Genomic DNA, 115248 nt, shown 5'->3' with positions numbered 1-115248 from the left:
CACCTCACCCATGTTCAGCCCACTCTGTGTGCAGGTGAGAGCGTCATTATCCATCAGTTCCCTTCTCAAACACCAATCACCTGTTGGAAGTCTACATGTGCTGAACTGATCCACTCTGTGTTCTGAGTTTAGACAACACATTTGAACTTTAGCTCAACAAGATTAGATGATTACAAACACGTTTAGTCTACCATAATCTCTGTTGCTAAAACATGCGTGTGTTAAACACTGCACATTAAATTACACTCAAACAGTTTCACTTTTTTATTTATTATTCTAACTGTGATGCAATAATATATAGAGCTACCAAGACTGCAAAACATTTCAATTCATACAATGGCCTAACAGCAGTTCATCACACATTTTGTTTGTTTATTCATTGTGTGTATATTATTATTTCATTCTGAGTGTAGTGAGCTGAAAGAGAGGAGACACTAATTTCAGGCCAGAATGTTCACAATTGTTTTTGTCTCAGTGTTGGCTTGTTTTGCTGTTATCTATTTGTTATTCTGACAGTAAACCAAATAGCATCTCGGAAAATGAAAATGGGTTTTACGTATGGAGTAATAACCTAAATGGATTTCTCTCTCTCTTTCTCTCTCTGCACTGCACTGGGAGCCTGTAGCTATTTATCTGCCTGTGTCTAATTATTCATTAGAGAACAGAGAAAAGAGCACAGAAAATGTAGTTGTTCACTCACAGCAGGCCAGCGTTTCTTTAAGCTGATGGTATTGCTCCCTCTCTGCCTCAGCTTTAGGTTGGTTTTCACATACTGGTGACGTTCATCTGCGATCCCTCACAATACCTGATTTATTATAATATAAAATAGGATGTCTAAACTCAGAACCACAATCTCACTGTTTCCTACAACAAACAGTGTTTTACCTACATTAGTATGTAAGACAGCTGAAGCAGAGAAGACAATAATCCAACTACTTACACTGATATAGTTGAAAACACAACCCAGATATACGACTGGTGGATAAAATCTGTGTTTTATGCACACAGGTGTCCAGCAGAGTGCGCTGCAGGTCACGTGAAATGTCCTCAACATTATACATGATTACGAGGCGGTCATATTCAATTAACATCTACAGCTCAAAAGGCACGTGAAAACAGCGGGCTTTACTTTCATTTTAAAATAAATAAAAAGTTCTTGGAGTCTGGTGAGTGATTTTATTACTGAGAGCATCAGCACACAAGATGTTCACCAGTTTGTCCCACCTGTAGGGAGAAGTCTGCTCTGTTCATCCATGTGGTTCACAATGGGGAAGGAAAAGTTTTTAAACAAGTCCATGTTCTTTACAACTTTATTCCAGTCCTGGGGATTGGAAGTGATAAGAGCTGAAGGTGGTGGAAGGTAACGCCACTCCATCACAGGAGAAACACAGGAAGAACCAGACAGTAACACATGTTCTCGCCTAAAGGCAATGTAGAGTTATCAGTTAACTTCAAACTGTTGTCTTTGGTCTGTGGGGGGAAGCTATTTTACAAATTCCATGCAGGAAGGCCCAGAGATCTTATCATCATGAAGTGTGAGTACCAACCACTGCTCCACACCTTAACTGATTCTCATATATGAACAGCTCTGGATTAAATATTCTGGAGTAGGGACCATCAAGCTTTTGAAAGAGGGATTTTATTTGTTAATGAGTAATACAGTTCACCTTGTTACATAAATCCTCAGTAATTACAGTCTCAGATCATGTTGCCTATAAACAATCTTCACTTTCACAGCTTAGTTCTGTTTCAGCACAATTTCTTGGCATTCATCCATCACACACACTCATTCACACCACCATGACTGACATGCAAGGTGTTCAGTAGACTTCGTATTCTGTGTGTTACTCAAGGAAAGTTTGTTATATAGACAGAACTTAACAGGGATAAAGCCATTAGTAATTATATAGGAAGACAGCCTGAGCCACTGCTGGCCACTGTTTGAGAACACGACCTGACAGCAACTGACAATGCAGGGTTTAGGGCCCAACCTGCCCCTGTTATGAATACAGCAACATATCATTTTTTCATGGATGTATTGCTTTGCACGCTTCATTTTGAGCCTTTTAGGTCTCATTCATGAACACTATTCTGCGTCAGCCTGGCAGGAACAGATTGTTGGACAAGACTGTCATCTGGTGGTGCTGTTGGTTATGCACAATAGCCTTGCTGCACAGTGAACCAGCTCTGCAGTTGCTCATCCTATAAAGCACTGAGAATGATCCAGTGAGAGTTTGACTGGTTTGGGAGAAATGATCAGCATCATGCTTGATTTTTAACACAATGTATCTTCTTGACCCCATCTCAACTTATCATTTGCAACAATTTCTCTTGACTGTGTACTTTTGCATGTGAAATCACAAGACATTTTTTAACAAAAATAAATACATTTCAGTCTGAATCATTATCCAATCCAGATAAAATAATTTAACACGTTCATTTGTAATCTGTTTATTTCTGTTAGATTCTGTCTATTGAAACCTATTTTATCCATCCATCTTACATTCTCCAGTTAAGGGTTGCTGGTTCAAAACAGCAGGTTAAACCCTGGACAGGCTGCCCACTCGTCACAGGGCAAACAGAGAGACAGACAGCCACACACTCACATATACACCTACAGACAATTTAGAATCACCATTTCACCTCATGTGAAGGTAACATTTGGTTACAGAGAAAAAAATTGCAAACCCTGGACAGAAAATCTCAACAATGACTCAAACTTGCTGTGAGGCAGATGTGTTTACCATCAGACTAAGAGAGGAGATTTAACAGCTCCATGGGACTGCAGCAGCTACGACTTCTAGTATGACTAGTTAAAATTAACTAAGATTGGTTAAATGCTGAAAATGCATTTCCCAAAGGGAGTTAATAAAGTGCCTTAAAATAGTAATTTTTAGTGTCATGCTCAAGTCAGAACATTAAAAAAATTATTTTCATTTTGAAATGAGGAGTTCATCTGTGTGTGGGCAGAAACATTTTGATCATTTCATCTCTTAGTAGCAGCTAATTTGACCCTGTCACTGCAGTTTAGACTCATGACGGTAAAGGTAACCACACTAATAAAACTATATTACAAATTACAGTTTTTAACTAATCTTTTTTTCCCTTTTTTTATAGGATTTTGCAGGGATATACAATTTTACATGAACATTTGCAAGAAGGTTTATATGAGAAAAATCCTTAACAACAATAAAAAGGAGAAAAGTAATATTAAAAAATAAATAGATAAATAAATAAAAATAATAATGATAATATCAGTGATAAACATAACATGTTGAACTAAGTCAAATTTATTAACAATAAATTAAATTCAATTTTTAAAAAAAGGAAAGAAAGAAATGGCAAGAAACACACATCAGTCTATTAACAGTTAGTTTTGAACTAATCTAATGTATTTGTGAATCACAGCTTTTGTCAATCCAGCACTATAACCACTGGACTCACAACGCCACATACTGACATGAAAACTTTCAAAGTGAAACAGCTGTAGACAGCCTGAAGGTACAAGTGAACTCAAAGGCAGAAAAAACATCCAGAAAGATGTTTTACTGTTGTTGCACTCTAAAAAAAAGAAGATGTTTTGAACTCAGATTAAAATAACATCTGACTCATCATTCAAGAGAAAAGTATTCCTTGGAGTATTTCTAACGCTATCCTGAGGCGTGAGGTGGTTGGGCTTTTAAGAAAAGGATCAGATCCATTAAGCAAACAAATCAGCAATCGTGAAAATGAAATAGAAATATGCCATAATTAATGGAGGCTGCAACATCCTCACTTCACCCTGTCCATGCATGATTTTTTTTCTAGGTATTCAAGCTTCATTCAGGAGTCCAGGAACATGCATGAAAGCTGAATTGGTGACTCCAAATTGCCTGCAGGTGTGACTGTGTTTGACTGCATTTACCCTGTGGACTGGTGAAAGTCACCCAAAATCAGCTGGCATTGACTCCAGCACCCCCATTTGTGACTCTGACATTTTGGTACTATCCACAACTTTACTCAGTGAAAAAACACGAAAACCTGTTTCCTACTGTGCCATACCGGCACATGGCGCACACGGGAAATGAGGCTTAGTGGCAGACAGGAACGTTCATTCATTATCAAGTCAGAGATCCTGCAGAACTGCAGGGTTGAAAACAGTTTCTCCAGGTGTGGTGAGAGGAAAATGGGAGTGAAGCATGAGACCATGAACACTACGAAGGGTCCAATGAACTGTGGTGAGAGCTTGCACACATCATCTTGTAGGGAAAGGTCACGTGTAGAAAGACAGACTCCTGATTTACTTGGTAGTGTGGGACAAGGGTGCGTTGACGATAGGGTAGCAACATACGAGGCAAGAAAGGTCAGACCTTCCTCCAGTTTAATGGCATGGTTTCATAAGGGCAGCAGTTCATGGAGCTGAGACTTCCCAGCCCATGCAGATTATAGTGAACAGTGGAGGCGAAAACAACAAACAAATAATATTAATTTGGGGATCATTTGCAGGAACTCAGCTGCAATGAAAAAAAATCTGTACCCATACAAAAAAGGCTTCATGAAACTTCACACAAATGCAAAGACGACCTGACAAAAAAACTCAAGAGATTGAGTCTGTAAGCAACCTGAGTGAGTAATTAGTGATGAAATGTAAGTGTAGTGAGTGAGGATTCAGGATGTAATGAAGTTATTTATTATCATTGCTTTAAGACGGCCGAACTCATTCAAGACAACAAGTAGGCACATTTAAGAAAATGTTGTTATGTGTGTGTGTGTGTGTGTGTTTGTGTGTGTGTGTGTGTGTGTGTGTGTGTGTGTGTGTGTGTGTGTGTGTGTGTGTGTGTGTGTGTGTGTGTGTGTGTGTGTGTGTGTGTGTGTGTGTGTGTGTATGTGTGTGTGTGTGTGTGTAATAACACATTGGAGCGTGGGTCTGTTTTTAACACATACAGGCTGTATATGTCAATCACAGTCAAGTCAGAGAAATGTTGGCTGCTGGTGGATGTTACAGCACAGGGGTGGAAGCTGTGCTTCAGTTTGTTTATTATTTTTCTTTTGTCTCCTGTATTGTTTTCCTGAGGGTGGTGAGGGTGGGAACAGAGAATGGCCAGGGTGCGTGATGTCCTGAAAAATGACCCAGACTTTCTTTTCCAGTCTTTTAGTGTAAATGTCTATGAGTAAGCAGTGAGGACCAGGTAAAGTGTTCGGCTACCCTCACCGCCCTCCGTGTGAGCATGAGCACAGCGTCTGGCCGCCAAATACAACAGGAAAGGAGCATGAAATAGATGGCTGTCACATTTTGGCTATGACTATGAATATAAGCCTGGATGCTCTGTTGCATGGTTGCTTCACTCAACCCCTATTAAAGGTCAACATGATTGCTCATTAGTGGAAGGTTCTGCACATGTTGCTCTTTAGCTGCAGGTGAATATACAAACTGATATGTCACTCATTGTAGTCCATTTAAGTGTCACATGTCTGCGAAAAAAGAAGAGAAAATGTTTTGCAGCAGGAGAACAGGAAACAGTTAAGGCACTGCAGCTTCGCATGAGAGAAAATGAGCAACGGGAGAGAAAAAAATGTGCTTGTGTGCATGTGTGTTCAAACATGTGAAGGCTTTATACATATGCAATTTACTGCACTCAAACGGAAATATTTTAACAATAGTCAAATATAATATGATTCTATACAAATAAATAAAAAAATGAAGACATCTTAATTACTCCCCCTTATAAATCAGGTAAAATTCAAAATAATGGGTCTTATACAGCTTTAGGTTAAATTGGATATTTTCTCATAATTTTAAGTATTAATTGAAATTAAAATTTTCGATTTTAAAAATGTTTTTGTGTATTCCATGTGCTATAGCTGAAAATTGCATATAAAACCATTAACCTTTGATTCATTTATGTGTTTGTTGCACCTGTACAGTTGTACTTTGAGCAGTGTAAAAATATGGCGTTCAGTGGAAGAGAGATGGCATTCATTCATGCATCCATTCATTCATCTTGGACACTTCATAAACTCCTCATTCTGCTGCACTAAAAACAGACTTCATATTACATATTGTATTTATAGTTCCTGTTATATTTAAGATTTATGTTATACATAGTGTTACATCTTTTCTTTTTTTAGTTTTCTATTATTCTGACTTCAGTTATTCATTATTTGCACCTTTCATCACTTTTTTGCACACCCCTGTGTGTCTTACGAGCCTCTGCACCTGTAAAATTCTCCTCTGTGATTACTAAAGTCTATTCTATACTATTCTATTCCATCCATCCATCCATTCATCTATCCATCCATCCATCTTCCACAGCTCTCTAATGCAGGGTCACTCCCATCAGCCAGAGGCTACATGACCCCTGTGCAGGTCGCATTATACTAAGTCAAACACACATTCACATTTTCGGAGCCACCAAAAATCCTCAAACTTTGGGACTCGGAGAAGAAAGCTACGTTGTATTTTAGAAGCGAATACACCACAGGGAGAAAATGCAAACTCCACGAAGGAAGACACCAAGTACAAACACAATCCAGGGAAGAGGGTCGGTAGCTGTTTGAACTGATTCTATAGTGGTGCAAAACTCACTTGCTGTGCATGCTAAATGGCCTCTAGGTGGTGCTATTGTTCTGTTACCTTCACCCACTCCAGCCTGGAGAGAGTGGGCGCTGATGCGCTCACTGACCAATCCGAAGAGCCACACAACCTTGGCCTCCGAGCCATTTCTAAGATTTATACAGGAGTTGCAGTTATGCAAGTTTATTAGACACCGCTCTGGTTTTGTTTTGATAGCATGTATTTCTGAATTAATGGTATATTATTTCGGTACGAAATAATGCTCTAAATCTGCGACAGTTTTAACATTTATATTGAGTGAATAACTTGTTAGAAGGTGAAAATAATTCATTTCGTTTCTCTCTCTAAATGCGTCCACTGCTATCAAATTAACTTGATCTGTCAATCCCGGTTCGCTTTTATTCACTTCTCCATACGAGATTGTCATCTGCATTTTACCAGGTTCAATTCTTAGGATCCTACTAGTTTTACTTGTTTAAGCTGTTTGAAAATGATTGTATGCAATGCATCGTTTACCCAGTAGATGAGCGTCGATAAAACTGAGAAGTCTCAGTTAAGTGGATGAAAATTATATTTGCCCTTCAGTGTTGTCCTCTCAGTTCAGTGGCTATAACTCATAATGAAAGCAACATCAGCAGAAATATCTGAAGTGCATGTCCCACGCAGGGTCTTTTCACAGGTTTAAGAGCAAAAAATAAATAAAATGACGTTTGATTAGAGCAGTGCTCGCTCTGACATTTTCTAATATGTACAGTCCGCCGGCACTGAGTGACAAAAACCTCTCATGACGAATTACTTGAGATGATTAATCAACATAATCATTTAGTTAAAAGAGCACTATAATCTCGGGTAATATGCCCAACCTAGACCCACCGAAAAAAACGTGCAATTAAAATAATTAAATCGTGTTGTCGTGAAATAAATAAATAAATAAAAGACACTCTTCTGTATACCTCTGTGCAAATTAATGTGAAACTGCATGCATCTTGGGCTTCATCTATACCACGAGTAAAAAAATAAAAAACAACCTCCAAATTATCTGAAACGATTATTTACCTGATGCATTCGTCTCTGTAAAATGTACTGTGCTTTTGTTATGGTCTGAAAATAATCCACACAAGCAAACAGTTATTAGGATTTGGGGTTAAAAATGTAAATACAGACCAAATGCAGAAATATCTTTCAGTTATCTGCTATATTGATGAATTTCAGTTTGCTCATTTCTCCAGGGTTACGTGCTCCGTTTACACTTTAACATGCTTTGAATGTGCAATTTCACCCAGTACAAACATTAAGAATTATTATGCACGTCCACTGTTTTTTAAAATAACATTTATTTCCAGTATATTTAACAATGTGACAGCACAGCTTGTAACATTTGAAGAGGAACCAACTCGATCCAGCACTTTGTTACAAAATATTTGAGCTGACTAACGGATAAATGAAAAGTCAAATATAGCATAGCATTTCATATAACCAAATGCAATATAATACAGGCAGTTGGAATAAAACTAAGAACTGAAATAATACATAAAGGGAAAAGAAATTAATGGTATTTTTACACATCATTAGTTCAACTTGTACAGCAGAAAATGGGGTTAACATCTGTAAGCTACGTAGTTTAATAACTTAATGTTGCTCTTCTTAATAACCCATGTACGCGCGCAAAAGTGCGCTTCAGTATATCACCAACCAACTGTAAAGTTTTGTTTTTTTTATAAGCTTTTGATAAATAATTTCTTCGTTACTTCGCACAGATTTTACATCAAAAATGTTAAATAAATGTACGCATGTATCAGCCATTTTCCTGGGCTTAATTTTTACTTTCCCAGCTTGATCCTGATTTATTTTGAAGCTATAAATACATTTTCAATTTCACATCATTTGATGGATGAAGTATATAAGGGGGTCGCACGTGGGTAATATCATCCAAACATTTGTAGTCTAACATATGAAATTATTTTGGAAAATTACACATAGATGAGTTTATGTTTTTTTTTTGTTTGTTTGTTTGTTTTTGTGTTTTGTTTGTTTGTTCCCCTCGTAGAGCAATTGACTACAAGCCAGATAATCCTATTATGTACAGCAGCCTGTAGCCAAAACACATCACAGATTTCAACACTTTTGGCTACAAATACACTGGAATGTATCTCACTGAAAGGTCCACCAGTCTCACTGCTTATCTGGCGTGTTGTTGACCAGCGGGCCGTACAGGCCGCTGGCGTAGCTCTGCTCCTTGTGCAGCATCGTCCTGTCCCTTATCAGGTCGCTGAACGCGTAGTCCATCGGGGGCCTGAAGCCCAAGGTGGGCATCAGCCCGGTGGTGGAGTAGGGCGTCATGAAAGCCAGGCCCCGGCTGTGCGCAGAGTATGCCAGCCGCAGCGGGTTCAGTCCCAGGTGGGTACCCAGAGGGTACGTGCTGGGGTCCGCGCCGAAGTGCGGGGCGTTTGGCTGCAGGGGAGAAAACGCGGAGCGGTTGCTCAGCGTCATGGCGCCGGGGAGCATGGGCCGAGTCGGGGCTGTTGTGGTGGCAGAGGCCGGCGGGGGCTGCTGGGCGCTCTGGAGGAGCCTCTCCGCAGTCCACGTCTCGTCTGGCCCGGCTTTATTGGGGCCCTGCGCGCCGCTGTTGTTGAGGATCTGCTCGATGGCCTGCACCACGTCTTTGCCGCAGCCCTGCAGCACCAGCTCCAGGACGCTGCGCTTGTGTGTGGGAAACACTCGGGTCAGGATGTCGATGGCGTTCATGTGCCGGGAGGCCGCGGAGGACGGGGAGGGCTCCTGCTCGTCCTTGTCGGTCTCAGAGCCCGAATCAGAGCCAAGGGAGCTGACGGAGCCCGGAGTTTCCTCTCCGTCCTTCAGAGGCTTTGACACCGGGGAGCTGATGAAAGACTCGCTGTCGCCGTTCTCTGAACCGGAACCGTGCCGTCCGTCCGGGGAGGAGATGCCTGGGGCCGAGTCGCTCTCGGTGGAAGCGGGCTTCCCTGCAGCCTGCTGAGGTGTGGAAGACCCGGCCAGCTGGCTCTTTGGGAACAGCTCATACTTCTGGATGCTTGAATCTGCAGACAGAATCACAGCACAGCAGAAAGTCAGATTTCAGTTGTAAGATAGCAGGTGAGTGACAGAACATGCTCAAATCTAAAACTATTTATAAAATGTATAACTATCTAATTATTATACATTTTTAGTGGCGAAGTTTGGTGAAGTTTTGATGAGGGAGAAAGGAACGCGGTCTGTCTCAGAGTTTAAAAGATTTCCAGATATTTGTCAACAAACCACAAGTATATTCAACTACCAAAAACTATTTTCTGGGGTTCAAAATGTAAATAATAATCACTGTACTGATCTCAGATATTACACCTAAAGCCTACCGCCATCTCGTAAGACCACTGCTAAAGTTAGGCCTGTCTATTTTGACTGTGTGAACAATATTGGGGCCTAAATTATCAGACTTCCAAACTAACTTTATCCACATTGTCATTAGTGCTTCGCGAGGACTTAATCCACAATGACCTGCCCTAAATCAGCGCGTGCGGACACTTTTACGGCGGCGCGCATGCAGTGCGGACTCACCAGAGTTGCTCTCGCTGTTGACGGAGCTGAACACCTCGTAGCTCGGACGCGGCGGGATGATGCCATTGGCGGCGGCCAGGGCCAGTCCCTCCGCAGTGCCGTAGAGCAGCTGCAGCTCCCGGGCTTCGTTCTCTTCCTGCGCCTGCTGCCGCCGCAGCGCCACCTGCGCCGCCATCACCCGCTGCCTCTCCGCGATCAGGGTGCACTTGGCGCACATGCAGTCCTTCCACCGGCAGTAGCGCTTGTGGCCTTTCAGCGCGGACACCACGCCGTGGTTCCGGCAGCGGGCGCACTTCGGGGTGCGCGGGTACTTGTCGGCCGCGCGCAGGAGGAGCGGAGGGCCGCGCAGCAGGTTACCGGCCATTGACACCGGAATGGAGGCTGCTGCGGCCGCCGCTGCGGCTCCCGGGTGGACTTGGGAAGCAGAAGAAACTGAGGGGAGCTCCGGTCTCAGATCCATGCCCGCGATACTTACCGATATATCTAAACTAATGACAAATAGAAGATGTAACAGGAAGGCTGTGATTTTCTTTAACTGACGCGGAGATTCTCACATATGCGCCGTGATTCTCACCATCCCCGGGCAACAGGTGAAGTCAAAGATTTGCACTGGCGGGTCGAAAAAATACGATTGAAACTGTCCAGGTGGTGTGCGGAAAAAGCAAACAGCACGACTGAAAAGAGACTAAATCCGTGGAGAAGATGCGCCGAGAAGAGCTGCTATTCCTCCCCGTCAGAGAGTGAGAGCCGCCCGGGAGGAGCTGAGGTTGTTACTCGCTGCAGCCGGAGACACTAACTTCCTCCAGAGATTGTCAGTGGATACAGATCCCTCTCCCCTCTCTCTATTGTTGCTCCTACGTTTTCATTAGACAAATTTAACAACAATGTGGCGCCTGTCATTGGCCAAAGGAGGAAGGAGCGATCTGATTGGCTTGCCTTTTTTTTTTTCGACTGTGTCCACCTGAGTTCTTTTTTCCAAATATCAAGTGTTAAGAATCTGAAGGGAGTTCCCAGAAAGCTGAAATCGATGCCGTCTATTTGAAATAAAAATGAGTTTTATAGATTAAAAAAAAAACAGCCCTTATTTTTCCACTCCTTATTGTAAACGAAGTTTAACATAGCACTGTAAGCCATGAACAATTAAATAACAGTCCTACAGATGAAAGTAAATTTATTTCAAAAAGCTTTCCTTGTGATTTTTAAGAGTTATCCTTTTATGTGGTTATTTGGTTGTTGAGGTCTGTAATGACACAGCTGGATTGCCGTCATTTTAAGACCTAAAATTCTCCAGAATTAAGATGATGCCTGACTGCATCTGTAAGGTAAGTATTTACTTTTTTTTATTCAAGATCAAGACATATTTCGTTGTTTATTTTTTTAAAAATCTATTTCTCTGCAGTTACCGAGTGTAGGGTGTATTTTACCCGTGATTTCTGATTTTTTTTTTTAGGTTCACTCGCCTTAACACTGAACTCTTTCACTATGTTCACGTCTTGGGCGCAACTTTACCTGTATAGTAACAAACTTTGAACGGGCATATTTAAAGGAAGAAGAAAACACTTGCACGGTATTTTAATTTTGTCTACGTTTTTTTTCCAATAATTTTTTTATTCCCTCATGAAATACTGCATTTTTCGACCTCTTCCTTGTTTTGGGATTTTGTTTTAGTTACATTAGTTTTCGAACTATTAACCCGGCATGTCACTATTTGGCGTCTGGTTTTATCTTCAGCATTGAGCTGTTTAATCTATGTTATGATTTAGTGCAGTGTAGGAAGAGAAAATGAAACCGAAAAAACACTTTGAATGATGTTATGAAATATAACCATATTTACAACTTTTTTCAACATATAAATTATCTATTTGACTCAAGAGATTAAAAACGGTTCAGTATTTTGTTTTTGTTTTTGTTTTTATTTTATTGTCATTTGAAAGTGATTTTCAATTTAACATAGGTTATGCGTTTTTTTATTATTATTTTCAGATATCTTTAGCTGTTCTGTGTTCAAACGCGTGTCGCTACTTTACTTTTGCGTGAAAATCCTGTTATATAATATTGGAATATGTAAAACTACATTTTATTATTATCATTATTATTATTATTATTATTATTATTATTGCTATTATTATTATTATTATTATTATTATTATTATTATTATTATTATTATTATTATTATTATTATTATTATTATTGTTGTTGTTGTTGTTGTTGTTGTTGTTGCTGCTGCTGCTGTTTTTGTGCTATTTAATATTTTATGAGAAAAAGTTTGTTTATATTCATTAAAGACATTTCTGACTCCACTTCTGCGCTTTCTTCTTATTCAGCTTTTCTCTTTTTAATCTAAAACAGAGGAACACACGGGATGTTAAACACTTCTCAATTTCCCAATAACCCCTCTGAAATAAGCGTTGTGTGGTCCTCGCTCCCCTCCATAGACTGACAAACTGAAATCCAGTGACGCTTATCGAGATTTGCCGTTCAAGACGCACAGAGCAACAAAAAGGGCAGCGCGCTCAAACCACCTGCTTCCTCACCTGTTCGCTCAGCATCATGCATGCAGCTTTTTGGAAATCAGATTAAAAAGTTATAGATTTTTTTTCCTTCTTTTTTTATATTTATTTATTTTGAATCAACAATTGTCAGTACCTTGGAGGATGACAAGTCTTAGTAATCAACAACAACCACTTGGAGAAGAGGAGAAATGGCTGCTCGGTGCGTTGCAGCAGTGAGCGTGTGTGCAGCCCTGCCTCTCTCCCCTCCCAGGCTCATTGTTTACTTTCTGAATCACTGTAAGCAAATGCCATCTGTTTCCCTCGCCGCTGTCATCTGCACCTTAATTACCTAGCCAACAGGCTAATAGAGACGATATTAAAACTACATCTTTTTGACATTCAGAGTAATTATCTGCATGGGCGACGATCTCCCGCGGATGGAAATTGCCGGTTTCGCAAGCAAGTGATAGTAGCAAACAACAGAGGAGGATTATGGACCTGTAGTTTCACCTCAGGATGGAGGGTTTAAAAATAAAACTGCTCACCAGTTTGAGTGCCGGGGTAACAAATCAAATAGGGAGGTTTATGACCAATCTTTCTCATCATAAAAATGCAATTGAAAAAAGAACAATGAGTGAACAATTATTTGAAAAATAATACACCTGTTTTAAGACATTAGTGGATTATTCATATATAATTATGCTTTTTGCATGTATTTTTTCTTTTTCTCCGGAGCCAAACGGAAAGATTGTTTTGTAAAAAAAAAAAAAAAATGCATTTTGATAGGGATTAGTTCACTATTGTTCCCCATGGCCCAATTAAAAATGCCCCCCGCGCAATTAAAAGTGACTGTGAGCACTTAGAAAATCCAACATTCTTTTAACCACTTCATTAGGCCTATGCATCAAAAAACTATGCGATGCTTTCATTTCTTTCAAGAAGGCTACAGACGAGTGGGTTTTTAACACCCTTTTAAGATCATAACAAAGGCCATGCTTGACCCAACATATGTAGCAGCATGTTTCCGCTGCCCCTGCACCCCGGTGCGGCTTTCTAGCGGCCTCTCCCACTGCCGCTGCCCCGCCTGCAGCCCGGCTGGGCCCGGATCCCCTCCCGCGCTCTCCCGCCGCAGCAGCCGGCACTGTCACACACAGGCAGAGGTTAGAGTAGCAGTTAGACAAGGGGCTGCGCAGAAAAGAAACGCACGGGGGTTTTCACTCAAGCATTTACACGCTTGACGGGCGCACCGAGTAGGCCCGGGCTTATAGACAAGAGGCTGTTAACCTGCCACTTCACACCAGCGCCGCCGCGCCGGGGAAATGGATCAGGCTAAACGCATTCCTTTAAAGGCAGAGTCAAGGGAGCAGAGAGGGCTGGGGACGCGCGCACCACGAAGCTTATGGCCTGCGTTCCACGAGCACGCACAACAGTAACATGCGGAACCGTGACATGGAACATACAATACAACGTGATCATTTTCAGACCAAATCCCTGATAAAACAGTCATATTAGAGTTTTTCTATTGAGTAGCCTACATAATTCCTTAATTAAGAACCTGCACAAGACGTCTGCAATTATTTATAGTCGGTCAACGCATTATGAAAGTTAAAGCAGAGCAATGTGAAAACAATGTTGAAAAATGTTCTCACAGTTTAAGCATCGTGTTTCATTTTATTATTAAGCACATGTAACCCTTATTTCTTAAATAATAAGCAATATTATTTAACAAAATAAGCGGTTGTCATGTGTGGCATGATGTAATATAAAGGTTTAAGAAAATGTAGTGGAGTAAACCCTTAGCACCATCTCCTGTGAAATGTCCCAATTAAAACCAAAAGGCACCCTGCTACTAAAAGAAAATGGCTTTTCTGCTGTGATCATAGGCGGAAATCACGAGCGAAGACACGGGGTATGTGGACTCCCGTCTTCCATTTAAAAACCGATAATTAATCCATACTTTGTGGACTCATCACAAATGTATTTTGAAAAACAGTTTCACTGGAATATTGATGTGAAGTCTCCTCCCTTAGCTGTGACAGCCAGTCTTTCAAAAGTCAAAGGCAAACAGAGGCTTGCAGAGAGCTGGCTGGATAAGGCCACGAGCTGAAGAGGCACTTGAGCTGAAGAGGCAGGCAGAGGTCTCTCAAGCATCACTCTTCACCCGCTAGAATAACACTTATTTGTAAATGGGGGATAACCCCGTCATGGCGTATGAATATTTCAAAGATTTGAAAGCTCCGTGTCTGCCAAAGCAGTTGGCCAGCAGTCAGGCAATCACACACACACACACACACACACACACACACACACACACACACACACACACACACACACACACACACACACACACACACACACACACACACACAAAATACGTTTTTGTGCCCCGAGGTAGGTTGGCAGGGATTATCTTTGTTTAATGAATGGGCTACAAGTATTCATCAACACGGCGAGATTATTGGGCTCTCTCGCTTTCCATTTTGAGCAGCCTATAGTGGCATATAACTCTGTGTGTGTGTGTGTGTGTGTGTGTGTGTGTGTGTGTGTGTGTGTGTGTGTGTGTGTGTGTGTGTGTGTGTGTGTGTGTGTGTGTGTGTGTGTGTGTGTGTGTGTGTGTGTGTTTGAACGAGAGAGAGAGAGAGCGAGAGAGAGAGAGAGAGAGACCTACACACTGCAACCAATTAAAATGCACTCTCCCTTGCTCTATCCCTCCACATCTGCCTCCTTTTCTCCACCAACGAATGGTGCAGAAAAGAAGGAAGCTCATGAATAGGAGCTCATTGAGATCACAGATGGAGTATGGCTTTCTTTTTGCTAGAAATTTGAGAAACACTATTGTCCCCAATCAAAACTCAATGTGTTCCCCTACAATGGTGCCGGCTTTGAGCTCTGCCGCTTCAATTGGCCTTGTTTTTGAAACTTGAAGTGTTCAGCACAAAGAGTTGGCCCTCCTAGATGTCACCACCGCTTCGCTTCTGTGTGCGTGTGCATGCTATGTGTGTGTGTGTGTGTGTGTGTGTGTGTGTGAGAGAGAGAGAGAGAGAGAGAGAGAGAGAGAGAGAGAGAGAGAGAGAGAGAGAGAGAGAGAGAGAGAGAGAGAGAGAGAGTGCGCGCGCGCCATACCCACAAAAAAACACAATTAATATGAAGCTGTAATTACTCTCCTTCACGCCACTGCACCTATTCAGGACCCCACTGGCCCATTTATTGCTTTATCCCATGCGGCTGGTAATCCGAATACCACAGGTTTTTATTCGGCCGCTCTGGAAGGAGGCAAATCTGGAGGAACATATAAACTGAGCAACAAGCCGAGGGAGGCTGAGGGATGCAGGCAATAAAAGTTATCTCACAAGATTCACCATAAATTACACATTAGCTTTACTTTCAGTAATAGGTTGATGAATTATTCCAGATTATGGATTTGATAGTGAAGGTATGGTTGTTGCCATTTTCGCGCGTGGCTCAGAGCGCATCGATCGATATAACACCCTTTGAAATACAGAAACGTACACCTTGATACATGTATAGGGAATTATAAATATGTATTTTTGGGGCATAGTAAAACAGATAAAGTGTGATTAAATGAGTCAATTAATCAAGAGGCTTTTCACAGTTTTTCATTCTATGAATAGACATACAGAAGGCAACTAAAATTAAAAAAAGTAAGTATATTTATTCAATTTTCATTTATTCTTCATCTGGTTTGAAGGTTTACACACTCCGCTGCGGCTCTAAAGCTTTAATGAGACCAGGTGTCACAGCAGAGATGCAGTTTCCCTCCATCACTGCAGCACTCAGAGCGCCCCCTACAGGCAGCAGCCGCGGGGAGCCGAACCGAGACTCAAAACCGCTCTGATGACAAAAAAAAGTTATTTTAAAAAAATGTAGTAAAGTAAAAATCGATTTTTCGATGCGATAGAATTACCCTCTCATCGAAATAATACAATAAATTCATCAGTTGTGAAATAATGAGGATATGTTTGCAGAGCACAGCAGGAATATTCCCCTCAACATCAGGTCCACACTTCGAAATTGAAACTAAAGGCCAGTTTGCGTTACTATAAAATTAATCACAGGAAGGAATTTTTCTGTATACACCAACAAAATTATCTTTTGTGCAAACAGACGAAAATCATCAATCATCAAGGACCGCAAGCCACTTTGGATAATTAGTCTTTATGACTGTCAAAAAAGATTAATATTAAGAGAAAAATATGTTTTTTTAAATGACATAAATATACAAGCTACCATATCTTTTCTAAACATTTTTTAAACATATAATGATAAAGGAAAAACTGCTGAATGATTGTATGATGCAGTTGTACATAAATGTAATTCTTATTGTTATTAAGACACTCACAGTCAAAAATATTATTGATTGTTTTCTCATCAGCAAAGACTCATTTGTGCTTTTGAAACACATATGCTGGATCATATGTATTGACTCAAAGCTCATGTCAAACATAAAGTAACCTGATCGAGCTCCACAGCTGGCACTCACTCAGAGGAGTGTATATAAGATGAAGAAAAAAACATATGAGTTCAAGTCATACAATTATTTGTATTTGTCTACATGTTGAATGGCCTTGACACTTTTTTTTTTTTACCTAATTAAGTTAGGTTTGTATATTTTCTCAATTTCACTAAATAATTATTAAGTGTTAAAGCAAGTGTTCAAAACCCTGAAAAAAGGATCTGGGACTTTATACATTTTCTCCTTTTCTAAAAGAACTTAAACTAATTTCAAAGGCATGGATCTTATAATCCAATTGGTTATCAGAGTGCAAAAATGTGTTTTGTTGTTTTCATGATGGAAACCAAAGTCTATTGTGTCATTAACAAACAGACATGTGAAAAGAGGGAGAGATGACCCTCCTTTTGTGCCCACCCAACAGTTTAAGCTGCATAGATTCTGTTTCTTTGGGCAGGGCCCATGTCTCTGAGAAAGTAAACTCGGGATGACCTTCCAGGTTAGGCCAGTCTGGGACACAAGCAAAGATCCTGTGATTCAAGGAGCTGCCATGCTCTGCCCATCTCAATGGGTCCCACTTCAAAAGGAGGGAGGAGAGATCGCTTGTGTCAGGAATTTTGTTCCCTCGCCAGTGGGCTGCATTCTTGACCCTGGCGGAGCTGGTTAAACATCAGGGACGCTTTCCTCTTTTGTCATCAACAACCTGATGTTACTATCACCCAGTCTGTGGCGGGGGTGCCAGCAGAGTAAGCTCATTACCACACAGACACTTTTTGTTCTGGCTGTGTCATATTTAAGAGCTGCTGCTCAGACAGAAGCTGATTGAGACGTCCGACCGGAGCTGAACTGAAACGTCAAACATCAATTAAAGTACCTCAACAGAGCCTCTATTTTAAGCCTTCTGATACAGTAAAAAGTTTCACCACCAAACTTCTCACAAAGCAGAGTAAGACTGACCAAAATCATTTATATTCTATATTATATGTGCTTGTTTAAATTCTGTCTCTCCAACCTATGTCTTGATAATTATTAATGCTCTTATTTTTACTGCCGTGACAGAATAACTGAGCTGTCAGCCCCGTTTAGATCTGCCTTATGACTAATTCAGTCACCATGCCCAGTAGAAATTACTTAATGAGATAGCTGTCAAATTTTGTTGCATACACATTATTGCCAACTGTTCGCACTGATTATGTGATTATTAATAATGATTTAAGTCTTATATTTCCAGGAGTCCACAGTAAACTGGGGAAACAATGTTCCTCGGTCATTAAAAACTGCTCCCAGCATCTGTTCCTGACAGAAGCTGATCCGTTAACAAATGGCAAAAGAAAAAAAAGAACAAAACAGAGATAAGCCACCAGCATGGAGGTATAGCTTTCATCAAGGTTTTATCTGTAACTGTGGAAGCAGGATCACTCAGTTAATGTCAAAGCTCACATCTGTCTCAGGAAGCAGGACATAGAGACAGCAGCTTCCCAACAATTAATGGATAATATTCTCACATAACGTCAGTATTTATATATTTGTGCATTTTCATATTGATCAGTTACTGGCACATTGTTACCAAAAATTGTGACACTAGAAGGAAATATTACTATATTGGGAACGTCAGGGTTGTTACCAACACTGCTAGTGTCTGATTTACATGGGTTTAAATGGCCTCTTCTACTCTCATTATATGGAACAACTTAATAAATTATAAAACTGTTTATCTGAAGGAGCCTCATAAGAAGAGTGAATGTGGCAATAATAGATGTGAAATCTTATTATTTGGACTTTTATACATACCACACATTTACTGCTTTTGCAGTCTAAACAGGCTTTACATGAGAAGTTACGCTCACATGTACAATTTTTAAAAAGCCACTTCGACAGGTGGACATGGGGAGATTGAGGGTCAAAACGCCTCACTCAGGTTTATAACCTGAATCTACTGTCACAGATGTAAAGAAGGCCTTATAAACAAAAATAAATAAGAAGCTTCTCACAATTACAAAAGGACAGTTTAATACTGAACATATTTAAAAAAGGTAAAGTAGGAAATAAAGGGCTGATTTGCCATGCTAATGCAGTTGGACTGTCAACAAGCTGCTTCAACTGTCAGATTTTCCAGCCTCACTCGGATAAAAACCGATGCTGACATTTGCTCGTCAAACAAAATAACTCTTGACAAGTTTTCTTCTAATATTAAAGAGGAATATCATTAAGTCTCATCAGCATTTCCGCCTCCATCATCGTCATCAGGTGCAGCCACACAAATCGGCATGCTTGTGCACATTAAGTCCAAAAAGCTGCACAATAGAAACTGTAATGTCACAGTTGAGAGGAGCTGCACTATGCATGCTGTTCCCTGAGGAAGACACAGTCTGACAGAGCAGCGGAGGAGCACCTGTCTGTCTCTTTCATCAGCGCACTCAGCTTCACGCTCACTGAGCTCCTCACCCTGTCCTGTCCTCACCCTCGCCCCGAGCTGCGCGTGTCTGTACAGCTAACACACACTCACACACACTCACACACACTCACACACTCACACAGAATGCTCCGTGTTCACCATCACTCTGAGTAATGCAAATGTCATCTATAGACATTTAGCTTTTTCCCTTCGAGCTTTCGCAAAGTTCAGTGATCTCCCCTAAACCAAACCCAGCTCACATTCAGGAGGTCTTATTTGGTCGAGTCGGGGTCAACGTCTCCGTGAAGCTCTGAGCACAAACAGGTTTAAACAGTTGTTGAGAAATGAGTCAGATCACTTCTGAACTGAAACAGCTCAGATGCACTCCACAACTCCACCACATCATTTTCTATCAAGTCTTTATTCCTTTTAGACTGACAAGAGGCTGGAGATGATCCAAATCACTCTCAGGAGGTTTATCACAGGGCCCCAACAAAGACATAGAATATCACACACACACACATACACAAATAATTAAATTATACACAAATATGTGATGAAGGAAATTCTAAATTCGTCTGTGGCTCTTAAAGCAATGTTGTCCTTTTCTGAGGAAGCTGGATCCCTCGGGAGAGCGCACAGACAGAGAGGCAGGAGACGCTCATCACTGCACCACAGTATGTATTATTTATACGCTACAGCATTTTTCTCATGGTGCAAATGATCAGAAGAGTTGGAAAGATTAACTGAAGTATTCAACAATACTCAAGTATAGCTTCTATAAACACTTGAGTGAAAGTATAAAAGTATAAAGTACTGAACTCCAGACTTTAAGTACAGTTTATGTTTTACTGTAATCAATACTCAATAGCAGGAACCTATTTGAATGTACTCATACACACAAATGGCCCAGATTTGTGATTAAAGCAGAAGTAAATACAAAATTAAATACAGTGTTTTGTTTTTTTTGCCTGCTAACCTTCAAATATTAACTTGACTCATTCTTTTTTAGAAACCCGTGTAGTTTGCACATGAAGCAGCTGTATGTCAGCTCGTTAAATTCAGAAGGAGACGACAGTCAGAATGAGCTCATGAATTTTATTAAAGTTACAGTGACACACTGTTTTTTAGTGATTATATAGCAACCATAAACATTTCTGTATGTTTTTTTTCTTCAGCAATGTAATCTATTAGCACTATTTCATCTAATCAGCTTTGCACATTTAAGCATGAAGTTTAATTTCTTGTAAAGGCTGTTAAGAAAACATTGTGAAAGAAAACAATGACCAAATACATTTTGTTTTAAATCAATGCAATTAAAGATTAATGTCCAAGTTATTTTATCTTCTTTCTGAAAATGCAGTAAATACCTCTTAGATCTCACAAGAAACACCAGTGTCTTATTAAAAACAATGTTATTTCCAAATACATCTGTAATCTTTTTTCATCCTATTTTTATTAATCAAAATCTAATTTGTTCCTGCTCGAGTCAGAGAGAGAGAGAGAAGGGAAAATGCCTTGCAGCATTTGTTTCCATCTCTCTGAATGGAGGCTTCAGCAGCGTCTCCTGCCTGGTCAAACCTGAGGAAGCGTGGTTGGCTGAGCGCGTTAGGTCGACTCATTCCTTCGCGTGAGAATCATGACAGCCGTGGGGAAACTGACAAACACACTCACACACCGGGATGCTCGTGTGAAACACTCCCAGCGTGCCGCTGCAGTCGGGGAGTGTTTCAAAGCAGGTATGAACTGCATTGTGACAGGTTTCTGAAAAACTCTATAAACCCTCCTGAGACTCACATTTTCCAACAATATACACAAAAGGATTAGACAACACTACACACAGAGAGATAGATAATTGTCTTTTTCACCCCATCGGGATTAACAGGAAGCCTGTAGGACTCCTATCTGAAAGTAGACTTAAACAGACTTGACTTCCTCAAGTAATTTATGGTAGATTAATGTAATCCAGTTCATAAAGAAGAATGAGGTCAGATGACGTTCTCTTAAATAGAGCAGGCTCCCTGTCGGCAATGAAAGTCTATATCTGAAGTTGGGCTTTTGCTTACATTAGATGGAGTCTTTAAAGTTGAAGATTAAACTATTAACATTTGCATACTCTTTAATTTCACTTTCAGACATGTGCAACTGGTGGCCCCTGTCCTAATACTCACTTTGCACTCCATGTGCCAATTTAAAAAAAACTAAGAAAATTTCTTTTTTCCACAAACAATCGTACAATAATGACAAATTTAAGAACATTTCACCAATTTATTATCTTCAATACCTTTATTATGAATTCAAGGTGCAAAAAAAGTAAAAGAGAAACAAGTTAATTGTAATCGTAGCTAATAAACAACCTAAACCCTCGGATCATCACTAAATACAATGATCTCGTCCTGTAAAGGCCAAACCCAGTTGTCATCATTAGAGATTAGGCAGACAACGGTAACATTCTAGTGTGATAGAGGGATGTGAATATTTGATTACCTCCGCCAAGGAGGTTATGTAATCACGTCGGTTTGTTGGTTGGTTTGTTAGCAACATTACAGAAAAAGTTATGGATGGATTGCAATGAAACTTAGTGGAGAGGTGGGTCTTGGGCTAACTTAGAATCACTGTCTGGATCCAGGAATTTTTTAAAGGATTCTTTATCATTGAGAGATAGGGCAGTCTTTGACTATAGTTGGGCATAACTCAACAATAAATGACAAGGCGGCTTAGCAAAAAATTACAGTGTGAGTTCTTCAATGACTCTAAGAGATATCAGCTGCTGATCCAGATCACGGAAGTATTCCGGATATCAGGATCCAGAACAGACAAAAATAGGGGGATTCCGGAGTGTCAGTCACTGTGAGGCAACACACTGACATATGAACATGCAACAAACAGCTTTCTCCCATACATAGTTTGTGTTGGGGAGAAATAAAATGTTTTTTATTATATATGGTGTTCTCATTGTTGTTGGTGATTGATTTGAGCTGTGGCGGAGGTCTGCGCTCTCTGAGTGCCAAATTCTAGTTTCCACTGAAATATCCAGTATATTACAATTCAATGTTCTTAAGAAAACACATCATTTTTTAATCAAGAGCTTTTGAATTGATCTTCTCAAAACTGTAATACTCATTTACATGACTGTGCAGGAACACCTTTTTTTTTATATAATACAGCTACGCACAATGTTTTTTGGTCAAATTTTCTTAACGGAGCTTTTTCAGACACATGAAGTGTAAAAAGTAAATGTTGGAGATATAAAAACCTGTCCTCTTTGCTTATGAGTTGTGGCAGACACTTGAAAGTGATGAAAACCTACTGTCAAAAAAATAAAAACAATGCAAAAAAATAAAAATTAACTGATTTATTACCCACAAATAAATCTCTGTCCAAGTTTTTTCTTGACCCGCCTCCTTGCCCCTGTGTGAGCGTTTCCTTTACGGTGGCACTTGTCAATCTTTGCCTTCAGCCCTGCTACAGATGGGGGGCTAAGCCTGCGTGATCTCTGCTCACTGAAGGCAGGAAATCAGCCACGCCGTGGCTGATATTACCAGGTGGTGAGAAAGTGAGCATATTAAAACATTTGCAAAGAGAGAAACTCAAAAGGTCTGCTAGGAACAAGTGAAGGTGCAAAATAAAGTTCACTGAAGCACAAAACTGAACAAATGAGGGAGGCTCGTGCAAGATGTGGGGAGATAAAGTATTGGGAGGTGTTCAATGGCTTGCACATAATTATTATTGAACATGTTGCTGTAATAAGCAGGTTTTTAAAGCTGTAGGCATTTAAATCCTCCATGGCCCCTCACCTCGAGGACCGGGGGATCCTCCTCGACAGCTGATCAGGAGAGCCGGTTCAGTCTGCGGCTGCTCCCTCAGCTCAGAACAGGAGGAGGAAGAGAGGCGGGCAACGATCAAACTGTTATCCGTGATGGAGAACAGCTCCTGCCTCAGGCAGAATATAAAGTACGGCAGCTTCACCAGCAGCACACTCATTCAGTCCAGCTGTGTGAAGGAAACACACCACAGGTCCTTCCTGTATTGCTGCTAAAACTCTACAACTGTCACTGCTCCCAGTAATGATACAAAACCTGTGCCACTCCTCACGCTCTTCTCTTCACATCACTCTGCATACCTGCACTCTCACACACTGGATATATCGGCTCCAAGTGTCTCATCCTTGAATTATGCTGTTATTGAAAACTATCTGCAGTAGAACACCAGGATCAAATATGTATGTAGAACTCCTGCCAGCACATCCAAAAGTCTATGGCAGAACGTCAGGAGAACATTACCATTTCCTGGTCTCAATGAAAATATGAAAAAAGGTGAATTTATTCAGCAAGTGAACCAGAATTATTCAGTGTGTAAATATATTGTGTGAGCAGCACGTTTACCAATGCAGCAATATCTGTCTGAAAGCTGCCTTCCCATTTAAAACAGAGTAGCTGACGTAAAGCAAAATTTACAAAACTGTGAAACACTGCTCAGCTTTTAGTCTTAGTGGCGGCACAAAAGCGATTTGAGTTTTACTCTCAACAAAAATATAAAAACACTTGTTTTGCTCCCATTTTTCATTAACTGAATTCAAAGATCTAAGACTTTTTGTAAATACACAAGGGTCCATTTCTGTCAAATATTGTTCACAAATTGGCCTAAATCTGTCTTAATGAGTACTTCTCCTTTGCCAGTAGCCAGCAACTTGGCACAGTTCCTGGAGAAGTGCACCAACGATCCACAGGCCATGATCAACCTGATCGACTCACTGCAGAGACATGCTGCGCTGCGTGAGTGAAACGGTCCTTTCTTCATTTTGTCCAGGTTACATTTTGTAACCTAAGCAGCAAAAATGAGAGCAGCAGAATATTGAGGGCACGGCTCAGTATCACAGCTGTAACCTGTAAACTCAAGTTGAACAGTTGGAATTAAAACAAACTGAGATTTTCAAGCCAAATATAACTTTCATCAGTAAAAACTGAGTTTTAGGTAGAACTTTTGTACCAAATGACTTTTGGCTAATGTAAATTCAACAAGAAATTAATCGATGCACGGAGTAGTTTGAGACACACAAACCCATTTTCACCCCAAAGCTGCTCAGGAAAAGTAGAAAGCCATGCAAAATGTAGTTTTTCCACAACTTATGGACATATAAGCATTTATTTACTGGACTGAAGGGAAAAAGATACCAATCTTCTTGAAGAAAGATTAATGACAATGGTGTTTGGCTTAAACTTTGCACACCTTCATTTTTATTTTTTATTTTCTCAAATCAACAGAACGCAAATTTCCTTGCTTCAGATCTCACAAGAATACTTCATAAAGTGGCTGTTTCACCACAGTGGATAACGTTAAACTTAACTAAAAGCATTTCAAATGAAAATCCACTTCTCTGCATCACTTTATCGTTAAAAAAACAAAAAATCAGTTTCAAAAAACTGAAGGAAAACACACGTGTGCTTGTGAGCAGTGTGTTTCAACATATTACAGGGTGACACAAGTTGATGCTCATAAACATATATTTTATATAATGTATATCAAACTGAACCTAACACAGGAACAAACTTCAACAAGGATTCAAAAGAAGAAAAAGAAATAAAGAAAAGAAAAGAAAAAACCCTGAACGCTATTGGCTTGTTGAGCAGTGGCGGTTAAATCAAGGATGAGCAAAGGCTGAAGAGACATTGCAGATGCTGCTGGTGTCCCATCAGGCCCTGTCCCCTATGTGGATAGCAGACGGACGGGAGTAAGGAGGTGGAAGACGTGGTGAGGACAGGGCGGGGCGGGGCGGGGCGGGGCGGGGCGGGGGTCAACTGTGGAGTTGGGAAAGGTTAAAGGCTGATTTATGCTCTATGTACACAGTCAAATTAAAGCATTCATTTGAGAAGATGTTTTCGTCACGGCCTTCATGCAAACACCCTTTATGTTGACGTGGACATTACAATACACCTCCACAGGGGGGCAGCGCGGTGTCAACAGCCCCTGGCAATAGAGTAGCGGAAGTTGTTAATGACATGGCGAGAGGTGGAGACACCAATAATGTACCGTTTGAGAAAGAAAATAAATCCGTGTAGTCGGTAGCGGTGGTTCTTGCAGCCGCTAGGTTAGGGAAATCGATGACGACCCTCGCTTTCTACGTTTCCAAGATACCCACGCTGGGATTTGGCGACTCGTTCAGCAGAGTGACGGCCCATAACAAGGACAACGAGTCACGTAATCTGCGAGCGAGGCTGAATATCCCACTGTCCCCCTGCACCTCCTCTGTAACGGGAATCAAGCAAGCTTTGGTAAAACGTTTCAAATTGATCAGGAGGGTGTGTCGCGCAACACAGATTGCCCTCAAGGATGAGCTACTTTCTTCTTGGTGCCTCAGTCAGTCAGTTGCACTCAGCGGCTACGCTGCCTCCAAGGTTCGCGGTGGAGCTCCTCTGTTGGTCCATATTCATTGGCTTCCAGGCAACGGAAAGAAATATGGATGATATGAACACAGAGTGGAGACGGAAGGCTTTGTGCATATTCATACGTGTACCTAACATCGAGCATAAATTAGCCTTAGGAGGGTCAATAGAGGTTTAAACGAGTCAGCTCAGGTTTATTGAAGTTTTTCCTATGACATTTTTAGATCATTTTTAATCATTGAAAACAAAACAAAAAAAAATGTTCTAGTAAAACAGCATTGTTGTGTTTAGCTGAAAAAAACCAGGGACAAGTCCTTGATTTTTGTTTCGTGTGACAATGATTTGTCATCTCAGTCTCTCAACACTTGTCCACAGCTTGTCTTGTGTGAGACAAACCATGACACAGCAGTCCTGGAAGGTGAAGTGTGTGTTAAGTGTATGTGAGGAGTTGGGCAGAGAGAGAAAGAGACGGGATTAAGGGTTGTGAAGTGTTTGGCTGTGTGCTTGTGATACTGTCTTTGCTCCTCTGTGCAACACGTGTACACCACACCACCCATTCCTATAACACGACCAGGCCGAGGGCAGAAAAGCTTACTTGCACTTGTGTGAATGTGCCTGTGTGTTCATGTACGTCTGAGAGTTTCACCTTTGTGTAAGTCTATGTGTAAGTGTGTGCATGTATAGTGTAGGCCCAGACTGGGATGGGGCCCATGCTTGGTGACTAATGTGCGTCCAGCCAGTTTATCAGTCAGTCTCTCAGCAATCCAAGGGCCGGGTGTACTACTCTTTGGCCCCCAGGAAGAGAGTCTCCTGTGGAAACAACTTGGCCTCCAGCAGAGTCGACCCTGGATCCAAGTCCGTTACCTGAGAAGAGACGAAGTGAAGCGAGACGTTAGACAATCACTGAAGAAATGCTTTGTTTCACTGTTGGCCGACCAGACAGAGAACGGTTAAAAAAAAAAAAAAAAAAAAACCTCCAGCTCAATAAACAAGTGAAACTGTGTGGAGACTGATTACAAGAATTTCTAACGGGGATTTAAGTATTTCTATTCTTTTCAATTCAACCCTGAAAAATCTTAAACACTCAATTCTTAATCATGAGCAGAAAGAGTTACGCTCGTCACCACTTAAGGTGAGTGGCTTCAACGGCACAATTAACCCTGATGAAAGTTTAAAAAATATTTGACTCCCAAAAACTGACAAAGAAGTTTTCTAGCTACGCAGTAGTTTTTCTCTAGTTCTCACCCACAATGCTCTTAAAAAGATGAGTTCATGTGTGTTTATTTCTTGAGGCATCAGAAGAGATTTAACTATTGAATTATCACTAGCATTTCGTTTAAATTATTTCTATAGGTAACAAAAATTACTCTTACTCAATATTAGGTTTATTTTTATGAATCCCGCATTTTCCCAATTGTTTTCACAAATTCAAAATAATGACATTTTATTCCTCATTTTGATATAATCTTGGGTTAATCCATCTGAATAGCATCTCATTGTCCAATCTATCACACACACACACACACACACACACACACACACACACACACACACACACACACACACACACACACACACACACACACACACACACACACACACACACACACACACACAACTTCAGCATATACCTAAACACATAAGGTTAGGAGAGCATGTTCTTCTGTGTGTGTGTGTGTGTGTATGTGTGTGTGTGTGTGTGTGTGTGTGTGTGTGTGTGTGTGTTCTGACTGTGGCTTAGAGTCGTTTCGCTCATGATATTTTTTATTCTGTGAAAAGTTCTTTCCATTGCATTCAGTTAGAAACAGGGTTGCATTAAGTTTTTTTGATTGATTGTTAGGTCATTTTACCAGAAACGACAGTTTTTTTAGTGGGACAAACTTACAAGTAAAAATGGGCAAATACTCATAAAACTTCAAAAAACAGTACGACTAAATATTGTACCCATAATTTCAGTAAAATTTCAATCAAGCAACAATCCACAGAATCTACAATACAAAGTACCACCAAATGGATTTGGAAAATGTGTAAAAATCTCAGAGCACAAGGTACTGCACAAAAAAAGGAAAAAAAAAAAGAAGAAGAAGAAGAAGACAATAATGAAAACAATGAGAGAGAAAAAAATAAAACAAAATAAAAATATATCTTCACCGGAACTAATTTAGGTACAAACAGCACAGTGTTGTGTATTTGTGTACTTTTCCTACATGTTAAAGAAGTTACTAAACAGTAATAATGGAAGAAGTTACATCTGGTTATGGGAGAGTGCATTCAGACATATTTTAGCAGAAGCATCTCACACCAACAAAACCCCCGAAGTTGAAGGCCAGCTAAACATTCCCTGTGATTAAAACTGGAGAACAGTGTCGCTGCAGTGTAGCACTGATTGAAACACCTGTGAGTGTATGTGGTGTGTATTATTCTAGCATCCTGTTAAAAAAAAAAAAAAAAAAGACGTCTAAGAGGTAATCTGAGCTGTAAGAGCTTTGTTTCCACAAGAAAACCATTGGGTTTGTTTTCTTAAAAAGGCTCCAATCTGGAGCAAACGAATGAAGTTTACAGGACGAGTGAGGGAGAGAGACGGGCTGAAAGGAGGGGCGGGTGGGAACTCTGCATTTCTGATGCCCGATAACGATTCATCTGAACTGTGACTGAGGTCACACAGAAACGTCACCGACGTTTTAAAGGAGGAAACATTTATCTCCTCAGTGGCTATTGTCTTTTAGTGGAAAAATACGGCACTGCCACCCACAACGGAGCTGATCGAGTTAGCCCTCATAAAGAGGGGGGGGGGGGGGGTCTGACCTGAGGTTTTTTAAAACAGGACAATCTGACTCTGTCTTTGACACCCCGCCACCCCTGTGGGCCTCTTAGATTATGTGAGCTAATCACAGGAGGGGTTGTGTTACATCGGGCCAATCTAACACCTGGGCTGGCTGGGCGAGGCAGTGGGACACTGAGATGTTTCCAGGGCTTATCTGATGACTGCTGCATCAGCCCCTCTGATTAGGAAACCTATTCAAACCTTGTGGTGGGATAATTAGTCAGCTCCCTGTACTCGCTGTAGAAGGTCGGAGGACAAGCCGAACACAGCAAAGGTCGCCCCCACTACAAACAAAGTGAAAAGCTCAAAACAAGACCGCTGTGGGGATTGAAGTCTGAACATTGCTCACAATCACCTGCAGTGTTTATGGCAAGTATCACATTTATAGTGCAAGCACTGCAAGATTAGAGTTACTTAAAGCTCATGAGTAAAATCCTGATTAAAAAAAAAAAAAAACTTTAAATGGCAAAGAAAATCTGTCCTAATATATCTACACATTAAAAATTACAATGAGAAATCAGCAATCTTAAATTTATTAAAATTTGTGGTAGTGATGACTTCATTGTTCACCATCTAAAGAGTGATTTTTGCCTAGCTTACAGAGAATAAAACTGTACGTTCAAAAAACATTTAACCCTGACACTATCACAGTGACAGTGTCCACATTCACCATTTAAATTACGCTCTTCCTTTTACTTCAATATTCTTTTTGCTGCCAATGGTTAATTTGCAAAGTCCTGGAGTTACAAACTAATTCATATGCAGTGAAAGGCGCTGGGCAGCTGGCAAGGTATGTGAAAGGCATTTATTTTAATAAATATAGCAACATTTGTTTAATTGTATTACAATTGTCACTGAGATTTTGAAGATTAAAAAAATTATTCTTCGATAAAACAATAAGCAAAAGTTGGCTTTTTTCTTCTTTGTTTATTGTGGATGCAAAAGGAGGCATTACTGAGAGCGGAGACCTTCACTGATCTGCATTTGCAGGCGTACAGGGCTCAGGACTGGCCTTTGTAACAGAAGCCTGCCTCAACCTCTGTGACGTTGGCTGAGCCTTCTGACTATTTGTGAACATTGTGGATTTGATACAGGGACTTGTCAATCGGTTGTAAACTGACAGTTCAGTGTTGTTTTCTGGTTCTTTTTATTTGTGTTCATAAGCCTGACTGAAATAGAACAATGAGAAAATCTTTAAAGTAAAATGATGCAGAGAGAAGAGAGGGGGGAAAAAAAAATTCCAAGGTTGTAAATGAGGGGAAAGTGAGGACATATCAGCATCACATAACCTATCCATCTCCTGAGTGTTTGGAAATGTCACACCATGTGCAAGTGGGGGTCTCTGACTCCATGATTTCATCTCCTTGTCCTCATTTCCAAGTGTCATTTAGACCCTTGACTTCTCTGCAGGGTTCTGGCAAGCCTGGTGCTCGCAGTGAGAGGGTGCCACAGCAACCTCTTGTCCCCCACCTAGTCAACTGGCTCATCGCGCAGCAGGGCGCGAGATGCTATGAGGAGAGGGTTATAAGATCCTGAGAGTGTGCGTGTGTGTGAGTGTGCGTGTGCGCGTGTGTGTGTGTGTGTGTGAGCGCGTGCGTGCATTAGCAGCAAACATTATCCATCCCAATGGTGGGGAAAACGACCAACAGAGCTGCTGTATTCCTTTTCCCACCTCAGGAGCAGCGCGTCACAAATGGCTGCCATGTTAATGAACCCGACAGGCTGTCATGACACCACAGCATCAGGTAGGAGTAAATGAGGCTTTGGGGTGGAGCAGGTGTGTGTGCGTGTGCGTGTGCGTGTGCGTGTGCGTGTGCGTGTGTGTGTGTGTGTGTGTGAGCAGCTCATAAATGTGTGTGTGTGTGCGTGTGTGTGTGTGTTTTGACTGAAATCTGGAGGAGAGTTTGTGCTCGCAGTGCACAAGGGAAAGACAACAGGGGGAGAGCAGCATCTGACTCTGAAAAAGAAAGTAGGGAAACAAGATGCCACACTGACACAGGAGACGGGCGCCATCGGTGATTGTTTACATTGTTATCCAATTAACAGACCATAAGCATGGAGGCATCTGTCAACAAACAAAGCTGTTGTTTTTCCTTTGCTCAGCCTAAGCCATATTCTCTCTTCCTGTGCCTACACAGCCATGCATACATGCATACATACATACATGCATACATGCATACATACAACAATCGAGCTCTGCTTTGAGGTTTGTTTTTAACCTTGAGTCAATATAATTTTCATCAGTCAATTTAGATCAAATCAATAAGCCAAAGTAGAAAACCATCTGACTAATTTAAAAGATTAAATATTCCTAAACATTTTTTTTTTCAAACTGAAAATAATTGAAAATCTGTACATAAAAATGTAATTTCTAAAACTATAAATATAAATATATATAATAAATCACATAAATTAATAGAATAAAAAGTTGATTAGGTTCAGCTTGTCTGAAGTAAAATCTAAAGTGATAATATAATAGCTGCGGTTACTGAGCTCTGCATTAAAAAGCCTAATTTTAAAACTGGATCCCAACAGAGACAGATGGTGCCTTTCAGCAATATTTGATATTTTATCTCCCTTTCTGATAAAATAAATAAATAAAAACAGACATATGATATCAGATCACTATGAACTCTATGTATTTACCATTAATAAACTTAATATTTCTAGACAGCTCAAATCAAATAATTAGCACCTAATGTGAAGTTAAAATAAATACTACAATTGTAAGTCAATTGATTCAAATGAATAAAACACACTGATAACAGGGGAGGCGCCGTGAAAGAAAAGAAAGGGAAAATAAACACAGGACCTCAAGATGTCCGTTTCCAACATAATCAAACGTGCAGCTGAAATAACGCATTTTTAATGAAGCCATTACAGGCCCTGCTATGTTAATTAAAACCAAATAACTTGTCTGTTTTAAACTTGTGTTGTCAAGTGTTTATTTGGCCAATTACAAAAGCAGTGGGAGATCATTATCTGCTGCCAGGAGCGTTGACAACACATAGTGCTGGGGCGTGAACAGAAAAGAGCCAACTAGAATAAGACACTTCAAAGGGAGTGCCGCGCGGACTGGACGGGGGGAGGACGGGAGAAAAAAAACAGAAAAATGCAGAATGGGGCAAAGAAAAAAAAAAAAAAGAGAGCGCAATGAAATGAGGTGGAAAAAAAAACAGGATAGACTTGTTTATGCATAAAAAAATAAAGATATAAAAAATAATTTCTAGAGGCAGTAAAGGGTGATCTGGACGAAGATAGAAAAGGTAGAGATAGTGAGAGATTACAAAGGCGAGAGAACAAAATATAAAAAGACAAAAGATGAAGGTTGTGTGAGGTGAAGAGAGGAAGCTGTAAAGCCAGAAGATGAAGAGGAGGGAAAAGGGGAGGCGAAGGGAGGGAAAGCTGGAAACAAGTGTAGGAGGAGAAGGTTCAAAGAGAAGAGGGGGGTGAAGAGAGAAACGAGCTTCTAACGCCATTTACCCACCGACACACAATAAACTAATATAAACTGAATATTGACCAGTTTTCATAAACTGACCCATTCTGAAAATGATCAGATCAAATCAAAACCTTCAAAGTAGTTTCAGTTTGAAAAGTTGAGTTGTGACGATCAAGTTCTTTTAGTTGTGATGGTAAAAAATGGAGATGCTTTTTAAAATAGTGCCAAGGAAACATTTCAATGTACTAAGCTACAAACAAGAGATCTAAATTTAAATTATTTACTGGGAAATATGTTGAAGCTGCACAATTTCTTCAGGTTCATTTTCAACCAGTTTCTCAAGTTTTTTTTTTTTTTTCCTGCATCCAAATATCTTGAGAAACTCGCCACAGTACTTGTGTGGATTTAGCCTGCCTCAGTGTCTCTTCATGTAATCCCAGATTGTCTCCATGATGTTGAGATCAGGGCTCTGTGGAGGTCACACCATCTGCTGCAGAACTCCTTTTCCTTATTGTGGCTGAAAATAGTTCCTTATGATGACTGTTTTCCACATGCTTGGGTCTAATCCTGCTGAAAAATCAATCATGCTCCTTTATTTTTGTAAAATAATGAGCTTGGAAAAACATTTAAAGCCGGCTATAGCTCTCCGCATATATCAGTCTACACAGAGAAGCTCAAACATCCGAGTGAAGTAACAATAAATGAAATGCTAGTTTCAGTAAAGAGACATAAATGGATGAAGGAGATACTGCCGTCCATCAGAAACGAAGCAGAGCCATACAGCCACACAGAGTCAGACGGAGGTAATATTGTAGGAAGTCTTGAGAAAGCATTTCAAAATGAAACTACTTTGAAAATAAACTGCTGCTAAGTTTCCTGTGAGTTTTCCTTCAGCTCTTTCAGATAGTGGGACAAGAAAAACAAAACACACCAGTATGACAGATGTAAAATCTATTTCAGCACAGAGCACGGGTTCTTCTTCTGCTTTTGTTTGTTTTTTCTGCATCTCAGGTTTGGTCTGAGACTTTACTGGGCAAATTCACAGACAGAGCTGGAAGAGGGATTAGGACAAGGTGAAATAGAGTACAGTATCACAGTGAGAAAAGTAATGCGGTGTTTTGACAGTGTTCTGGTACCTGTGAGCCGCCAGGCAGGAAGAGCCTAATGCAAATGATTATAACTGCAGTCTAAACATGTTCGCCGCGTGCTGAAGGAAGAAGACCTGGAGCCTTTCTAAAGGAGGTTTGCGCTCAACAAGTATCAAAGGAAAAGGAGGAAATTCTTGAATGAAAAGCTGAAAAGTGAAACACTAAAATTCCCCCTCCTTCTCCTCAAACTCGCTGACAGTCATTGAAACGGAGAAAGGGTTAGTTCCCTGAGCACGGCTAAGCCTAGTACAAATGATGCCAGTGTAAGGCCTGCTGTAGTGCTGAAGAGATAAGCCACTGATACCAAATGTTGAGGAAGAGACTGAGTCCAAAAAGTGGAGACTAATAGACACTTATTGGCGCTGCTACAGGAAGGTGGTGCGAGCCGGAAGCAGACATCTGAACCACCGAGTGGCTGCAGCCGATGTTTATAAATGGGTACAGGGCTGTGTTACCAGATTTACGAGCTCCGTCTCTTGATGGAAAGTGCTGTAGTTACAGATAAAAATACTCAATCCAGCTTCACAAATTTTTTTAAAGTTGGATTGAGTAGATCTTACTACTTTGTGCTACAGCTGAATGAGTGGAGATGACATAAAGCACACTGACGAGAAGGGTAATAGCAAAAGTAAGAGTGACACTGCACAAAGCCGCTGAAAACTAGAGGAGGGAAAAAAGGTTTCAACAGTTGTGCAGTATTACAAATGCAATAGTGGTCTATCCTCTATCCTCTGATCCTGGCAGAGCAACAGTGAGAGCGTCTGGACGGGATGGAGGCTTTCTATGCTCCTCTCATTTAATTACAACACAGAGCTGCAGGATTAGACAGGGGCCTGTGTTCACAGCCTCATACTGGCACTACCAATGAGCCGCTTTCCTCCACTCTTTCCCCAAATCTCTCGCCTTTCTGTTTTCTGAAATTATCTCCCATCTTCTTCTTTTTAATATCTTCCCCACTTGTCTTCTCTATCCTTTTCTCTTTCAGACTGTTTCTCTGATTAAATCATTTCTTTGTTTAAGCTTTTGTCTTCTCTGTTCTCTTTTTGACTAGTTCTGCAGTCACCATCCTCTTCTCGCTTCTCTCCCCCTCTAATCCTCCCATCCTGTTTTTGCCGGAATTTCATCTGCGATGCAGACACATCTTTATCTCTGTCTCAAACACATGTTTACTCTTGATTATAAAGAGACAACTGTGAATCCTTTAAGTGACAAAGTTGTGAGCGGGGCATGTGTTTGCTTGAAAATATTTGTGCATGTGTTGAAGTGTGTGATTGTGACGAAGAGGCGAGTGTGAGCTACGCGTTAATGTGTGTGTTACTTTGAGGTGTTTGTGCCCTGGCGGTCTCCATAGACTACGATGGCACACTGCCTGGGCAAGCCTACACTCACAGACACACACACATGCACACGCACACACACACCTCTCTATACAACCACCACCCCTCCGCATGCACTCATCTCTTGATTAATGGAAATCCCATTTTTGTTTCCAGCAGCATGGCTAATTAAAGCGGTAGTTAAAACAGTGCTCATTAGCTCGCTACCATAGTGTGCTTTGACCAAGCCCTCTAATGACTAGTTGTAGCTAGCAGAGTGCTGCCGGGCGTCAGCAGAAGAGCCATAGAGAATACTTCTGTTAGTGCTGACAACTGTATCCTAACACAATCAGAGTGTACTGTATTCACAGCGGACTGATACTAATTAATATTCAGTGAATAATACATGTGTGCAGGTGGACGGATAAACAGTCGGCTTAACTTTCCACATCACAGGTGTGAGTAAACAAAGGCAATGATGCAACGGAGCAACTGCAGCACACAAACAACGCTAAGATAAAGAAAGGAATAACTTAAAAAATAGGGTTTTAATATTTAACAAAAAAAAAAAAAAAAATCATCATTATATCATAACAGATTGTCTGCTATTGTCCCCGTCGATTTTCATTCACAGCCATCAGCTGATGCTCAAACTGAAAAGCCAATTACAGCTGTGGATCTCCAGTGGAGACGATTGCCATGGCCAAAAATACTTCAAAATCTACCGCCGCTTTACTGCAGGAAGGTAAAATGGAATACTTCATTGATCAACGCAGAGCAATATTGACAAAAACATATTAGCTTATACCAAATTGTTAATTTTTCTTCATTATGTTACACATGGTGCTTTATAAACCATTTTCACTGTACATATATAAAAATGTTATATTCACTTGAGCGTGATAAACCCCAAAAGTCACAAAACTATCTTCAGCAAAGAACACTGAGGCCTGAAACAGATGACGTAGAACCTAGAGCGCTTTAATCTCAGCTCATTAATCTAATCTGTGATCATATCTAGAAGACAATGGAGTGAGGCCGAATAAAACCACAGGAAGTTCAGCAGGATCTGAGAGACATTGTGAAAAATCCAACACAGTACTTACAAATATTATTACAGCTATACCTGAAAAAAACCACAATGTCTTCGAAATAAAGTTAAATATTTTCTAAGTTTTTTCAAAATCCTCAAAGCACACAGACTTTCCTTTGAAGTATTTCAATCTTTTAAAAAATGTTAACAAAATCAAATCTGGTTCTAAAGGATGTGTTAATTAATGTTGTGACATTAATTACAAGGAAAAGGTATAAAGAACAAAAGGTTTTTTTATTATGTTTTAAAATCAATATGTGTACTAAATCCCAAAATTCTGGAAGTTGCACCATAACCGGTAAAAATGAAATTTCCCTTTTTTTTTTTTTTTTTTTTTTAATAGGCACCAATATGACTAATTATTCCATTTCAAAATAAAAAGAAATCTAGTGATGTTCTGCTGTTGCTTCCTCTAATTTTTCACTGCAGAGATCCTGTGAGATGCCAGATTAATTTGGAACAAATCTCCGACTGGACGCCCCTCCTGAGGGAACCTGGGCCTCGACTGCTCTCATTTCTTTAAAGATTATTCACTAAAAAAGTCTTGACAGTATTTCAACGATGCACACTGCTGTAATATCAGAAAAATTACAAGTGTATTTGAAAACGTGTTGGTTTGATACTCACATTTCTGCGAGGGAAGGTGGTGAGGAGCTTGTATTCTTCGCTGGGGTATCCTTTGGATGCCACAAAGTCAAACAGCACTTGGAGCTTACAAGTACTCAGGAAACGCCTTTCAAGAAACTCGCCGCTTGGGGTGCGGATCCTCAGTGTGCAGATGTCTCCCGCTTCCTGGTCAGGCTCTGGAGGTAGGCCTTGCTCCAGTGACAAGCGTAATGCCTGCACGGAAGCAGAAAATCAAGAATCCCGGTCAATTCATTCATAAATCTCCTAAAAAGCTTTAGCCATCTTGTGGAGGTTGCACAGTTCTGGAGCTCTCAATGTTCAGATCAGTTCACACACTGGCTAGGTGCAAGTACAGAGAGATGCAAAGAATACAAATGTTCAGCCCTACAGGCAATTTACAAGTACCAACGAACCAGGTTTGGGGGTCTTTCTGATTAAGTTTGCATGCTCTCTTTGTGTCTGCATGTGTTTTCTCCCCGTATTCTTTCTGAGGGGGAAAAGTGTTAAGCACTACAGCGCACTGCAGATGTGACGCAGTGGTAATGTTGTAGACAGCATAAAAAAAAATATATATATATATATATATATATAAAACACACGATATTTACAATGTGCACCTATAAAGCTAAAATATTTTTTAAATATCAATATTTGGGAGCCAAACATGAACAGACAATAAAATCTGAACCACAAAAATGATCTTATGAGGTTTTACAGGCTTATTCTTTTTATTCATAAAGCAAAATAAAATTAATAGATCTTGAAAATCTGGACAGTAGACACCACTATTTCTACAGATCCACAGCAGTATTTATCACTATTAATGTCTGCAAAAGAATACGCATGAAAGCATTTATGACAAAAATACTTGCCTAATTTAAACTCCTAGACATTTACACACTACGGTATACGATGGAAGAGTAAAGGATGAAAGCCAAGGAGCTTACACAAAGTCCTCTCCAACACATGAAGAAATCCTCTCTGTCTGTGTTTTTAGTAAACTTAAACCAAAGACTCATCAGTGACTCTGGCTGTTATCAAGACGATGACACACTATCCAAGCATGTATGAAAGACAAGCCAAGAAGTTTCTCCCAGCGCCTTATTGCAGCACTGTTGCTTCACATTAATTAAACGATTTTCTTGTCCTAAGAATGTTATTAAATTAGTTGCCCTGTGTCTCACCCTGCTCCCCAAAGCCTTGCACAGCTCAGAAGGTTGCCAAGTAGCATAGCAGTATGTTAAAAACAGCCAAGTGAGCTCTTCTTACAAGCCATCGTGCTTTCTCATCCCTGGACTGAGCCTGCTGAATATGTCAATGTCTGGCGGAGATAACTCAAGATCTGATTTCATAGGATGATATATTCTCTTTAACGGGCTCCGAATATAGTAATATCGTCAACGCCACAGAGTAAGAGAGGTTAACAGGCACAAAGACAACAATGAACTGTCATCTTCCATAGCAGAGCTAATCAACGCCCCACAGCTCCAAAAAACATGCTTCAGCTGCTCCCTTGAGCCTTCCCCCGTCTTTCTACTGCTGCCCCTCACCTCCTCCTCCCCCTCCTCCCCTGGCTTGTTGTTCCTGTTTGGCCAGCCGGGGAGCATATGCTGTGACAACACGCCCCGGTTTTATTTGCACACCATAATGCAATTATATTTCATAAGAGTGTACAACAGTAGCTCATTAGCAGCTTCTGGTGTTGGGTGGGCAGGGTAGGGCGCGTGCCGCACCGCCATCAGCTCCCTCAGGTATAAGAACTGATGCTGACTGAGTTAAAGGGGCCCCCGGGGACATGGGCACACACACACACATACAAGACACGCGCAGTGTGAGACAGTGGATGGACAAACAGGCTGTAAACCACAGACACAAGCATAACCATCCACACTAGTGAGATGTAGCGTCCCTACAGAAACCACAGGACACACGTTTGGTCGAGCCTGGGACCCCTGGTAGGTTCACACAAACAATCAGGAGCATCTCTGCCGCCATTTATCTGCCTTTCTGGCTCCTCTCGCCTAACCACAGAAAGCAAACAGATGAAGGGTGTGTGTGTCTGTGTGTTGGGGTGGGAGGGGTGTACACCTGACAGCCACACAACTGTATGCTAAGGCCCCCAGAAGGAGGTAAATAATAACGTTAGCCCACACAGGCACATGAAACTCATACACACTGCCACTCCACAGTCACCACCCCAATTCACCACCTTCTACTTTCATCTCCCTTTTCTTTGCACAAGGGCACAAAATCACAGAGAAAGCATTCCCACTAGCATTGTCCCATCTCTGGTGGCAACTGCTGTTTTTGTTGTGTCTGCATTTTCTGCCGTACAGAGTATGGATGGGGTCACTGCCTGACAAGACGACCGGAGAGAGAAACGAACACAATAAAATTTGATCATCTTTCTCAGTAGGCTCTTCAGGTTATTAGATTGAGCAGTTAACTGTTATTCTAATTACCTTCACAGCCTTGATTAAAAATTTAATGGACTCCAATAGAAAAGTCTATAACAGATGAATTTGTATCCTGATCAACAACAATACGAGGCTGACTGACTAAAGTCACAGAAATGTTGAAAATGTCCAATCTAATAAAAAAGAAAGAAAATTTCCAAACTACTTCAGTATGACATTACAGGTTTTAATGTGTGTGCTTCTTTATGTTTTTGTGATAAAATGTATTTTTATACATTTAGGAACAATGTGCTCAAGTAAAAATCAAAGTAGAAATTAGTTGTTGACAAAATAATAAGATAAGCTTTTTTTCTTTGACCTGGGTCAAAGTTCTGACAACTACAATGGCATACACTAAAAAAAATGGTACATTTTATGTTGTTTTATGCTGTGCTTAATAATTTAAGAAATTAGATTGTTCCCCTGATTAGAGAAACAGCTGCTGATCCTTCTTTTATGTTCGTGTATCTGGACTGTAGAACAAATAAAAATGTGCTAGCACAGGAGACGTCACAGGAGCCGTAGGAAACAGAACATTATTATGGCTTTTGCCGTCCAAAATACACATAACACACATGCGCGCGTCCACAGTTTGGTTAGTGGACTACAGTGATATAATTAAGAAGGCTGGGTCCGGGAATCCTTTGTCGTCATCTGTTTGACTTAAGTGACAAATCATCTGAAAGAGCCGGGTCACCCAATACCTCTCACTACCCTCAGGCTCTGTGCTGCTGAGTAAACAACAATCAGCCAGGACTACACTGTATTACTATGGACTGTATTACAACATTGGTGCCATCCTCACAATTATTGTTTTCCTTTATGCATGACATTGTGTCTGCCTCCGCGTGTGTTTGCCCCCACTTCGCGGACAATAATTGTTTTCAAGTGAATGTGCGTGTTTGCTTAGGTTGTGTGTATGTTTGTGCATAGGCCTGTGTGCACGAACTGCCTCAAGCTTTTGTTCACTTGGGTTTGAATATGAGGTTGTGTGCTGTACAAGCAAAAAGCAGTTAAACAGAACAATAACTGTGTGTACAGAGGGTGACATTAGCAAGGATTGGTCTTGCTGTAATTAGGACATTTAATTCTTGTGAGAGGGCTGTGTGCCTGTGTGCCCACGCCGCGCCGGCCTCACTGACTGACAGGCTTCACCAAAACCACAATCTAATTGACTCACAGTGAAGTGAAAGCAGGGAAGATAATAAAACGACTACACAATGGCACAGTCACTGTGCGCTGGCACAACGTATTACTGTTCAGCCGAGCAGTGATCACAATGCAAAACTAATTTTGAGCATTCTGATTGTAGTGAATATGAGGCTGACTAGTTCTTACCTCCTTCTCCTCCTCCTGCTCCTTTTTCATTTGTTCAAGGCGAACCAGTTCAGCCTCTTTTTTCTCTTGTTCTTCTCTCTGGAAAAAAAAGTTCATTTTATCTCATTAGTAAACAAAAATCTCGTGCTGTAATCTGCAGAGTAGCACTTCCTCACTGTGCTGTATTCCCCACATTCATAACGTCACACATAAATATCTGTATAAGAGACTGATCTAGACATGTGTCTGAACTGCTGCTGCTGTGTCTTTGTGAATACAGTGCGTCTAAACTTGAGCGACACATTTAATTGCGTAACATACAATGGCAAGCTGCGGACTTCTATTTTTCATTACATATCCAATAAACCAATTTTACTCTGATTTAAAATCAAATTCTCATTAAGTAGAATTTTTTTCAAACTGATTATTTGCACAAAGTTAGACGTTAGACCCTGAAAACATGATGACTGGGCAAATTATCTTAAAATGCTACGCAAATAAAACATAATAACCTATGGCTTTGTTTGTGTTAAAAGGTAAAATGTAGTTACTGGATTGAACTCTTGTGTATCCACAATAGCCACTTCTCTCTAGTTGGAATATTACTAAATTTGGTTCCTTTTTTTTTTTTAAGCTCATTTACAGACAAACTGGTTTTTCAGAACATTTGCTATTTTGAGTTTCTATCTATCTTTGATATTTCTCAATTTTTTTTTCCTATTCTAATTTGGACTTACCAAATCGTTGGTTTGTGTGTGCATGCACAATGTCACAACTAACTTAACTGGGTAACACTGAAATGGCAAAATCATATGCTTCATGCTTTAACTTGAACTAAAAAGATTCCCTCAAAAGCATAAAATAAATCACACACCGACAGTGAGGAGCCCACTATAGACACAAACAGCAGGTTGGTTTTGTTTTGATCGTACCTTCTTACGGTCGGCCTCTAAAGACAAACGATACGCCTCGTCCTGTTCCTTCTTCACCATCTCCCTCGCCTCGCGCTCGTCCTGGGTGGAAGACGGGGGGGGGGGGGGAAGAAAAGTTGGCCCATTAACTAACAGCATAATGAAAGGATACACATATACAAAACATCTAAGCTGAGGTGCTTGGGGTGGTGGAAGACAGAAAGAAGGGAGTTAAAGAACATGCAGTATGTCTGGTGTGCTTACGTACAAACACCAGGTATGAATGAAAGAGTTGCACCAGAGGGGAATCCATTGTGACCGGGCCATCATTTACCAGACCCTGAGCCTCTTTTATGTTTCCTCATCTCAGTTTCACCCTCCCTTTCTCTTCCATTCACACAGCCTCTCTCTTCCTGTTTGTACAGAGGGAAGGGGACAGGCGGCCTTTCTCTTTTTACCTGCTGTGGCTACAAAGTGTTTCATAAAGACGGGGACTAAACACGAGTGTCCATTGTGTTAACAGTGCACGGCCATTAGTTTTCTATTTTCTGAAGGCCCATGCTGTGCGCCACCCCGGATATGGCAAAGTAAGCGTATTGTAATGATCAGAGGGCTACTGCACAGCTAGACAGTGGCCAAGCAAATTGACAGTGTTTATTGTTGCATTGAATCGGAAAATGCAAAGATACATTTGTGCCTTTCCCCTCACATAATAGATGAATATTGAAAAGAAACTGTGAAAGAATGGCAGAGTGGCACAAAAGCATCAAAAGTGTCCAACTTCAATGGACTGGCTCAGAGTCACGCAAACGAGTCGCGCAGTGATTTGTGTTTGACACTTGAGTTGAACTGTTGGTAAATGTTTTGAAAGAACTTGAATGACTTAATGTGAAGAGGCATGAAGGAAAATGTTAATCTGACATGTATCTGTTCAGACACCATGTGATTTCAAGGGCCTTAACTTCGGAGGGAAAAAGAAACAGATTTTTCACAAGTAGATCCTGGCGACTGTTCAAGTTGGCTAGACGTGCCGTCTTCTCGTGGTGATGAGAAGACGGCACACGTCCGCGCATCAAGCTGTCACACATTTTAATGTTTGCTCGCAAATAAGAAATAATGAAAAGAGCTGTAAAGATCTACTTTTTAATTTTCTGTGTAATGCTAGGACCAAATGATGTGAGCTACTTATAGAGGCAACTTTTCTATATAATTCTTTGTTTCAAAGGTGCACCAGGAACTCACTGGCCTACTGTCACAACAGAACCAAAAGGAACACAACTGAAACTGAGCAGTTTTTCATTTCTTCCCAGGTTACAAAATATGCATTTTTGCTGCTTTTAAATTAAGTAACTGACCTAAAATGTATCTAGCTTCTAAAGACATGACACATCATAAAACTGGACATGAAAACTTTGAAATGACCTGGAAATGACCTGAAAAAAACTTAGGAAAGCTGACAGATGCAGACCACAAACCCTGCGGTGGGTAGTCATTTGATTACTAAGAACTGAAGCTAAAACACAGACAGCCATAGGGATGAGTAGCAAGTTTTACAGTTGGTTCAAGACACAATGTGGCCGTCCAGCTGCTTCATTTCTAGACAGACAAAAAAGTCACCATCAAAGTGGAATGTCTGGGTTGGGTCAGAGTTTGTATTCATGTCTAGAGTTGCTTTTAGGTAGAAGCAGGAGAAAAAAATACAATAAAACAAACAGAAGAAAGAACAAGAGTCCAGAAAGGGGGGATATTCATCATGTCAGCACTGCTTCAACAAAGCTGAGCTTGTTGAACAAAACCTGGAGCTCTGACAATTTACTGGATAATGAATTTAAAATCATTTGTGACATACCTAGCTGTTTAATGTTAATTTCATTATATCCCCATAACAGCTTTACAATAACCTTACAGCCTATTAATATTATTTCTGTGAAGAATGTTACAATCCTAGTTGTAATGTTTAACAAATCCGTTTTTGAAGATTAAAATAAAACAAACTTCCAAATACATGCTAAGTCTATTATCTAGTTAACAGAGTGAAGAACATCTTTTTTTCCACCGTGGGATACAATGAGAAAACACAATGTAAATTGATGCTAGCATCTGAAAATACAATGAATGACTTTGTTTAGCAACTTTACCAGAACATCTGAAATCCTATCCCCAACAATAATTCCCAGTTCCTCTCTTTTAAAAACAGATTTTGTGGTCATCCTGCAGATTGAACTGAACCCTCTGGTAGCCTGGCTTTGGTTTGTGGGCCAGAAGTCTGACAACCTGATAAAGGGGGATATATTGCACATTCTTTGTGCATCTTGGTGGTGTGGGACCATCTGAGCACTGAATATCACACATCACCCGATCTTTAAAACATAGCTGTGGTTTTATGTTAAGAAAGAAAGCTGTTTTAAAGGTAAAAGAAAAAGGAAGCTGGTACCAGTAAGATATCCCTCATATTGTGGCCGTTAAGGTTATGTTCAATAATAAATTAAAAAATAATAATAAATGGGGGAGTTTCCACAAGAAACACGGTCGTAAATATCACAATATCCTTTAATCTGTGATTAGACATCACCAGCAATAATATTAAAAAAAAAAACTTATTAGGAACCCTCATGCGAACCAACAATTACAGGCGTTGTAATATTTTGAATGCTTCTCATGACATCCTGTCAATAGTGTTTATTTGATGAGTGTGCAAGAGTGACAAATCCACAAAGAAGCCAAAGCACTGTGGAAATAATAACAACTTAGAGAATAGCTGTCACTCAGCTCTCAGCTACTAACCTGACTTAGTTCAACCCTCAGGGCGTGTGTGAAACAACACTCAGTTCGTATGTAGAGTTCCCATAACTTGGATGAGGCGACTCCCTCAATAAAACAGTTAGAGAGGAGGCTGTTCGCTTGACTAACTCTTTAACTGTTAAATGCCTAATAGAGCAAGACATCTGTCGTCTACAGAAACAGTTGTCAAAACACACACGCATACCTGCACGCCCGTGTATGTGTCTGTACACACACAGACACAGACACGCACACCAAAACATCTGAACGGAATATATTAAGGAATAAAAACGGTGAGAAGTGTAACTACTTTATGTAAATCTGTTTGTTCGACACATGTGTTGGCCTATAAACAGACTATAGACTGAGACACTGCCTTGAAATGTGTCACCATAACAGCTCAGAGGGATTACTTTAATACATAACCCGGCAAAAATCTATCGAGCGTCTTTCATTTTGTTTCGTGATTGAGGCGACTGTGTAAACACATCAATCGGTGGTTAATGGGATCAGGTGCCCCGGCAGTGAGAGAGGTCCTGCTGGTCATACTGTCCCAGATTCCTGTCTGTAACATGAAAGGCAGGAATCACTTTTCCTCACTCTGTATTCTACAGATTTTTTTTTCCTTTAGTAGTGTTTGCACAATTTGCATAGCCGTGAAAGAAGTAGCTGACAGACATGGCAGCACAGATTTACCTACAAACCAGAGTGAATGGGAGGTGAACTTGAGTCCAATACCTATTCACAGAATAAAGACTATAGATGGCACAGTTAAAAAAAAAAACAAAAAAAAAAAATCCAAAGGGGACAAAAAAAAAAAGAGAAAGGTTAAATCTCTGCTAGTCATTACATGTTTGAGTACTACTTCAAATCCCTTCTGGTTTGTTCCAACCCACTGCAGATTATTTAGTTGGACAGCTAGACAAATCAAGAGGTTATGCTTGGAGGTTATGATGTCCAGCTGAGAAAGAAAAAATAATCTGGATCTTCTTTTGACTCAACTGACTGAATTTACTTTAACTTTATAACTTTTGGTTGGGAGAAAGCAATAAGTGAGTGCTTCTGCCCTTTCTTCATCAAGAACAATTGATCTTTTTGTAAACCTGGCAGTTTCTCACAACTGTGCAAGTTACAGATGTGTGGGACGCTTGGCGAATCTCGTCTCTGACTGGATGAAGAAGCGGTAGGGTATATCACCATGTTCTGGTTTGTTAAATTTCCCAAAGAAGAACCGAAGGAAAAGACTAAAAGATATAAATAAAAAATGACCTGCCAGTTATGATGTCCATAGGTTAATGTGTTTGTCATGTCGCAGTGTGCCCCTATATCAAAAAGCTGCTAATAAATGTAAAGGCCAGCAGAGCACAGTGGACACGCAGCGGAGTAACGGCTGCATGAGCAGGAAGGGGCTTTCTATTGTTTCTTCTTGTATAGTTAATGAACTGTACTACAAAGACAGTACATGTCCATCTTATGATACAAAAGCAAACATTTCCAATTATTAATAGAAAAATGAAGCTCCTCTCATGTGATTTATGATATATGAATTAAAACATTTCATTTCATTGTTTTGTTCCTTCTCACTTTCAAGTCTTCTTGTAACTCAAAAGTGAATATGACCATTTTTTTTTAACCCGAGGCCAAATAAATGCATCTGTGTATCAGGAGTGTAGCAGTAAAAGAAATAATTCAACTGATTAATGGTAACCAGAATTTTTAAGATGCACCTCTGTACCTGACCACAGTACGGCAACAACTGAACCATGAAAAGCAATTTCAAAAATGAGCATTTTTCGCATGCTTAAAGAATCATTCTCAACATCTGTGCATCACACTTACCTCGTCCTTGATGTCCTCCTGTTGTTGTGCTGTGAAAATTTCCACTGCTCCCATTAACTTCATCAACAACTCATCCAGTGTCGTATTCCCTGAAGAAAACCATCAATCAGGAGCTGCTCTGTGACGTTTAAGCTTTGCATTTTTACATTATTAAACAAACAGTTAAAGGTCACATGGATAAATGATTACCCTGAATAACGTTTAGGACTTCATTGGATGTGCGTTTGCCCATGACTATAAGGAGCAAGGGGAACTGGTCTGTCTTGTTTGTCCGAACAGTCCGTGCAACCACATTGCCAAAGTTCCTCGAGCATACAGTGAGTAGTCTGGAAGACAAAGAAATGGATTCAATTAACTTTTAATCTTCATTCTGTTTCATAAATACTTTGGTTTTTCTTGGAACCGAACTCATATTTCAGAGTCTGTAATTCAAAGAGGAGAGAAAAAAAAACACCAATCAAAAAGCAAACACAAACAGACACATACAGTATAAGCAAGTACTAAAACAAGTAAAACAAATATTTTCCAGCAAATGGAAAAGGGGGAGTACTCTTTTGAGATAGCAGCAGAAAAGAGAAATACACATAACTCGTGGCATTAAGGACTTTAAAACCAATTCTGCGTTTCCTTATTCCATCAGAGTGACACGCTATCTCAATTGGAACCTGAGATGAATTAGTATTCCTCACCAGACGCCCAGAATTGATAGGGCAAGAGAGGATTTCTTATTCCATTACAAAGACAGAACTTTTTAAATTAACATTTCAGAGAGGGAAAAGGGTAGCAGGCAGCCGGGGCCCCGCCAAGCTCCCTGTAAATGTCATAATATTAATGAATTGCTATAGACTGAATGCAAATATAGATTAGCTTTTTCTCCCGCCTTTTAATAAGATCTACTTTAATAACTGGCTGGTAAAATAGAGAAGTGATGGAATAGATGGAGGGACGGCGGGTCAGAGGGAAAAGACAGATAGAAGGGCTGCCGCCTGAAAGGGGGGTGTAACTCATTAAAAGATGAAGCCAAAGCTGAGGGAGCTACTTGCGGACTTTTCAAACTGTGAAATTGAGCGCCAGCTCCTACTGTGGTCACTTAAAAGTAATAATCCTTTCTGTACATACCCCAACAATATGAATCTTAGACTGAAATGCTTGGAATACAACTCAGGAAAACACTGAACTCTGAGTAACCCACGTCCTTCAACTAAAAACTTAGGTACCCTAAATCTTTCAGATCATTTTGTTCTGACATTTGTCCCTGTTCAGACCTCGACCCAACCACACCATGACAATAGCCCACAGGGAAACTCTAACCTGTAATGAAAGGCCAGGGAACAATGGACAACAACTTGAAGGGTAACCCAATCTTAAATCTCTCATCATGCACAAGAAAACCTGCTGCGGTTTCTATCTCAAAACTAAGGAAGTCAGTTCAACACTATATAAATTATCTTGATCACAAGAGTATAAAAACTGCACAATCTGCAAACACAAACTAATCTGACTGTATATCCACTGTCATTCAGACTACGGCCAACGAAGTAACCGTGATGGGAAGCACTTAGGAATTAGCTTAGGAACAAGTATGGACATAATACTGACGGGGCAGGAGGAAGTCAGAGCTGCTCCACTGTCATCCAGCCATAATATAACATGCTGAAGAATGTAACCTTGGCCACATAAGACCTGCGGAACTCAAAAACCTTAAGGGGGCATCGAAAATTTAGAGGAAACACCTGCAGCTTACAATTTAACATGCACTTAAAGCTCTGCTTCGGTAGCTAATGTGACTGACAGCTTGTAATTTGTCGTCCATGCCATCTCCATTTCTCACTGTGGATGCAGACAGCCAAAATAGTTAATGTTTCCCTGCACTGTCAACTTGCATGTCTTCACATCAAATCGCTTTCTGAAGATGTGAGTGGACTGGTTAGACCTGACGCTTGCTCCACTGAGCAGCTGACGAGACAGGCCAGTACAGTAGCACTGCAGGGAATGTTTTAACCCAGCCACCTGTGGGCCAACGGTATGGGAACCGGATGCTGCGATAGCTCACTGTGTCAGACACACTTTGTTTCAGAGTGTATGTGGGCATGTTTTGATTTGAAAGTGACATTTTGTTCTCCCCGTGAAGCAGTTAAGTTCTCAGGTACGAGTATCGTCAAAAGCAGAAGTCAAGTACATAATAAAAAATTTGCATATTAGTCCATCCCCGCCTTCAGTGGTTATGACACCAGTAACTACTGAAGCATCATTTTGAATTAAACTGCATTTCATTCAAGAATATTCATATTGGAAAGTCAGAAACCTCACATATTGAATGAATAAATAGCAACAAAAGATTTAAGGTAAATATAACATTCGCCTTTTTAAAAGCTTGTGCAGACATGCTAGCATCGCAAATTATAAGTGAGGCATTTGAGGAAGCATAATGCACATATTTACAAATAGGCCTAATATTTGCAATGACAGTGCGTCGCCTGTACGATTTAGCAAATGCATTTCCCATGAGTGAAAATTACACTGGCATCAAATCACCAGTACTGTATTTATGCATAATTAATCACCTAACTGGGAAGCCTGTGAGAATACACAGAGCTGAGCAACAGGCACATTCCAGTACCAGCAGGTTTAACACACACACACACTCTTAACCTGTGTGACTGATGCCAATCATCAGTCATTTTGAATCAACCAGAGAGCGTGAGAATGCAGAGTGGCAGTGTGTGTGTGTGTGTGTGTGTGTGTGTGTGTGTGTGTGTGTGTGTGTGTGTGTGTGTGTGTGTGTGTGTGTGTGTGTGTGTGTGTGTGTGTGTGTGTGTGAGGGAGTTAGAGTGCACATGTGCATGCATGCGTCGTTAGCAGCGAAGCTGTGACTAGCTGTGTGTGATGAAAAGCTCCAGATGTTGCCTCCCTTTTAATGTGCAATAAAAAGGCCCAGCTGGGGCAAAAAGCAAAGGAGACCAATGCGAGAGAAAGGAGAGTGGAATGAAGGAAGGAGGGAGTTTCCTTAAAAGAAATAATGGAGGGGTGAGGTCAGGGTGCGAGTCTTTCTTAAATGGCTGCTACCAGAGGGCAGGCTTAAGTCTGGAGGTTCAGTGGAGAGTGAGAGGGTTGGGCTGGTGAAAATCAAGCAGAAAGCAGTAAGATGAGGATGGAGACATGAAGAAAAATGAAGATTAAGAGAAGTAGGAGAAATCCAAGGCTCTCATTGGTACAGCGATGATGAGGCCTTTCAGCCTCTCCACCTGTATGTCAACAGCTGAAAACTTCAGCTGCAGGATATCTCATCCTTAGAAACACGCGCTACATTAAAATTGAAATTCAATTGAGAATTTTGTCCTCAGTCATTGTATCAGCGTGGTAAAGTGGTGTCACCCCTCCAAAAAACAAAGTAAATCACCAACACACAGTGATGAAGAAATGCTAGCACTTTGAGGCTAAGTGGAAAGATAGAGATGTTTGGACCCCAATGGAGTACTTCATCTCCAACTGACCCTCCATTCAGACGGCTTAGTCAAGATTGCCCAATCAGGGGCCTCACCATGCAAACACAACGCCTTTTGTGAGCATGCAACCTCCAAGCTTCAAAAAAAAAAAAAAGGAAAAAAGAAAGAAAAAAGAAAGAAGCTGAAGTGAGAATGAGAAGGCAGAGATACAGGGTGTGAGCGATGGAGAGAGAGAGCTGAATGCCAGCAATTAAGGACAAACTAAATGGATTTTAAAATGCTGCCGTGTGTCAAATGAGGTTCCATCTACACTGGCATTTTCAGATTAATTTTGAAATGCTTCATGATCGCAGAATAATTGTGTAACAAAATTACAGCTATAACTCCAACATTTTCTGATTTTAAATGGAGGGGAAAAAAGTGCAACAGTACATAAAAATTAACCAAAGAGTCCCAGAAAAATTATTTGAAAAAGACACTTCGGCTGTGACATTAGCTGAGCAAACAAGAGTGTGTGAGCAGTTTACGAAGCCCTCAGCTGACACAAGCTCTTTTCCTACTGAAACATATTCAATACCAAATTTATTAGGTACACCTCAGCATTTATGCAAACAGTCCACTCCTCCAGACAGGAGGCAAAAATATAAATAAAACATAAGGATGAAGCATACGGTCAGGGCTTAGAGCTCCAGTTATTGCACAACTAAACTTTACATTTGGCAAAATTAAATATTAAATGCTGTATGTTTCTGATAGATGGCACCCTTTCCACAGAATCAGTTTGGTTTAAACAGCCTTATTTCATTTTCTAACTTAATGGCTGGACTTGTTATCAAACTCGAAGATTACCAAAGCAAAGCTGTCGCTGGATTTAAAGACAAGATCAAACTTTGCAACAGAGTTCACAAGTTTTTTTTTTCTCACATATGAGCTGAATTTTATAATAAAAATAACAAAATTATGTGGTGCTGCAGTTACTGCAAGTGGCAAAAACAAACTAAGTACAATCAGAACAAAAAACTGGTTCCCCCAAAGTTAACAGCAAAAGGACAAATTAGACAAGCAAAGAGAAAAAAAGGGGAAAAAAAATTACAAAGACCTCAAATAAAAAGAAATATATGTATGAATCCACTAAGAATAATTATTCTTCAATGAACAAAACATTTTGTCTTCCATCAGAAGGGCTAACTTGAAAGGTCAACCACTGTCTGGCAGCACATGGATAACTGTCATCAATTATGTTCAGTCTGCTAAAATATCACAGGATTAAGGCTATTAATTTCTTTGACTTTGCAGTCAGAATATTTTTTTCACACTGAACGAATAAACTTCTTTTGAATAGATTAGTCGCTGTTATGAAACAGACGAGTCCTGTTATACAAGAAAAATAGATTTGCTGAACTGGATCCATCCCACTGATTCTGCAACAAATTCAATTGTATTTTCAGGGAAACTTATCAGATCAGCATTTTAACAATGTATTAGTATTTATTACACTATCTTATGCAATTATGTTAAAAATCTGAATTTGTGATACTGTTGCAAAAGTCTGACTTTATTGCTGAAAAATATCTACTAGCTTAAAAAAGCCCACTGAATTCTTGTAAATCACGATGTTATTGTTAAAGAAAAAAATCAAACTAATGTGGGTTACTGAGGTGAGAAAACAAATTGTGCAAAATAAGACTGAAATTATCAAACAGCTAGATGACTGTGATACTGTACTTTGATTTGTTGGCGTCTTCGGTGACATCCCAAGCCCATGTGACGAAGTTCTGGCTCAGGTAGGAGACAATGGAGTCAGCGCATAAAAGCTGGGAGCAGAAGACGTTGCTGAGAACACTGTCGTCGTTGTGGAGGTAGATCGCAAGCAGCTTTCTCTGTGGAGAGGAACACACATTGAGCGTAAAGACATTTAAGACCTAGAATATTTAAAAATGATGTTTTGTCACATCTGCTCTGACCTGCTGAATGATCACTGCAAGTGGTTTCTAACTTCAGTCTGAATCTGTGATTCGACTTTGCAAAAAGAATACTTTGCTGTAAGGTACCGTTTTAATAAATTTGTGAACAAGCAGCCTTTACACCTTTACACTCAACTTCTAGGAATTACAGAACATGAGTTTGTGTGTGATCCATCGATGAAATGAACATTTATGCATCCATAGTTCTCAGGATCTACGCTGGAGACTGGTTTCTCAGCCGTGGGTCTCATCACTGGAGAGACGCTACCACATTACTTGAAAATAGAATGACATGAGAGACCAGTGGATGCAGAGCTAGCATGACTTCTCCACACCACAGCAAGGCCACAACTGACAAAAAAGCAAATACCACACAAAATCAAATGGACAGCGGTGTAAATAAAACTTCTCTTGAAGGCGAAGAAGATATGGAGAAAACAAAACAGACAAATCACTCTATTTATTTTACACCAAATGCCAGCAGCCTGTTCAGGTTAGTAGCGGCAGGGCCAGACAATATTGACGAAGCGCCAAATCCAAGGATATTGACACCATCATATAAGCCTGGTAGATTCTCCCTCCTGACAATCTAATTAAAAAACAAACACACCCACAAACATAAAAGGTTGCTGGGGACAATGTTGGAAATAATGCTCTTTAAATTACATGTCACTTCTCTTGCTATAAAAGAACAAATAAGAAAAACTCTCAGTCTCCACTCCGTTCATTTCTAACCGCGGCAGTGAGCGGGAAGTCAAGGGGTCCGTTTCTCAGGAACAGTGATCTAGGCTACATGCGCCAAAAAGCAAAAAATCTACACAAGGCGCAAAACGTGTGGAGAACTGAAAGACGTTGTGCTATACTGTGGCCCGTATAGAATAGGAATGGGAGAGCACTGCTGTGTTTGCTCAACGATTAGTGCTTTAGAATAATCTCCAGGGCTCCTAGAGAGAAGGAGCTGGGGACTCATTCAGCCGTCCGATTCAACAGCCTGAAAAGATTAAACACTCATGCTGAGAAGACAAGCAAATTCAGTCTTGAGAGAGGAATGAGTGTGAGGAGAGGGAGCGTTTTACAACAAGCAGAAAAAGCCAAAAACCTGATACACACTCGAGTCCTGGCATCTAAACACACATGCACAAACTTAACTGTGTATCTGCGAGTGAGGGACTCATACTCACACACATGCATGCTCAATTAGAGCAAGTGTAAAGACTAATCAAAGTGGGCATTTTGGCCGACGGAACTCCTTCATCTTAGTTAAACAGTCCGTACTTCTCTGTTCCCTCTCCGCTTTCAAGTAAATCTTTTGTATTGCCTGTCTTAGCAGGGAGGAGCAAATCCCTAAGTTCAGCTAAATTACTAGGTCCAACCTGAGCGAGATAGTGACCCCATAGCCTTTCTTCACACCTGTTCACCTAAATCTGAGCTTTTTGCGCGGGCACGAGAGAGAGAGAGGAGAAATTTTACTCAGCAGAAGAGCGTCGGAGTTTATGCACCTGTATCACCTCTGTGTCTTATAATACAGAGGCAGATCAATAAAGAATTTCATTATATACAAAGGAGGGGGAAAGAAGAATATCAGTGTAATTTTTTTCTTTCTTTGAGGATGATCAGTTAGGGAAACTCGATGGTATCAGGCAGTGAAGGCTGAACTTGGTTTCTTTTTCCCTCTTGAGAAGTCAGCAGTTCAGCCGCCACAGAGCACATCCCGCTGTTCCTGCCTCAGCTCTCAAGTCTGTGCTGAAAACTGTTGTACAATATGGATAAAATACTGATACAAATGAGTAATATCCTTCAGACAGTTTTAAGTAACTAAATGTGCCACAGGATCTGAAGGATATTAGTAAGTTGTGTGTTGTTAAAAACTTGAACCTGTTGACGAATCTCATTTTAAGATTTGTGGTCACCACATGGGATGCAACATTTACGAGACAGATTACCTGGAATCATTTCACTTCGTTCATATGACGTGATATTTTGTGAAACTGTGCAATGTTTCGCCTAACTTTACTTATTTTAAGCCTAATTTTACTTAACAAGCTTATTTTTCTTTCTACATAGCACTGAAGGAAAAATGAAAGTTGGTGAATTTTTATTTTTTCCACATTCACTTCTGCAAAGGAAAGTTAAAAATCAGCTGAGTCGGAAAGAGCAGGATGGATATATTTAACAACAACTGCACCTTTCATTTTAAGGTCTCTCCTGGTCTTGTTATTTTATTTACTGTTATATGCAATGCCCAAAGTACATGGGAAGAAGTGATAATGCAGACTAGTACTGCATACCTCTATTCTTTTTTTTATATACTGGTGAAGATACTGGGTCATATGGTATTTATATACACATGTATACTTTTTACACTACTGTTCTGTTTCAGTCCCATCAATACAAGTGGATTTGTTTATGAAGCATATTGTTTGTTTTACCTACAATAACCTGTAAAATGTATTGTTTTGTTCCTTAAAAAGAAAAAATGTACTTCTCTTCATTAAAAAAAAAAAAGGCAAATTTAATTTTATTGATTTAACTAACCTGATGCTATAAAATACTTCATCAGGACACTTCTGATCTGATGACAAGTGGCGGTGTTGGATTACCAGGAGACTGCAAATTATAACAAATCCCTCCGTGCTAAGCATTTCCTGTCACTTATGTAATTTTATTAAATTCTGTACTGCATTAGAGGTTCGATAGTTTGACATTTACAAAAGTGCACAATTACATTTGAGTTATCTATCTCACTTTGACCACATGTGTTATAATCTATCAGCCCTGCCAAATGTAAAAAAAAAAAAAAAAAAACTCCAAATGATTATGAAAGACCAAAAAAATGGCACTTAACTATACCTTAACTAGGCACCCTCCAAACTGTCGACTGATGGATGATTTACGGAGTATACCGGGAAACAGATACAGCACTTTGAAATATTGTGCGTATCTCAACAAAATGTGATAATTGCCCCTGAGGTAAATAGTTCAAGTTTTCATATTTTTCAAGTGTTCAGCACTCGGTCTGAGAGTCATACATATATCTACAATCCTGTACTGTTCTGACTGACCAGAGCGCTTCCCTCTTGACTCTGCGAGGCTGTTGCTGGGTTTTAAAGTGGCTACTTGGCGGCGATAAATCCCTGAACTCGCCTTTCCAGCAAGGCTATGAATTTTGATGCGTCTTTGTGTGTGGCAGACATGAGAGAGGAGTGGAGAGCGGGGTTAGAGTGATTAACCACTGCGTTGATGGGGATTTAGTGAGGATCGTGGCTAGTGATGGGTGGCCTATCTCTCTGAGCGCTCTGACAAACCACTGATCCCCAAGAGGGTTCAGCTCAGCTCTGCAGCCCAAAGCATTTTCATTAAGGATGGATTGAGTCTATCTTAACCAGTCCCCCAACACACACCTTCAAAAACACTTCATCAAATGTAGTGTTTTGCTTAGTGATTAGCCTCTTCCAGGCAATGAGAGTGAGACTGATTCCTCTGTTTATAAACCCACCGAGACTCTCCCTTCCGTCAGATTTGCACTACTCTAATATCCATTTAATGAAGTACTTTTTCTGCGATTAGGATACAAAATCTAAATTCCTTTTCAGAAGGAGGTAAAGAAGAAGGGATGGGGTGGCTGGATAGACGGAAGAAGAGATGGTGCTACTGTGCACATATGCTACTGTGTAATGAAACCATGAAAAGCAGCATGTTTTGGCCTGTTGTCTGGGATGCTCGTGACAAAACAGGACAAACACAGAACAGATCAAATAGCTTCTGTTTTCGTGCAACATCTTTGCACATATCCAGCTTCTCCAAAGCCATTTTAACCATAGCACAGTTGGCAGGCTAAATCACGCTCACTCAGAATAAAACAAAATACAGTGAAAATGAATACTATTTTGCCCTTGCACTGTGTAGAGCACAGTGGTACAGTACTGTGTGTGAACACAAGAGAGACGCTGGCCATATTGTGTTGGCTTAAGAGGGGAAATCAGCTGAGAAACAGGCAAGATGCCAACCTCCTCTTCAGTTTTTTTTTCCTTAGCATCTTTGTTGATTTCACGCTTGTCTTACCCTCATCTCTCAAATTCATATGCGGTTATTTCTCATTCTGTTGTAACTCAGTGTCTTCTTCCAAGTTTCTGTTTTGCACTCTCTCTCTATTCTTTTTCAGACCATGATCTTCGCATCAACCCCCCTCCGATATCATTCATTACACCCTCCCTCTTTGTGTGTCTGGTGATCTGAACCCCCCTAACATCTTGCTGTGTCCTCACAGTCTAATAAGGCGGCAATCCACACAAGCTGTCAGTTGATACAAGCATCCGTAAAAGGACAAAAGCAGAAAAACATGAGGGGAAAGAGGACAGCTAAAAATAAAGCCTCAGCTGTCAGGGTGAAAATTTGATGAGGGTTTTGATAAAATTACATCGACATGGTTATAAAAGCCTTAGCCTCCATGGTAAACACTGGGGAAAAAAAATGCATCGGTTTTTGCTGCAAATTGGCACATCACAAGTGATATGATAGTGCACCGACAAATAAAGTGCCAGGCAAATGGGCAACATGTTTTACATATAAATGTGAATTATGCCCATAACTAATGTATTCAATTTGAATTTATTCTGATTAAACGAGCTCACCTTGAGATTTTTCTTTTTTAAACACTGTAGAGTATTGAGCTTGTTTGACTTGTATTTACCAGGGTACGATTGAGCCTTCTGTAATTATAATTTCTTAATATTGCCTATGCTTCCAGCTCATAAGGGATTATTGTTTTTCTTTAAATTCAAATAAAATATTAAGCTAAAATGCGGTGAAATTAGAGAGACACTGGAACACAGACTAAATAATTGTGAGTACCATAACTGCAGTCCAGTCTGGAAAAGATGAGACTAAGCACATAATTGTGTTTCAAATTCCCATCACCTTCTTAATAAAGAAAGAGAAATGCCATATCTCCCTTGACAGAGAATGAATAACAATATACTTGGTATGTGTTCCTTCTTCATGTTATTTCAAGAAAAGAAAACAAAAGAAAAAAAACGGGGGTGTACAGATCACATGAAGCAAAGATGACTTCAGTGCTAAAGAAAAGAGTGTCTGTAACAGTAGTACCACATATCTTTAACCTCTTCAAAATTAGGGTTGCAAATGTAAAAGTGCCAAGAAAAACACTTCTGTGACATATTACAATACCTGCAGTAAATTAAAAAATGTTCATGTGAGGATGTGAGGCCCTCAACAATTTCACGGCTTACTCACATCTCTGGCTTTGCCATAGAAGGCCTCTTGAGATGCTGCATCCAAAGAGCCAATGAAGAACATTGGGTGGGTCTCACCGTACCTGTGGGACACAACAGGCAAACGGCTCATAAACACATTGTTACTTTCCAACCTCACGTGATTTTAGTGCTCTTACACTTCACTCACCTCGAAGAAAATTCGTCAGTAAAGTGAAGTAAGGCATCAGTGTCATTTTGACTATTCTCTGGCACTGCAAAAGAAAAATACTTTTGTGGTCAAGCTTCAGATGTGTTGTGATGCATTATGACCGTATTTTCAGAGCTATAAATCAGCCCTGAGCAAACGCCTTCGCTTTACGTACTCATAGGTGATCTTGGGCAGTTAGAGGAGCTCATTCCAAACAGCTCTGAATCGTCCATCCCGAACTCTGATGGATCTTCGAAATCTTCACCTTCACTGTCGCTAATCATCATGACATCTGCACACTGTGAACGATCGGTATGGAAAATTTGATTTGGCAGAAACTTTTTTGTTTTCACTTTACATCAGCTAGTATTTACACAGAGTCCATTGAGAATGGTTGTGAACAACGATTTGTTTTGCTGGAAGCACTTTATCCAAGACTGCAGTCAAGTGAGTAGATTCAGACATAAGAACAGTGCAGGTTACCGACTGAGAAATACATTTAAAAAAAATTATTACAGATTTATCTTCAATAAACTGACTTTTGGATGAAGAACATACAATATAAATGCATAATGTAAAATATGGAACGCAGAATGAAGACTATCAAATAGCTTCTGCAATTAAAAAAACAAAAACAAAACAAATGTCACTACATTTAAACCTGGACACACTGAAGCAATAACATACAAGTGCTATGTTAACAAAATAAATCAATTCGCGAAACACACGCACACAACATAAATGAGCAGTATAATACAGCTAACCGGCTAGCATTAGCAATCAGAGAGTGAGACAAATTAAACAGCAGAAGTTCAGTACAACTTTGACAATACTGGGCCTCAACTACCTAACCAGATATAATAAGGGCTTCATACAACATGGATCTGTTAATCACAACCAACGTATGTGGCAAAAAAAATAAAAATCACCAACACATGCAGTGTGGATGAGAAGCAGCCCTGATGCAGCATGTGCTTTTCACTCAGCATGCATCAAGCCTCAACATTACTAGGCCCCCACACTGCTAATAATGAGCTGTTCAATATGGTGCTCTGATAAATTTAAACTTTGCAGTAATGTAGCAGAATATTATGCAACAAGGTACCCACATTAAAATTAGTATACAGCTCCAAAAAGTGTTATAAAATTAACACAAGCTTATATACCTCTTCTCCGGGGGGCTCCTGGGCGATTGCTGGTGAGGACCTTCGACAAACACTGAGATGATGGCAGGGAAAGCTGATTCCGGAAAGCGCTAGTGTCATCTAAAAACAAACAAAACAAAAAACAAAAAAGAACAATATTACATTTCTGCACTGTGGCAAATGGTTAATGGATTAATTTGACACTTTGTATTTCCATTATGCTAACTGGCCCAACACCAGCCAGGTTAAGAAAATTGGTAAATGCAGCTTATTACCAATTAAAAACTGAGGTCTATTGAGAGAAAAAAAAACATGACCTTTACAACAGTGTATTTAACAGTTCATCATCGATAGATTTGCAAACACTTTCAGCCGATTGAAATGTGTTAAACAAATGGGCAGCAGAAGCAAAGCCTGTATCACAGGAAACTTTAGGATGTTTGAACAAAGGCTTGCTCATTTCTCTAATGAGGGCAGCTCTTGACGAGGTTTTTGTACACCTGCAGTCACCATTAGTGTGGTGGCGGTTTATGGTAAAAGAACACCTGACTAATGAGCTCTAAAATCCAAAGCCAGGACTGAAAATGTCAGTGTTCAGCAGGGACTCATTACAGCTGGTGTCTCCTTGCTCAGACCCGAGGGGATATCAACTATATAAGCAAAGCTGTTGCAGAGTGTATAGAATGAAACGAAAGATGACTTTATCAAAAAGAGGTGGTGTAGCTCAATCACAACAATTTCAGACCATTTAATATTTTCTCCCACATCTTTGCGAGAGTGCACGCACAAACAAATATCTAACACTCTTTCACGGACATCAATGTCATATATATAATATTAATATAATAATAATTACTATATGATGCCACCGCAAACTGAACAGCCTCTGAAGACTTTCAGCAAATCTTACCTTTGTAAAAAGGAGAATTCATAGCAGAATTTAAAAAAAAAAAGCAAACCAAAAAAAGCATGAGAACTGTTAAACTGGATTACATTAGATAAAGCCAGAAAGTGTGAAAGTTGATGCTTCCTCAAAATAAAGAACCTTGTCCAGTCCTGTCAACAAACACTATTACAAAGCAGGACAAGCAATTATCTACCCGTGACTGCCTGAATATACTGATACTTCACAATAATGCCACAATGCACTCAATTCACTTGCATGCTATTTGTTAGGATCCAAGCAGAAAGCCCAGATGCAAAGACTTTTCTGGGAGACTGAACTTCTAAACAGCGGGGCTGAGGAAGGGCAGGCAAGCTGGGTGTGATAAGAGGCAGAGAAGCTGCTTGTCTCCTGCAGAGGTCCTGTGATCTGCCCCATTGTCAGGTGCTAAGACACACAAAGAGCAGCTGGACATGAGTGAATCAGGAGACGATTATACGCAACGCCAGTTGAATCTGAAAAGAGCTACACATTCGAGAGAGAGAGAGTTTCTCTCTGTGTTTCTCTGAGACTAGAGCGGTTCCTCTGACTGGCCTCAGTCTCTGCAGCATTAAACCTTGTCAGCAACATGACTCACTTGTATAATGCTGCCTATCTTGCACTAATAAGAGCCAAATACCTGACATGTTAACCCACTGTTTCATGAAACAAACACAAAAACAGCCAAACCAAGTACATATTTGTACAAAATGCTTTTAAGAATTGTGACAATCTGCAAGCATATATGCAGATTTAGTGTCTTTCTCCAACAAAACCAGAAACCTTTGATTAAAAAAATTTGTGGATGTCGAGGTGCATTTTTTTGTTCTGCGCTAATCATTTCACAAAATGTCACATATCACTTAAAAATTACTTTCAATGTATGGCTTGTTTGAATTATTTCTATCATCTCAAAAACATCTTTTTTCTTTTGCAGACATTGTTTTAAATTTGTACGCACAATCTACCTAAATATTGATTGAGATGCCGATATAGAGTTTACTGTGATGAAAGGAATTTATTCATATAATCCAAAAAATCAAATCTTCAAATGCTCTTGGTAATTTGTGTGAACGGATTTCCAACTATATGATCCGTTTACATATTGATTTCTGGAAAAGTACCTTTGCCTTAACGATTCGTGGCAGGCAAACAGACCATTTATTACAGGCGTCAAAACGTTGACTGAGAATATACTGAAACCGGTTGTAATATTGAACACTGTGTTTCGAATTTCCGACTTCCCAGCAACAAAGGAGAGGATATATGAGAAACCCAGTCCCTCCCCTGACAAATCTGCTAAGTGTCAGATCTTGATGAGTATTCAACCTCCATGTTGTCTTCAGCACAGAAAACTGTTTTGAAAAAGTAGTGGCAAAAACTGCCACGCAATACTGAAACCACCCAAACCAAGAGTGACAGCAGTGATGAGGAGCTACAGCAGCGCTATATGCAAAAGGAGACGACGTCCTCCTCACTGCTAAGGCTTAACAGGCAAGACTTTAGACTTTCAGTGAATCCACAGACAAACACACAAAAGCAGAAAAATCAGCTCCCACTTTCAGTTAATGAAAATTAAGTCTCCAATGTTAAATTCAGGCTTAAAATATTCACTAACGGGTCAGGTTAGGGCAGACTGAGTTCACTGTGTGCCATTTTCTCTTCCTGTATCCCAGCAATGATGTGAACTTGTTTGCTGTCCCCTGTTCTTTCTCTTCCTGTCGCTATCCTCTAACCCCAACTGGTTCAAACTGAAAGCAGACACCTGAGTATGGATCTGTAGGAGGTTTGGTCATGAGAGAAGGGAGTTCTCCCCTCCTCTGTCACCTTGCTAAAGTGGGATTGTTTGGGGGATTTTTTTTTTTTTTGTTTGTCATTAGAGGCCGTTGCTGTAATTGGCAGAATCTAAAAAAAAGAAGAAAAAAAAGCTTTAAACAAATTGAAGAAACAAGAGATTATAGAAAAGACACACTGCAACTGTTGTGTATTAATACTTAGTTGCAAGTGGAGTTTTCTCAATCACAAGTATGTCACAGCAAGGCAAGCTGAGTATCCCAGGAACACCTACAAAGAACACTTAGCTGAATTGGCTTGTCATTGCACATGTAACTCAACTCCAACTGGTTTAGTGCTGCAAAAGTTATTTGTTAAATGTGCTTCTCATAACAGTAAACTGACTTCACAAAGGGAAGTATCAAAGCTATAATTTAAACTGTTATTTAGCAATATTTATTAAATAAATACCAACTGTCACTGAACAGAAAAAGGTTCGACCACTGAAGACATGATGCATGGCAGGCCTGAAAGTACACTTCACACAGATTTGTATGTATTGAGCCAAAAAAAAGGCAGACTAAGCTTGAAGGGTGTGAAGTAATGGGCTCAGGTCTATTCTGCTCATCTGCAATCGAGTGGCAATCAAACGTGAGAATCTCAAAAACCACTGCCAAGAGAATCCCTGTAAAGCCTTTACCCCCACCATTCACAATGAGAGATTTTGTTGGAGGACCTAATAAGTGTATAAATAAAGTTGATCACTTCCCTTGTCAAAGACAGCCTGGAGGGTTTGGGCTGACATGGATGCAAGGAGGGGAGGTGAATAGAAGTGGGGGTGGGGGGGGAGTGGGTTGAGTGCCTCACAGTCCTTTTCCTTGCTTTGACCCAGTGGCTTCTCCCGATGTTGAAGTACACAAGTGCAGCTTGGCGGCTCAGTGGTAAAACGTGGAAACAAGGTTGAAGCGCCGCAGGGCACGGGGTCTGGGGGGGTGTCCCCCACAGGTCCCCCCCTCCCTCAAAAGACCCTTTACCACATCTCCACACAAAAGGAACTGGCTCCTCTTTTTTGGATTCTTTTAATTAACACTTGCATTGAGGCTCGAGGCATTCACGGGCCGATACAGGGAAAGAATTTTCTCTCTCCTTCCACCCCCTCCTTTCCTCTTCCCCTTCAACCCTTTTTTCCTCTTCTCTACCCTTCTTTCTCTCCCTTCCTCTCCCTTCATTCTTTCTGTGTTTCATTTTTTCTTTTCTGGTGTAGGCAGTGTTTGGATTAGGTGTCTGGCTGTGAGTGTGAGATAATTACCACTGACAGCTGCAGTGAAGGCAACCAAAACCACAGTATACTACCTTACTCCACTGTGCCATTTATGAAGAGATTGAAGAACAGAGAAACTTGGGTGGGGGAATTAAAGAATTATAAAATTAAAAAAAAAAAAAATGTCAGAAAAATGAACTGAACTGAGGCAATGATATAGACAGGAAAGTGTGTAAACATGTTGAAAACTAAATTCAGACAGGAAAATAAAGAAGAAGAGCTGGGTTACTTGGTCCAGGCTACCTTGAGTGAGCCAAGCTGCTGATAAGTGCAAAGCTAGAAACTAATAAATGACTGCTGGGATCAGCAGGATGCCTAACAGTAGGAAAAGTGGTATCATCTCTCCAACATAGTGTTGTACTTCTATGCTCACACACAGTGGGGAGTCAAACTCATGCTCGTCCTTCAATTAAATAGAAGCGCTGACACTGATGAGTCAATTTCCTTTGTCAAGAAAAAAGTCCAGACTCTAAATCATACTGAATACCCAGAAGTGAGTGAAAAGCAGCCCTTTGAAAGGATACTTCTTTCAGAGAAGTGTATAAAACTAAACACAACCATGATAGACACGTTTACAACTTCAATAAAGTCATGAACGGAATAGATTATAAAAATTCATGAGTGGTAGGGCTGCGATAGGCTAGCCCTAAACCTTTAAAATGACACACACACACACACACATATATATATATATATATATATATATATATATATATATATATATAAAATAATTTTCACAAAAGACATTTAAAACAGTTAAAAGACTGCCACAGACTACATTAGTCCATACTGGACAGACAATACGAATAGCCAATGATGATGAGAGCCACTTCACGCTGAGCCAATCCTGTGGCTGGAACACAGCCATGCTAAGTTAGCACACAGTACAGTAGCAGCTAGTCACAGCACATGTTAATGTTTGTACTGCTGCAGGTATGTACCACAGTAGTGGAGTGACCACCCATATTGGGACACACGGTGCCCCAATCCTTCATCCAGCATCCCTCAAACTGAGACCACACCTCATCCAACAATGACCAAGCACAAACAAATTGCCCAAAACCTGGCCAAACAGCAGCTAGGCTATCAGCCCTGAGTAAACTGCACACACCAAACAACATAGAGCGATAGTCCAAAAAGGTTCATTGGTCTTCCAAGTTATAATCCAAAACAAAGGTTCTTTTCCAAAGACCAGAGAGGTATTTTATTATTTACCTGACGGTTTCGGCAGCTGTCAGCTGTCTTCTTCAGAGTGTCACGTGATGTTGTTGTGACGTATCTTGTCAGCTGATTTATACAGGTTTTGGCACCAAAGGGGGGGTAGTAAATGTACAGTACGCTTTGACATATGAATGGACTTCAGCATAATTTCGTTGTTTCGCTGACGGTGATGAAACCATTGCCCGTAAGTCTCATGGGCCAGAAAGGAGCAGTTTTGTGTTTTTTGGTGCAAGTACACTGTTATAAGTCGCCATGGCAAGCACATATCTCACGTTTACAGAATCGGTATCAAATTATCTCCACCTAAGGTCAGATCCAGTCTTCCAAAACTTTCTTTCTCCCACTCTTAATTATTTACCATATTTTCAACACTTTTTCCCGCTCACTGCCATTGTCTGAAATGTTTGTGAGTATGGGTGGAAACACTAACCAAGAAACGGGGGAGTGGATGTGTCCTGGAAATGGACAAACTAATCAGGAGGGGTGGATACAACCAGCAAAGCAAGCCCCAATAAGGGACTAGACTGATGAGATTTGCTCAAATTCACAGAAAAACAAGTCCAAAGTTGCTTGTAATAAGCAGACTTGGCAACACTGGCAGGCGGGACGCGATCCCAGCCCCCAGGGCGGTAGAAAAGAGATCAGAACACAGCGCATTCTGGACAGAGTGGGATAGGTGGCCACCGCAGCAGAACGACACCGCTGAACAAGGGGGAAAAAAAACAAACTGAAAATGAGTACTGATCCCAGAAAACAAATATTTCCATTTTTAAATTCTACTTCGGAGTAACAGGGAACATTCAAAATGGACAAAATCACTGATTTGTTTTACATATAGGTGGGTAGATGGATAGACATTGACAGACATGAAAAGAATTACTGCTATTTTTCCCCATATTTGATGGCAATTTTAGAACGTGTGACAGTTTAGTATGTATGCTGTATGGCGGGACGATTTTGAAATCTATGATCTATCAACATTTTCCTAAAATTCAATATCAAAAAATACAAAATCATATATAGTTTTTTTGCATTAAAATGTTAGTTTTGAGAGTTGACACATTTCTCACCTGCCTGCAGTTTCTTTCACTCTAATGCGAGCTGTACTCACAGCCCTGCCCCTCCCTGCACGCTCGCCATACACACGTCTCAACATTGGCGATACATACATGACGGGCAAAAATGAGGTGCCTGCTGCTTTTAAGTGATGGGCAAATAATGGATCCTTGATCAGCACACATATTAGCCGACTGCACAAGTCCATCCAAAAGCGCTTTACAGAGAGAAATGTTGAACGGGGGTCGGGGGGGGGGGGACGCAAAAAACGTGTCAACTAAAAGTTCCATCGTCTCCGGTGCTGTGCGCCTCTGATGGGAGGGAAGGTTTCTTTCATCCTTTCTGTCATTGTGGTCCGCTCTGCCAAACCTATGGTCTGTGGGTCAAACCCGGGACAGCAGATGGTCCCGTCGGGGATATGAGATGAGATTACTGCACATACAGCTCAGTTATTGTTGCATTTTTACTTTCACAGGATTGAAAGAGACATTTCACTGTATTTTACTGTGAAATGTGAGGGGGGAAAAAAAGGGTTGTGTGTCTTTTTATGCACTGTATGTAAACTTCTGGTTTCAAGTATAATTCACTAGACATAATTAATAATTGACCCTGCAAAGTTATTATGCAATAACTCACAGTGCAATAAATAAGAATTTCCACCATGGATTAATTAGGATTTTTTATTCTATTATCACATATTGCATGTTCATCTGATCTTTGTCACCTCCAGCATAATGACAAAAAGTAATGATAGGACAACAGTTGAAGTTAGAAACTTTTTTGATAAATCAGTTAAGAACTACACAATCTCAAATGCAAATTATTGGTATGACCTCTGAACTAAAATGCGTTTGACAGGCCAACACGGTCCTGAATGTCACCTCAAGGATTCCAGTTGTGCCAATGAGGGACTCTGAATGAGTTTGCGAATTGAGTCATGTTGCTACGGAAACCACTCCCCCCCCCCACCCCCTCAATAAACCCCTAGTTTCACAGGCTCTTTTCAGGTAGAGAAGGATTGCATTAATACCGGCTGGGAAATGGAGGGAGGCTGCCCTACAAGGCAAGGCACCTCAGAGGCTCGGCGGCATTAATACATTAGCAAACACCATGAAACACTGCATAAATGTCAGCAATTACTGGCGAGAAGGAGGGATGGGCGGTGGTGGAGGGAAGGGGAGAGGAGGGGATGTAATAAGGATGTCCCACTGGCTGTCAATCACTCCGACAGATGTGTAGGATGGACTGTCAATCAAAACCTCTCCAATGAAGTGAGGCCTATCTGGAAACTGTTTATGCTAAAGTGTATTGACTAAGGAGAAGCACCCGGAGGAGACGAGGAATGAGCCTCGATCGGGCACACTTCCAACAAGGGAAAGTTAATATCCCGATGGCCCCTGAAATCAGCTGTTGTAAAGACCTCTGTCATTACGATGAGCAGTGTTCACAGCAGATTTGCCAAAGCCACAAGAATCAGGAGGAATTTGAAGGCAGTGCTAGAGCTTGGTATTTGCAAATAATGCCAGAGTATTTGTCCTAATCTACTTGGAGTAAAATGAATTTCATTGAGTTATAACTATAGCAAAGCCCAACATACTTTTTCTCTGACTAGAAACTTTTTCCAGTCCTCAAAAGACTGTTTGATTATAATACTGTAAACCTGTAGACAATTAAAACAAATGCTAATCCAAACATTTACCCTCCCACCCCAAAAAAACAGGATGCCTACTGCTCCCAATTACCCACAGCTTGGCTACGAGGGCGAATATTAGAGACTGCATAATGATGGATCTATAAGGAATACTGCTGACAAAAACATGAAAAAAGGTTTTTAAAAATCGTACCAATGTCCAGTAAAAGACATCTGCAGTTTTGACAAACTAAAGGGACTGAAACATTATGATGCTGCTTTCCAGTTATCTTCAGTGCTGTAAAATGCAGCACTAGAATCTCAATTTCTGAGGAAAAAACAGATTTCCGGTAGTTTTTTCTTTCTACATTTTCTCAACATTGCAACTCAGACAGCAATACCAATCATAAATTAAAATATCACACCATGCTTCATTCACAAGAACAGTATAAATTAATAGATGCAGGCAACACAGTGGCACAGCTAGATGTAGGAGTCAGACAGAAGAAAACCTTATAGGTACAATAGAACAACAGTAAAACACAGTTTATGTGAATCTCACAATGCATGAATCCATCTTGAAAACTCAACTTGGGATTCCTAAAACTTCTCCTAGCATATTCCCAGGATTTTGATGTAAAAGGAGCAAGTGTTTATTATCTCAATTCTTCAACAACAAAAAAAAAAAACGGCTCCGATTTTCAGGCCCTTGTTCAGGAAAAAGGCAACATTAGAATATTAAGAACAAAAAAAAAAGGAAACCTATGAATTTATCCATATCAGCAACTATATGGCCATAAAACTTTGTCTAAATGCATTTATTACACCCACATAACCGTGCACAAAGCTCCGTAAAAACAAAGGTTTTTAAAAGATTTGAAACATCTGATAAACCAGTTCTATGTCATCTGCCTGCTCGGAATGAGCATCACCTCTCATTGCTTTTTTGTGCTTCATCCACTTCCTTTAACACTCTAGCTTCCCTCATCTTTCTCCACATACAATAACAGCACACTGAAGAAAGTGATCCGTTGTTTACTGTCATTTGAGCATCATATGTTCTAATATGTCCTGATCTAATTTCTACTGTCCGTACAGCTTGGAGTAACTCGGAGCACAATAAACAATGAAACACATTGTGTGGACTGTTCCGGGGGAAACGACACACAACTACTAGTTTATCTGAAAGGTGAGAATTTCTTTCTGACCAAGTTTTTTCTTACACTCTAACAATACACAACAATCACACTAATATCTCATCAACCTGAATAACTTTCTCAGAATTTAAGAATATGTTGCATCACTGTATTTGTGATCATAATTTAAACCAAAGCTATTACCATCTCATCTGCAAATTCTGCAACTAACACACGCATTGAGAAAAATGAAATAAGTCTTCCAAACTGACCAAGAACTCAATTCAAACTGTGTCAGTTGCATAGATTTCAGAATTCACTGTATAAGACACCGCTCAGTTACTGTGGTGAATTATCACTAACCCTAACACAAGCACATCTGAAATGTAAATAGGCACACAAATGTAAATGCACAGGTAAACATAAGAGATATCACACACTTGAAGGCAAAGCAGAGTTAAGTAGTAATCGATTCCACTCTGAGTGGGATAGTGTGCAGAGCTAAACATAATCTGGGGCCTCTGGCTGCCATGTTTATTGGCCCAAACCCCGGGAGATGAGACTCAGCTAATGAGCTAGACACTAACACTGGCTCCCTACCCGCCTGCTAGGCCAGCCAAGCCCCGGGCTTTCTCTGTTAATACCTTCAGACGTTTCAATAAGAGGGCTATGGCGAGTGCAGAGGCCATTATTACATTTCTGTCTCTTCTCTATGCTTTTTAATATCTCTTCAACCAGGAAACACAGACACTGCAGATGTGTGTTAGCTGAGGGCTGACTGGCCCCATGACGCCACAATGAGCTGAAATCTATTCATGACTCCTGGCCGTTATTTCCACAGCTACCTAAGGAGGAAAGCAAAGGCCCACTAAGAATCAGCACACAAAATGTACAGATAATGCAAACACTAAATGTAATCCTTCAACATCTCAACATTAAACTGAATATTCAACAGTGAACATTTACAATCAATCTTTCCTCTTGCGGTCTTTTTTGAGCTGAGGAACCATAATCTTTAATCTCAATTCACAGCAAATTGATACACTTAATATACTGAACACTTGTAAAATGTGGTTTTCCTTATTCCTCGTTCAATGACAAGCAGACTGCAAGGCTGCGGTGGTCCCGGTGCCGAACAGTAAATCATTTGGTACAGAAAAGCAGAAGCTTGTTCATGGAAAAGGGGTCAGTCATTGCACCACATGCCCACAATGAGCTCTCAGCTTTGCAGTAAGATTTGTATTTTCTGTTGCATTGCCAGGGTGTTTACTGATCACATAATTGGAAGTCTACAAAGATAATGCTAACAATGGTAAATCTGCATCATAGCAGTATGGTTTGTTTGGTGGTTACTGGCTTTACAATTGGCTGCTCTGAGCTGTGATGGAACAAAATAAAGCAAACAATCTTCTGTGGAGTAAAAGGATACATAACCTTTTGTGCACAACAATGGGTGTGATGTTGTTGCCTTCACTGCTAATCTTGAAAGCTTTACTTTGAGCCATAAAAACAGGTGCAGTTATTGTCATTTCAGGTTTCTGAAATTTGAATAATGGGACACAGACAAATCATGGGCTAAAGTCAAAGACACTGTATCCACCGGCACAGGATATAAAATAACCGTTTATCCTTATTAGTCAATCATGCACTGCCCTTGTACCCAATTCCAGCATCCAAAGCATACTAAAGTATGAAAATGAAGAAACAATATCACCATCAATGTTCTAAACCAAAAAATGGTCACATAGCTCTAACAAGGCTGTTAGGGACGGACTAACAGGAATGTGTGTGCAACAGCTTCCCAATGTAGCATGATAAACCATGCCAAACAATTAGCATGGGAACACATATGCTGTCAAAGAAGGGCTGGGACAAAAGGGGTCAGAGGTTCCTGAAGGTTCTGGATAAGGGCCGCCTCTGATCAGCTTGACTGTGTGTGGGGTGAATGGATGGGAAGAGCAACCCCTGGACAGGAAAGGTCAGCGGGACTCAATGATGTGAGCTTTAATGTCCACAGATAAGGGGCACAGGATGGAACTGCCTTTGACATCTTAATTAGCTCCAACATCTTACTTTCATGCTTCTGACAGATGGTTTCAACATGGATCCCACCGAGTGAAACTGTTTCAAATGTAACTTATTTCAATAATGCAAACTACTAACCTCTGAAACATGCACTTGAAGCTGTGACTAATTTTTCAGGACATTAAAACCACAAATTTTTATTCCTCCAAAACGCATCATATATAATTTGCATTTAAGCTACAAAGACAAATTAAGACTTTAAATTGTTTACAGTATATATGTGAAATTTTTGCGTATAAAACTTACTGAATCATCGGATGCTGATGCAGGCCAACCCTCCCACTGCTGATGCCGTACTGGGATGTTGGTCAAGTCTGAAACATTTCTTTTCACCTGCAAAAGGGAAAACATTACAACCTGTTACCCCAAAAAGCTGAACAGCAACCATACTGGGTCAGTAGTCTGGGCAACACACAGAGAGAGCGAGAGAGAGAGAGAGAGAGAGAGAGAGAGAGAGAGAGAGAGAGAGAGAGAGAGAGAGAGAGAGAGAGAGAGAGAGAGAGAGAGAGAGAGAGAAAACAATAACAAAAAATAAAAAATACAAACAAAAAGCTCAACTATGACTCTAAACGAAGAGCTTAAAACTACGCTAAATTTAGGGTTGGAAAGTATTTCTTTGAGGGCTTGAATACAGTAAACACAATGTGTTAAATTTCTACAGCTTTCTTTCATTCAGATGCATGAAGGAAAAACAAGAAAGGAGGCCCAGAATGAAGGAGGACTTCAGTCAAAAGGATAGAAGAGGAGAAAAAAAATATGAAAAGACAGCCAGTGTTATCAGCATTCTTCAGATGCCACAGCTAATTCCCAGCAACAACAGCTCCACACTCTGAAATGAACAGTATTTCTCTTCTCCCATTCATGCGCGGACGCTGCATCTACATCACTTAATAACATTCCTCGCTTTTAAACAGTTAGCAGCTGGCGGTGCCTGTCCTACCAAACGCCGTGTTACACCGTCCAGTGGGTTGTTGGTTTAAAGCCCTAACGCCAGCCTGATGTGCGCCCGTCCAGGTTGATCAAAGCCCCGTCGGCGTCTGAGTGCTGGCGGCCGTGGATTCTGGCGCATTTGGTCGGCAGAAATCTGCCATTCAGACCCGCAGGGCTGGACACTGATGCTGAGAAAACTATCTATTGTAGAGCAAATATCCCTCAAATATACAAGACAAATCCCGTCTTTTGTAAAACGCACTGAGAAGAGATGGATCCTTGGATATGTTCAGGGCTGCTCGTCGGAGTGGTGGAAACTTAAAGAATGCTACAAATGCAAAGTCAACGCCAATCTTAAAGCAGGAAAGTGTGTGCAAAACACCGGACTGCAACGACTGAAGGGAAAGACTTTAGTTGGCTGCTTATACCTCTGTACTTCTTAACACTGCACATCCAGATGCATGATATATTCTAGCTTGTGTAGCTGTCTGAAAATACGGAGAAAATTCCTTTAAAATGTAATGAGTTAATTTTTTTTTAATATATATATATATATATATATATATATCATGGAAACAGAAATCATATTCTATTTGTGCCCGACCAAGCGGCGCAAAGCAATTCGCAGTACAAACAAGTCGAGGAAAAAAATAAGAAGGAACAATAATGAATGAGTGGCACAACCATTCTTTGTCTTTCTATCATAAATCCCACACCACACGGCTCAGTGCCTATCCTTATGAAGAGAGGCTATGGCCAGGATAGCAGACTGGGGTCAAAGCGGGTGGCCAGTGTTATTACAGAGTGTAATATCTATGTTTGACCAGCCAGACTACAGGGATTTGACTGACCGGCTGGCCGGCCGATGAATAGAGGGGAAAAGGGAGGAAAGGAGAGGCATAAACACTAGTAATGAAGAGGCTGCAGTCAGAGGTTAAAGCAGCATCAGAGAAACAACAAACTAACGCCCACCACAGAGAGAGTGAAGGTGAGAGGTGGAGGAGAAGGAGGAGGAGGAGAGCAGAGGAGGACAGCAAAAGACACCTGGCAGAAGACAATCTGATCTTACCACAGAAAGAAAACACAGCGACACAGCAAGCCTGTGCACCTGAAACTACACCACCCGAGTCTCCGGGCAGTCATCCAGCCCTCTGTGACACATGAATATGCTGCTTTTATTAGACTCTGATAAGGGCATGTGAAAAACAAATAGAGTATGTGTGGAACACAAAGCAGACCAAGTTCAAGGTGACACACGAGCTTTCCTTAAATTAACCAGGTAGCTGAAATGTTTGTTGCAGCCTTAGTTACAAAAGCATTGCATGTTGGCCACAGCAGCCGTCACACAGTACTGTCTAATGCTGCCCCCTATCTACCACAACAGCCATTTCAGTAATACCTTTGACTCCAACAATTACAAGAAATCACTGACTCCTTGTAACATGTTCTAAATCGTGATGAACCCTCAGAAAAATACAGACAAAAATTGTTCCACCTTTCAAATCAAAATAGTTCTATTATAATATGATACTAGAATGCATGGCTTAATAAATAGAACTCCAGTAAATGACAGATAGCATCCATTACCTGACTTGAAAATAAAGCAGCTAAAATGCGAAGCAAAAGCTTTTAACAGAGTGGTAAATGATTTTGACCCAAATCTAATAAATCAGTGCTGTTAGGATGTACACGCCAGTTATACATAACATTAGCTGGACTGGTAGTGGAGCTGAGCTGCTGGGCACTACGCCTCACAGCAAAATTAATGATCCAATCATTGTAAATGCCAATTGCCTGTAATCCCTGACTGGAAGCAAATCAAAGAAACGGAAAGGTTTCCGTTAAACAGTCACAAGCGCTCTCTCTCCTGCTCTTTCTTCATCTCCCCTAGGCACCAGATGCCTTTCTTTCACTCCCTTTTCGATCCAACCTTCCTTTTCTCAGCTCTGTATCCCTGTCTGCATTTGGGTCCTATATGTCTCCCAGCTGCGGAGCAGGGATGGGGCCCAGGCCCAGCCCTGGGGGGCAGTAGACGAGGGAAATCCCAAGGACAACTGGTCTGGTCACGGACAACTCAGGACCCAGCAGCCATTCCTATTCTACCCTCTACTTCCCTGGCAAACATTTGCTCTCCAGCTTAGCTCAGAAGCTAGCCAGCAACTTACCCCCACACTCTTGTCTGGTAATGCCAATCAGAGTCTACCCAGGCTTGAGCTCCAGAGAAGTAGAAGAAAGAAGGTGGAAAAGAGACACAGGGAGAGAGAGATTGAGAAAGAAGGAATAGAAAGGGAGGGGTAAGGGCAGTTCCCTTAGAGCCACAAGGCAAAGCCAGAGTCTTTGGCAAAGACAAACAAGAAGAGAAGACTCCATCCCTATTGATATGCACAAGCAGGGACCATCGGTTAGTCTTGAGCTAAGACAAAAGGGAGAAAAGAGAGAAAAAGGTGCTCTGTAGTGGAGTCCATATGTGTGAGTGGACACAGTATGAGCAGAAAAGAGAGTCAGTCAGGCTGAATATGGTGTTACTTCTTTGTTGCATTCTTAAGTCTTTCTATGTCGACAAAAATGAGTTCTTGTGCTTATGGGAGCCATGTATTATTGTATTTATGTCAAAATGTTTTAATCGAATTCCTCATCCCATCCTTACAAAGCATTTTCACCTAGATTATCCATCACCACTACTCTCACTCCGATGACTGCACTTGCACCTGTAGCTGGCAATTGAACTTTTCTAAGACACCCTGGCATGGGGTTATACACAAGACATATGTAGGTTAAAGTTGTGGGTCTCATTTTCACTGCAGGGGTTCCTTGAGTTGCCTAAAGACAAGCATATGTAAGGAAAAGACCACGACATGCGGGCCTGTTTAAGCCCACATTGTCCTTTCTCCATCCCCTATCGCCTCTTACAGCACCCCCACCAAGCCAACAGTCCTTTGCCTCCTTTCTGTGTCCATGGTTCCCCCCTCCCACACCGCAGGGACCCCTCCCTAGTGTTTGTAATCCCAGCAGAAACACTTAAGGTTCACAGTGGGTGCTCATCAAAACCATCTGCCTGAGAAGAGAGTGAGGGAGAAAGGAGGGATGACGGAGAGGGGGGAGAAGAAAAAAAAGTAAAAAGGAAAGAATGAGACCGAAGTCCAGGGAGGCAAGTTGCCTCCAGTTCAAATGCTGGTTTTACTAATCTGTTCAATTAGCACCATTACAAGCTCTGCTAGTAGCCCGATTATTATTAGCGTAATCTTCACCAGCAGGGGAAAAAAAAAAGCATGCACTTAAACCACAGTAGCTGCAGCTATCAAGAAAAAAAATGGGTATAAGATACAAAAAAGGATGATTTAACAGTAAATAAAAACATCCAAGTGAACTCTGGGTTTGACAACAAATAAAAACTGAAATATCTACAAATTCAGCATGTTTAGTGCAAAAGATGATTATTCAATTTACAAGTAGGATGATTAACTATCACACCTGATCACTTTGGAGTGTGTGTGTTCTCTCTACCTGCGAAAGCAAGCTACACACTATGAATAATAAATGGTGCATGCTCAGGTCTCTCTCTGCAGTGGCAGGGCTGTAGGGCAATAATGTTTTGGTGTGTGTGGGAGAGTGCTGATTTGAACTCATACGGGCCCAAACATTGACACAGACGCACATGCTTACTCATCTACATAGGCAAGCAAGCACACATTTATATTTTCATGCTCCTTAACCTTTAATCCATTTGCAGCTGCGATAGTAATAACCAATAGATAGAGAGGTGCACTGCCTTCATACTGGGTTCAGAATGAGTATCTATAAATATTTCATAGGCTGCCAAATCTACTGTTTAGATTAAGATGAAGAAAATGAATGGACTCTTTCGATTTCCATTGCTCCCGCATGCTTAGATCAAACAATGTTCAGTCATTTAAACTGCCTTCGAGACTGCTGCGAGGAGGGAGAAAGACGAAGCACAGGGAGAGTGGGGAGAAAAAGAGGGAGGCTGTACCAAACCGCAGCTGTGAGAGTAATTATGTGCTCTGAAATGTGATCATTTGTGATGAATAATGAATCGATGGCTGAGATAGACTAGCAATGTTTGGAAAATGGAATGAAAGCTGTGTTCGGGGAGACTGGAATCAGGTACAATAATATTTATATGAGAGCCTGTGGGTGCATTACTGGGAACCTTCGGTGTGACTATTCACAAAAATGTTTTTCTGATGTCCTGTAAGGTCTGTGTCTGCATGCTTTGTTGGTGTCATACCTCCTGTATGGTTCTGAAGCCGGGAAAGTTGAGGTTGTAGTCCCTCTGAGCCTCTCGGTGGGTAATGACCAGCAGGAAATTCTGGTTTAACGACTCTTGGAGAGCACTAAATAACGGTGGGAAAAATGAAAACATTGTAAGAATCACCAAGAACCACTGTAGAAGAAACTCAATACAGGAATTAATACAGAGAGAGGATATAAAAAATAAAACAATACACCATGAGGATACAAGAGAAATAAAAGACAGAGGGGAAAAAAAACAAACACGAGTAAGAGTAAAGGGCAAGCTGAAACTTGTCAACTAGTGGTAGTCTGCTGGCCCACAGGGAGGTGGGTGCTTCCTCAGGGGGGCTGTCACCCATTTTACTGGTTGTGTTTTAACAAGCCTGGTCAGAGCTATGTTCAGCTCAGCAAGAAACTACATCCATGACCACCTGCACAGTAACAGCATGGAGTCCATAAACCTGCATTTATGCCAACAAAACAGCAGACTATTAAGAGACACACTCAGGTGGGAGCTTTCATGACTGCAGAGGCATGATTTTACCTCTCTTCTTTTGCTCAAAAAGCATCATTAGCATAAAAGGATATTGATAAACACAGCAACAAACATTAGAGCTGAGTGTAAAAAAAAACAAGACTAAAATGGCATACAATTATTACTGATCTACAGTAGAAATTATATGAAAACAGAACTGTACTGATCAATAAATTTGCATCACAATTTGTAAAAATGTTAGTAATTCATGTTTTCTTTTTCCCTTCAATGCATGATCGCCAGGCATCAACAAATTAGCAAGGGTGCATCCAGGTGACCACGTCGTTTCTGGACAGACACCAGTCGCTCACTCACTAACTTACAGCAGTGTCAAATACGCAGTTAGAGAAGAGGAGGTGGGGGAATCAACTTTTGGAAGCTTCATTTACAATAAGCTGTGAGGTTAAGTAGCGTTTTGAGCAAACGCTGGGTCTGTGATGCTGAATAGCAATGGGAGGCTTAAAGGCCGAAACAGGCACTTAATCAGGGCTCAGAATCGAAGGAGAGGAGAAGAGTTGAGAGAAAGAGAGGGATGAGGGAATTAATATGTAGCGCACACATTAATTATGCAATCACACCCTTAATCTGCACAGATCTGGACGAGCTTATGTTAACAGAAGCTCAAATTTACTGTAATGACAGCATATTTACATTGACTAAAACTACGAAATCAATATGTAAATGTAATGTTTGTTGTAGCTAACTGGAGAAGATTGGAAATGTGTGAAGTGGGAAGGATGGATGCATATGTAATAGGGCTGAGCAGAAGGATGAGAGATGTGTGTGCATGTGTGCAAAAGGGAGAGAGAGTCAGGCAAAGAGAGAGAGAGAAGAAATGGAAGGGGTAGGGACACATAAATAAGGATCTAGCTAATATCACGATTATGTTTGGACACAGTCCCGAGCTGCTGCTGGCAGGCAGCTAGACTCCTAAATAGGCAGAGATAGAGGGTAAACTGAGAAGAAGTGTTACTCTGTCCTTCCAAGCAAAGAAAGAACATCTTATCAGTCATTTATGGCAGGCCGACGAGCCATTTGGTATGTGCGTGGGTGGAGTTCTGTTCAAGATTTACTTTGAAAAATCAGATTGGTGATTGTGCTCTATAGTACAGAGACACTTAAATAAAAGCATCGAGGGTGGGGAAATTGGCCATTTATAGCTAGTCGTTCCTCTGTCGTTTCCATCTGCCAAGGACGGCCTGCTGGTTCATATATAAACAGCAAAACCATGTTTCAAGTCTCATACATCTCCGAGCTGCTTTCAGCGCCGGTGTTTTCAGAGCTGCCGTCTTCTGATAGAGGCAGGGCCCTCCAGCAGTACGGGGTTGAGGTGTGGATGTCTCACTGTTTGCTTCTGCTTTCAGAGGTCTCTTTCTCACTCAACACACACACACACCGGTGACATCTAGGTCGGCCTGAAACATCTCTGGAGGCACTTGACATGGCATAAGGGTGCCGAGAGGAAAATGTCATTTAACTTTATGGACAGCAAAAATTGAGCATTTTGCAGGGGGAGAAGAGCAGGCTAAACAGATTGGTTTCATTCTGAGGTAAGCCCATCGCCTAAGCTGCGAGTCCCCGCGGCACAGAGCAGACTCTAGACCTTATTAAACTAGCACTGCCAGGCACATTGATGCACAAACACGCGCACAATGTGACATGTGCCGGCAAAACACAAATACCCATACTGAGACACACCAGCGTCCCACACACATTCTCCTGAACCTTTCACTGACATAAACCGACAACCGTATTGTCTGTTTCAACTGTTGAGAGTACATGAAGACATGCAGACACTTCTTGGCTCTAATAAGTAGAGAAGAAGGTACAGAGCCACACACAGGGTCTTACCTCCTCCACATTTTGCATCCACAACACAGTAGAAAAACTCGAAAGCGCTCAGATTCTGCTCTGTTTTGATCTGCCATACTGTCTTAAAGTTGACTCGCATGATAAGCTGTTGGATGCTGCCCATCAGAGTGACCTTAGCTAACCGGCTAGGTTTCTCTCAACCCCCCCCATGTGTCCGTTACAGAAGAGGCCTCAATAAAAGGTTACTGAACCTAATGGATAATTTTTTTTTCAATTTCAAACTTCTTTGCGAGTTAAAATTGAGACACCTTTTCACGGGCAAACATGCTAGCTGGGAGAAGGAGGGGGAAAATAAACAAGGAAGGAAACAGGCTCCACTGAAATATTCATCAATCCTTCATCATTTATGCAAAAGATTAGCTCCTCCTCAACACCCTCTTGTATTCACAGGCAGTCATCAACATGGCCACAGAAAAAAAAAAAAACCTCTTCATACCAGGCTTTAACACTGCAGTACTAACTGCACATCACATCACTAACTAAATAACTACCTGAGATGAATTGGTGCTCAAAGGAAAATCTCTCAAAGCCCGAAGATTTATTTCTAATCAAACAAGACAACCAAGAGGAGTTTGCTCAGCAGGATCATAATGACAGTGCAGCACTATTTAATCAGTCAGTTTGGTTTAGGTCTGTGTGCTGCATGAGCCAAGCTCTACAAAGTAATTGCCAGGGATATTACCATTTATGGGACATTTGCATTTTTACTCAGCAACAATTTGAAGGATATAAGCACTGCGAAATTAAATTTGGGGGAAAATGATCGTTTCCAACTAAAACAACAAACTCAAATATAGTTTCATTAACCTTGCTCACAATACATAATTAAACATGGCCAAAATATCTGAGAAAAACTGTGAAACTATTACATCGTGGCATGAGCAACTGGATTTTACAGAGGCAAAAAAAAAAATTATGCGTTTTGAGGTATTTGTGTATGTGCTATAGTTATTATTATTATTATAAAATGATGCCACTTTATATAAAAACTCAGAATGTCATTCAATGCTATGTGTTTTTAGTTTATTTTTTAATATTATAAACATGACAGGGTCTGTTTCCTGTTGTAAGAAAAAACATAAGATTAACTGTTTTTCCATATGAGCATGCAGTGTTTTGCTATATTGTGCAACATTTGGCAAAAAAAACTAGAGCAACAACTGAGAGAACTTGTGAGCCACCTAAATATTTTATTATTCCTGAAAATCAGAGTTGTATTCACTCAGTGGCCACGTAATTATTATCACCCACAAAATCTCAAACACTCATCTATTTTTGATACAGTGCTCAGGTTACTGAGAGAAGTTCAATTTAAGGTTTTGGGTCATCAGTAGCTCTACTCTACAACGATGGATTGCATTATTTTCAAAGGTTTTTGACACATTCTGCCTCCCTCTCACAAAAGATTAGCACCACCTGTCAGAATAACAACATGCAGCACAGCACCTTTAATTATGGCCTCCGTAATAAACATACACATATAATTACACAGTGCAGGCACAAAACATGATAAACTTCATAAAAGGAAGAATTTATGGCAGAGCTGTTGTATTGAATTGTGCGAGATTATACAAGTGCACCCAATAAAGAGGCAACTGACTGTGTGGATATCTGAAGCAAACACTGTTGCCGGATGCATGTTTGAGCACGGCTTTAGAGTGTGCAACATCCATCCAAGTTAAGACAAACAAACAGACAACTTAGAGCAGAATGAGATACATAGTTTTATGAAATGTTACTAATTAGATTTTCTTCTATTTTCAGATTAATCACAGTTCATCTGATGATGCTAATCACATGCTGGAAACGGAACAAGAGATCTGGATTTTTTATGGCTTATGGCAGGAGACTTGTAGGATGGCAGGTCAAGACAACAGGAAACTGTTGTGTTGCAATTGTTATTTCTTGTCAAAACTGAAAGCAAATCTTATCCAATGGATACAACACTATCTGTAGCTGGTGTAACATCTGAGAGTGATTGCCACGATGTCTCATAACGGCAATCACTCTCAATCAGTGGCTATTGTTTTTTTTCTTAGCAACAGTACATACAGCAAAAATAAAATGCAATGGGTACAACATTGTATGTGGCTGATGTTAACAAGGTGGTCTGTGGTTAAACGGTACATCATCTAATAGATTCTCAACCTCTTTCCAAAGTTATGTGGGGGGGGGGAAAAAAAACAACACACAGATCAACACAAATCAATTTCCCACACAGGCATGAAATAAGACCAGAAGTGTGTGTCATTCTGGGCTTTTTAACACAGTTCTGCACAGCAAGTCAATGCAATTTGCACTGTAAACTTGGCTTGTGTTTAAGTAAAATCCCAACTTAAGTCCACATCCCCCACGCTCAGGCTCCTGAACCTGATGTAACAACTGGGGGGGGGGGGGGGGTGGAATACAGCATAAAATAGAATAAAAAAAAATTAACATACTATAAAATTAAGCTGCGTAACTGTAATTCCATCATGGTGGATTTTACCATGAGGTGCACAACAGTAGTATAGCTTACACAACGCTCAAACCATACTGCTATTATGGACCATGACAACAACTTTTTACTTTTTAATAACTTTAACCAACATAATACTACTGACTGAAATTTTTGAAAAGCTTGTCTCTCTTTCAGACACAGAAGTGTGATGTGTGAACACTCTACAAATGTCAGTGTCTTGCCAGCATTCTCTTTCACACAAACATTATCACTCATTGCAGATCGATGCATTCACATACCTGACTATTCAAAAAACCGCTTATGATTAACAAATGTCACTACAACATGAACATAAACATTCTTCAATCCATCATAACGTATTCAAAACTTAAGTTGCTATGCTATCTCACATCTGTGCTTACTTAAAAGCAAACTTTATGGCCTTCACACATAGTAAGCTGTGTCTACTGCAACAAATTTGCAGGCACTTACATAAATTTGCACATACTGCGGATATGTGGTGTGACTCAAGTTTATTTTTACTGCGAGCTAACAGCTTGTTTGGTCTCGCTACAGGGGACGGCTCCTCTCATCTTCTGAGATGTGTCACCTATTCTCTCCCAGTATGGCAGCAGGGTCAATACACACACACACACACGCACACGCACACCAGACTGTCCGCCATTAAAATAGTTGACACAGAATAATGAGAGCCTGACACCCAAAATGATATCGATAACACTTAGGGAAATGGCAACGGTGCTGCTAAAAAGACACAGCAGTTAGTGGGGGAGTGAGAAGATGAGAACAGGCAGTGAAGAGAGAGCAAGGGGATACTGGGGAGATGAGGGCCATTAGCTGCCAACACAATATAACTACCACTTAGCCTAACTAGCAGGCAAAGCGGCAAAATGCCAAATGAGTTCTTTCATAAGTGTTGTGCTGACTGGGCTATTGTAGGTGATTGTAAGAGAGCTTCAGGAGAGCTATTTTCATTTTGAAGCCGCTGTCAGCAAACAAGGATCAACATAACACAAAAAAAAATTAGAAATAATAATACCTACTGGATGATAATTATTTGAGAGACGTTCAAGAAAAGAAGTACCCTGAAATGATTAAATGGTTGGTTTTCTTGGGGGGAGCCATAAATAATTACTATGGCACAAAGAATATATTCAACAATACTGATTATAATTAAAAAAAAACCTCAAAAATACTATTTTTACAATATACAATTTATTTTAAAACTCCAATTTATGTGTCTTAATTTGTCTCTTAAAAATCAGTATATGCCGCAGCCATTCAATTTTAAGGCCTATAGAAAAAGCTTCATGTCCTCAGATTTTCCTGGTTAATCAAAGGTTGACATATTGAATAGAAACACAAAATTCTCTTACACTAGAATAGAGCAATTCTACAATAAAAGTTACCTGCCCCAAAATAGTAAATAACTATAATAGGTCTCTCATTTTAAACCATGCAAGCAGCACTGTACACCCTAATCAGCTTCATTTTCTCAAGAAAAATCTGCAGACACAAGACTAAGTGACGAATGCCATTTTCTTTGTGCTGCGATTCAAACCCTGAGCAAACTCACCATAAAACCACACAAATCCTAAAAAAACTGAATACAAAAAAACATTCTTACTGACAAACTGTCATACACTCTTATCTAATCAAACAACCTCGATGCGTCATAATAAAAATAAAATAAGGTATTGGTCACTCGATAATACAGAATGACAGGAGGAACAACATTTCTTTGGAAGATGTTTACTTGCCACTGATTATAGAACAATCTCATGTTCAGCTGCCACCTGTGACAGTATTACTGCTGTGACTTTACCCTGAGCTGAGTGACATTTTGGAGCAAAAGCCCACTAATACTACCATGCATTGAACCTCTGGGTAGAGACGCTGTTTTGATAAAGTGTTCTCAGCAAACCTGTGTTGTTTCTATGACACTGTGACTGTTTTGATTTTGAAGAGAAAGTGAATAAATAATAGATATGCAGCTGGGATATAACAAACAGCTTGTTCAGATCTAGCTGTATAAAAGGAAAAACAGCAAGCAACAATATCAGGCTGGAAAACGCAAATAAAAGGAACAGAAATTATTATTTACATAACACACAGATTGTGGCAGCAGACATTATTCTCGAAATGTCAAAATGGATGTGGGAAAATGAACGTGCCCCAGCAGGTCAAATGTCTCTTAATAAATCAAAGAGAATTGCTTTTGATGGCTGGACACTGAATACATCTTCTGCATAAATGGACAGGTACCGCCACCTACTGTTCACTATTGGGTACTGCATGTATGTGACCACATACTTGAACATGAGCACAAGAAGAGAAAAAAGATTCACAACAGTTGGACAAACGTTGAATGAAGGGTTTTGAAGAGTGGTGGTCTGAATACCTGTTATTGCTGGTGCTGGCTGTAGCAGCAATGTCTGGTGTCAGGACGTACAGCGAGTTGTTCTTAGGCAGATGTAAAGTTTTCAGCATTGTCTGATTACAGAAAAAGATACACAGACATAAAAGGACTAAACAAGGAAGATCAGTTACAGCTATGGAGACAATGAGTGTTAATCAAGAAACGTGTTAATTTCTAAAACTACAATCGCTCCCACACAGTATTTTAAGAGTCTTTTATTTTAAATTCCTAAGAACATATTTCTACTGACTGGTGTGAGAAACAGACTTAGGCTCATATGCAAAATGTTAGCAAAGTCTTGGGAAATATGTGTTATAGATGTGATACATTACAAAAAGTCCAAGAAAAATTGAAATCCAATAAAAACATCACTAAATTATGACATGAGAGTAACAGAATGAGCTAGTATTCCTTGTGCTTGTCTACTTCCTTGACACCGTAGCGTGTGTGAAAATAACCAAAGCAAAAAAAATAAAGAAAATTAACTCACACTATCAGACACATCCCCATTCTTCCATCCTTTCAGCTGCATTTTAGACACCGGAACGCCAAGTTGTGTCCCAAGGATTTCTTTGATGTTACCTGTAAGTTAAAATGACAAAGACCAGAACTCAATAACTCTACCTTTTTTTACCAGTACTTTTTTTCCCCAACAAACAGTGTACATGTCCAGTGTGGCTTTTTCTTTAATGCAGGTCAACCTGAATTATGCCATTAATCGGAGGAAAGATTTATACATTTTCAGATCTAAATCTGTTTTAAGTTAAAGCTGCAATACTGCATAGTGTGGAGTGCACAAGTACAATAGAGGAAGGATAGAGAGACAGACAGTTTCTTGTAGAAACAAAGTCCCAAAAATTAAAAGGAAAACAAAACATGCTTCAGAAAGAGTGAAGACGAAGCCCAGCAGCTTTAATAAATCCAAATCTGAGGAAAAGAATATGTTAAGATGCTTATCATGTACTTGGGTAAACAAACAGAATAAGGTTTTATAATTAATCTTTAAAATACCAGCCGCACACAGCATGAAGCCCAACAAATTAAAAAGATGCCTCGAGGTATCTCACACCACCAAGTCACTTAACTCCAAATACTGTCAGCAGAAAAACTGTTACAGCAGCATCAGTGAACAACAAAGACGTGCATGCCCACTGCAGTTAATACAGTGACGTGAGCTGTAACATGCTTAAAAGCCTATTTCTGTGTTCTTTCTCCATAATTCATTAGAATAATTAAAATGACAGTATTTACTTGAGGCTTTATACCCATGAATCCTCCCCGGCCGCGCACGCGCACGCGCACGCACGCACACGCACACGCACACGCACACGCGCACGCACGCACACGCACACGCACACGCACACGCACACGCACACGCACACACACACAATTTACGATAGTGCACAAGTCATTTTGAAAAACTGCAGCCACTGATTTGAGAAGCTGGGGTTTATTTTCCATATCAGGGTTTCCATATCAGGGTCAGGGTTTATTTTCTGTAACATTTGCAAATGTTTGTTTTTGAAGTTACGACATTGTTCTTCTGAAATTTGATGTTTGCCTTTCCCACCTGATATAGGTTTTTTTTTGTTGACTTAACTTAATTTGCATTTTATCAGATCTGATTGCACTTTTTTTTTATTTATATTGCATGTATTTATATGATATATACTGATAAAGTGTTCCATAAACTGACCTGACCTTTAAGTTCCAGTATGGTTGCAGTGCCTTCGCCAATGGGACGTCAATTAAAGCAGTTTAAGCACCACTGGGTTCAAGTAAAGTAAGAGATACCCCAAGAAAAGCAATAGTCACTACTACTTAAAAGTAAGTAAGAAGGAAATGATTATATCTGGCGAGCAAATATCGTCCAAATGAATGGAAACAAGTATTTCTCACCAACTGTACTGTGGGCTTCTTCAAGCACCAGCGACACAGAGCGTTGACGGTACTCCACAGTGAAGTTGATCATCCGTGGCTGACGCTCTACGATGTGTCGGGAGGATGGGCTGATTGGGCAGAAAGCTGAGGCAGAGGAGGATGATGGCGGAGAAGAGGATGAAGGCGAGGATGAGGGTGGAGGAACAACACCTCCTGCTGCTGCATCAGCTGCTTCCGACGGGCTGGCCTGGCTGGGCTCCCTGTCGGGGATGGCAAACTTATGAGTTTTCACAAAAGTAGGACAGAATGCAGAGAACAGATACATATAAACATATTTGTAAGACTTTGAAAGGCAAGGAGGGAATAAAATCATATTCCCAACTGCTGGATTATAGTTTGTTTGAAACTGCAACTGAAAAAAACAAGAAAATTCAAAACTGCAAGCAACGTTAGTCAGGACCTCGCAGCCTGTGGGACTGCGACTGAGAATGCCGATCATCGTAGGGACATCGTCAGTTCGAGTCCGATCAAATGTGTAAAACCCGGAGTGGCTCAGAGCGCGCACAGGCGGTGAAGACCACACTTTCCATTTCCAGCAGGTGGCTCTATGGCTGGTAGTGATGACTGCCATTTGGCTGTGATAAGACATGGAGTTCATAACGTATAAAGTTTGAGCCACATTGGATCATGTTTCCCCCTTCCTGTTTCCAGCAGGTGGTGCTTTGACTGACAGTAGTTGTCATATGGCAATGATGAGACTCAAACTTTGGTGAAAAATGTCAAGTCTGGGCTTGATCGGACTGTGTCCAGGGTATTTACAGTTCACTTCCTGTTTCATTGAGAGCATGGTCACTGCTCCAGGTTGTGCTATGGCTGAGACCCTAGGTCTCTGATCTATTTTAATATTAATAAAACTACTATTTTAAAGGGTTAACCTCCCATTTTCAATAAACACGGACTTTTAAATATTACAGGGCTTTTATTTTGTAGGAATTGTGTTCCCCCATTTTGTTCACAGCCACTACACCCAGGTTTACTTAATAAGAGTTTACTTGACTTGCAACGGCATGCAGTTGGGAGGGCCAGGTCATGTGACTTGGAGTGGAGTGAAACATAGGCCCCGTTTCCCCCGGCATTAAAATGCGTCTCAGGTGATCCAAGCACATGCAGTGAGGCCAGACGCAATAGTGTTTCCACCTGTCCTCATAATGCGTGTTGGGCTAGCCACTTCAAGTCAGAACCCAGTAACCCCTTAATGTCATGATTGATAACGTTCAGCAGTCCCTCACAAGTTTTCCCACCCACTACTAACTTGTTTTCCACTGCTCGAATACCATATTCAGCTGCATATTTCACAACCAAAATTTTCAATTGGGAGGCATTTTGTTTCTATTCGGTTTTTCTCAGTTGTCTTTAAAGTGAATGTATGCAAAGCTACTGTAGTTTTTTCACTGGTACAGGAGCAGTATATAGTTGTCACAATTCTAGAGTGCCCTCTTGTGGTTGTAGTTGTACACTGTAATACTTTACTCCTTGGTTCATTACAGTCAGTTTGAATTAAGCATTTTTCAATCATATATAATTTGCTAGAAAAGTTGCACCTGACTTTAAGTCACAGGAACAGCCAAACTGTGGGGAAAAAGTGCAAATGATACTCTGGAAAATATAGCTGTCATTCAGCAGGAGTGAGTCAAGCTTATGGTTCAGCCTTCTTCAGTAGTCTTAATCTGATGGCTTCTCACCCCCTCGCAGAAAGTTAACTGCTAAATTTTTCTCTTCGGATGTGAACGGAAAACTTCGGACTCATACTTCAAAAACATTGTCAATATGACAGAGATGATCCATGAAAAACACAGATCTAGCAGCCTCCCTTACAAATACATTAAAAAGGAAGAGCTCTAGCCTGGGTCATCATTTAAAAATATCTAAGAAAAACAGGTAATTAAAAAAAATTGGCTCAAACCATAAAAAAACTGATCCCATTTGCACTTTAACCTAAACTTGGCAGAACAACACTTGAAGCCTTGAACAATCTGCTGTTATTGTTTTGGTGAAATTTCTCACTTGCCTTCTTCTGGATGGCACTCTTTCCCCATGCACGCCAAGAGAAATACAGAAGCCAAAGCCAGCTATGGCCATCGGGAAACTGTCCCATTCTGGCTCTGACTATAGACAAAGCATTTCAAGATCAGCAAAGAAAGCATCTCTCAGACTACACAAGCCTGTAATAATTCTCTAATTAGAGAAGAAGAGACATGAGGAAAAGGAATTGCATTTTAGACAGGCGTTCTGGCTTACCTACTAGCTGGCCCAGTTTCAGGTCACATCATCAGAATCTGTTTACTGGGCAACATCAGCCGGCTCCTACCAATGCCAACCATTTAGTAAATGTGCTTGCTGTTGGTTATACAGCCAACCTCCATTCATAGCAATGTGTGCCCTTAGGAAAGAGCAGCTTTACTCTCATGGCTCAAGGGCCTGCACCATGTGGAAACATGCACAAACGTGTGCACATAACATTTTTAAGAGAACATTTCAGTTGGAGAGGAATTCGACTGCATTTACAAATTTCCACTAACCATGACAGTAAAGTGAAGGGCCTCAAGCCTCTCAAAGCCACCATTTCCATTCAGAAACCGTCCCTGAAATAATTCCTCTTTAAAGCAGCAGTGGAGAAACCATAGCAGGATCGATATGCTCCAACTCTGTAGCTCATGACCTAATGTTACATGTTAGATAAGTAAACAAAGGTCTACTGAGCTGTGCCACCTTCGTTAGTAAACATGGGAATGCACTGTCAAAATACATTCTCATCAGCTTTCAACAGATCAATGCTGCACAAACTTAAGTTCATATATCGATATTAAACTTTTCACAAAGTTATCTATAAGGCAAGGATTCTGTTGCTACAAAAAAACATTAGCTTGAATCTTGTTGGATTGCAGGTTCAAACCCCCACTTTATTAACAGTGTGAAGTACTCTTGGAGCTGCGAAATCAGTGGAAAAGCACTGTAGAAATTAAATCCATTTACCAGACCTGACATGGTCAGCAAAAATACCAAGAGACAAAAAAACAGAAATAAATAAAAAATACTCAGGAACAGCCAAAACCACTGATACAAGAAAGGCTGGAACCAATTGTCAATGTTATTTACATCAAATTCTGAATCTACTATCTCAGAAACAAACCCACCAGACCAGGCAACATTTAACCAATCTATCATCAAGCTTTGGTGAACCTGTGCAGACTGTAGCCACAGTTTCCTGTTCTTAACCAACAGGTTTGACACGTCGTGCAATCAGAGATGGTCTCCTGCATACCTTGGTTGCACTGTGTGTTTATTTAGCCTCGATTCCACGGCACAGTACGGCACGGCATAGTTTGGCAAAGTGTACCCAGAGTCAAACCTGTTGCATGTCTCCACTGCAGAGAGTACAGTTAAAATGTAGGCATGGTTGTGAACAGCCACGTAACAATACATTATGTGATATCATTACGCGACTGTAAACGTGGGGCTTGACTCTCTGGTAGTCGATCGTCAGCTTTTTTACATTTGGTGTGGCATTGCTCAGGTGTCGGCAAAAATGTGAGCCTCCATCCTCTGTGACACAGAGATTAGGTACAGTAATTCATAAGGTGCATTTCTGTTCAGTCCTATTGTCAGCAACACTGAAAGGAGCTCCAAATGCCGAGATCAAATTTCAGATCCACGGCTGAGCCTCCATTGTGCACACAACAAACCCAGAAAAAAGTAATAAGAAATTAACAGTTAATAAATTAATAGCCCATCTTCAACGATAAGCATTGTTGTTGCATTAGAGGGATCCAGGTTCACAACACCGTTCTTTCCATCAACCACTCATTAAGCTATAAACAGGCTGGCACAAACTGAAAAGTGAAGTATTGATATTTTAAAAGAATGAGAAAAACTAACCTTTGGGGGACTGTTCACTTCTTGCCTTGTGACGTTTTAAGGCGTTACGGAGATTATCATTTTAAATTTCATTATTTTAGATAATATTTGTGGTAGTTAGTTGTATTATTAATAGTACCAGTAGTAGTCATGATAACTCATTGCGATATCTATTGGAAAATCCAAATGACATCTTTATCTTTATGTAATCGCATTGCATATAGTCTTGTCTCTTTCAGAGGGCTGTCACATCAGGAGCGGCTCAACGCATCCGAGCAACACAGCGGTGGGACGAAATTGTTCCAGCTTCTCAGCTGAGCAATGGGGGCAGCACGGGATGTACCCAGTTCAGCAGCGCCAGAGCCCACATGTGGAGTGCTAACAAGATGTAGAGAAAGCAGGAAATGAGGTACAGGATGGCCTGATGCGCCATCTGATCAATCACTGCTGAGTTTTGAATAGATTGTCACTGTAATCAGTTAAACCAGTATTGATTGATCATAAAGATGTAAAAACAGTTTCATGCTGCAGCACTAAAGCATGTTAAAAATAATGATTGCTGATGTAAGTTCACTCGCCCTTTGCCCTTTGTATTTTTTTTTCAACCTTTCGTTCAATAAATTTGTTGTGCTTTTGCAGATTTCTTGTTTCCATACATGATCCAAAATGTTTTTAGAAACAGTTTTGTCATATGGTTTACAATAGCAGAGAGTAAACCAAGCTTAAATAAAAAGCTTTATTGATAATCAATATCAATTACAACTCCACAACAAAAAAGAACCACAATTATGTTATTAATGGTCGCTCATGGTTCCCGGCTTCCCCCCGTGTTGAGCAAGTCCTGTCAGGCGCCCCAGAATGGCCTGATTGAAAGCAGCATTGCGTCACTCTCTTCCCTTCACAAAGCAGCCTCCTGCTCCCTGGATTCCCCAGCATCACTGAGAAGCAGTTGCAGATGTCCGTCGTACTGGATCCGGATTGGCCTCTGCTGCTCAAGATCCTCACAATGGATTTCTGGCATTTCCTGTTGCTCTGGCCTAAACAAAGAAAGAGTGATGGGCACTTATATCAATTGTTGTTCGATCCTTCATCATTGTCTAGTTTTGATGGTTTTGTGTAACTACTTAAAATTTCACACTCTTTTACAAATCCAATTACTGAATTTATACTGGTGTGACTTTAAAATAAAATAAAAATATGTAGAGAGATTCAGACGTGCCTTCACATTTTTACTGAGGCATTTGGCTTGACATCAGTGTTTGTTCCCCATTTGCCATTCAGTAACAGCAAATATGTTTGCCATGTGGCTACACATTTTTCTACCCAATAACAAAATCTTACCATCATCCTTCATCGGTGACTCCAGCAGCACCGTAGCCGAGTCGTGGCCACGTCCCTTCGGGGACGTGGCCACGTGGTTCACGGGTCGGTGGCCGTAGATTGCGTCCATTTGTTGGAACCATCTCCATGTCTTTTTTTTAGCCCCGCTCTTTGAGTACTGGTCCTTGTTGTTTCAATTCTTCATTGGGTTGAGGTAGGATCCGTGGTCTGCCATCAACCCCACTTGCTCTTTAAAAAACACTTCCTTTCGGGTGGCACCGCCAAGCTCCCGCTGGATTTTTTTCATCCCCCGCTAAACAAATGAGCACCTGGACCTCCCCAACAGACCATGGAGTTACTGTTCGCTTTACTAACATTGTTTTTATTACTAATACTTTGTTCATTTCCTGTCTGTTTTTCTTCTCTTTCTCCTTTAGCGTCTGTATCAGCGGTCTTTTAAACATGGTTATGTTTTGGATTTCGCTCAAAATCAGCGACCAGCATTGTGCTTGACGTCACGTTTTCAGCCTGACTCAGCCCGACGAGTCCCCCAAATAAACCTACCAGGGCAGCGGTAAAGCAGGCTGATCGAAACGCTCAGAAGAGGGGTAGAGCCGAGTTGAGTAAAGTACAGTAGGGTAGGGGAGGAGGAAACAGGCCATAAGTCTCAAACCAATCTGATCATTCTCGTCTTACCTCTGGCAATGGAATTTTCATTCAGAGAGCATGAAATACTTCAACCAAATAATGTATTTGATAGCACTGTATGAGGTCCACACATCAAAAAGTTTTCCATTACCATGTAATACAAAAACAAGTATGCATTCAAAACAATTACATATGTATGATCTGTAGTGCATGACTCATTTTTGCAAGATCAGCTGATCCATTAATTTACAGTGAACGTCTTACCGTTGTATCATCCCGTTTTCTTGTGGAAGGATTCCATTCATAGAGGCCTGTAATGACAGCAGATATAAATGCTACAGCAATATAATGACATTAAAGTGGTTTTGTGTTGCTTCAACCTCAGCACTCATGCACCAATAACACACACCTGCCCAGTAATGCATAAAATCTAACTTTACATTCTTTACCAGTAGCCAAAATCACTAACGATGTAACATAAAAAAGTAAGCAGAATAACAATGACTTTGACACAGACACACACATATACATGGAATTGGCTAACAAATAAACAAAAAATGTTACTGAGCACCTAAACTAACTACAAGAAAACATTGTTCTATTACAAGAAAGCCACAGACCCCAAACAGCCACCACAGATACCACAAACTGAATTGAACAATTTACAATTTAATTTACAATTCCCTCTTACATCCCGAGCCTGCCACAACTAAACAGAGAGGTGTAATTAATCTAACAATTAATCTAAATAACTAAGCAACTAACCATCTATCACTGGGAATCAACTATCACGGCAAAGTAAACATAGTGCATGAACTACTACGATCTTGGTGCACTTGTCACATACTCAGCAGTCCACCATGTTTATTCAAGGCCAGACTACGTTTTGCTGAGTAATATTACAAAGGACACCTTTGACAGATAAGGATTTACTTCATCACAATCGGTGACCATTCAAACGTCACTTTTGACAGTCAGTCATAATAAAATAGTCATGCCGCTTAGCAGACACTGGATATTTATTAAAACATTGCTCAAGGATCCAGATTTCCTCACATTCTTTAAAAAAATAAACAAAAGCATGGACATTGCTCTCTAAAACCTGCACACCTTCTCTCCTTGTGTTCCCTGCAAGGCTGCTATGGTAGTCATAAGCGGCAAAGCAGATTCTTATTCATCATCCAAATGTCATCAAAAAAGGAGAAAGTATTTTTTTTTAAAAAGTAGAACATTGCTTTTTATGGACCCAACAGTCTGGAATAAAGATTGATAAGATACGATAAACTCAAATGTGTGGTAACAGTTCATGCTGTTTGTCAGAAGGAACACTTCTTGATAGAGTTAAGAATTAAAAATGGAATTAAATAATTGACAAAAAAAAAAAACACACACGAGAGTCAATAGTTTGAGAACTTGTAACAATAAGTCAAGCAAAACGAAATAGAGGTCGTCTGGAGCATTGTGGAGCTCCCAAACTTAAAGTCCAGATTGGGGTCCAAGAACCACACACTTTAAGGAGTATAAAATGTTGGCAAGAATAAATCCCAGAATTTACTGTAAAATTCAGTAGGGTACCTATTGGGTCCTAGGGCTTTACCATCAGGCATACAGTGAAAATCAGAAGTCTACATAGTCTCTCAAAAGACACAGGCCTTTTTTTTCCCCATTCACTGTCTGAAGTTAAATCAGACTAAACTTCTGTTATAGGCCAGTTTGGTTTCCCAGAATTATCTGCATTTGCTAAAGGACATAACAACAAGACAGAGAATTTCCTAGAGAATTTGACTTTCAAAAGTTTGCATACATTTCCTTAGGAGCTGGTAGCACTGCCTTTGAACTGTTTGACTTGGGTCAAACATTTTGGGCATCCTTCCACAAGCTTCTCACAATAGCTTGCTTTCATTTTGGAAGACCCATTCTAAGCTTTAACCTCCTGGCTGATGTCTTGAGATATTGCTTCAATATTTCAACGTAATGTTCTTTCCTCACGTCGAGGCTTGAAGTCCCTGCGGTGCTTCTACCCGGATTTTTAGCTGACACGCTGACACCCTTTACGGCCTGAATGATGTCACTGAGGCGATCATTTACATACTTGAAATATGTCCATTTACTTTGCTCCTTACAAATTTCAAATCAAAAAACACACATCATTGATGATGACGGCGGCAACAGCGGTCAAAACCATTTTCCCTGCCGGGCAGCAATACCTGCCGGGCAATGATCATTTCCGTATTTAACACCTGGTGCTAATTGGCTCCTACGCTTCATGATGCTGTGTTTTCCTCTACTAGAGGAATGCAGCGAGATTGAATAAACGATATTTTGTGGGCATTTATAGTGATTCCTAAATAAGTTATATTACTGTGTGCAAGAAGCAGGGTGCAATCTCCACTGGCACATCTGAGGTGCTCTTCAGGGTTTTCAGTGTTTCTGGATGGTGTACAGTGAACATACCCATCTGAACAGGAAACCTTTCAGAATCAAAGATGCAAAATAGCTGATTATAAAACTTTACTATTTCAGAAAAAAGAAAAATTATGTAGTTATTCATTCCTTTGCACATGATTATCTTTTCCTCATTTTTTTAGACATTGCTACATAATGAATGAATGGATGAATGCTACATAAAGTTGTATAGGATGTTGCAAATGAGGATTATGTCCACTTCTGTGGAGCTTTATGAACATTTTCATCATTGGTGAGATTATTGAAACCCAAACTGCTCTCAATGAATAGGAGCGCAGCGCATGTCAGCGGTCCCCACTGCTGCGTGAACGAGTGAATGTGGCTGACTACGTAAAGCACTGTGGGGATGCTCAAGTGGTTAAAAAACACTATATAACTTCAACCTTTTACCGTTGTTTGCTATAGGCAGACACTGAAACATAACACATTAACGATGATTTCTTACGTGACTTTTTTTTTTTTTTTTGGGAGGGGTTGTTTTAGGTAAAGCTTAACAAAACATTCAGTGGGAACATTCAAGGGGAATGACCAACCAAAGAGAACTGAAAAGAACAAATGTAACCAGAGTCAGCTTTGCAGCAAGCTTTTGTTTGAGTGGATAAATGATTTCTCTGGAACTCTAGCTGTACTAAATGGCCACAATGAGCCAACTAAAGCTAGGTGGTACATTCTAGTATACTTTTTTTTTTAGTGCTGGATGAAGACAAATAATTGTCATGATTAAAATCAAATATGACAATCTTATGATAAAACTCAATATCCACGCATCGGACAATTTAGAAAGCATGAATTATTTTCTTTTTTTCATGCTTGTTAAGGTTCTCAAAAACCCTTTCAAAGCTGCTGCACATCTTGTGTCTCATTTCTAATGGATGCAGCATAAAGTCTTTATCTTACATCTGCAGTCTACCAAACACCACACATTGCCTTGTCTAAGAAGCCCCACAAACTGACTTCACTCTTATCAGGACTGAACACCGCTCGAAGTACAGCGGAACAGTAAACTGTGTCTGGTGACTAAAAAATACACGTCTGAATCTAGAAGAGCCTTTTATGTTACGCTCATTTTGTCTGTACTTATTAACTTAGTCACCAACATGTCTTTTTCTGTATTGTTAATTAGTCAATACTTGGCTAGACAAACAAAGACAACTGTTTACAAGAGAATACAACAGAATTTAAAACTATTCTTCAGTCTTAGAAAACAAATGCTCATTCTATTACCAAAAACATTAAATTTTCCTTGATACCAACTTCTAATATTAATGTCTACAGGTCAATGGAATAATTAATGAGATACTTCTTTAAACTCCAGACATTAGTCTCCGATTTGCATGCAATCGGTAGAAGACCAGTTTCTACTCTTTAGCCAAAGTGGCTCTCTTTCTTTTTTTTTTTTGGTTTTTAAATGTGTTGCTGTCGTCCAACCCCAAATACAGCACTACATTTCAGGAAAACTTAAAATGTCCGATATGTTCATAACTTTGTGTTTGACCATTGTCACACGTTTTTATTTACATTTTATGAATTCAGTTGACTTCTGGGAAACTACTGTTTAGTTTGCTATCTCTAATTAAATAGACCATAAACTGAGGTGCAGGCAAAGCAGAGTTGACTATCCAGTGCTCTGTTCTAGAAACTGTTCGAGGGGAAACACTGTTGAAGTATCCCTACATTTCTATTTTTGCCATCCCACCTAGCATACACATGCACCCACAAGCAGCTTTGTTTTTACAAAAACAGGCACTACAGAGGAACTGCAAGTCATCAGGTTTGCAGCTGCAGTGAGACCAGTGCTGTCTGTCCCGATGCCTGCTTTGAACTCTTGCCAGCATCAGCCTAAATATAGACTGATCCTTTGCAACGAGGGGCAAAAACCTGGCATGATATATCTTTTTCACCAAGTCTCTGAAGACAACATTTACTTTGCCATACCTTTGTTTCACTATTCCTCTCATGACCTCAATGCTGTGAAGCAGTGTGCTTGGTAAAAAGCAGCAAATGACTAAAAATGGGATTAGGACATTTCAAAATTACGTACAGAGTGTGTCAGAGTTTTCCTGCCTTCTTGAACTTGTGCTGAAATCTTAAAGTCAAAAACCAGCAGACAGAGAACTTACCACAAGGTCCCAATTATTAGACTCCAAAACAGTGATTGCCTCCGCTATGTTATCAATCCCAGTGCACGCCTGTAAAAGGAAACAACACATTAAGAATTACAAGTGAATAACACTTTGAGTATCCACTGACAGTCGTCAGTGAAACGGTTGTATCTGTAGCTCTAATATTTCAATTCAGAGCAGCCATACATTGGTGGTTACAGTCATCACATGGATGGCACACATATGTCTCATTCTGTGAAGTTGAGTGAAACTAATCATGAAAAACTCTCGTAGAACTGCGTGTGTCATCAAACAGAAGCCCCATTGTGGAAAAAAACTTATCTTTGATACCCAGTTGTTAAGTACACTAAAACCACTTTCTTTCACATCTACGATGTCAAAAGTAATTTAAAGTACCACATAGCCAGTTTCTCTAAGTGCAGTTTTGACCTTGGAGACATTATATATATTGATTGATTTCCTTTATTTTCTTCTTTTTTTTTCCTCTTACATGCAATTTTAAACAAATTCCCCAAATAAAACAAACCTTCAAAGTCAATTTGAAACTTATGGAGAGTACTTGATTTTTATGAAATTCAAACATTTTAAACTGAAAATTGCGTAGATTGATTTTTTTTTAATTAGTATGAGATTTTTTTTTTTTTTTGAATATAAAACAAAAGCAGCCAACAAGCTGAATACCAGATGATACTTTCCTACAAATTAAAACTAGTAGGTCAAACCATACCAAATATGATACTTGGGCTTTTTTGTTAATTTCTTGTACCTGAGTAAAAGAGTATGTAACATTACTGCTTTAGAGCATGCACTGGGGCGGTTCGTAGCCGAGTGTGAAGCGACAGGGATGAGGATCAGAACCTCCAAATCCGAGGCCATGGTCCTCGACCGGAAGAAGGTGGCCTGCCCTCTCCAGGTCGGTGGAGAGACTCCGGCTCAAGTGGAGGAGTTTAAGTATCTCGGGGTTTTGTTCACGAGTGGGGGACGGATGGAGCGTGAGATTGACAGCAGATCGGTGCAGCGTCTGCAGTAATGTGGTCGTATCAGTTCGTTGTGGTGAAGAAGGAGTTGAGCCGAAAGGCGAAGCTCTCAATTACCGACCAATCTACGTTCCCACCCTCACCTATGGTCATGAGCTTTGGGTCATGAGTGAAAGGGCAACATCCTGAATACAAGTGGCTGAAATGAGCTTCCTCCGTCGGGTGGCTGGGCGCTCCCTTAGAGATAGGGTGAGGAGCTCAGTCACCAGGGACGAGCTCGGAGTAGAGTCGCTTCTCCACATTGAGAGGAGCCACCTGAGGTGGCTCGGGCACCTCTTTAGGATGCCTCTGGGATGCTTTCCTGGGGAGGTGTTCCAGGCATGTCCCACTGGGAGGAGACCCTGGGGAAGACCTAGGACACGCTGGAGAGACTGTGTCTCTGGTCTGGCCTGGGAACGCCTCGGGATACTCCCGGAAGAGCTGGAGGAAGAGTCTGGGGACAGGGAAGTCTGGGCATCCCTGGTGAGACTGCTGCGACCCAGTCCCGGATAAGCGGTGGAAGATGGATGGATGGTTGATAAAAACAAGAATAACTTTAATTTATTGATCTCCCAAAAATGTTCTTTCTGGCTTGCAGCGAAGGAAGCTGTTGCTGGTCATCTCGTCAAACCGAAGACAAAAGGCAGGCTTTCCTCTTAACGAGCCACTAGTCATCGCAGGACGAAGGGACATAATCATCCACAACCTCAGAACCACACACAATCTAAAGTTAATAATTAGTTTAAGCTAAGAAGCATGTCTTTGGTGTATAAAATGAACTGAGATCATGTGAATTAGGGCTGGGTACCGTTTAACGGTACCTCAGTGGTACCGACCGAAAAACTTCAGCATATACCAGCACCGAACAAGAGACGTGTGTACGGGTATCAGTTTCGGTTCTTAAAGTGGCTGCGCGGTCAATAAACATGCACGGAAACGATCGTTCAGTTCTTCTCTTTTACTGAGAAAACGCTGCATCGCATCATTGAACATGTTACCACGTCTTGCCAGCTCACGCTCTTTCTAACAACATGCAGAGAGAGCCTCAGAGAGAGCCTGCAGCGCTGCAGCGCCCCTCTTCCTCTGTGGCATCTGTGTAAAATAAGGTTGAACATGCAAACAGCACACCTAGTGGCATGAAGTGCAAATGCAGTTATGGCGTCGTCTGTGCGCCGTGAAGGCAGGTACCCAAAAAAGTACCGTTCAGGAACCGGTACCGTACGTGAGGTATCGAAAAAATATCTAATGGTACCCAGCCCTAATGACAATACTGTCGGGGCGACAGTAGCTCAGTTGGTAGAGTAGGTCGTCTTATAACCGGAAGGTTGGCGGTTCGATCCCCGGTCCCGCAGGCGTAAAACTGTCGTTGTGTCCTTGGGCAAGGCACTTCACCCACGTTGCCTAGTATGAAAGTTGTGAGAGTGAATGGTTGGTGGTGGTTGGAGGGGCCAATGGCATAGATTGGCAGCCTCGCTTCCGTCAGTCTGCCCCAGGGCAGCTGTGGCTACAGTAGTAGCTTACCACCACCCAGTATGGAGTGAATGAATAATGCAATGTAAAGTGTCTTTGAGTGTCCTGAAAAGCGTTATATAAAACCAATTCATTATTATAAATGTAGTAAATGCCTGTGGGCAAAGTGACAACCTGCAAAGGTTGTGTTACAAGTGTGAGGTGACAGACCAAGTCACCTCATCAATAGTGAATAGCAGTATTTCGAACATAATGGAAATGTTTGTCATCTTGATGTACAACAGGATGTGAACAAATCCAATTTCTACTTCGTTTTAATTTTTCCCCTTTTCACCAAGTGATTGTTCATATAAGATCTTGAGACATTTTGACTTTATAGATTAAATATGATGCGAATATGATTTTGTTTTGTTTTAATCACAATAAGAACAGCCTTGATTCTAAACAGCATCCACTTGAAAAATGTGTTATGGGATATTATTTTGGCTAGGGATGTGCGATACCACTTTTTTCAGACCGATACCAAGTACGAGTACTTCATCTTCAGTACTCACCGATACCGATACTTGCATACCGATACTTTATATACATAAAATGTAAAATAATGCAATGAGATTATTTTTGAAAATGAATTTTATTTCCAATAAAAAGGCAGCCCAGCCACAACGTTTAAGTCCAAAATAATAGTCTGAAAAATAAAACAAGCAACTCTGAGTTTGCACTTATTTAAATGAAATTAAGTGCAAGATAAAACAATTTCTCTGAGTTTTACACTTTACATAAACTAAGGTTTTTAAATGTACTAATTTTAATGATTTTTTTATGAACTAAAGTCAAAGACAGAAAAACCCCTGAGTTTAAAGAGTTGCTCGTGTTATTTGTGCTGCTCTCGGATCTCTGCTCTTCAGTTTCTCGGTCTTCTGCAGAGTTTGCCGTCGAGTTGCTGCCGGAGTTTTCTTTTTTTCCAGCACAACAGCGTCAGACTCTCGTCCACAAGCTTCGCCCTGAGACGTTTAAACAAATTACTAGTGGTAAATGAACAACATCGCGCACCTCCTTTAGCAATTTTAGCATTGCAGAGTTAGCATTCTGCAAAGCTCGGCTCGTTTTCACTTGTATAAAAGAATTTCCACACCGGCGGAGTTTTGGTGAGACGAGCAGCCGTTCTGAATTCATCCTGTTGTCTCTGCTCTGGATGAGACTCATGGAGAAGTCAGCCCGCTGCAGTGTAGCCCTGCGCCTGTCAGCGACTCCAGAGAGGAGCTTCTTCCTCTTTCATGTTTGTCGGCAGCTTGCATCCCATTCGGTTGCACTACCGCCAACTGCTGGTGAGGAGGGCTTACTACGCGTGGGGTTTTCTTGCCGTGAGTATCGGCGGCTGGCATCGGTAGCCTTCACGAGTACCCGATACCTTGAAATAAGGCCAGTATCGGCCCGATACCGATACCTGGTATCGGTACTCGCACATCCCTAATTTTGGCTGAAAGTTTTGTTATTGAGTGATTACAAAAAAATATCTGCTGAATTACTAAGAAGAAATACAAACTGATCAGTTCATGCTATCCAATGCAAAGATGGTACTTTAGGAAATCTGGTTGTTTACTGACGTTATGCTACCAATATCAAACTAACTAGCAGTAGCAGTTGTAAACAACTTGGATATACTTGAGTATTGTGACATGCATGGTGATTGGGGGTGAAAGAAAGCTAAATCTCAAAAATACTGTAATGACCTTTAATAAGAGCATGGATGCTAAGAGTTAGCATCTACAGTTAAATTGCAGAACTCACCCATGAGCAGCAGAAAATGAGACATGACACTTGTTATATCACCAGTTTGTTAAAAGGCGTACAGCCCTAAAATAATAAATTGGTAATAATAATCAATACAATCAATTTCAGGTGAATTGCCAGTGCTTTTTGGGGGGCTGAATTGTTTGTTTTGAGTGCCTTAATGAGCCATCAGTCTGACCATTAAACAGTGCACAACAGTGTTCCTGAAAAACAAAGCAATTTAGCAGCTAGCAAACAATTATGTCAACTGGGAGCAAATTATCACCTTCAAAAAAGCTGTTATTTTTACATTTTTCTGATGTAAACAGCTGATATTTGTGTCCTTTAAATCTCCATTTTCTATTGTTGAACCCATCCACCAAAACAATTTCCTTGTCTGGTGTAAATGTACTTGTCAATAAAACCAGTTTTTGACTTGGATATTGCACATGAGTATCAGTTATGCACTTCTAAACAAAATGTTAACACCAGGTAAAAACACCCTACAGTCTAACTCTAACAGAGTGCAAGATTGCAAGAAGGGCTTTAAGGTGCAGGACAAAAAACTGAAACTGAGGAAATGAATAATTGAAAGTTGCATTTGAACTCAAATAGGCTGTTCCATCAACTGAGCAGACTAGCAAATTATTTTAAGACCACAGTTTTAAAAACCACAATCTTGTGCACCGATCTGGCTTATATGTCATGACCTCCTGCTGGAAAAGCCAAGAGGTTAGAGAAGTGGCCTTGGGATGAAAGTTCAAATCATACACGTCAAAAACTACTCTGTTGCTTCCCTGTGCATGTATAGCATAAAGCTTCAATATGGAGAGTGAGACAATAAATCAAGGGAAAACAAGAAACCCTCTTATCAATACAAAGACTACTTTCATATTCTTAATTACTTAAAAATACCCCCAAGCTTATGGGGCAAAAAAAGTTTAGTGGAACACCAAAAAAAAAAAAACCTGACGTGTTGACCATGAAGACATAGGCTGATCCTAAAACACAAAACAGTGTATTCGTCGATGTTGTCTGTAGTCCACAATACTGAAAAGCCCATGTGTCCTCCCACACTACAAACTTCAAAGATGGAATAAAAATTTTGTGAGAAAAATAGTGGAGGACACCATCATAATCTGGGGTGCCCATTCCCTCAATGGTTCTTGAGGTTGTGCAAGGCCTTACAACCCTGCTTCATTTTGTGGAGATGTTGCAGCAGGCATCACTCTCCTTTGAGAACCTAGTCTGTGCTGCAATAACTTGGCCATTCAACAGAACCAAGCTGTATAGTTCAGTAGTGTCAAACTCAGACTCTGGGGGGCTGCAGCCCTGTATGATTCCCACGTCTCCCTGCTTCAACACACCTGACTCTCATGAAGGTGTAATCACCAGCAGAAAGCCTGATGACAAGCCACTCAATTGCAATCACATGTGTTGAAGCAGGGAGACATGGAAAACAAGCAGACTTGCAGCACTCCAGGATCCAGGCTTGACACCCCTGCTATAGTTAATCCTCTCGTGATGAAGTACTTGTTACAGGAGAATAACATCCCTCTTTTGGACCATCCTCTCCTTGATCAAAATCCCACTGAAAACACGTATGAGTTTATGAGGAGTTTTTAAAAATGAATATCAGTTGTAACCTGAGGATGGAGTTCTTGAAGCAGCAATTCCATTAAGTACCTGGAAAAACTCTGATCAAATATGCCCAAACATTTTTTAGTCTATCGACAAAAACAGAAGAGCCACTGACTATTGAGTTCGATGTTGACATTTGTAGTTCTGTTTTTACACATGAGGGCATAAACTTTGATCAGGGGAAGAACAGACTGATAATTTTAATAGTTTTTTTTTTCCAGACTCTTTTTTCTGCCTTTTAAAGCTCTGCTACAAATGTAGTTAAAATCTAGTATTAATAGTGCAAAATGTGGAAAAAAGATCAATGGACATGCTCTGTATGGTCAAATACATGCAGATATGGACGTGCACAATACTTCAAGACATTTACATGAACAGATGAAGTTAAGACCAAGAAATGGACCAGGATGTGTGCATAGAGGTTATAAGAATTTAACTTAATGGCAAATGGATGAAATTGTGGTAAGTGTGGAGAAACAGTTACCAGAATTTCTGAGAATGCATTTAAACTGTTATACATTAAAAATGTGTTTATTAAGGTAACCCTTTAAAAACAAACATGGGAACCCCTTCTTGTAAAAAAAGGGCACATGAAAACAGTTAAATAGTGACCAATAAGGCAAATGATTCAATTGACTGCATTGACAGGCTCTTTGCTGGGCTTTATTGAATGCTAGTTGGTTTTTTTAAAAAAAAAAAAGGCTTTTGTGTTGTTTATATAAATCTCAAAAGTGCTCTCCAAATACACTTTGATTGATTGGTGAAGACAGCATTATTGGATTCGGGTTTGTTGAAGCAGGAAGAAAACTAAAACATGTGGGGCAGGGGATCTCCAGGAATAGGATTGGGCACCCCTGGTTTCAGTTTTGAACTGTGTGGAGTCCAATGTCGCAACTCCTTCGAGAAGCTGGTCCCAAAACGATGTTTAAAAACAGTGCAGAGAAGAGACGTAACGTGACCACATGAAAGAAAGATGGAGATCAAAAAAGCTTCCCTGTACCTCTTTGATATTAATACATTTAAAGTTGACCTGTGTTAATGCATCTGTTTTTGTTATTTGTTCTTGATTTTTTGTTTTACATCACAGAAAACATGCTATCACGCTAAGGCCACAGATTATCCAGTGGGAAAATGTCCTAGTGCGATATTTCATCTCATAAAATACCGAAACGAGGCTATTTGACCCGAACAGAAAGGTAAAAACAAATATTTCAAAGAACAGTATGTGTACAAGTCGTCGAGAGCGCTGTGGCTCTGGTGGCAGCTAGCCCGTCCATAGCGTCGATAACTGACGGAAAAACAAGCTACAACCAATAAGAAAAAGCACACATCACCCCCTGTTTGTGTCTGCAGCTGTATGAACGCATTATCTAATTACCTGAAAGCTGGTAAGTATGTCCTTAATGGGTTAGCAGTCAGACTGTTAGCTCGATGTGCTAACTTCAGAAAGCTCAGCTCAACTCTGTTGTTTGGGAGCCCGTGTTGCTGACAATAACCCGGGACATTTCGATGATGACAGGCGGAATACTTCCTACTGAAAGTAACACTGGGAACATGAGAGAGAGACAAACCTGAAAGTCAGCCAGAATCATCTCACGGTTCATGTTGCTCTCGCCGCTTTCGGAGGCCATGGCAATGACTGGCTAAAAGCGATTCTTCTTCCACCACTCGTCGCTTCTCTCGCCACACAGAAAGGACACTGAGTTTTAACGCTACCTTTGTATCGGACGTCGCGACGAGTGACAACTTGGCAGAATTGGTACTATCTGATTTTGTCGGGACTTTGCGGCGTCAGGTGGACAATCGTGAGTAAAGTAACGTCACAGCGCGCGGCTCTCACACCATCATTGTGAGCCAGTTCACTGCTGCACGGGTGACGTTAAGCGGCAGCGAGTGTCGTAAAGACGAAGGAGCTGCGCTTCTTCCTCCTTTCATTTTAACGACCGGCCGCAAAACAGCGTTGATGCTCATTGGCGCCACCTGCTGCATGGGCATATGAAACGCCTCTCTGTAAAATTACATTTTGTTATCAAATAAATTTTAGCTGGGGAGAAACACAAAACCAAATCTACAAACAACTCCCAACAGAATATTTGTAACAAACTAGGGTGTCTACACTTCATATTTTTTCCGGGATGATCCACTTTGCCCGTCCTATTCGAGTGGAGGGAGTTATAAGTCCATGTATGTGTGTTATATATACATTTCCATTGCTTCCTAAGGGACTACTTCGGCTTTTTGTTCATTTCGCACTCTCCGGTAGTGTGCTGCTGTGTCGAAGGAGGCGACTGCGCTCACAAACCAGAGGCAGACAAGGGCGTCGGATTAGCACTGCGTCTAATGCAAACGCAACCAAAACCCAGGTACTGCTTTTGAGAGGAACTGAAGAAATGAATCCAGATTGAGCACCCCGGTCGCGACAGACATGAAGCGAAGTGCTTGATACGCAAAACGGGATATATGTGTCGATGTCTAATGAGAGTACCCAGCTCCCGTGGACACATATAAAAAAAGCCCTGCGATGTTGTAAATGCTGCTAAAGGTGAATTTGTACAGAGTGAACTATAACAGCTTCATGTTTATAGACTGCACTGCTTCGCTAAAACGGCATTTCATTGATATTTAATTTCACGGGTGTTTGTTTTATTAGTTGTTGAAGATGCTATTTAAAGCGCAATAAGGCATATCGAGTATTTTCTTAACTCCATTTATCCAAAAACCTTTCCACATAACCTGGGTACATTCAGTCTTAACCAGAAAATGAGACACATTTCAGTAAAGTGCCATTTCAGCCGAGCTTCCTGATACAAAATACAGCGGAGTGTCCAGACAAACTCCACTGTTCACGGTTGGTATTTTGTCCTCGAATTTTATTGCATCCAAACATCGACACGAGTGACTTTGTGGGTGTTTGAGTCTGCTGAAGGATGTAAAAGCACGTCAGTGTTTTCCTGCACGAGCTGCACCATTTCTGCATTTACTGCTAATGCCACTTCACAAAGAGACTTCTGGCTGTCAATGCAGCATCCCTGATGCTGACCTGCAACTACTGAGACAATGGGAGATGCCGAGATGTCCCTGTCCTGTCGGAGACGAGGCTCAACACAAACACGCCTGCCCCTGGCTCTTTAAGCTCGATGGGCGGCCACAGAGATCACCAGCTCTCACAAAGGAGAAGATCCTGCATCAGTACCAAAGGGGGGCACACGGACTGAGTGGTGGGTTATCTATCATTGCACTGAGGCCGCGAGACATTTCATATGGTGAACTGTTGTCCTTAATGTCCGCTACAGGAATTCACAGCGACATTCATGCTGGCTGTTTTTTTTTTTTTTTTTATCCTTCAGCACGCCGTAGCCAGCGACGCTCAGCGGGGGCTGCAAGGCAGCGTCAGCTCGCCTCAAAACAAACACCCTGCAGCCCCTGCTGTTTGGTGGCGGGGGGCGTGGGTGGGACGTCAGCCAAGTGGATGTGCAGGACATGATCCTTATGTTCTAGCAGCACGTTAACGTCTCCGTTCGCCGTGTAAACTCTGTGGACAAAGTGTTCACCAACAGGCGCCACCCACACTGCGATGCCTCTGCCCTCCACTCTCCCTCCGCCCGGATCCAACTCACTGCCCAGCAGTAGTCATGTCTCAGACCACCCATCTCCTTTATGAATAAAGACATATAGCTTGTATCCTGTATGATGCCTTGCACAACAAGCCTTACATATGAGGGCAAACCTAGACAGAGGTAAGCAAGACGTGGTCATGTTTCCTGGAATGTCACATGATCAAGTCCAGCTGACCAAGAGGAATGAAATGAGAATATGTATAGACATGGAGAGTGGTGTAATGTATTGGTATTTATTTATTTTTTTAAATAAAACTTACTAAAATAACATCGAGCAGCATCCTCTCTCATTTAGTACCTCAGCTCTAAACATGACTGTCAGTGGTCAACCTTCATCTGAGCACATGTAATTCAGTCTCTGTTGAGTCCCAGTATGTCTTGAACATTTGTACAGCAGTATCATCATATGTGGTCAAATTAGTTTGGCCAGTCAACATAAAATATACACTGTAATAAATTTTAACTCTGATGAAAAAAGTTATTTTCATCCAAAAAGTAGAAAGACAGACAGACAGACAGGGAGGGAGAGAGAGAGAGAGAGAGAGAAAGAGAGAGAGAGAGAGATTTCCACAAATCAATTAAAAACAACAATAGACTGAAAAGGGCATCCTCAGTATTTAGATATTGATCTGCACATATCACTGCCCAAAGTTCAGATGCAGGAACACAGTAATAGACTTTGTGGCTGTGTGTGGCTTGATGGTGCTGTGTCCACACCCCAGCTCTGCTTTGAAATTATAGTCTGTATGTATTCAGGGAGGCTGCTATAACAGGAAACCACTTGGACTTGGAGGGATGCACATCATTTGTTCTGGACAACACCAGGAACTGTGGATAATGTGAACACCTCAAGGGCTATCATCACCCTGCACTGATTAGTTGGCAGTAGTAAGAAAACTCTACATTGGCACTGGGGATTCAGGACCATTTCAACTCAAATGGCCCAAATAATCTGTGGAAAACACAAAGTTCATCACTGACTTCAAAAGAAGTAATGACATAAGGAACATTGTAGTGGCTATTTGTCTTCAATAAAATAAATAAAAATTTAACTTAAACTTAAAATTGCCACTGATGCACCATGGGTTGTGGTTTACGCAAGCAAAATAATCAATGTCCACAAAGTCGGTGAGTTTTATCTTGGGACAAATTGGAGTCTTCATTTCCTGCTGCCCCTCTTGCTCTGGTTAAAAAAAAACAAAAAACATTGGCCCACCAGATGACCAGGTGCATGCTGGTCCTATGCCTGCAACTTCCCTAAATAAGCTCCAGGGGCCCATGCTAATAATTAAATCTACAAAAATAAGCCCAACAGAAAATAATGTGTCATTTACTCCAAAACAAAAATGCAAAATAAACACATAATAAATCTAAACAAAATAAATGCTATATGCAATAATACAGACAAAAACAAATTAAGAAATATTCAGAAAATATACAAAGACTAATAAATAGCTCCAACAAACATATTTACATGTCTCTGGCCGATCATGGCTCAAAGGCCTCTAGAATCGTGCCTGTGCCTATAGTGACTTCACTTCAATTCCCCAATCATTGCATTCACTCCAGAAGAAGGCCATCAGTCTCACTGTGGACTCGCACCATGCAAGCATACAAGCAGAAATGGTCCTCATCTGGCGCCATCTCTGCTGGGGCCCAGCCTGATGCATAAGCCTTGTGTTCTTTTGCTTCTACTTTGCACTGCTGCACATCCCACTTTGTTATGTTGCAGGACACTGTACATTCTTATGAATGATCAAGGTTGTTTGAATTTGTTCTTAATCTTAGTTATTTAATTTTATTTACATGCTTTATCTTTCACAGATTCATCTGTTAAATTGGTTGTTTCTGATCATGTTTCTGCATAGTGTTCATTATTTTGGATAAAACAGATCAGCAGTTAATAAACAGGAAACAGAAGTAAATTTTATTACAAAAAGGAAAACCAAGAAAGTACATGTCTTTTTTTTCTTTTAGTTGCAAGGTCATCTCATGGAATGCAACGGAGAGTCACACTTTGCCCTTAGACCAAATGTTTAGTAATCCTGTTGTGAATATAAAATATTTATCTTTTAGATACTTCAATAAAACTCTTCTCACCTGTACCTGATTCTTCCAAGTCACCTTTAGGCCTTTTTGGCAACATTCCCCTTCCGTATAACACTCAATATTTTTCAGCACTTGTCTTTTATTTAATAATGTATTTTTTGTGTATATGAAGTAGGCAAGTTCACCATGAATTCATCAATGCTCTGTCTTCTTTTATGTTAAACAAAGTACTATTTAGCCCTAATCTTAACCTAATTACACCATTAAATTACATATTCTTTCCTATTTTCTTAAACCCTTTTTCACTTTAACAGGGTTTTTAGTTAAATGATAATCACTGTTTTTGATTCATTCTTCTAAATGACCTACTGGTGTCTGTGTAGTTATTCATCTAAGTACCTACAAAAGCAAGAATGAAACAGATATGATGTTAACATTTATGTATGGCTGCTGTATACTGAAGAAAATCAAATATAACTTTGTTGAAAGATCTTCCCAAGCTTCTTCTGCAGAACATGCAACTACTTTTTGTGGTTTAACCTCATGAAAAAAATTATAAAACTAAAAGCAATGTAAATACAGTTTTATTTTGTACTATTTTTGTCATGATATAGCCACTGAAATGTCAACAGTCTCTTTTAAAAGTTTTCACATTACAGCAATTGGTTAGTATTTTGGGGTACTTGTACATTTCTGAATATTTTATCAAACAAATAGTTTTGATTAGTCACACTAAAGTACAACTTACTGGATGTCTGCATTACATGCTTCACCACTATTAAAATAATAAATTGATCATGAGTGCCCACTATTTGAATTAATATTTAAGTATTTAGCGCCCCCCCCCCCCCCCCCCCCCCCTTTTCTTAACAAGAGGTCATTTTACATATCTACTGCAGGGTTAGTTAAGTGTACGTCATTTTCTAATGACAGTACATTTACTTATATTAGAGATTGATTTAAGCAATATTCTTGAACATTCTTGCCACAACTGGCAAATATGATACTGAAAACATATATTGGCCAGGCAAATGACCATTTATGTAAATTATTTTGTTGTATGTTGTGATATATGTTATATAAGTAAAGAAAGATAAACTGCATTATCCCCCTAAACTATTATTAAATACCTGTAGCAATGTAGCCAAAAATAGTTTTAGAATTTTGGACAATAATTATACAAACACCCAGGACCTCAAGTGGGAGCTGAACATCATCAAAAAAGCCCAGCAGAGGATGTATTTCCTGTGGCAGCTGAAGAAGTTCAGTATGCCAGTAAAGATGATGGTGCGCTTCTACTCCACTATCATTATGTCCAACCTCACCTCATCCATCTCCGTCTGGTACGCTGCAGCCACGGCCAGAGACAATCCGTTCTGTGGAAAAGGTCATAGGCGGCCGTCTGCCTTCCCTCCATGACCTGTACACCTCTGGGACCCTGAGGCATGCAGGAAAGATGGTGCCTTCCTTCTGTTTCTATTTTATACTTGTGCCTTTTAAATCTGTTCCTTCTTTTTTCTATGTTTGCACCACCCCCAAAACAAATTCCTCATATAGGCTACTATACTTGGCAATAAACCTGTTTGTGTTTCTGGTTCTGAAGTCAAGAGATGTGCCTATAATGTGGGTAAATGTCGTTTATGACCAGCTTTGTCCTACAACATTTTTTTTCTTTCATGTTTTCCTCCTTACATCAACCAGAATTTTTCCAAACCAAATAATGACACATAGCTTGAAATCTGCATGATCTTGATTTGTAGTGGTGACCTAAATACAAGATAGCCTCTCTTAATAATATTGTTACATTTGAAAAAGAAAATCGTGCCGACCCAATGCAGTTTTAGGAAGCAATTTATTTTATTCACTAAGACGAATATAATGTATACGCGTACAATTCATCAGTGGGCTTTGGACGCATAAACAAATAGCATCTTGGCAGAATTCGCCAGACGTTTCCTAGTGTCCATAGCCTGTTCCTCGCATTGCTGTCCCGCTTTTACCATGTTTTACCAACAACCTGGTGCTGGCTGGTGATCCTCACGGTATGATCACCAAGTCTGGCGTTTTACTTGCACAGCAAGGAGTCACATTCAGCGTGTTTGTCTTGTTTCTGATAGCGCAGTGTAGCTGTGATGCAGAACAGAGTACAATGACCGTACCTCAACATTGAACGCAGCGGGGTCGCTACAGTACTTCCGTAAACACTGCACGTTGCCTGTGACGTCACGTCTTCTTCTGCGCCCCCGGGTCACTTCAGGGTGACAGAGCACTCACACTGCACACTGGTGGTTGTTCAAGTAAACTACAACGTGAAAGCGCAGGCATGAAGAAAAACTTTCAATGACTTTTTTAAAATATATATTACATTTTATTTTCAATGACAACAATACTGTATTTGATTTAGCTCCATAAAAACTACACAGTGGAAACGAGGCTTTTGAAAAGATGAATCAGAAATTAATAAGAACACTATTTTCTTTTGTTGTTGGTGTTAGTAGTAGTAGTAGTAGTTGTAGTAGTAGTCTATTTACTTATTTTAAGGAATTGCGTAGAGACATCTGTTTTCAATTATGTCACCGCTGGGATACATGAGATATTTTAGCAGTTATAAATTGAGATGATTTATTTGTTTGATTTCTTAATCAGTCTGAAACCAAATGATTTATGGTTCAGTCTAATGCCGATTAATTATTCTCACTGCCAATGTCATTTGTAATGTGAAGCTGGCGAGTTATGGAACACTAATTTATTCAGCTTTTATTATTACCACTTCAAGTGTGCTTGCATGCGATAGCATTCTGTGTGGTGCTTTTCTGGTTCATATCTTGATGTTGAGAACTACATATGTATATGACTTCTCTATAGCACAGACAAATTTTGCACAACTAACATTAAATATTCTGCAATACAGAGATTGCCAAATAGACACTAAATTACCCATTGAATCTCTTGGAGGTAGCTGCACATATAGACCAGAAATCCTGTATTTTACATGCCCTCCAGTTAACATAAACATACAGACTCCTCTTTGACCATTCATCCTCTGAAATGTTTTTCTGACCTTTTATGTTTAAACCAATTTGGAATCTTGAAAACAAGATTAACAGCATAAGTTGCTCACACACAGCTCCTGATCCATCACACTGCAGACCTCAGAGGTGAATTGTGACAGACTCATTCCTGGACAGCTGGCTCAAATTGATTGATTGATTGATTGATTGATTGATTGATTGATTGATTGATTGATTGATTGATTGATTGATTGATTGATTGATTGATTGATTGATTTTATTTGTTTCATTCTTTTTAAAAGAAAGAAATGAAAAATTTTCGAATTCGAAAATTCACGGTACACACAAACACACACACACACACACACACACAAAACTATTCACACAGGCAAATCAGAGTCATGAGTTAACCTCGACCATGGGTTTTAACAAACAGGAAACCAGTGTACCCAGAAAATCAGAAGAAACTTATAAACTGTACAGAGAAACACCCCCAAACCTGGAATCACGTCAAGTATCTTCTGCCTCTGATGTGATCAAGCTTCCCACTTTACCACTGTATGTACTCAAAGTGTGTTTTTGTTGGAACTGAAAAAATAAAGAAATAATTGCAGATCTACAAATAATGGTAGGATAGAATAAATAGTATTGGTTCTGATGCTTTTGTAAGATTCGCTATAAGTTAGTCTACAGAGAAATTGTCAACATCGACAAGTCTCTGAGGGGAGATTACTTGGTTTGTTGTTGGCACATCTCTGGAATATTGGATCAACCTCAGGTACAGTACCTTTGGTATTCACACTGGTGCGGGTGCTTACTTTGAAAAAGGGGGAACAAACAGAATGACAAATATAGCACCATACTTCTCCCAGACTCCCACCCTCCCCGGGAGAAATCTTGCCACAATACAAGAAATAAGACTCTGACAAATGGCCATCCTCTAGAACAAGTGTTAAGTAATCTGATTCTGTTCCAGCTGCTGAAAAACAGACTAAGTTTTCAGTCTTTGGGGGCTGTGACCATCCAGTTTGTATGTGTTTTGTGAGTTTAAAAAAAGTCTGACAACCATGTCTCCTGAGATGTCTGGTGCTGTGGGAGTTTGAACACAATTGTCACTGTGCTTGCAAATTGGTATGAAGGTGGTTGTGGGATTCAGTCATGGTTGTGCATTGTCACCATGTAGGAAAGATTATTGCAAAGATCGAGACGAATAAAAACAATATGAAAGGGTTATGGAATACTTCAAACCATGTAATGAATAAAAAATCTTTGTCAATATCTTTTCCTGACTATATGTACAATAATCGTGGTAAAACTGTGGTACTAATATTAGTTCTATAGTAAATGCATTTAGCGATTATTTTGTCAAAATTGGGCCTCAGTTGATAACAAAAATTGCTACAACAGATCACAATGATGCCACATGTTACGTTATAAATAATGTGAATTCTATATTTTTGTCTGTAACTAATGAAAACGAAATAATAAATATAGTTAATAAATGTCAGAATAAAACAACTACCGATTGGAACCTTGACATGACAATAGTCAAAAAGGTAATAAAACAAATTGTTACACCTTTAACTTATATCTGTAATAGGAAATGGCGAATTCCCATATCTTATGAAAATCGCTTAGGTCACTCCAATCTTTAAAAGTGGTGATAGTCATCAGTTCACAAACTATCAACCCATTTCCATACTTCCACAACTATCAAAAATTTTAGAAAAAATCTTTGTTGCCCAACTAGATAACTTCATTGACAAATACAATCTTAAAGGTATAGTGGACGATGTTCTTAGCCTATGAATTCCGGGATGCAAATCTCAACTATTAGTCCTCCAACATGTCAATCACGCTGTAAGCTTCGGTTTCAGCCAGTACTTACCGATGGCGAGTCTGACATAATGAAACTGTAACTGTTTCGGAAAATAAGCTTTATGAGCGAGGCCGATATTTCTGGGAGTGATCTTGCATCACGACATTAGCTGGAGATCACATATTGCCAGTATATGCCAGAAAATAGCAAAAAATATTTCAATAATAGGGAAATGTAGATATATACTACATCAAAGAACCCTTGTTGTTGTATTGTTCACTAATCCTGCCTTACATGAGTTATTGTTCTGAGATCTGGGGAAATGCCTATGTTAGCCACTTGTCACCTCTTAATAGATTGCAAAAAAAGGCCATAAGGATTGTACACAACGTTGGCTTTAGGGAACATACTAGCACACTGTTTCTAAGATCCCAAATTTCAAAACTTAAAGGTGCATTAAGGAGTTTGCACGTTTCATACGAAACAACGGCCCCTGCAGGCCTTGGGCGTAACTGCAGCTTAGTGAAACGCTCTGCCTGTGGCTTGCATCCATGTACGTGCATGGAAGGAGGAAACTCCTTCCTTCACTTTTTTTCTCTGTAGACAAATGGATTGAACTGGGCTCTGACTGGGCCACTCAAAGACATTCATAGCATTGTTCTTAAGCCACTTCTTTCATATCTTGGCTGTGTGCTTTGGGTTGTTGCCGTGGTGAAATATGAACCGCCTCCCTCGACTGGAGTCCAGAGTGCTCTGGAGCAGGTATTCATCTCAGATGACTCTGTACATTGCTCTCGCAGTTCTTGCCACTGAAAACCACCCCCACAGCATGATGCTCCCACCACCATGCTTCACTACAGGGATGGTAGTGATGAGCAAGGTCCTGGTTCCTTCCACACTTGATGCCTGGTATTCACGCCAAGGAATTCAATCCTTGTCTCATTAGACCAGAGTACTTTGTTTCTTGTTGTCTGAGCGTCCTTCAGGTACATTTACGCAAACTCCAAGTGGGCTGCCGTGTGCCTTTTATCTTTATCTATATTTATTTAATTATTTATTCATTTTAACATTTTACACATTTCCATTATGAGATGCTGTGCATTACAAGAAAAAAAGATTCAACGTGGGAAAAAATTCAAATTATCGGAACCTGCCAGAAGCAATAACAATTTATAAAGTATAAAAGTGAACTAGGGGAATTGTGCACTTTATGCAAATTGTTTATTTTAAGTTTTTTCATAATGAAAGTGTTTGTTAACCTAAATTTCTAATAAGGTGAATAAAATCAAGTTTGATGAAGACAATATTTTTGCTTGTAAATAGCTAAATATAGCTGCATGGAACCACTCCAACCCTATCCATCCATGTTCAATACAGTTTAATCCTGGACAGGGTTTCCAGAACAGATCGCAGAAATTACCACTGATGAAGAGACTATACTGCTAATGGAGAATTTATTTTTGGTGTAGCGATTACGTGCAGAATTAGTCACATATCAGGATAAATCCTGTCTGATCGCACTAGTGTTTTTATCTGTTTTCACTACTGTTTATGATTTTACAAGAAGTGGTAATTCAGTTGCACTGTTGAAATTTACCACTAGTGATATCGTCACATACAGTGTTTTGCACCTATACTCGTAATGTCTTGTCACTTTTGATCTAAAAAAGATTTTCAATATTTATTTTCTGACACCTTTAACTCTTTTTTGGACATTAATGTCAGGGTTAATTAAAAGTCAAACGGCTTAGTGTTTCTGCCTTCTTCTTGTGAACTTGACAGCTGAATTGACATTTTGGTTGTTACAAAATTCTGTCAGAAGAGGGCGCTGTAGGATAAAAGCTTAAAAGCTTTAAACCAACAGATCTGTCCAAGTCGCTCGCGGAAGTGTGTGTGTGTGTGTGTGTGTGTGTGTGTGTGTGTGTGTGTGTGTGTGTGTGTGTGTGTGTGTGTGTGTGTGTGTGTGTGTGTGTGTGTGTTCTTGTATTTCTATCCTTGTCGGGGCCAAATGTCCCCACAAGGATAGCAAAACGTGGAACGACGTGCCTTGTGGGGACCTTTTTCCGGTCCTAAGTAGGAGAAACAGTGTTTTCTTGACCATGTTGATGTTACTGAAAAAAGTAAAAGTGCAAAAACATTTCTTTAGGGTTAGGCTTTGTTGTGGTGTGGGTTAGGGTTAGGGTAAGGGTCAGGGTTAGGGGCTAGACATGAATGGGAGTCAATGGACGGTCCCCACAAGGATAGAAATACAAGACTGTGTGTGTGTGTGTGTGTGTGTGTGTGTGTGTGTGTGTGTGTGTGTGTGTGTGTGTGTGTGTGTGTGTGTGTGTGTGTGTGTGTGTGTCTGTGTGTGTGTGTGTGTGCTGGCTTGATGATGATTGGGGGTTTATTTCAAAGCGCGGATCTCAGTCGTCCCATAATGTTCACCTGAAGCATTTCTAGGAAACCGACCGTTAAGTGTGACCTCACAGTCACAGGCTGCGCATGAATCTCCCGCTTCTTTTTTTTTTTTTTTTTTTTTTTTTTTTTTTTTGATGTCGCTGTTCTTGCCTGGATCTCGGGTTTCTTCAGTAAAACACGGCGTCTCTCGACTCGCCCAGAAGACTTGTATTGTGGTTTTAATCTTTTATTTTTTATTTTATTTATTTTTTTATTACGTAAGTGATTTCCTGGTTCTATTTTTTTCTCTTTGTTTTAGAGTTTCAGGTCTAAGCTAATTTTGGGAGAGACAAAACATAAGTATTAGTCCCACCAGTATCTTCTGCTCAATTTATAGAAAATGGAATGTTTTAGTAAAAGACGGATTAATGAAATTTGTTGTTATTTATGCACCCTTATATTGATTGTTCAGCGAATTAGCCAGAGAGGCTATTCTACACAAATACCTGTTATATTAATGACTTCTTTCATTGAAATCGGCTTCTTTCCCTGTTTTCCCTAAGTTGATGAACCTGTAGTTTTTAGGGAAAGAAATCCTCTAGAGGACATAGTTGCATCCCCACACAATTAATTTTAAATTTAATTTTAAAAAAGTTACAAGGCCACAGATTCCTAATTACTAATGTTCCTGTCAGAAAAACTGTAAAATGCATTCAGTATTTGAGTGATAGATCTGCATGCTCACAGGAGTCACATATTTTCTGTCTAATATTGAATCTAAATTGTACAGATCGAATTCAAGCAGATTTGCCCACCTCAGAAAGACGTGTTTTTGCTTTGGTCGGTTTATAAATTACCCACCCTGTTGTTGGTAGAAAATGGATGGATGGATAGTTTTGAAAAATCTTTACACATTATCTCAGGAGGCTGTACCGGGCGTGATCCAATAGGTGTTATACAATGCGGTGCAGTCTCATCCACCATTTTAGGTTGGCATAGGGGAAACACTCCAAAAGAGAAAAACTTTTTTTAAACAAGAATGGCAGGTGAATCTTTATCCGACGAGCTCTGCAATGCGTCTGCCCAGGGAAAGCTATCGGAAGTACAGAGATTGCTGCAAAATGGAGCACAAGTCAATGGATATAACAGCTTTAACAGAACTGCACTACAGGTTAGTATATAAAACTTTCCATCTTCCTTACATCAGAGTAAATTCTGTCGAATATTGCATTTGTTCTTCTGATTTCATTCTTTTGAGTTTGAGACGCTTTTCATTTTTAAGAGCGACCCCCTTATTTCTTTGTGACTTTTTTAGGCAGCATGTGGCCATTTAACATGTCAAGTCAACTTTATTTGTTTTACATTTAAAAGCAATCAAGGTTAACCTAAGTGTTTTTTAGTTCAAATAAAAAAACAACACTCAGTCTGTGAGTTGTACAGAGTAAAACAATGCAACATATCATGGTATCATGCGCTCAACTAGAATTAAAAGCAAGAGGTGCCTTGTATGTACAAACTTGTGCAAACTGTTCAGGTCATATCCTATATTTATTAACAAACATTACTTCAGAGGAAATACGTGATGTAGTGTTTATCATTTATTGTATTGTTTTATTAGAATCATCGCATGTTTACAACATGTGAAGAAAAAAGTTCAGAATTTTGACTTTAACTCCATAGGATATCAAATTGTAAATAAAATAACAAGTAGTTTTGACCAGGCGTTAATAAATGTGTGCCTGCAGGTGGCGAAGCTGGGAAGCACTCCTGTAGTTGAAGCTCTGCTCGCGGCCGGTGCGAACCCCAACCTCCAGGATCCGGCCTGCGGCCTCACCGTCTTGCACGACGCCGCAGTCACTGGCTTTCGTTGCACCGTGCGCGCTCTGCTGGACCACGGGGCCGACGCGAACCTCGTGGATGAGTGGGGCAACCTGCCGCTACACCTGGCAGCCAAAGAGGGTCACCTGGAAGTGATCGAGCTCCTGATCCATCACACCGCGGACCCCGGAGCCGTGAACAAGGATGGACTCACCGCCGGGCAGCTGGCTCGAATCGACGGGAGAGAGGACGCTGCCGCGCTGTTAGTGAGCGACGCTTGAGCGCAAATGGCTTGTAGCTCAGAGGATTGCAATAGAGTCAGTCTCTGTTTTTAGTAACATTAAGATTCACAGAAATCATTTTAAGGCATTTCAGTGTTGGAATGCAAGTTAATATGAAAAGCTGAATATAGTGAAAATGTGCCAGACAGTCTTGTCACGAGTGTGTCAGTGTAACTCATTTCTCCATCTGTGAAATAAACTGAAATTTGATTATTTTGAATTGTTCGTTTTGTGGCACCACAGCAATTTCTCGGTGATACTGAATAAACAAACATTTATATGTCCATTTACTGCATGTGTGAAATAAAGCAAATAGATTACAATCTGTTTTTTTTTTCTAATTTTCATTGTATTTCACAACTTTGACGTTTGTTCTTCTAAATAAGCATTCGGTTGTATTTAACTACCTGAGAACTACACCCAAAAGGCCTTTCAGGTGCTGAAAAGAGGTCAGCATTCGGGTGTCTGCCGACAATACAAGCTGTAATACCTCTTTCATGGGCTTACACTGATTGTTTAAGCTTATTGTCAGTTTTACAGACTGTCGCCGATCTAAGTAGTTACTAAAGTATTCATGTAAAACATTTTTCTCAACCTGCAAAGAACAGTAAGTACACTTAGTAAACTATTTCCCAGACATGGGATGATTTTGTTATTACAGAAGCAAAAATAAATTGCAAATGCAACGATATTAGTGCAAAATAAAGACAGTCATTCGCAAATTAAGTAAAATCAACAATGGATTATGTTTAGCACCTTATCAACGTATTTTTTGTTTGTTTGTTTGGGGGTTTTGTTTGTTTTTCTTTTT

The 115248-nt window shown here is 40.3% G+C and overlaps 3 protein-coding genes across 3 annotated transcripts; 1 reads left to right on the top strand and 2 right to left on the bottom strand.

The window, feature by feature from the left end:
- Nucleotides 1–8540: 8540 nt before the first annotated feature.
- Nucleotides 8541–10947, bottom strand: dmrta2 (DMRT-like family A2). Its single transcript, XM_030082754.1, has 2 exons — nucleotides 10124–10947; nucleotides 8541–9609 (listed from the first exon to the last, which is right to left on the bottom strand). The coding sequence occupies exons 1-2, from the start codon at nucleotides 10581–10583 to the stop codon at nucleotides 8726–8728; spliced, it is 1344 nt and encodes a 447-aa protein (XP_029938614.1). The 5' UTR covers nucleotides 10584–10947; the 3' UTR covers nucleotides 8541–8725.
- A 14021-nt stretch (nucleotides 10948–24968) lies between these two features.
- faf1 (Fas (TNFRSF6) associated factor 1) lies at nucleotides 24969–101356 on the bottom strand. The gene is made up of 19 exons (XM_030082753.1): nucleotides 101035–101356; nucleotides 93561–93629; nucleotides 89239–89285; nucleotides 83110–83351; nucleotides 81701–81792; nucleotides 81193–81284; nucleotides 73919–74024; nucleotides 68986–69072; nucleotides 57617–57715; nucleotides 56626–56749; nucleotides 56451–56514; nucleotides 56283–56364; nucleotides 50791–50945; nucleotides 45809–45945; nucleotides 45620–45708; nucleotides 41021–41101; nucleotides 40110–40187; nucleotides 36316–36528; nucleotides 24969–26729 (listed from the first exon to the last, which is right to left on the bottom strand). Exons 1-19 carry the CDS (start codon nucleotides 101092–101094, stop codon nucleotides 26646–26648), a joined length of 2001 nt encoding a protein of 666 aa, XP_029938613.1. The 5' UTR covers nucleotides 101095–101356; the 3' UTR covers nucleotides 24969–26645.
- A 12021-nt stretch (nucleotides 101357–113377) lies between these two features.
- Nucleotides 113378–114437, top strand: cdkn2c (cyclin-dependent kinase inhibitor 2C (p18, inhibits CDK4)). The gene is made up of 2 exons (XM_030083690.1): nucleotides 113378–113509; nucleotides 114084–114437. Exons 1-2 carry the CDS (start codon nucleotides 113378–113380, stop codon nucleotides 114435–114437), a joined length of 486 nt encoding a protein of 161 aa, XP_029939550.1.
- Nucleotides 114438–115248: the final 811 nt, after the last annotated feature.

This window comes from Salarias fasciatus, chromosome 23, assembly GCF_902148845.1.
Source record: "Salarias fasciatus chromosome 23, fSalaFa1.1, whole genome shotgun sequence".
Lineage (NCBI taxonomy): Eukaryota > Metazoa > Chordata > Actinopteri > Blenniiformes > Blenniidae > Salarias > Salarias fasciatus.
This window is presented reverse-complemented; position numbering and strand designations above follow the sequence as displayed.

Excerpts from the sequence above, each read along its gene's own strand:
- cdkn2c (XM_030083690.1), top strand. The coding sequence starts at position 113,378 with ATGGCAGGTGAATCTTTATCCGACGAGCTCTGCAATGCGTCTGCCCAG. Across the intron at positions 113,510-114,083 it reads TTAACAGAACTGCACTACAG|GTGGCGAAGCTGGGAAGCAC; the intron begins GTTAGTATATAA and ends GTGTGCCTGCAG.
- dmrta2 (XM_030082754.1), bottom strand. The coding sequence starts at position 10,583 with ATGGATCTGAGACCGGAGCTCCCCTCAGTTTCTTCTGCTTCCCAAGTC. Across the intron at positions 9,610-10,123 it reads CAACAGCGAGAGCAACTCTG|ATTCAAGCATCCAGAAGTAT; the intron begins GTGAGTCCGCAC and ends TTCTGTCTGCAG.
- faf1 (XM_030082753.1), bottom strand. The coding sequence starts at position 101,094 with ATGGCCTCCGAAAGCGGCGAGAGCAACATGAACCGTGAGATGATTCTG. Across the intron at positions 89,286-93,560 it reads CTAATAATTGGGACCTTGTG|GCCTCTATGAATGGAATCCT; the intron begins GTAAGTTCTCTG and ends CTGTCATTACAG. Across the intron at positions 36,529-40,109 it reads AGCAGGAGGAGGAGAAGGAG|GCATTACGCTTGTCACTGGA; the intron begins GTAAGAACTAGT and ends GCTTCCGTGCAG.